The sequence below is a fragment of the Dermacentor silvarum genome, chromosome 5, assembly GCF_013339745.2.
Source record: "Dermacentor silvarum isolate Dsil-2018 chromosome 5, BIME_Dsil_1.4, whole genome shotgun sequence".
NCBI classification, from domain to species: Eukaryota; Metazoa; Arthropoda; class Arachnida; order Ixodida; family Ixodidae; genus Dermacentor; species Dermacentor silvarum.
In genome coordinates, this window is record NC_051158.1 from 40,286,878 (window position 1) to 40,431,056 (window position 144,179).

The window sequence follows — 144,179 nt, forward strand, 5'->3', positions numbered from 1 at the left end:
ATTTGTAAAAAACGTTGTCTAATTTGTTTGAAACTCACAAATTTCCTGCAATTTCCGTAAAAACAATGACTATCCCTCCAGGTTTTGGAAAGTGTATGTCCAGCGAAGGTGTTGAAAAGCAACACTACAATTGCCGAGGGGGATATGCAGTGCTTTGTGGCTATTTTAAAGTAATTGGAGTAATGGGAGCAATGCTAATTTTGACAGCGGTGCTGCAACCACATTGAAATCAGTTGATAGGGTGGTTATTTTATCTACAAAAGGCTAGTGACGTCACTCCCCACGTCGCAAGCTGCCGTCGCCGCGGCAGCTTGGAGCGCTACGTGCTTCGTAATGCACGCAGGCGTTGGATCGAGTGCCTTATCATCAATTATGTGGTTCGTATGCTCGTTTCGAGATTGTTCTTTATGGAAACGTATGCTGTTCTCCATCTTGTATGCGTGATTGCAAAGAATGTATGCATCGTTCGCTTCACTTCGCTGAGTGCTTCTAGCCTCTGCTTTACGGTGGTATGAGCCATTGCGTTTGGGGGGTATGAGCCATTGATGAAGCAATCCCGGGATCTGAGCCATAGACAGCTTCGCTGCAAAATTGAAGTCCTAAATGAAGTTTCTGCTTCTTATAGTAGGTAGAAGTTGACTATTTCTCTTAAATGCAGAACATACGTTTAAATTCGTTCAGCACATGTAGGCCGGTGTCCTCGTGTTGCTGTTACGGCCGATACGTTCCAGTTATCCAACTCCACTGATATCAGAGGGCAGTTATACGTATATGAAAGGTGTTATTATTACTACTGAATGGGTCTTGAGGAAACTACGGGGCACCTAAGTAATCCTTATAACGTGTAACAGCGAGAGCATTGCTTGTCGCTCCACAGCCGCTCGCTCTACCTTTGGCGTTGTCAGGAACTTAGGTGGCGAAAGATACTTTGCTATAGCAGCTCGCTTCGCAGGTTTTGTGGTGTTGTGATGATTTCGCGCTTCGTCGGCAGTGATCTGGCACCTCCGGCCATGCTTTCCTGTATTGACTGGTGATGCAGACGTGAGCGATTCAATTTCAGGCGAGGAAAACTCCATAGCGTCGACAGTGGCGCCACTCCTGTAATGCGCCATCTAGTGAATTGCCCGCCAGCCAAAGCCCAACAACGTGGACAGCCTCGCAGATATTCGTCACTGTCGCCTGTTGCGACGGTGGCGCAATGCAACGGTGGCGCAGTGGTTAGCGAGATCGGCTACGCAGTGGTAGCAATGGCGATGGGGCAAAGGAGCGAATCCTCACCAAGGAAACTTTTGTTTATATATGAAGATGGCGTAATTTGTCCGCCGTTTTTCCGCCACGGCTTTCTGATGACGGCGTGGTCACACAATAAGCCAAGCAATGCTCTCGCATTAAAATGTCTCCCACATCACGCATGGCAGTCCACCGTAAAAAGTCGAAACTTCCGATACCTTTCACTTTGGAAAAACTGACATGTACGCGAATACAACGAAAGATGGCACATTACTGACAGTGCGTTGACATTGTTGGTACAATTGACCTTATTATTGCGATAGCAATTATATGGACACTCAAAAGCAGATTTCTGCCGTCGGCGTCGCCGTCGCCGTCGCCGTGAGGTTCCGTATGACGTCAATGGAGATGAAATCGTGACCGCGCGCCGCCGAACGCTGTATGTGCGAGTGAAAGGGCGCGAGGGACGCGCTCTTTCACGGGGAGTGAACGCACGGCGGAGAACAAACGCGCGTTCCGCGCCGTGCTTGCTTAAGGGCTGCAGAAGTAGGCGTCTCTTTCCTCCTTTACAATCACCATATATGTGGAGCAAACGCGCCTTCTTCCGATGCGCGAGAGGCCGTGGGGGAGGGAAGGAAGGGGGAGGGAAGGGAGGCGACGTTTAGCTGCGGCACCAAGTGCCTATTTATATCAGAGGCTCCGGCAACAGTCACCAACGCCGCACGCATTTTGAGCGAACGCGGGCAAAACGCCGACGGCGTCGACAACAGTTCTGCGCGTTGCCGGTGCTGCTGCATGTCCAAGTTTATACAGCTGATAAAGCTAATATCATTACTCCGTATAGCTCTCTACAAATTTGCTATCGCAATTGATGCTTCACCTTTCAGGTGAAACTGCGACAACTTTTTGAGCCAAGGGACGCCGAGAAACCGCGGGCATCAAGTTCTGCCCTTCAGGCTTTGTCGAGAATTGAACAGCTGGTCGAAAGGGTGTGCCTGTCAATAGGTACGAATCTGTGTAGCACTGCTAAAATTTGATAACTTGAAACTCAATTTTGCTTACCGTGTGAAACCCTGAGATTTCGGTTGAATTATTATGCAGCATGATGAGCGCTATACTGAAGCAGAAAAGTTGTCTTAATAATTTTGGAGCTCTCTGGATATTCTTAAATTTAAGAAGCCGGAATTTCAATATACGATTAAGAATCTAATAATAACAGATAACAGGAACAGTTTTATTTATACAGATTGAAACATTATGCTATGATGATATTCAATGTGTATAAAGCCATGAAAGCTGTTTGCAATAGATGATATAAACGTGGCAATTTGAATAATAATGCAGTGATAACATGGGGAGGTTTACCTACGAAAATTTGCTTTCTGGAAGAGTTTATTCACAATATGTACAAAACCAATCTATATTTGTATATAAAATGTGATTAGAGGATATCAGTTTGGACAGAGTTTATTTACATATGCGTTACTGGTTGCAAGACATTCTTGTACAGTAAAGATCCAAGCATAATTGGCAAGGAATCAAACCACTAAAGGTGACACAAGACATTAGACATATTTCAAGGGTGCACGATTCACCACTTCGATGAACAACATAGCCCGTCGACTGTCGATGGAGCCAAATTTCCTGCGAACATGCACCTATAAGGGGTCAGGTAGAGCCATTATACTTGTTCAAGAAATCAGTGACGTAGTTACACAAAAAGCTTATTTGGCAATCTGGGCACCAGTGATTAGGAATATTTATGATCTCGCGTTTTCTACAGGACGCGTGACTTTTATTCAAGCCGTTCTAATAATTCAAGCTGCTTCGCTTAAGCCTCAAGACAGCAGAAATCTTCAGTATGCATGATATATAGCCATAGATAGTTTACCAAGCACGTTGCACTCATTTGTATTTTAAAGCGAACCTTTCTTTGCCTCTTCTCCCGAATTTGCGGGCGCTGCTGCTGCTGTTGTAGTCTTGCTCTTACGCGCGGATAGGTTTCTTCCAACACCACCAGATGGCGCTCGCCGCCGCTTTTTATATAGAATGGCAATGCAAGCCATAAAATTAGAACTGTCGAAGTGGGTGGAGGAAAACGGTGTATTGGGGTAACTACAGAATGGGTACAGGCCAGGCAGACGCTTAGAAGATAACAATTTTGTACTAACTCAGTGCATAGAGATTTCAGTAGCTCAGAAAAGACCTTTAGGATAGCATTTCTAGATATTAAAGGAGCTTATGACAACGTAGACAGGGAATTGCTGTGGGATATTCTTCAAAATGAAGGCATAGATGACGATTTCGTGGAGCTGCTGAGGGAGATATATAGAGACAACCAAGTACAAGTGGTATGGGGAGGTCGAAAAGGAAATGAAATGTGGGAATTCACCAAGGATTGAAGCAAGGATGCCCTCTGTCACCATTGTTGTTCACGCTTTACGCTAAGGGTATAGAAAGACGACTGGAAAACAGCGAATTAGGTTTTGATTTATCCTACATGCGTAATGGAGAAATGGTGCAACAGAAGGTCCCTGGTCTGATGTACGCAGACGACATTGTGCTACGAGCGGACAATAAAAAAGATTTACAGATACTTGCTAATACCAAGGTAATCTGAAAATAAAGGAGAAGCGGAATGCAGCAATAATGAAACACAGAGCACTGTGGGGCCACAATAAGTATGAGGTGGTGCGTGGAATCTAGAAAGGAGTAATGGTGCCAGTGCTAGCATTCGCAAATGCCATTATATGCTTAAAATCGGATATCTTCTCGGGTTTGGAAGTTAACCAAAGATCCGTAGGCCGGTTGGCTTTGGGAGCCCACGGTAATACCACAAATGAGGCAGTGCAGGGTGACATGGGTTGGGCCTCTTTTGAAGTCAGAGAAGCACAGAGCAAAATTAGTTTTGAAGAAAGGCTCAAGAACATGGATGAAAATAAATGGGCGGCTAAAGTGCACAAGTATCTCTACATGAAAAGCGTGGACGCAGAATGGAGGAAGAGGTCAAGGAAGTTGGCAACCAAGTATGGGATATACGAAACTGCAAATAGACAACCAATAGTCATCAGAAAGGAAGGTATTGAGAGAAATAGAGACCGTGAATTGGATGCAAAGAATGGAAACAAAATAAACAATGGAGATTTACAAGAATGAGGAGAAAGAAATTAGAAGGGAAAATCTGTACGATAACACAAAGGGCAGTGCCTTGCCCTTTGTGTGCAGACTCGAGCCGGTTGCCTAAGGACCAAAACATACCGGAGCAAATATTCAGAACTAAATGAGGCATGTGTATGCGGCAGTAAAGATCCAGAGACCACTCAGCACATCCTAATGGTATGTGACGGGATCCACCCAGCGAGAACCGTAGGTAACGTGCAACTCCCAGAACCGCTTGGGTTTAAAGTGAAAGGAAACATCAACAGATCAGCCGTAGATATAAGCAAGAGACGACTAGAGTACTGGTGGAAAAAAAAGCAGGGAAAAGATGGATATGACCTGATCTCTTAAAATCATAGGTAGCGATACAAGGTAATGTTTTGAAAAAGAAAAGGAATAGTGAGAGGTATACAAAAATGCTAGATAAAGAAGATGTATAGTAGAGCTGATTAATCAAGCAGGCTAGGTGACTATTTGTCGCCGCCCCGTTTTAATGGGGATGCCAATAAATCATCACCATCATCATCACCAAGCCTGTAGTTGCTTTTTCATTCAATTAAAGTTCGAAACATGCATATGGTGCAGCACGCTGTGCCTGAGTTAAGGATGATCTATTGCTCCGCTATTTGTGCTTTAAGCTTTTATTTCTGCCCACTGTTTCTTTGTTTCCTTTTTTTTTCTACATGCCTCTGTCGTTGGAGCTTATTTTGGATAATTTGAACAGCTGGCTGTTCGTGGGCCTATTTTCCCGTGGCCTGATCATTTATTAAACAACAACAAAAACAAAAGTGCGACCATGCGACTCCTAACACCGGTAAACGCTACGACTTACGCGGCCGGTAACCACGAGATCTGCACTAATAGCTTCCCTTGTGTGAACAAACAGCGATTTTGGACTAGGTAACAGGAAACAACAAACCGGAGCGTTGACTAGAACCGTAGTGGTTATTCAGATAGTGAAAGGCTACTCACATGCCGTCATCGCGAGGACATGACACGTTTACAACTCACAAACAATTCTCAATCATTATTTCATCAATTTTTTTCATAACAGCATGCAAATAGCCTTTCTCTGTACGAATGAGAATTATGGTTGATGGTCACCGCTTTGATACGTTCCATTCAAAAGCAGTTTTTCTTTGTAATAAGCCTGTACCAACGTCCCATGTAAGATCACTGTCGACGTAAATGGCGTCCCGATTCAGCTTTGGACGCCATGTCGAAGTGTCCGAACGGACTGCAGACGCAATGATACCTTGTCTGCCTGTCCCGGAATCTTAATGATGTGACGATTGTGTCCGCATTGGAGTACCCTTGTTGGACAAGTTGGCACGACGTATACGTTAAGCTAGACAGCACGAAATGACGAAAGCGGAGAGACAAGCACACTCAAGATAAGCGCTGAACCACCAGCTTCAATTTTATTCGTGAGCACCGCCTTTTATAAGTGTCCTTCCTCTCACTTCTGGCGAGATATAAGGCTATCTATTACTGAAGGTAAGTATAAAACATGTTTCTGTATCAAAGGAACCACGTGAGACAAACGAAAACATACAAAACCGCACACAATGTCCTATCAGTAACTGGCAGGATAAATGTTCCGGATATGGTCTCACAAAATGGGATGAGCGGCAGCACACGTGAAGTGAGATAAAGCTAAAAGTGAAATAAAAAAAAGAGATTGCAAAATTGATAAAATATGCAACTTAAAAAAATACGCATGGTCAACGGTAAAACCCTCAAGGAAAACTGCGCGGAAATCAAGTTCGCTGAAATGAATTCTCTGACCGCGTTGAAATAACTCTTGTCTTTATTTCTTCTGGTGACTCATGCCAGCTGGTCTTTAATCCTTGTGTTTTTGTGCTTAACAGATAAGCAGCCCTCATCTTTCAGTAAATTATGGTGAGAGTAAGCTTGTTTTTCGTATAATTGCTTTCATAGTTCCTCTTCTAATTTTGCTTTCATAGTTCCTTGTCTAATTCTAATATTGCATCATGCTCAGAACATGGACACTCGCGATTTCCAGCCATGGCGACTTACTCGCCCTAACGAGCAGAAATCGCGAATACATAATAAAGCAATGATGCTTAATGACTTCTTTTGATGAGTCAGGAACAGACCACGACAGGACGGGCAGTGACGGCTCGCTGGCCGGCCGAGCCGTGGCCAGCGCCAGAGCCAAAGCAGAAGCCTGAGCCGGGGCCGGAGCCCTAGCCCCGGCCAGAGCCGGAGCCAGAGCCGGAGCCAGAACCGGAGCCAGAGCCAGAGCCTGAGCCGGAGCCAGAGCCGGAGCCTGAGCCGGAGCCAGAACCGGAGCCGGAACCAGAGCCAGAGCCGGCGCCAGAGCCGGAGCCAGCGCCAGGGCTATTACCGACCCAGTAGCGATAGCTATGGCCAGCACCGTCGCCGGCACCGAGTCCTGCGTCGTCGCCACCATCGTACCCACCGATGAAGCCGGCAGAGGCGGCAGAGACCAAACCAAGGAGGACAGTGAAGAGCTGCGGTAGAGTGTTCAGAGGAGTTGACGACACGTAATCAAGTTACGCGAATCCTACCAATATATGTTTGAAATGTTTGCTTATTGATCGTTCTTAGATAAGCCAGTGAACATAAAGGTAAGGAGAGAATGTCAGGTATTTGCCATCTTCCCAAGGGCTGGATGAAATGGCAGGAATCATTCAAAACAGGAAGAAAAACTGAAATTGCTCAGACTAGTTGGCACAGACGCCCAAAAGGACGTGTACTCGGCCATTCTATATACCTTTTGTTTTGTTTAAAGAAAACCTATGCATCGCGTAATGAGTATCAGTCCTAAAGAGCCTACTTTAGTATATATTTGTTCCATCAGCTTCCGCACACTTCTCTATAGGATGTTTAGCTCAGGCCAACCTGCCTGCTTTCCCGTAAATAAATTTCTCTATCCCTCTTCGCATAATAGTTCCTTACAGGCGACACGCATTATCTACAAAACGTACTTAACAGCTAGCCTTAAGCGCGCCTCATGAATTTTATGAGAAAAAAAAACGCTAATGGGCCTGTTACAGATCGTCTAAATAAGCGTTTGCAAGGAGCTATCTGTACACATGCGGTTAGCGTCTAATGTCTCCACTTCGTTAAACCAAGCGGTATAAGAAGCATCGCGACAGGGGCCAAGTCCTGAAGAATAGTCCACTAGCACTACGGCCAAAGTCCAGAATTTGCCCGGTCTCTCCTGATACTCACAACTGCGTTCATGGCGGCGCCTGTATAAGGTGGTTGCGTCGCTGAGCTGGTGATCACGGAGACCAGACAGGTTTTGCGACCAGCCGATGGATGCTTGATGCTTTTATACCTGAATATCATCCTGAAAAGTGAGTGGCATCGTTGAAGGAAAGAAAACAGTAAAAACAAAAACACAACAGGGGTTATGAAACGCTTAGACAAAAAACAATAACATACAAACGAGCTCTTGATGAAGCTACAGAGCTGCGACGGACCCTTGCATCACTTACGCCGATGTAACTTTACACGGCTGCCGGTGCCGCTTCTCTCTGTACCTGATTCTATCTCACTCGAACGAGATATAACGAGAGATGAGCGCCGTACCTACGCGGCATTATGAGTCATGCTACGGCAAAGGTTGCTCCTGTTGAACCGTTGCCAAACTAGAGCTCTTGCACGGCACTCGATTACTACGAGCGCATGCGCTGTCTTTGATACGCACACGTAATCCCGGTGTTATTCCCACTTGCTACGCATCAGGAACTAATTGAGCAGCGATAACTTCCGCCGTTATCTATCCATCGCGTGTTATCTTTCTGCAGGCGACGATGTTTTCGACGATGTTTGCAGAACGACGTTTTCTGTTTCATATTCACAAGCATATTTTAATCGGTATCATTTTCTCAAGCACACCTCTGTCACCCCCTGTTATCGCACTTTCTGGATACTAAACAATGTGCAAGGAAAGGCATAGGGCATGTTCCAAATCACCCTGAACTGACTCAAGGTGCAACCGTTTGCGACCTCGCTTTTGGCCTCAATCTTTGCGCCGTAAACCAGTCATGCTCCTGCTAAATTGAATAATTATTCTCAACTCAAGTTACTGTCTCTAAACACGTCTATGTCAGCGCGAATACCCCCCTCCCCCCATGTAAACGAGAACTGCGCCACGCGCGCCAGTTTTAGCATGTTACTTGGTAGGCCATGCAGAAACATGGCCTACCACCAAGTGATAATATCAAAAAATTAGGCCTAGTGTTATGGCAATGGGTTTGTTGATGCGCGAGGGAGAGACGGCCATCGGAGAAGTATTGAATGTCACCAGGTAACATATGTTAAAACTTATCGTTCAGCGCTAGACGGGTATGCATGTATCCGAACATTCTCGATCATTCCCGCCGATCTTTAATTGTTATTTACGATGTAGCCGCTCTTCTGTTGTCTCGTACTTGTCTGTGTCTATTAGCGTTTTGACCCCCTCTGATGCTTCTGTAAACAGATTGCATGCACGACGCGAATCCTGTTGTATATTCTGGAAGGCAAGCGAGCACCAGTGACTACGCTGGACTCATGGACTTGACCCGCAAATAAGATTTTGACGATCGTCGGATGTGCTTGCCGATATCGTTGTGCTTTGAGTGTCGCTTGCTTTTCTGGGCTCAAGTTCACCCAATAATGAGTTCGTTTCGTGATTCACAGTTTGCGCACTGTGTTCTTCACCATCACTATAACGTGAAAATATGCCGTCATAGAGCTCCATCATTCTCGAAGCCGTCGAATAAATCTGCAAGCTAAGTGGTATTACAGAGCAATATCATCCTCAATTTCATGGCCTGCCCAGCTCCATTTTTTCCTCTTAATGTCAACTAGAATATCGGCTAACCCATTTTGCTCTCTAGGTCCACACCGTTCTCTTCCTGTCTCTTAACGTTAGGCCTAACATGTTTCGCTCCATCGCTCTCTCTGCGGTCCTTAACTTGTTATCGAGAATCCTTGTTAACCTCCAAGTTTCTATCCCATATGTTATAACCGGTAGAATGCAATGATTGTACACTTTTATTTTCAACAAGATTGGTAAGCTCCCAGTCAGGATTTTGCTATGCCTGCCGGATGCACTTCAACAATTTTATTCTTCTATAAATTTATTTCTCATTATCAGGCCATGGCCTAGCTGAGCAGGCCATGTAATGCGTAGGATGGATAACCGGTGGACGATTAGAGTTACAGAATGGATACCAAAGAGAAGGGAAGCGCAGTCGAGGATGGCAGAAAACTAGGTGGGGTGATTATGTTAGGAAATTTGCCGGCGCAAGTTGGAATCAACTAGCGCAAGACAGGCGTAATTGGAGATCGCAGGGAAAGGCCTTCGTCCGGCAGTGGACATAAATATAGGCTGATGATGATCATCATCATCATCCTCAATTTCAAGAGGCATTTACAAGGTAAAGGCAATTCCTGGGCAATGTGATTCTTGAATTCAGCCTAAATTTGCTAGGCGAATGTCATTACAGGGTAATAGCGTTTCCGGATACAGGGTAAATTTATAGGGCAATACCATTCTCGAATCAAGGGATAAACTTACACTGTAAATGCTATTACAAATTCATACCATTCTTGAATATAGGACAAATTTACAGGGTAAATAATATTACAGGGTAATGGCATTCTCGAATCCAGGGTAAATGTTAATTAGGACGATTTTGCACAAGTTGCACGTAGTTGCTGCACAGTAACTTGTCCAGTCATGGCGGTGAAAAGTCAATCAATACCATACCATTCGACGGTATAGCCTCTGGTAGCGTTATCTTTTTAAGAGAAATTGTAACCTCCGGAGTCCCTACAGAAATCAATGGGAATGGAGAAATCGTTTTGTCCGGCGTCGACTACGGCGAACTTGATTAGGTTTCTTGCATTTCAAAGAAAAAAAAAGTTAAACTTTAGGGACTGTACGCGGCACATTTTTAAATCGAAGCTTCCTTTCGTTAATTTCTTGTGTTTTGGCTTGGCTCCCGGGCTGCCGAATGTTGTTACGTTGGTCGCTTTCTCGGCTGATACATTTGTGGATATGTAAACAAACGTTATATGTGCATCGAATGAAAGTATCAGCAAAAGGGTTGATATGACCCTTTCATGATGAGCAAATTTGCAGTAATATATTCTTCGTAACGAAAAAAAAAAGATCACCGTCCCTTCCACTCCATGAAGATGGTCGAACAGCGAAGCCGTGTTAGTTACACCGAGTGTTAGGAGTGTTACATGTGCATGTGCTTCAAGTGATGCAATTGCGTAAACACAAGTAAACACAGACTTACAACAGGAAGTTATAGTAAATTGAAACGTTGCGAGACGTGAAGAGGCAACGACTTCCGACGCTACTTGACGAGTGCCCAGTTCTCTTATCGAAACCTGCCGAGTCGCCGCCAGAGGCATCGGCTGCAGTCACGGACACCGCGCGCGCTCGGTGCGAACGCGGGGAAACGCGGACGGCGTCTGCAGCAGCTTTGTGCGCTGCCTCGTTGGTGCTGTTACATATTTGCGGTTCTCTCAGCGTGCTTTTTTTTTTTTCGCGTGAGGTTTCTCCCTGTGTTGTGCCGTGGTTTTTTAAGCGTGCAAGTGGCACCGCCCCTTTATTGCGCGACATTAATGAGAGCAAGCGACGAGCCCGTTCACGAGCCAACTCTCGCTGACACTCGCGGTAGGCGGCCTCCCCATACTCGTATCGCAGCCCAGCTACCATGCGCGTTCGTTATCCGAAAAGGCGCGCCTCGCGCTCAGCGCGGCCTCTCACTGGTCACCTCCTTCCCCAGCGCCTCTCCTCCTCTGCTGGTCACGTGACCTGCCCTCCCCGGCGTGGCTGTCATCATCTCCTGGTCATGTGACCTACGTGACACCGGACAGACGGCGAAGGCGAGACTAAGTACATCATCATCATCATCATCATCATCAGCCTATATTTTATGTCCACTGCAGGACGAAGGCCTCTCCCTACGATCTCCAATTACCCCTGTCTTGCGCTAGCGTATTCCAACTTGCGCCTGCAAATTTCCTAACTTCATCATCCCATCTGGTTTTCTGCCGCCCTCGACTGCGCTTCCCTTCTCTTGGTATCCATTCTGTAACCCTAATGGTCCACCGGTTATCCATCCTACGCATTACATGGCCTGCCCAGCTCCATTTCTTCCGCTTAATGTCAACTAGAATATCGGCTATCCCCGTTTGTTCTCTGATCCACACCGCTCTCTTCCTGTCTCTTAACGTTAGTCCTAAGATTTTTCGTTCCATCGCTCTTTGTGCGGTCCTTAACTTGTTCTCGAGCTTCTTTGTTAACCTCCAAGTTTCTGCCCCATATGTTAGCACCGGTAGAATGCAATGATTGTACACTTTTTTTTCAACGACAGTGGTAAGCTCCCAGTCAGGATTTGGTAATGCCTGCCGTATGCACTCCAACCCAATTTTATTCTTCTGTAAATTTCTTTCTCGTGATCAGGGTCCCCTGTGAGTAATTGGCCTAGATAAACGTACTCCTTTACAGACTCTAGAGGCTGACTGGCGATCCTGAATTCTTGTTCTCTTGCCAGGCTATTTAACATTATCTTTGTCTTCTGCATATTCATCTTCAACCCAATTCTTACACTTTCTCGATTAAGGTCCTCAATCATTTGTTGTAATTCGTCTCCATTGTTGCTGAATAGGACAATGTCATCTGCAAACCGAAGGTTGCTGAGATATTCGCAGTTGATTCTCACTCCTAAGCCTTCGCAGTCTAACAGCTTGAATACTTCTTCTAAGCATGCAGTGAATAGCATTGGAGAGATTGTGTCTCCTTGCCTGACCCCTTTCTTGATAGGTATCTTTCTACTTTTCTTGTGGCGAACCAAGGTAGCTGTGGAATCCATGTAGATGTTTGCTAAGATATTCACGTATGCCTCCTGTACTCCTTGATTGCGCAATGCCTCTATGACTGCTGGTATCTCTACTGAATCAAATGCCTTTTCATAATCTATGAAAGCCATGTAGAGAGGTTGATTGTACTCCGCAGATTTCTCGATTACCTGATTTATGACATGGATATGATCCATCGTAGAATATCCCTTCCTGAAGCCAGGCTGTTCTCTTGGTTGGCTGAAGTCAAGTGTTGCCCTGATTCTATTGGAAATTATCTTGGTGAATATTTTATACAATACTGAAAGCAAGCTAATGGGTCTATAATTCTTCAGTTCTTTAACGTCTCCCTTCTTATGGATTAGTATAATGTTGGCGTTCTTCCAGCTCTCTGGTACACATGAAGTTGTGAGGCATTGCGTATAAAGGGCCGCAAGCTTTTCAAGCATGATATCTCCTCCATCTTTGATTAAATCTACTGTTATTCCATCTTCTCCAGCAGCTTTTCCCCTGGTCATGTCTTTCAAGGCCCTTCTAACTTCAGCGCTAGTTATAGAAGGAGCCTCTGTATCCGGTTCATCACTATTTTGAATGAAAGTAGCTTGGCTGTTTTGGGCACTGTACAGGTCAGTATAGAATTCTTCCGCTGCTTTTACTATGTCATCGAAATTGCTGATGATGTTACCATGCTTATCTTTCAGTGCATACATCTTGCCTTGTCCTATGCCAAGCTTTATTCTTACTGATTTAATGCTGCGTCCATATTTTACGGCTTCCTCAATCTTTCCCACGTTATAATTTCGAATATCCCTTACTTTTTTCTTGTTGATTAGTTTTGACAGTTCAGCGAATTCTATCTGATCTCTTGAGTTGGACATTTTCATCTTCTGTCGCTTCTTTATTAGGTCCTTTGTTTCTTGGGAGAGCTTACCTACTGGTTGCCTTGGTGCCCTACCTCCCACTTCAATTGCTGCTTCTGAGATCAACCTAGTTACGGTTTCATTCATTACTTCTATGTTGTATTTATCTTCCTTTTCTAAAGCTGCATATTTGTTTGCAAGCACCAGCTCCACTGTTAATACCTTCCTACATAGCAATCTGGACATACAATTTCCGCTCACAGGCACCTCTGAAGGACACGTATCTGTTAATAAAAGGTAAATTATATTACCCAATGATTTTATTTACTCTATTATTATTTATTTATTTAGCCACTCAGTATGTGCCACTGGATGTGCGCCCATTCTTGGAGAGTCTGCCAAAATGGTTTTGTCCCACCATGACGCAATAGGTACAGAATCCGTAAATGTTGTTTTATATGTGTCCTAATTTTCTGTGCATACAGCTAGCTGTCATCACGTTTCTTCCTTCGACAACCATCGCACTTCGCCTTTATTCTTTGTCACATCGCTGCGTCTATACGTCTCATACTGTGCATCCGCCTTATTTGGAGTTTAGTATTTCGGCTTAGCGTGTGAGCGATGCAGTGCATGAACACAAGAAAATTGCACGACAATAATGTTGTGAAGTTTGTGCTGGGGAAACATAAAAAGTTCCATGCGATTAGACGTTGGATAGCATGAAATCAAAACAAAAAAATTAGGGGTACCTTCACACTAAGTGGTGCGAAGACTGAACAGCGAAGCTAGTGGCCCTTCCTTAGCTTTAACTTTGCTTTCCTTTGCTTATCTTGGTTTGGCTTGGCTGGTTCTTAGCTTTAACTTTGCTTAACTTGGTTTGGCTTGGCTGGTTCTTAGCTTTGTGTTTGCTTTCCTTTGCTTAACTTGGTGTGGCTTGGCTGGTTCTTAGCCAAACCTAGCCGACCCCGAGTATCAGGACGATATTCGGGGTCGGCGCGTAGTCTTGAGCGGCTCTTTCTCCGCCTTCTAACCGATACTTTGGTGTGCCCGGCTGTTCTAAAACATTTTTGACCCCTCCTTTAGTGGCAACTGTCCACACTGTGGTGTGTTGTCTTCAGACACCCATCACATGGTGTGGGCCTGCCCCTCCAACCCGGCCATTCCCCCCCATCCCCAAACCAACCCCGGAGGACTGGGAGGCGACCCTGCTCGGCTGCCATGACTTGCAGGCCCAACAAGCCTTAGTCGGGCGGACCCGGGCGGCGGCTACTGCCACTGGGGTCCCCAACTAGGGACCTCCACCTAGTATTTGTAAGGACCAGTCCCTTACGGACTGGTCCAAGCATACCTCCTGCCCCTTCATAGCCAAATAAATGTTTTCACCACCACCACCACCAGTCTTCTAAAGGCCACTTTATAGTCCGACCTAGCGTTGGCGCGCAAGCGCGCTCGGCACAGAGACGCCACGCCAGCAAAAGCGCAGCGCTCCATAGGCCGGCGCGAGGCGCGGCAGCCGTATGCGGCGTTCGTCGGCGCGCCCCGGCTGCAGCCGGCGTCGAGATGCGACATGCTGCATTTCACGCCGCCCTCGTCCCTCAGAATGGACAGCATACGCATCTCGTCGAGCAAGATGGGCTGATGGATACCGGTGGTGACACGTGCTGCGAGTTCGCAGTTTCGTATCATCCTGAAACTCCTCGTTTCGTATAAAATGCACATGCGTCTCTAGGCGGTGCGGCGCACACGTCGGACTATAGAGGGGTCGGTTTTCGCACCTTCCACAATCACTGCTATCCTCCAGCCCATCTTGCTCGACAAGACGCGGATGTGGTTCATTCTGGGTGACGAGGCCGGCGCGAAATGCAGCATGTCGCATCTCGACGCCGGCTGCAGCCGGGGCACGCCGACGAACGCCGGATACGTATGCCGCGCCTCGCGCTGTCGCGAGCGTAACCTGGGAGAGGGTGGTAACCTCGCAGAGCGATGATGTCACGTGCGTCGCCTAGCAACGCCTCAAACCGGCTGTGCGAGACGTTGCTAGGCAACGCGCGCTGACGTCATTGCCAGATGCCGTTTTTTTTTCCCACTACGTGGCCTAACCAAGAGCTTAAACAGGTGCGCTGTTAAAATTAGTAGTTCTTCCCCTGTCGAGGAAATGGGGTAAGCGAAGTTTGTCGTGTGTTTCTTCGGTGTTCCTCCGAATGAATTTCACTGGCGAGTACAACGTTGTGCTCGAACCACAACCGATCATACGCACTGCAGCTGGCTCCGAGGTTCTGGTTGAGAAACTCGCGTTGAAACCTAGCCGTTGCACCGAAGAGGTTGGTGCAAGCGTTGCCGAGGAGTGCACCACCGTTGTCAGGTTCCTGGAGGGCTAGACGACGCTTACACGTGGCCTCAGCATCGCGTTCGCGCAACTCAGGGTCGGCGGCTCTTCGCTGACGTTTCGCCTGCGCTTTGGACACCCTCACGCTACAATCGGCACGTCGATGATAAACCCTTTCCCGAGAGCGTTCATTCTGGATGGATTTCCATGACATTGTGGATTTGTAAACATTGTTCTCTAATTTGTTCGAAACTCACAAATTTTCTGCAATTTCTGTTAAAAAAATTGACTAGGCGTTCCGGCCCTGCGAAAGTGCCGGAGCCGGAGCCAGAGCCAGAGCCGGAGCCGGGGCCTTAGTGAGCGCTAGAGCTTGCGCCATAACCGGCCCCGTGGCCAGCGCCGGCGTCCAGCGAAACTGTTGAAAACCACACCACACCTACTGAGGGTATGCAAAGTTAATGGCTATATTAAACTAAAATTTAAAATTATGGGGTTTTACGTGTCAAAACCAGTTCTGATTATGAGGCACGCCGTAGTGGGGGACTCCGGAAATTTCGACCACCTGGGGTTCTTTAACGTGCACCTAAATCTAAGTAAACGGGTGTTTTCGCATTTCGCACCCATCGAAATGCGGCCGCCGTGGCCGGGATTCGATCCCGCGACCTCGTGCTCAGCCGCTCAACACCATAGCCACTGAGCAACCACGGCGGGTGGCTATATTAAACTAATTGGAGTCATGGGAGTAATGGTAATTTTGCCAGCACGCCGCCGCCCATAGCGGGGCTGAAACGGCATTGAAATAAGTTACTAGGCTGGTTATTTAATATACGAAAGGCAAGGGACGTCGATCCCCACGTCGCAAGCTGCCGTCGCCGCGGCAGCCTACGCAACAGTAATCTGTTGCGTAGGCTGATGATAAGGAACTGCGTACGTATGCGTGGAGCGCTAAGTGCTTCGCATTGTTTGTAGGCGTAGCAGTTCCTTATCATCAGTTATGTGGTTCGGATGCTCGTTTCGAGCTTGTTCTTTATTGAAACGTATGCTGTTCTGTATGTTGTATGCGTGATTCCAAGGAAGGTATGCACCGTTCCCTTCATTTTATTGCGATAGCAATTATATGGACACTTGAACCGGATTTCTGCCGTCGGCGTCGTCGTCGCCGTCGCCGTCGCCGTCGCCGTGACGTTCCCTATAGATAAAATCTTCGCCGCGCGCCGTATGCCCGAGAGGAAGCGTGCGGAGACGCGCGCTATCACGGAGAGCGAACGCACTCAATCTCCCACGCGCACGCTAGGAAGCAGGAAGCCAGCGCCGGAGGGAGCAAGGGGGGGGGGGGGGGGGGGCGCACTTCTCTGCCAACAACCGCGCTCGTCGCTCGCTCGCACCGTCTCTTATCTCCACACGGCTCTGACCTTTAAGTTCATTCGCCGCTCAGTTTCCGTTGAAGCGATAGACCGCACGTACCTTCGCCCGCTGCGGTGTATGCTTGCTGCCAGCGTTTTGACAGTCGTTGTCTGCTGTCATTCAGTGTGATCTCTTCGTGTTTGTGCGCGCTCACACCACGCTTGTTCATTCAGTTCGTAATAGTCGGGCCACATTTTCCAACGCACGCTACACACGCAATGCTGCCCGGATCGGCAGTGCAGCGCTACAGGTGTGTCCCTTCGCACGCGCTGCCCACGGTAAGCGCTTCTCATCAACACCACCGTTTCACACGCGCCTTCTCGTGGTCATCGAGTCTCTCTTCATGTCGGTCTACTTACGCCGCAGCACACCTGCTTACTTAAATCAGCTCATGTTTACTACAATTCATATTGTTACCATAGCCGCTCACCTTACTTCGTATGACATTGCTGTGTTGCTATCGCATTCATTGCTTCGCCCTTAGGGCGAAACTGTGACATTTTTTATGAGTGCTTCTAGCCTCAGCCTTACGGGGGTATGAGCCATTGCGTTAGGGGGTATGAGTCATTGATGAGGATAGTTTTCTGTGGACGTTACGCCATGAAGAAATCCTGGGAGCCTAGCCATAGACAGCTTCGCTGTATAAAATTGAAGTCGTAAATGAAGTTTCTGCTTCTTATAGTAGGTAGACTGACTATTTCTCTTAAATGCAGAACATTCATTCAAATTTGTTCACTGGCTGTTTAGTGAGACAATTTCCCCTGAAGGTCCGTTATCCAAATTCATCTGTTATTTATGCTTTCTGCTTTTATTTCCTTCTACTATTTATTTGTTGTTTTTTTGCTGCATTCCTTAGTCGATGGAGCTTATTTTGGATGACCGGGAAAGCCGGCTGTTCGTGGGCCTATTTTCCCACGGCCTCATCATTTATTAACCAACAACAACAATAATAACAACAGTGCCACCGCGCGACTTGTAACACCGGTAAAGGCTACGACGGACGTGGCCGGTAACCACTAGCACGAAATATATGAGGCGAGTATCAATATCTTCCCTGATGCGAAAAAAACAGCGATTTTGAACGGGGTAAGTGGATACGAGAGACCCGAGCGTTGATTAGCAACCCTAATGGTTATTCACAGTGAAAGGCTACTTACATGCCGTCATCACGAGAGCATGAGACGTTTACGATTCACCATCAATTCGCAATCATAAGTGTACCAGCTGATAATCGCATATAAAGAGCGTTTCACTGTACGAAAATACATTATGGTTACTAGTCAAAGCTCGTGTCTGTCCCATATAAAGGCGCTGTTTCTTCGCAATAAGGCTTTACCAACCGTCCCATGTTAGATCATTGTTGACGTTAATGGCCTCCAGATTCAGCTTTGGAGGCCATGTCGAAGCTCCCAAACGGACTGGAGGCGCAACGATACGTTGTCTGCCTGTCGAAAAACATTGATGATGTACCAGTGTGTCTGCATAGCAGTACCCTTGATGGACAAGTTGATCCGACGAATACTTTGAGCTAGACAGCATGAAATTACGAAGACAGAGAGACAAGCACAAACAGGACAAGCGCTAAATGGCCAACAGCAATTTTATTTGCAAACAGCTGTTTTTATAAGTGTCATTCTCTCACTTCTCACAGAATATAAGGCTATTTATTATGGAAGGTACGCGTAAAACATGTTTCAATATGATACGAACCACGTGAGACAAACAAAAACATACAAAGCCGGACACAACCTCATATCGGTAAAAGGCAGGACAAACGTTCTGGATATGGTTTAAAATACAATGAGCGGCCGCACATGTGAAGCAAGGTAAAGCTAAAATTGAAATAATAAAAGAGATTGCGAAATTGATAACATGGAAAACATTAAAGAAAGACACATGCTCGATAGTAAAAGCCTCAAGGGCAACTACCCTGATATTAATCTCGCTGAAATAAATTGTCTAGCCACGTTGAAATTACTCTTGTCTTTATTTCTTCATGTGGACCATCAGCTGGTCTTTATCCTTGTGTTCTTGTGCTTAACAAATAAACAGTCCTCATCTTTCAGTAAACTTTGTTGAGAGTAAGCTTGTTTTTAGTATACTTGCTTTCATATTTCCTCGTCTTACGATCCTAATTTTCCATCATGCTCAGTAAATGAGCGCAAATATAGCTTTGCGCTGTGCAAACAATACTCAAAACTCTCCATCTTAACAAAACATGGACACTCGCGATCTCCGGCAATGCTAACTTACTCGCCGTAACTAGCAGTATGTGCCAATATATAAACAAGCAATGATGCATAACTTCTTTTAAGTGCGTCAGGAGCGGATCACAGCAGGAGCGGCAGTGACAGCTAGAACTGCGCCAGCAGAGCCGTAGCGAGCGCTGGAGCGAGAGGTGGAGCCAGAGCCCTAGCCAGAGCCGGAGCCAGAACCGGAACCGGAACCGGAGCCAGAGCCGGACCCGGAGCCAGAGCCGGACCCGGAGCCGGACCCGGAGCCAGAGCCGGAACCGGAGCCAGAGCCGGAGCCAGAGCCGGAGCCGGAACCGGAGCCAGAGCCAGAGCCAGAGCCGGAGCCGGGGCCTGAGTGAGCGCTAGAACTTGCACTATAACCGGCCCCGTGGCCAGCGCCGACGCCAGCTCCGGCACCAGCGCCAACACCTGCGCCAACACCTGCGCCGACGCCTGCGCCATAACCGGCCCCGTAGCCAGCGCCTTCGCCAGCGGCAACTCCTGCGCCGTGTCCACCATGGTAACCACCGATGAAGCCGGCGGAGGCGGCAGAGACCAAACCGATGAGGACGGTGGAGAGCTGCGGAAGTGTGTTCAGAGGAGTTGACTACACGTAACCCAGTTACGCAAAGCCTACCGCTATGCGCTTGAAATGTTTGCTGATTAATCGCTGTTAGATAAGCCAGTGAACATAAAGGTAATGAAAGAATGCCAGGTGTTTGCCTTCTTGCCTAGTACTGGAAGAAATGGCACGGAGAGTTCAAGACAGGAAGAACAACTGAAATTGCTCAGAGTCGTGCGCACAGACGCCCAAAAGGACGTGTGGTCTGTAACGACCATAATGCCCGTGAATAAAGGTTTAAGTTGTCCTAGGTGCTGTACAAACTGGATAACCACCTAAACCACTGTAGTTGAAGAGAAAGGATTCAAGGGCGTGCACAGCGACCGTCTCCAGAAAGAATGGCTTTAAGTGCATTTCGTTGCCTTACTTTATTACGCTGGATTGAATGAATGAACAAGCCTGTCAGCGAACTTACCTAAGATAGAGAAACCAACAAGTTAACTTTAGACCATCCACATGAATTAGTGCAACAAGGACACCGGTTGTATAAAAGTGTTAACAGGTTTGGGCTAGTGCTTTAGTTTCCGCTCGGCTCGCCCTTTCCCTGAGGGACCATAGGATCAGTCATTTAATATTGAAAACGCGTAACGCCCCATGGTTCGTTCTTAAGGTTCGGCCCAAGTTAAATAAAACATCCTGTACATACCTTTGCATTTGTTTATAGAAAACATATGCATGGTGTAGTGAACGGCAGTCAAGACCGCCATGGTTGCTTAGTGGCTATGGTGTTGGGTTGCTAAGCAGGAGGTCGCGGGATGGAATCCCAGTCACGGTGGCCGCATTACGATGGAGGCGAAATGCGAAACCACCCGTGTATATATATATATATATTTAGGCGCACGTTAAAGAACCCCAGGTGGTTCAAATTATTCCGGTGTTCCGCACTACGGCGTGCATCAATTATAATCAGATTGTGGTTTTGGCATGTAAAACCCCACAATCTTTTTTTTTTTCGAAGGGCAGTCCAAAAGAGCCTAGTTCTATTAGCGTATATTTGTTCCATTCGTTTCCACACACTTCTCGAGAGGATGTCTGACTCAGCCTAACCTGTCTGCTTCTCCGTAAAGGTTTCTTTTATTTTATTTTATTTATTTGTACATACTTCAGCCACACTTTGGCTATAGCAGGAGTAGGAAAAGAACTATAATTTATACATATACATTACAACTGCGAAATAGCAGTGAGAAATTCATCTAAAGGGCACTCTCGTACATTTCCGGGCAAAGCATTCCAGCACTGAATCGTGTGAGGGAAAAAACTGCATAAAAGGGACTCTCAACGAAACATTGCTCTCACCCTCTCCACACAAGAGTTCCTATGCAGCCGACGCGCATTATCTACCAAAAGTAAGTAACAGTAGGCCTTAAGCTCGCTTCTAAATGTCTGTGGACTTTATAAAAGAAGAACGCTAATGGCGGCGATTTCAACCTCGCCCATAAAGGCTGGGGCTACGTTCTCACGGAAGCTGCTGCTCGCAACTTTTGGCAAGATTACCACGACTTAGGCCTCACCCTCATTACAGATCCTTCTTTTCCCACACGCCTCGGTACCTCCACTACCCGGGACTCTACCCACGCTTCACCTTCATCAAACATATCAACAATGCACACTGGACCAATATCACGCAAGACCTGGGCAGCGACCATTATATCCTTAATATCTCTTTACCAGAACTCGCTGCCGCCCCTGCCCCCACTAAAGAATTCACAATTACCGACTGGGAGGCCTTTCGTAAGATACGCATAGGTGCTAACTCAGCAGAAGGCATTGACGACATTAACACCTGGATGCAAGCGCTACGCACTGACGTTCAAACGGCCACTCGGGTGGTAACTACAGATGCCCCAGTTGAACGCATGGATAGCCGCCTCGCCCATCTTCTGTAGGCTAAGACGTCCATCCTAGCTCGATAGAAGGGCCAGCGCCTAAACCGTCGCCTCTGAAGTAAGATCTCTAGACTCAATACAGCCATCGAGGAGCATTGTCAGACCCTCAGCCGGCAACAATGAACTGAGCTGTGTAACACGGTGGATGGACAACTTCATCGCCCATCCTCGTGGAAACCCCTCAAACATCTGCTTGACAAAACTACCACCCGCACCGTCCAACAGGACCGGCTGCAGAAACTCCTTTATACGGAGACCCTTAAGCAAGGTCCACAACAGGTGCTTGACTACCTCTGCACCAGATCTATCTCCAGGGGACAAGTCAGTCCACATAGCAATTACATCGGTAATCCCAACCCTACACTAGACGCCGATTTCAGCGTATCTGAAATACATGCTGCTCTTCGCAAGCTTAACGTTCGTTCTGCTCCAGGCCCAGACGGGGTCCCTAACAAAACCCTTCGCAATCTCGATGACGCGTCGGTGTCCCATCTGACTGACTACATCAATGATTGCTGGCGCAATGGCGCCATCCCGGCTGCCTGGAAGACTGCCAACGTTATCCTAATCCCAAAGCCTGGTAAACCATCTAGCCTCAACAACCTAAGGACAACTACCTCACTTCATGCGTAGGCAAGGTGATGGAACACGCCTTCTTAGCACTCATCAACACACACCTCGAAGACAACTCTATTCAAGTACTCACATCACGTACTAAGCGACCGTTCCCGTAACACGAAAGCCATCTTCGGACTCGACCTCACTCAAGCCTTTGACAGCATTTCCCAGGCAGCTATCCTTGACCAGGTCTCCCACCTCCACCTGGGAGAGCGACCCTACAATTACATCCGTAACTTCCTCTGCAATCGCACGGCCACCCTCTTGGCCGGGGATTTACGATCAGACGAGCTTCCCCTTGGCAGCAAAGCCACCCCGCAAGGTTCAGTTATCTCTCCCATGCTTTTTAACTTAGTCATGATTGGCCTTGCACAGCAACTACAACGAGTAGACAATATCAACCATACCATCCACGCCGACGACATCACCATCGGGGCGTACCGAGGCAGTGATGGTCAAGTGGAGTCAGCCCTCCAAACGGCGATTGACACGATTGAAGCCTATCTGCAAGGAACCGAACTGCGCTGTTCACCGGCTAAATCGGAGCTTCTTCTCTAAAAGCCCATTCAGCGGGGACGCCCTCCCAAACACCAATCTGATCACCGACCCTGTGACTCTATCACTCTACGCCTTCAAGATGGCAGTCCTATACCACACGTCACTAGTATCCGGGTCCTCAGTCTCGTCATCTCTACCTACGGCTCCAATGCCTTGGCTCTCAACAAGATCTGCGCCCAATCTCAAAACACCCTACGCCTTCTTAAACGTATCTCCAACCGACGAGGGGGACTCAAAGAAGAAAGCCTTCTCTGCCTCGTACAGTCCTTCGTCATATGCCACATTACCTACGTTGCTGCGTACCTCAACTGGTACCGGGCTGAGCAAAACAAGCTCGACACCCTCATACGAGGGGTCTACAAGCAAGAACTTGGCCTCCCGCATTACACCAGTACTGAACTCTTCAATCAACTAGGAGTTCACAACACCCTTGCCGAACTCATTGAAGCACAACAACGCTCTTAGCTTGAACGGCTCACCCTCACTGAAACGGGACACTTTATTCTATCCACGCTTGGCTTCACTTACCATCAGCAACAGGGCCCCAAACAATCGATCCCGACTGATATCCGTAGCTGGATCCACACAGACCCTATCCCTAGAAACACGCAACCTAAATATAACAGGGCCCGGCGCCAAGCTCGGGTCGGAGTTATCGTAAAAGCACAGCCCAATACTCCCATGGCATACGATTTGTGGCCATCGCCTCACGTGACGCAGTCCTACACCACGCCTCCAGTGTCACTACCGCCACGGCTGAAACGGCTGAAGAAGTGGCCATTGCCCTGGTGGCTCTAGATCCCACCTGTCACACCATCGTGTGCGACTCTCGCTCAGCCGCCACTAACTTCAGCAACGGCCATATTCCTCCTCAAGCTCTTTCGCATCCTCTACCAGGTCCCACACTCTAAAGACAGCATGATCTCCCGGACATGGATCCCGGCCCATGCGGGCCCTGTCCACCCACACCTCCAAAACATCAACGAGGTCACCCACTCCATTGCGCGAGGCTTATAGTCAACCGCGCTGGAGTCACTGGAAACGAGTTGGGCACCAGGGAAAATCTGACCACTTATAACGATCTCGTTAAGGCCTTTTACCTCAGTCGCCGAACCTTCCCCCACCTCACCTCCAGTTCAGCCGGGCGCAGGCAACCACCCTGGGCCTACTATGAGCAAACACGTACCCTTCACCCACCCGCCTCCACCTTAATATGCCCAGACGTTTACACTACCCCCAACTGCCGGTGCTGTGGCACTCAGCCGGACACGCTTCCGCATATGCTGTGGGAGTTCTCAGCACATTACACGCACATTAACACCACGACCCTGTCGTCGAGGTTGCGTGTGGCTCTGCGGAGCTCCGCCCTCGACGACCCAACCTGGGCGACCCAGCACGCTCGTGAGGCGGCGGTGAGGCAAGCCCTCGACGTCCCCTCATGGGAGACTTAGGCCCGGCCATCATAAAGTGCTGGTTCTATAAAAAAAAAGTTCATTCCTCCTCCTCCTAATGGACCTGTTACAGACCGTCTAAATAAGCATTTGCAAGGAGCCATCGGTACACATGCGGTTAGCGTCTAATTTCTCCAGTTTACTTCCTTAAACCAAGTGGCATAAGGAGCAACGTGACAGGGGACAAGTCCTGAAGAATAGTCCACGTGCACTACGGGCAAAGTACAGCATTTATCCCGGTCTCTGATTGATACTCACAACGGCGTTCATGGCGGCGCTTGTATAAGGTGGTTGCGTCGCTGAGGCGGTGATCACAGAGACCAGAGAGACTTGCGACCAGCCGACGGATGCTCGCTGCTTTTATACCTGAAAATCATCCCGATAAGAGAGTGGCATCGTTGAAGGAAAGAAAATAGTAAAAAAAAAGGACCAGACGCAGCCATAGCCAATGGTCACTGCGGATGCGTCTCTTGAGAAGCTCTGTACAAGCGAGAAAGGAGGATACAGCGAATGAGCTTTGAAAAGAGAGTCTACTATGCATCGTCTACTATACCGTATCGCTTTCGCTTCAAGAAAGAACGAAAACAGGCAAACGATCTCTTTATGTTGCTACGGAGCGTCTACGACTATCATCGCTCAAGCCTATGTAACCATACACGGCTCCTCTGTGTACCTAGTTCCCTCTCCCTCGGACGAGACCTTCCGAGAGAGGAGCGGCGGACCTGCGCGGCATTCTGAGGCATGCGACAGCCAAGGTTGCTATTCCTGGGCAGCTGCCAAGCCATGCGCTCTTCATACACGACACTCGAGTATGAAGAGCGCATGCGCTGTCTCTGATACATGCGCTCAACCCCTGGTGTTCCACCGCCTTGCTACGCATCAGAAACTAGTTTAGCGGTTTGCGATTGCACCGTTACGTCGCTGTTGCGTGTTATCTTTCTGCGCGCGGCCTGCGCTCCTGATCCACGGCTATGTCACCTCGTATAACCCCCAAATTAGCGGGAATTGGGTCACGAGCATCAGTTTTTCCTCTGGTTTGTGATTGGCGATGCTTCTCCGAAAAAAAATTTAAGAAAACTAAGTCCGTTGTTATGCCAACGGTTTCATTGAAGCGCGAGGGGGAGACGACCTAGTCAGCAATGCGCTCGACAAGGGCGTGATTTTTTCGGCAGACGCAAGATGAAATGAGCACGAGTTTCGTTTGCTGCTGCAGTGTGCCTTCTTTTAACAGCTGTCATTTTCAGCCTCTTTCTTCCTTACATGGCAATTTCTTTTTGTGCGTGTGGTTGCTCATGTAATGATTGAATGCCAGCAGCGCCACCCCCCCCCCCCTCCCCTAGTCGTGTTTCCCAAAACTTTACGCTACTCAGTTATGATACGTGAGCCAGCATGCGATGGCACGTGGACTACAGCGTTTCGGCACACCAATACCAGGCAGTGAAATGTGCTTTATTTTGCCATTTTATTGTCAATAATTGATATCAATCAATAATTCAGTGATCAATGATATCATCAATGCTATCAATCTATCAATTATGGTGCAGCAAGTGTAATTTTATCATTAAGCGAAACCGGTTGAAAGGCAGAAGGCAGCACATTTCGCGTACCCAAACACAGACGAAACTGAGATTCGGTGGAGGTGGAGTTTTCCGTGCTGGGGCTGTGGTCTGGAGAAAACGGAGGTAATAAAGTGTGTGCTCGCACAACGCAATTGGTTGAACAAATTTTAGCACCGCTACCGCAAAACAGCGCTTTCAATTCATGTAAGTCAACTCTCAATATATCTTGTTGTGGGACTTAGTCTCAAAATATGGCACAAAAATTGTACAATCAAAATTCTTATTTTAACGGCTACTGTACTAAAATAAAAGGTTTGGTACTACTGCTTTCTCAAGAGCTGCCTGAAAATTCTGGTCAGTTTCTCACAGCTAAATTGATTCATGAATTTCTTACTCACTTGTATATGAGGCACTGACAGATTAGTTTGTTCAAGATTTTATTTACTCCTTCTTTCTCGTTCTGCAGAATGCCTATTACAGGAAGACTAGCTTCCAAAAGTTCTAAGCCACTTGTCAGCGGTCTATGAGCATTTACTACACTAGAAGCATTTGTGTTGCACAGGGGGAACAATACTTTGAGCACTAGAGCACGTGGCTCGCTTAACGTCGACGTAAGCACCTTCGTACAAAATGCGCGATGGCGCAACTTGACGCGAACGTATATTCGCTCGATCTCAGCAAAATCTGCTCGTCTGCTTATGTTCTCAGTTAACAACCGCGAACATAGCACATAGCAGATTAACATACGATAAAGAAGAGCAGACAAGCAGGTGTTCTTTTGTTTCTTTTTTTGCGACGCACATTTTGCTACGTAACGTAAAATGCGCCCGGCGCCGTAGCAGCCAACGCGATGAAAACACTTCTCGCAGCGATTCTTGCGCCAGCGCAGCAGCGCTCCTTCAATTGGTTTCCGCACCTTGCGAAGTTCTAGGCGGCTTGCAAGGTCTAACGAAAAACTACAGGCAAGCACAATGTTCTCTAATCTAACCCCCTCGTCCGGGCAGCAAGCATTCAAACATCATCAGCTCAGATGAATTATCAGTTTTTTTTTATTCTTCCACAAATCTAACAGTAGTCGCTTAGATAGAACAAAACGCTAGCCACGCAGCACGTCTGGTGGTCTTTCTTTCTTTTTTCTTTTGTTTTTGCATCGCTAGAACACTGGCCGATACAGAAACCATATCTTACAGCACACAGTACAAGGTAAAGCGTGCACGTTTGCAGAGAGCGCCGGAGCAGACGAACAGAATGGCAGCCGAAGATTAACCGCGACAGTGCCGCCATTCGGCCCCAAAAAATGAAACGACCAAAAACAAAATATAGCACGCTAAAAAGAGACACCATTGATGACTCGAAAGCTTCCCCTGAAAGAGTGGAACACGACAGCATTCAAAAAACCTACAGGAGAAGTGCCGATTGTACACCCAGAGCCACCGAAAAGCAGCAATTTAGAACAGGCAGCGCTCAACCGTGCGAGCAAGGCAACGGGAACGCCGACGGCTGTGTACGGTCGACATCATCAGAGCAGATCGGCTGAGTGAGAGCGATCGATGTTCAGATGTGTCAGAGACACACGCTTCCGCTATCATTCAAAGATCCCTGACTGCTTGGCAGGTTTCCCGGTTACTGCAGGTTTTTTTCTCCTACTTGCGGATGGATGGATGGATGGATTTTCAAGCTTTCATTATAACTATTTCTTCAACGTCATGACACAAAAGCCACGCTCTTTCAGTGCTTCATTCACAGTAAGTGTCTCCTAACACAATCAACGTACTGGTAAAGGTCATGATCCTGCGCTTCAAATATTTTCGCGTTTTTTAGGGGCGAAGCTCCTTATAGCGGCACCCGTTCGTCCCCGTCGTCGTCGTCGTAGTAGTAGTGTGTAACCAGTCTGAGAAAAATGAGAAAAAAAATTCCGAAATTGTGTCCGTAGCGCGGAATCGAACCAGGGACCCCTCGCTTCCGAGCGCGCGGCGTTAGCCCACTACGCCACGAAGCGGACATGGACACACGCACCACGATGGCAATAAATACCCAACATTAACGAAAGGCCGCGTTTCTAGCGCGTTTCTAACGCGTTTGTGCAAGCGCGTTACGGCCCGTGTAAGAAGCTGGTGGAAGACGCTGTGGCCTCTCCGCCTTACCTTCAACGCGTTTCGAACGCGCTGCCCAAAGCGGTGGCAATTCAAGTTCAAGTCGAGGAGCGTTTATGAATACGGGGGGTATACTCTCTCGGCAGTCATGTGATGGCGTCGGCAAACGCGGTGCACGTTCCGGCATGTGTAAATGGCTGCGTAAGACGCTGTGGCCGCTCCCCCTTACTAGAGAGTACTGCACGTTTCTAACGCGTTTGTGCTAGCGTCCCCTTAAGTGGGAGATCCGATGATTCCCTCCGGAGCTTCGCCCACTCATCATCATTCACCCCGTGGATATGCTGTGAATTTTTTTGATCCGGCCCCATGTCGCACAAAATACAGTGTCGGTGTCGGCGTCAACGGCGTCCAATAATGCTATCGCGTTCCAATCTTAAGGGCGAAGCTTAAGCGTTCTCCAAGTTTTTTTTTTTCTCTTTGTTTTGATAAACAATTTTCGCGTAGGGGCACACGATGATATCTCTACTGTAATGAGCCTTTATCCTTTCTTTCTATGGTGATACTCTAGGATTAAGACAGGCTCAGTATACTGGGTAAATGCTATTGCAGGGCAATGTCATTCTCGAATTCGGGGTAAATATAGAAAAGACGAGTTTTACAATGCCCTATCGTTCTTTATCTCCGGCTAAATTTGCATTGTGATCATCATCACAGAGTATAGCAGCATTCCGAATACAGTGTAAATTAAGGGGGCATATTGACACGCGACCCACCGTGGTTTCTTAGTGGTTATGCTGTTGGGCTGCTAAGTACGAGGTCGCGGGATCAAATCGGCGGCCACGGGGGCCGAATTTCTATGGGGGGCGAAATGCCTAAAACACCCGTGCACTTAGATTTACCTTGCACGTTATAGTATCCCAGGTGGTCTAAATTAATCCAGAGTCCCCCACTACGGCGTGCATCACAATCGGTCGGTTGTTCCGATACGTAAAACACCATAAGACAATAACAAGACATATTGACACGCGCCCTTGTTTATCTCTTTCCGGCGATTACGTCCACCAGATAACAGATGTTAATTGTCATCGGTCAGCGCTAGACGGGCGTGCATGTATCAGAATATTCTCTATCATTCTCCCCGATTTTATCTGTTATTTACAATGTAGCCGCTCGTCCCGTTGTCTCGTTCCTGTCTATGTCCACAAGCGATATGAGCCCCTCAGATGCTTCAGTAAGCAGGTTGCATGCGCGACGCGAATAGTGTTGCATATTCCGGAAGGCACGCGAGGTCCCGTGATTACGCTGGAATCATGGGCAGGCACACTTGACCCTCGAATCAGATTTTGACGACCGCCGACTGTGCTTGCCGCTATCGTTGTGCTTTAAGCGTCGCTTGCTTTTCTGGCCTCAAGTTCGCCCAATAATGAGTTGGTTTCGCGACTCGCAGGTTTTGCTACTCTGTTCTTCACCATCATTATAACGTGAAAATATGCTGTCATAGAGCTCTCGCTCATTCTCGAAGTTGTCGAATAAGTATGCAAGCTAAGTGATATTCCAAAGCAATAGCCTTCTCAATTTCAAGAGGCATTTACGAGGTAAATACAACTCCAGGGCAATGTGATTCTTGAATTCAGCATAAATTTGCTAGGCGAACTGTCATTACAGGGCAATTGCGTTTCCGGATACAGGGTAAGCTTACAAGGCAATACCAATCGTGAACGAGGGTAAACTTACACTGTAAATGCAATTACAAAGTCATGCCATTATTCAATTTAGGGCCACTTTACAGGGTAAATACTTTTACAGAGTAATGACATTCTCGAATCGAGGGTAAATGACAATTAGAAAGTTTTGCACAAGTTGCACGTAGTGGCCGCACGGTAACTTGTCGAGTCATGGCCGGGAAAAGTTTCGCGCACATAGCTCTCCTATATGTCAGTCAATACCACACCACTCGACAGTATAGCCGTGCTAACGCCTCTCTTTTAAGAGAAAGCGTAACCGGCGGAGTTCCTTTAGAAATCTATGGGAACGGAGAAATCTTTTTACCCGGCGTCCACCATGCCGAATTTCATTAGGTTTGTTGCATTTCAAAGAAAAAGGTAAACTGCTTTGCATTTGTATTAGTATGTATTTCGTCTTAGCCTGTGAGCGATGCAGTGCGTGAACATTAAACATTGCATGACAATAAAGTTGCGAACTTGGATAAACATCCACATTCCATAAGATTATAGACACTGGCTAGCATGAAATTAAGACAACAAATGTACGCATCGCCTTTAGTTGCACAGCATTTCATTAGCTGCTTTACTTAAGCGTCATTTCTCATATTTTCCAACTGATGCTTTGGGTCGGTACCTTTTCTTCTCTTTAGGTCATGAATCTTTTTTCCCCATTACTTGTTGATGGTTGCAAAATTTAAGAAAGCTCATCGATCACGATTACAAAATCTGTGTTACTTGGGAATAAAAAGCGATATTAAAATTGTTCATACTGCACGTATTAAGACGTCCTAGGAGTAGAGAGCTAATCCGGTTTAAATTTCGTTGTTCTGAAACCAACCACTTATTTCTGAGTAGGCTTTTGTCATATCTTGGTAAGGATTCTGCCACTATTATGCCAGTTGCAATCATATATCAAGCTTCGCTCACTACAGAAGTTCCAACAGATGCAGTTTCCCGAAATGCGATATCTATGTTTCGTGCTGAGTTGTGGATTTCTGAACAACTGAAGTTTTCAAATCTGTTGGAAACTCAGACATTGCCTGCGATTTCTGTGACAAATCCGAGGTCTCAAATGACATTTCTGCTCGTTATAGTGTTACAATTTCACTTTTTCTCCCAAATGCGGTAACAGCCATTCAAATTTGTTCATCGGCTGTTTAGTGAGACAATTTATGCGTTTCACTGAAGGTGGTGCTCTCTCCACCATCAACCAAGCCCGTTGTTGCTTTTTTTTTGCCTTTTCAATGACAGTTCAAGATATGCACACAGTGCAGCAGACTGTGTCTGAGTTAAGGGATGCTCTATTGATCCGCTACTTATGCTTTCTGCTTTAAAGCGAAACTTTATATGGCTAGGCGAAACGAAAAAGCGTCTGTCCGTCGCCTGTGTACAGAAAATTATCATCATCCGCATTGGCCCGAGCGTCGTCGTCTTCTTCCGCCGCTGGCTCGTTGGAGCCCCTCGGTTTGTGCTCGTGCTCGTGCTCGGCACACGCTCCCGCGCTCGTCGGCGTCGTCTGCTTCCACAGTTGGCCGCGTTGCCACTCACCCTTCCAACGCAGAGTTTCACTTCTGCCGTCGTAATGGGGAGGCACCGTTTACGGGGGTATGAGCCATTGCTTAAGGGGGTATGAGCCATTCATTGTCTTACGTGACGGACAGATTTAATTTGGAAGCAATATAATTTGGAAGAATCTCAAGCGGAAATTCAGGGCGAATGCTACTAGCCACGCCGCCGAGCAAACTCGAGACATCGAAAGCAAGCGACAACGGCGTCTGCGGGCATACCGTCAGTGACGTCGTTCTCTCCGTCGTAGCCATCGCATCATGGTTAGTTTAGGTGCACCCAGGGCAAGCTTCGCTTACCCCCGTTTTCCCGGTCGGGGAAGGGTTGAATGTTGTTTTCCGTCACCATTTCCTTGTTTTTTTCTTACATTCCTTAGTCTCTGCATATTATTTTGGAAGATTGAGAACCAGCCATTCGTGGGTCTACATTTCCCACGGCCTCATAATTTATTAAACAATAATAACAGTGCCACTGTGCGGCTTGTAACACCGGTAAATGCTACGACTTACGCGGCTGGTAACCACCAGCCCGAAGTCTATGAGATGGGCATCAATAGCTTCCCTTATGCGAAAAAAAAACATCGAATTTGAACTGAGTAAGTGGAGACGACAGACCCGAGTCTTGACTAGCAACCGTAATGGTCCTTCACGTAGTGAAAAGATACATACCGTCCTCATGAGAGCATGAGACGTTTACGATTCACGATCAATTCGCAATCGTTAGTGTACTAGCTGATAACACCATGTAAATAGTATTTCACTTTACGAACATACATTATGGTTTCTAGTCAACGCTCGGGTCTGTCCCATTCAAAAGCGCTGTTTCTTCTCAATAAGCCTGTACCAACCATCCCATGGTAGATCACTGTGAACCTAAATGGCCTCCAGATTCAGCATTGGATGTCATGTCGAAGCGCCCGAACAGAATGGAGGCGCAAAGATACCTTGTCTGCATGTCCCAGAATATTGATGAGGTGGCCAGTGTGTCTGCATGGCAGTACCCTTGTTGGACAAGTTCTTGCGACGTATACTTTAAGCTGAGTAATGACCACATCCATGTCATCAGTCAGGTAGCCGAGAAATCTACGGAGTACAATAAACCTCTCGATATGGCTTTCATAGTTTATGAAGAAGCATTTGATGGTCACGTGATTGAATCCCGGCCATGGCGGCCGCATTTCGATGCAGGTGAAAATTCAAAAACGCCTTGTGTGTTTGTGTTGTAGTGCACGTTAAAGAGCCCCAGGTGGTCAAGATTGATCTGGAGCCCTCCACTACGGCGTGCCTCATAATCAGAACTGGTTTTGGCACGTAAAACACCAGAAAAAAGAAGAAAGAAACTGCATTGGATTCAGTAGAGATACCAGCAGTCACAGAGGCATTGCGGAGTAAATGAGTACCAGAGGCATACGTGAATATCTTGAGAAATATCTACAAAAATTCCACAGCTACATTGGTTCTCCACAAGAAAAGTAGAAAGTTACCTATCAAGAAAGGGTTCAGGCAAGGAAACACACTCTCTCCAATACTATTCACCGCATGCTTAGAAGAAGCATTCAAGCTCATGGACTGGGAAGGCTTAGGAGTGAGGATCAACGGCAAATATCTCAGCAACCTTTGGTTTGCCCATGACATTCTCCTATTCAGCAACAATGAGGACGAATTACAACAAATCATTGAGGACCTTAACCGAGAAAGTGTAAGAGTGGGGCTGAAGATTAATATGGAGAAGACAGCGATCATGTTCAATAGCCTGGCGAGGGAACAAAAAAAGTTGGCCACATATCTGCTTGCTTCGCTGCAAATGACGTAGGTTTTAGTTGATCATTATCAATAAATACCTTTTTTCAGTGCCCACCGTAAGAGCGCCCATCGATAGCGGCGGGCGTTGAAGCCGCTATCACTTGCAATGCAATGCAGCTCCTTAAGTGGGCAGAAAGCCGCGCTCGTAAAGTTCACCTGTTCCAATACGCCCCCCTCACATGTTGCGTTGCTTTGCTTGACGACGTTTGTCTGAATTTGGTAACACGGTTAGTTTCATTGTTTCTTAACCTGTTCAGTCAAAAGTATACTGAGTTGCGACCGACAGATGATTGTTTACTTTAGTTGTTTCCGTGGCGCTGGCCGACGGGCTTGGCGTCCCACGAAAGGACAAGTACTTTACGGCCAAAGCGTTCGTCGGCCTCCAAAAAAAAGTATATTCCGTGCAGCGATGCGATTTCGACACCCGTACGGCTCAACATATCTTGCATCACTTTCCGCGCTGAAAGCTTGAAACGCCCCTCAAGTCGAATGGCGTGGCATTTGAATACACATCTCTAATGGCAGGCCTCCGAAAACAAATACCACGCCTTTGAGAACAAAATGAGATCACTTCTGTTTTTAACGGATATGACGTCAAATGAGTTTTTCTTCCGCCGGAAGTGTTCCCTCCTCACACAGATGGCGCTAAGCCCCATGAACTGCCAATGAACCGCCATGTTTTGAAAATATGGGCTTCTATGGAAGCTTCGCTACCAGGTATTTTTACCTTGTGCATATGAAAGGCATTTCCAAATCCTGACTGGAAGCTTACCACTGTCGTTGAAAAGAAAAGTGTACAATCATTGCATTCTACCGGTGCTAACATATGGGGCAGACACTTGGAGGTTAACAAAGAAGCTCGAGAACAAGTTAAGGACCGCACAAGAGCGATGGAACGAGAAATGTAAGGCCTAACGTTAAGAGACAGGAAGAGAGTGGTGTGGATGAGAGAGAAAACAGGGATAGCCGATATTTTAATTGACATTAAGACAGAAAGTGGACCTGGGTTGGCCCTGTAATCCGTAGGATGGATAATCGGTGGACCATTAGAGTTACAGAATGGGTACTAAGAGAAGGGAACCGCAGTCGAGGACGGCAGAAAACTAGGTGAGGTGGTGAAGCTACGTAATTTGTAGGCGCAAGTTGGAATCAGCTAGAGCAAGACAGGGGTAATTGGAGATCGCAGGGAGAGGCCTTCGTCCTGCAGTGGACATAAATATAGGCTGATGATGATGATGATGATGATACTATAAGCTAGACAACACGAAATGACGAAGACAGGGAGAAAAGCACAAACAGAACAAGCGCCGAACTGCCAACTGCAATTTTATTCGGGAACACCGCCTTTTATAAGTGCCGTCCTTTCACTTCTGACAGAATATAAGGCTATTTATTAGGGAAGTTAAGCGTAAGACATATTTCTATATATATGATTGGAACCACGTGCGACAAGCAAAAAAATACAAAGCTTGACACAATCTCCTATCCATAGGAGTCGGGATAAATGTTTCTGATATGATTTCATAAAATGGGATGAACCGCAGCACACGTGAAGCGAGACAAAGCTAAAAGGCAAATCGACTGCGCTGGAATAAATTGTCTGACCGCGTTGAGATCACTCTTGTCTTTATTTCTTCGTGTGACTCCTCAGGTGGTCTTTGTCTTGTGTTTTTGTTCTTAACAGGTAAGCAGTCCTCACCTTTCAGTAAACTCTGTTGAGAGTAAGTTTGTTTTTCGTATAATTACTTTCATAGTTCGTCGTCTTACGATTCTATTTTTTATCATGCTCATTAAATAAGCGCAATTATAGCATCGCGCTGTGCCTTGATACAATGGGCTAAGCCTGTCAAAGAATGCTCAAAACTCTCCATCTTGACTAAACATGGACACTCGCGATTTCCAGCAATGCCAACTTGCCGTAACCAGCGGACTGCGCCAATATATAAACAAGTAGTGATGATTAATAACTTCTTTTTTTATTTATTAACAACGCTCACAACCAAGTAAACGCGAGTTCTCATGAAAGCAGCTTTCTTTATGATAGTCCCATATTTGGACGTATCCACATGATGTGAGTGACGACTAGACCAGCGCCGGCAGAGCCGTAGCCAGCGGCGGAGCCAGAGCAGGAGCACGACCCGGGGACAGAGCCCTAGCCACGGCCAGAGCCTGAGCCCGAGCCAGACCCAGAGCCGGAGCCAGAGCCGGAGCCGGAGCCAGAGCCGGAACCGGAGCCAGACCCAGAGCCGGAGCCAGAGCCGGAGCCGGAGCCAGAGCCGGAGCCAGAGCCGGATCCTGCGCCAGGGCTATTAGCGACCCAGTAGGCAGCGCCATCGGCAATTCCGTCGGCGCCGCCGAGTTCTGCGCCGTAGCCACCGATGATTCCAGCGGAGGCGGCAGAGACCAAACCGACGAGGAGGACAGTGAAGAGCTGCGGTAGAGTTTTCAGAGATGACTACACGTAACCAAGTTCGCGAAGCCTACCACTATATGCTTCATGTGTTTGCTTGTTACTCGTCGTTAGATACGCCAGTGAACATAAATAGAATGAAAGAATGACAGGTATTTGCCGTCTTGCCTAGGGCTGGAATAAATGACACCAAGAGTCCAAACGGGAAGAAATACTGAAATTGCTTTGGGTGGTGAGCACAGACGCCCAAAAGGTTGTGTGATCCGTAACGACCATAATGCCCTTGAATAAAGGATAAGGTTGTTCTAGTATGCTGTACAAACCGGATAACCACCCAAACGACATTAATTCAATAAAGAGGATTCAAGCAATTCAAGTGCGTCCACAGACACTGCCTCTTGAAAGGTAAATGCATTTCTTTGCCTTACTTCAATACTTCGCAATGAATAATGAATCCTGTCAGCGTAATTAAGTAAAAGAGAGAAGCCAACAAGTTAACTTTAGACCCCGCACATGGATTAGTGCAACTAGGACACCAGTTGTACTAAAAGTGTTCTTAACAATTTTGTGCTAGTGCTAGTGCCCGCCCTTTTCTCCGTTTCTTAAGGGGCCGTAAGAGTAATCATTTCAACAAAAAATTAAAAACACGTAACGTCCTCATAGATTGTTTTGTATCAAAAATAATGTTATGTTTCCGGTTCCTCTTACTTCGATAATTCACAACAATTCCGTAGAAGAAGGATTCATAAGCAATGCCGTAAGGAATCCAGCCGCTGCGGTCCGCTGGGGGGTGTACATTGTTAAAAGTAATTTACTCGCGCGCCAGGTGACGTCGAGTTTACTCGCGTCTATTGTGGACTGAATAAAGTCCACTCACTCACTCACTCACTCATTCGCACGCCTGCCTAAATACCTCCAATCGAGTACCCTGCCATTCAATATATCCTTCCTTTTGTATATAGAAAACACATGCATCGTGTAACGAACATCTGTCCTAAAGAGCCTACTTCGTTTAGTATATATTTGGTCCATCCGCTTTCACACACTTTTCTCGAGAATGTTTAGCTCAGGCTAACCCGTCTGCTTTTCCGCAAATAAACTTTTCTCTCCTTCTCCACACAATATTTTCTGTAGAGCCGACATGCATTATCTACCAAAATTACGTAACAGTAAGCCTGCAGCTCGGCTCCTAATATCTGTGAATTTTATGAAGAAAGAAAAAGCTAATAGACCTGTTACATACCGTCTAAATAAGCATTTGCAAGGAGCCATCGGTACACATGCGGTTAGCGTCTAATTTCCCCAGTTCACTTCGTTAAACCAAGCGGTATAAGGGGAATCGTGGACAGGGACCAAGTCCAGCCTTTGTTCCGGTCTCGGACTAATACTCACAACTGCGTTCATGGCGGTGCTTGTATAAGGTGGTTGCGTCGCTGAGGTGGTGATCACAGAGACCAGAGAGTCTTGCGACCAGCCGACGGATGCTCGCTGCTTTTATACCTGAAAATTATCCCGACAAGAGAGTGACGTCGTCGAAGGAAAGAAAGTAGTATAAAAAAAACAAAGACCAGACGCCGGCATAGCCAATAATCACGGCGGACGCATCTCTTCAGAAGCTCTGTACGAGCGGGAAAGGAGGGTACGGCAACAAAAACAGGCAAACGAGCTCTTGATGAAACTACGCAGCTACAACGGACCATCGCATCGCTCAATCCGATGTAACCACACGCGGTTCCCTGTGCGCTCCGAGTTCCCTCTCCCTCGGACGAGATTTTCCCGAGAGAGGAGCGCCGGACCTATACGCGCCATTCTGAGGCATGCGACAGCCAAGGTTGCTCCTTCCTGACGCGTTGGCAAGCCAGAGCTCTTGCACGACACTCGAGTATGAAGAGCGCATGCGCTGTCTCTGATACGGGCGCCTAACCCCCGGTGTTCTTCCTCCTTACTACGCGTCAGAAACTAGTTTAGCGGCTATGGATTGTACCGTTACGTCGCCGCCATTGCGTGCCATCTTCCTATATGCGCCTGAACCACGGCTGTCAGCTGGTATACCCCCAGGTGAACGGGAATCTCTTCATGAGCGCCAGTTTTTTCACCTGATCCTTGGTAGGCCATGCTTCTGCGAACAGAAAAATAAACAAATTCAGCCTGCTGTTATGGCAATGGTTTCGTTGATGCTCGAAGGGGGAGATGACCGTCCCGCTTGTATGCTTGGCTCTTCGAGGGCGCGATTTTCTCGGCAGGCGCAAGAGGAAATGAGCACAGAGTTGCGTTTGCTACTGCAGTCTGCTTTCTTCTAACAACCGTCATTTTCAGTCTCTTTCTTACATTAGATTGTCTTGTATATATCTGGATATAGTATACTCCACATTACTGGATTACTGTATGTCGTCGTTTGTAACTGCCGCCACTCGACAGACTGCGATTTCTTTAGTTTTTGATGAGGTGGCGGATAAATACACCTCTGCATTTTATAATGTGTTGTTAAATATTTGTATTTGGTCCATGTGTCTCCCCACTCCCGATCTCCGTTCTCAGATTCTTTGGCGGCCCCCCGAGTTGGCGGCACCAATGCTTTACGCAACTCGGTCGGTTAGCCCTCGAGTCGCGTTGTGTGCCGCCTCGTTTTTTCCGCCGCCACCCGGTGACCTCTGAGTATGGGCAGGTGTCCATAGTAATTGAACGTGTTTGTCTTTTTCTTTTTTGTTTTGTTTTTTACTCCTTTCAATAATATGTGTAGCACCTCTGGGGAGATTCCGCATTTTTTGCATAGTTGCAAATTGCTGCCTGTGAGTCACTGATTATTATGTATGCTTCAGTTCGTGATATCGTTAGTGCTATCGCTGATTCTTCGGCTGCTTCTGTATATTCTGTCGTTATTGTGACGCTTGTTACACATTCTTTTTTGTGATTTACTAAGACTACAGCGAATCATTTCCTGCGTTTGAGTCTAGCTGCGTCTACAAAAACTGCTGCTTTATCTTGCCCATTCCTTTATCTTGCCTCTGCTTTGTCTTTGTCCTTCACGTTGTGTGAGATGCATGTTCTTTGGCAGGGGGGGGGGGGGGGGGGGGGGAACCATTATCTTGATTCTCATCTCTCTTGTCATTTCATTCTTTTCTGCGTGTTGTGTGTGGTAGTTGTTACCCAATGTTTCTAATATACTCATTCCTGTCTTTGTCTTAGAGAGTCTTTCACATGTGATATGCGCTGAGCTTCTATGAGCTACACCCAATGTGTTGTGTAGTCCAGGTGTTAGTAGTCTTTCTATACTAGTGCTTATTGGTAGTCCTAATGCCTGCTTGTATTAGTCATTCTAGTTTGTTCTTTTCAGCTACACACCATCTGAGGTATGGTGCCACGTATACTATTCTGCTGAGGATTGTGTCTTTTTCTCTCGTTCCGTTGTGTTCTTTAGTTATCCTTTTGATTACTCTTATTACTTGAGAAACCGTTCCCTCTATTTCCTGATTTTTTTCCCCTGTTCTTGCCTTTGGCCTCTAATATTAGTCCTAGTATTCTCGTTTTATCCACTCTAGGTATGCGTGTTCCATCCGCAGTTATTAGTTTTATTTCTGCTTCTTCTGGCTCATTTCTTTCTTTGCTATTATTCAGTTTGCGTCCTCTTCGTGTGGGCCTGTATGGCAATAATTCCGACTTTTCTGCAGAGCAGGCCACCGCAGCCCCTTCTAAGTATCGTACTACTGTCTCTATCGCCTTCTGAAGTGTTTGTTCTATTTGCCCATCACTGCCACTATTCTCCCATATGGCGATGTCATCGGCATATAAGGTGTGATTTAGGCCTTCTATTTCGTTTGCTTTGGTTGTCAATCCGATTAGTGCTAGATTGAAGAGACTGCGCATCTGGGCTACCTATATTTATTTCTTCCTATTCCAAATCTCCTTTTTTTTATTTTTGATTTTCTGCCGGTTAGGAAGTCTCTAACATAGTTGTATGTTCTTTCTCCTGAGTTCAGTTCTCTCAATCTGTTGAATATTGTTGTGTGCGACACGTTGTCAAAGGCCTTCTTTAAATGAAGACCAAAAATGGCTCTGCTTAATCTAGTAAGGTCGTCTTTAATTTGGTGCTTAAGCTGGAGCGCTGCGTCTTGATTAGAGAGGTTCCTTCTAAATCCCCGCATTGTGGTGGGGAGTAGGTCTCTGTATTAAGCAAAAAAAATTATCATTAAGCGAGGGCAGTTAAAAGGCTGAAGACAGCTGACTTCGCGTGCCCAAACAAAGACGAGACTGAGATTTGCGTGAGGTGGAGTTATCCGTGCTGGGGCGGTGGTCGGGAAAAAACGGAGGTAACAAATAATATGCTTATCCACAACGCAATTGGTGGAACAAACTTTAGCACTGTTTCCGCAATACAGTGCTTTCAATTCATGTACGTCAACTCTCATTATATTTGTTGTGAGACTTATGCCTAAAAATAGTGCCCAAAAATTTAACAATCCAAATTCTTATTTTAACTGCTATTATACTGAATTAACAGCTTTGGTAATGCTGCTATCTCAACAGCTGTCTTAAAATTCTGATCAGCTTCTTACAGCCAAATTATCTTGACCCACGAATTTCTTGCTCACTTGTAAATAAGGCACTGACGAATTAGTTTGTTCAAGCTTTTGCTTACTCCATGTCATCCTCGTTCTGCAGAATGCCTATTATAGGAAGACTAGCTTCAAAAAGTTTTAAGCCACTTGTCAACGGTCTATGAGCATTTTCTATACACTAGAAGAATTTGTGTTGCACAGGGGGAACAATACTTTGAGCGGGAACACCGGAGCACGTGGCCCCCTAAACGTCGCCTGTAAGCACCTTCGTACAAAATGCGCGATTGCGCAACTTGACGCGAACGTAAATTCGCTCGATCTCAGCAAAATCTGCTCGTCTGCTTATGTTCTCAGTTAACAACCGCGAACATTGCACATAGCAGATTAACATACGATAAAGAAGAGCAGACAAGCAGGTGTTCTTTTGTTTCTTTTTTTGCGACACACATTTTGCTACGTAACGTAAAATGCGCCCGGCGCCGTAGCAGCCAACGCGATGAAAACACTTCTCGCAGCGATTCTTGCGCCTGCGCAGCAGCGCTCCTTCAATTGGTTTCCGCACCTTGCAAAGTTCTAGGCGGCTTGCAAGGTCTAACGAAAAACTACAGGCAAGCACAGTGTTCTCTAATCTAACCCCCTCGTCCGGGCAGCAAGCATTCAAACATCATCGGCAACGATGAATTATCAGTTCTTTATTCTTCCATAAAGCGAACAACAGTCGCCGAGATATAACGAAACGCACGCCTTGCAGAATGTCTAGGATTCTTTCTTCTGGTTTTCTTGCATCGCTGGAACACTGGCCGATAAAGAAACAGTACCTTACAGCGCACAGTACAAGGCAAAGGTGTGCACGTTTGCAGAGAGCGCCAGGAGCAGACGAACAGAATGGCAGCCGGAGCGAAAACCGCGACAGCGCCACCCGTTGGCTACGGTGGTTAGAAAGGGGCACCATAACAGCATACGATCTTGACGTCACTGCCGTTTCCGGCTGTGAGGTCCCTTTTTATTTTTTTATTTTTTGCTTGCTCTTAGTTGTCCCCCCGATGCGTAGATGGCGACGGTTGCAACAAGCCGCCATTCTTGACATGTGAGCTTCTATGGAAGCTTTGCTATCAGTTTGCATATACCTTGGTTATCACTCCGGCTGCCATTCCGTTCGTCTGCTCCTGGCGCTCTCTGCAAACGTGCACGCCTTTGCCTTGTACTCAGCGCTGCAAGGCACTGTTTCTGTATCGGCCAGTGTTGAAGCGATGCAAGAAAAACAAAAGAAAGGCCACTAGACGTTCTGCGTGGCTTGCGTTTCGTTATATCTCGGTGACTGTTGTTGGATTTATGGAAGAATACAGAACTGATAATTCATCTTTGCCGATGATGTTTGAATGCTTGCTGCACGGACGAGAGGGTTAGATTAGAAAAGATTGCGCTTGCCTGTTGTTCTTTGATAGACCTGGCAAGCCGCCTAGAACTTCGCAAGGTGCGGAAACCAATGAAGGAGCGCTGCTGCGCTGGCACAAAAAGCACTGAAACAGCAGTTTTCCTCGCGTTTTCCTTGAGTTGGCTGCTACGGCGTCAGACGCATTTTACGTTACGTAGCAAAATGTCTGTTGCAAAAAAAAAGAAAGAAAAAAACTGTCTGCTCTTCTTTATCGTATATTCATCTGCCATGTGCAATGGTCGTGGTTGTTAACTGAGAACTAAGCAGATTTTGCTGAGAACGAGCGAATATACGTTCGCGTCAAGTTGCGCCATCGCGGATTTTGTACGAAGGTACTTACGTCGAAGCTAAGCGAGCTACATGCTCCGGTGTTCCCGCAAAGTATTGTTCCCCCTGTGCAACACGAATTCTTCTAGTGTAGTAAATGCTCATAGACCATTGACAAGTGGCTTACAAATTTTTGAAGCTAGTCTTCTTATAATAGGCATTCTGCAGAACGAGAAAGACGGAGTAAATGAAATCTTTAACAAACTAATCTGTCAGCGCCTTATTTACAAGTGAGTAAGAAATGCACGAATCAATTTAGCTGTTAGAAACTGACCAGTATTTTCAGGCCGCTGTTGAGAAAGCAGCAGTACCAAACCTTTTATTGTAATACAGTAGCCGTTAAAATAAGAATTTTGGATAGTACAATTTTTGTGCCATATTTATAGCATAAATCCCACAACAAAGTATAATTAGAGTTGACCTACATGAATTGAAAGCACTAGCTGTTATGCGGAAACAGTGTTAAAATTTGTTACACCGATTTCTTTGTGTTTAAGCGAATAATTTATTATCTCCATATTTTTCAGAGCACAGCCTCAGCACGGACAACTCCACCTCACCCGAATCTCAGCCTCGTCTTTGTTTGGGCACGCGAAATGAGCTGTCTTCAGCCTTTCGACCAGTCTCGCCTAATGATAATTTTTTGCATAAGTATTAAGAGATACCTGCTGCTATACAATCTCGTACAACAGTTGCTAATAAAATTGCGAAATAAAGCACATTTCACGGCCTGTTATATTTCTGCCGAAACGCAATAGCCACCCGCTATGGCATGCTGGCTCACGTATCGTAACGAATGGGGTAAAATATTGGGAAACACAGCTTGCGCCGCTGGTATTTTATTTAATCATTACACGAGCAACCGCAAACACAATAAGAAATTGCCATTACAAGAAGATAGAGGCTGAAAATGACAGCTGTTATAAGAAAGCAGACTGCAACAGCAAACGCAACTCGCGCTCATTTCCTCTTTCGTCTGCCGAGAAAATCACGCCCTTGTCGAGCCCGTTGCTGACGAGCGCGATGGCCGTATCCCCCTCGCACATCAACAAAGCCATTGCCATAACAGCAGTCTGAATATCTTTATTACAATTTTTTCGCGGGAGCATGGCCTACCAAGCACCAGGGTGAAAAGTGGCGCTCGTGACTCTGTTATACCTGAGGGGTAAACCATCTGACATAGCCATGTTTAAAGACAGTAACTTTAGTTGGCGAGAATGGTTTAGTGTAGTAAGAGCATGCTTGGTTTACGACACAAAGATGGAGGGCAATACCTTTGGCCCAAACGGTTGCACCCTGCGTCAGTTCAGGGTGATTCGGAACACGCACTATGTTTTTTCTTCTTTCTTTTTTGTGCACATGGTTTAGTATCCAGCCATTGCAATAATACAGTGGTCACAGAGGTGTGCTTGAGATAGTGTTGGCGCTTAAAATATGGTATTGCATATGAAACAGAAAACGTCGTCCTGCAAAACATTTTAATGCGTCTTACGGCTATATCAGCTGGTGTACGCCCCCCCCCCCCCCCCCCGTTTACCTAGGGGGTATACCAGCCTATTTTCGAATTTATAAACTGCCTTTAAAGCTCTTTATCTAAGTAGTAAGTGGTTTTTGGAACGCTCGTTAGGCATTATATCTTTGTGACTTCTACAGCCTGCGCTGCCGCCCTCCGATTTCGTGTTCCATCTGCTGAAAATGGAGGCAGCATAAAAATTTGTAACGCCACAGCGTTTCACTCCCAGAGTGCAGTGCTTTTCTGCCAGTCATCTGTAACCGAAGCCGCGGCGCCATAGGAGTCTCTAAATCAATGAAGATCGGTTATCTGCGTCCTTTATTGATTTAGGTGCTGCAGTGTCTCCATCTCAAATGAGCGTCCGTTTCGTTTCTTCTATTTCATCCATATGAACTCTGGTCAATCGTTTGCGCTGTGCAACAACCACTAATCATTTCCTTGACCGTGTAAAAACAAAAGTAACAACGATAATTATCACTACTGCTATTACTACTATTATAATAATTATATAGGAAAAAAACAATGAAAGCTTTACGTCAGATCCAAGGCATTGTTGAGTCTAAAGGATGCGAATACTCCTTAGAGTTTACAGAAAAGTTTCCATATGTTAAATAGGTTAAATATGGGCCATGGCTGTCGAATTGATGCAAATTGATGGTGGATTCGACATTCAGGGGCTTACATATTGGGATTATTTTTATTCCTTTTTGCATTTACCACAAACCAAATCCCAAATCTCCTAGGCGAACTATAATGTACTCCGGGCTTGGGAGAAAACCTGGAAGTTGATCGAGAGTTTGAGGTGGAGGAAATTCATACTGCCCTTTACAACCTCCATAGCAAATCAGCTCCTGGCCCCAATGGCATTAGCAATAAAACATTAAGGAATCTACACACAGAATCAATCAAATATCTCACCAAAGAAATAAACTCAATTTGGAAGCATGGCAACTGCACGAGCACGGAACGCCTAATGCAGCTTGGCACAAATAACACATTCGAGGAGTACGCAGACGAGCAGGAAAGAGCTCAGTTGGCTAGACTGGCGGATACCTGGTCGGGCCGTGCACTGCTCCAGGAGTTAGGCTTCGATGAACCTAAAATCAACTCACTACACGAAGATATCCCGTTAGACACGCGCCAACGCTTTGCAGCCAAACCGCTACCTCGCAATATGGATTCGGAACACAACACAGAAAGACGACTAGCTCGGGGCGTTATAGTCTTCTCCGCAAAATTCATCAAGAAAAGCAGATAGCTTGTTTTTTCGATGCAGCAAGACACACGGACAGACAATCTTTCACTGGTAGCTCTCGTGGCTTGCGATAGGGACACAGTGCGCCGAGTGCTGATAACTTCGTGTGTGCTGTGTTCTCGCAGCTCAGTTCGCGTTGAAGCGACAGGCAGCATGAAGGTGAATTCACTCGCCGCTGCGGGCACTATCTTGAAAGCGATGGCCTTACGTGACGGACGGACGGAGGAACGGACGGACGTACAGGTTTCCTCGTTGGGTAGGCATAGAAATGCTCACATATTTAAGAAATGCTTCTGATCGGGATTCGAACCATAGATCGCCGCGTGGCAGACAGATATTTGTGTGAGCCACCTACAAAAAAATTTCCGGATCCCGTGCACTGTGGGATTCGATGTAAGCGGAGTTTTCTGTTAAACTTAAATGAAATTATGGGGTTTTACGTGCCAGAACCACCGTCTGATTATGAGGCACGCCGTAGTGGGAGACTCCGGAATAATTTGGAACACCTAATTATTCTGGAGTGCTGTTCGCTTTGATTTACGATAATTAGCGGCTATGTTTAATTTCTCCATCGTAAAGTCCAACATGCGAGTGGTGAGTTGATGTTAAGCGCAACCGTGCGTGCACCACTGTTGTTTGTCTGCGTAGTGCACAGGAAACACAGAGGGCGGTGTTTGCTTGAGCCGTTGTTGTGCGCCATACTTCATAACCTCTGAGAGAGTTCAGCATTGCCTCACATGGCACATCGCCTCGTGTCAGCAGTCATCATCAACATCAGCCTATATTTATGTCCACTGCAGGACGAAGGCCTCTCCCTGCGATCTCCAACTACCCCTGTCTTGCGCTAGCTGATTCCAACTTGCCCCTGCAAATTTCCTAACTTCATCTCCCCCCCCCCCCCCCTGGTTTCCTGCCGTCCCCGACTGCGCTTCCCTTCTCTTAGTATCCATTCTGTAACTCTAATGGTCCACCGGTTATCCATCCTACGCATTACATGGCCTGCTCAGCTCCATTTCTTCCTCTTAATGTCTACTAGAATATCGGCTATCCCCATTGGCTCTGTGATCCCCACCACTCTCGTCCTGTCTCTTAACGTGTCAGAAGTATTAAGGTTTAATTGAATTATGGGGTTGTACGTGCCAAAACAACCATCGGATTATGAGGCACGCCGTAGCGGCGGACACCGCATTAAGTATGACACCGGGGTATTCTTTAACATGTCCCTAAATCTACGTGCATGAGCGTTGTACAGCGAAGCTGTTAAGGGCTCAGTCTTCGATGGTTGCGTGGGGATGTAGAAAAGAACTCTCAATGGCCTTATGCTGTATGTGCGAGTGAAAGCGCGCGAGATACGCGCCCTTTCATCGGGAGTGAACGCACGGCGGAGAGCAAACGCCACCACTTCTTCCGTCGCGCGAAAGGCCGTGGGGTGACAGGAAGGTGGGAGGGGAGGCGACGTTTAGCCGCGGCACCGAATGCGTATCTTGCGACGGGGCGCAAGGGGAACTGGCGACTCAATCTCCCACGCGAAAGGAGGACAGCGGGAAGGCAGCGCGGGAGGGAGCGGTTGCGGCTTCTGCTCTGCGAGCAACGTACTTTGCGCGGCGCCGTGCGCTCGCGCGCACTCCATCTTCAAAGCGATCTGCAACACGTCTCATACCTTTGTATGCGCTGTGCTTTCGCCGCTCAATTTCCGTTGAAGCGATAGACCGCATGAACCTTCGCTCGCTGCTGCTGGCGCGCTTGCTCACACCAGCGTTTTTACAGTGATTGTGTGCGGTCACACAAACAACGCGCCGAACTGTTGTCGACGGCGGCGGCGTTTTGCGCGCGTTCGCACCGAACGCGCGCTGAGTTGGTGACGTGTGTATGAAGAACGTGCCAACCTTTGCCGTACACCCTCTGGCGGTGTACCGTACCGACCGTGGTCCCTGTGGTCACTAAATAAATAAAACCATCGGATCATATATATTTCTCATTCTTTAATAGTTCAAATAACCAATTACGCCATCACATCTTAATAGTCATGATTGGAGATACATAATTCCCACCATAGTACAGCTTCGCTGGTCCTCCATTCCACCCCAGCGAAAGGACTAACAGTTTTTTTATTCCTTTTTTATTTATTTATTTTGCCCCCGTCGAAATGCGACTGGCGTTGTTCGGGATCGAACCCGCGACCTCAAGCAGTGCCATTGCCGCAAAGCTACCGCGGCGGGAACAGAAGTGTTGATTTGAAGTGTGGCCACTTCCGTAGTGTCCACTTGACAGTTGTCCGCTTGACAAATTTGCATGGTGTTTACTTTTTCAGAAATAGCATAAACTTACCGTAACGTACCTTGAAGTTATACCGCCTGCCCGCAACCGCTGTCGTGCCTATAGTAGTAGCGTTTCCTTGCCTTCTGACGTCACATATTCCCTATCCCTGCACCCCCCCCCCCCCTTTCCTGGTATGGGAACAGTGAGCGAATTGTGGCAAGGCTGTCATTCACTCGTTTCGCGACTGCATCGGTTCTACCCATTCTGTGCCGCCTCTCCTCACTCCTCTCTACTATTCTATGTAGCTTCCCTCTGGACTTGCACGCTGGTAGAAAGGTAAGCGCTGCAATTTCTTCAATGATTTTTCGGGGGTTCACGAATAGTTCAGCTGTCAAGAGGCCAATGTGGCGACGCCCACGGAGCTTCAGAGGGCATTGTGCGCATTCGACGCGGTGCAAAGGTCTCAAGGAGTTTCTCGCGCCGCCTTGCCTTCCTGCGCCGCGCTCCTGTCATATATACGCACGCTCTGAACCACCCCCCGACACGGACGCCCAACAGCAGCAGCAGCAGCAGCAGCAGTTGGAAAGCCGAAGGAAAAGGCAAAGAAAACTTCGCTTTAAAAAAACTGGTTACGTCGCCGACGCCGCGTCAAGGTCGCAACAAAAAAGGAAGATAAGGAAGTTAGCACGTGTAATCGTTTTAATAGTGCAATAGTAGATGATTGGTAACGTTACAAAACAAAAGAACAAACAAAAGAAACACTGTCGCCGTCGTCTCATCAAGGTCGTAACAAATAAAAAATAAAATAAAAAAGAGCAAATAAGACGTGGTGTGGCAAAAAAAAAGAACAGGTTGCGACGGCGTTTCGGCTCAGTTGATACGATATATCTGTAAAATAAAAGCATAATTGGTCAAGTTAACACGTGCAATCGTTATAATATTGTAAGAGTAGATGATTGCTAGCGATGCACATGCCAGCTGGGTAAGTAACGAAAAGCGATGCAGGAGTCTAGTCAAAGAGTGCTTGCGCATTAGTAGACGATTCTCAGAATTTATGTAGCATCTTTTTCCGCCTCGCCAGCGAAGTGTCCTGGGCGCGCTAGTAGTGTCTTTTTTCCTTTCCTCTTAACCACTACAAATAGCTACATCTAGGTGTTGTTGTTCTTACTAGTAGTAGGAGTGCTTTAACGACAACTCTTGAAACGGAATGGCAGACCATTGCTCAACTTTGCGAATCACATACAGATCCCCTACTGAGAGGGACCTTGCACTGGCACTTGGTTTCGCTTATGGAAACTGCAGGTTTTCCCGCTCAAATTAATCCAAACGCAAGCCGGTTTCTTGCGAGTGCCAGTGAGTTAACTCCAAGCAGAACGTCCTTCAAGAACCTTTGAATGCCGATGCAAGCAAAATGTTCTGAAAATGGTAGGAGTTCAAAACCTACGTTCAAAATAAAAGAGCAAGATCGAAGACCAGGAGCTTTCCTCTCGTGTGACTAACAACGTTTAGGGTTTTTTTTTTTTTTTCGACAGTGGGGCACAGACAGGAGATGTCAATTCGAGTATACAAATGCGAGAAAATGTTAGCATGAGATTGTTAAGAGAAGGAATGATGGATGTCCAATGTCGTCGTGACTCACAACCGAAACATCTTAGAGTGATATAATCATTACTAGGCATTGGTAGGCTTTGGTCACTAAATAATAGAAGTAAATTTTCCCACTAGCCTATCGATAGCCTCCAATCGAACAAGTCGTCATGAAAAGCAGGCAGTAATCTCACTGGGAATTATTGAGCAATTATCTACGCAACTACACCTTACAGCTAATAGGACTATAATCACTAATGGTCCACTATAGTTACAAAAATACTATGCTAAGTTCTCCCTGTTTTACACACCATATGGTTATGGATATCAAAGGAAATGTCATAAAACGAGTGAGTCAACTATGTTTAATGGGAACTGAAATGATTAAGTCAAGATTGTTAATGAATCATTTTTGTACTGGTAAAGCTGTAGCTTTCATTCGTGCAAGTCGCCAGTGACATCAATCAAAAAGTCATTAAATGAATATTTCTTTGGTTACCGCTGCTGACTGGTTACTATCGGTCATTAGCGACGACTATAGTAACACGCTCGGTGCGATTTTATCTCTCACGCTTTCATGTAGGTCAGCTTGATGGATATCAAACGAAAAGTCATACAAACGATGATTTATTTATAATAACTAGGAAATGGCAATGTTGTCTCACTAGTGATCAAAGCTAGATCACTTTTTTTTCGTGTTCTTTGTTTTTTTTTTGTTTTTTCTTTTGTTGGTAAGAAAAAGGCTGGCCTTCATTCGTGCACGTCATCATTGGTATCAATTAAAAAGTATATTACTCGAGTATTTTTTGTTACCATTGCTAATTGATAGCGCCCATTTATGAGTGATCCCTAGTGATACGCTCAGTTGGATGTTCTCGTGTTTTGTAAAGTATAGCGTCCTGCATATCAAATTAAAAACAGCATACAGTGATTGAATTATATCTAGGAGGTAGAAGTATTAATTCACTGGCGCTACCAAATCACTTTGTTTATTATCACAGTGATAGCTTTCATTCGTTTACGCAGTCATTGGTATCCATCATGCAGTCATTAAATGAGTGTTTTGGTTCCCATTTCTTTATTGATGATGCCGAGTCATTGGCGATCACTTATGATACATTTAGTTCGATGTGCTCATACTTTTAACAGCACTGTGCCATAGATATAAAATGAAAAGTCATAAAAATAGCGATTCAAATATGATAACCAGGAGATGAGAGCATTGAGTCGCTAGTGTTCACGAATAAATACGTTTTGTAGGACAGTGGTAGTCCTCGTTCCCTGGTTATCACTTCTATGAATCAGTGTCATTATAAAGTTCGAATTGCTTACTCTGTGGGAGGCAGGGTCGAAATTCTCATAATCATGCACTAGTAATTATGTTTAGTTTCGTGTTCTCGACTATTTACAAATATGAACATTATGGATATCAAGAAAAATGTTTTTATACTGTGATTCAATTATAAAAACTAGGAACTGACATGTTTCAGTCACTAGTAATTACAAATGTGAGGAATGGGGTGGTAGCAATGGGAAATGCGCTTAACCATCATTAGGTGCTCTGTTATGAAGATAAGCAACAAGCTGTTCTGGTAAATCAAACTTCGATTCACTGACGGACTGACTGACTGATTGATTGATTGATATACCCCGTAATTTTGAATGCAATCACTGCAATACACAAGATTTCAATTAGCAAGGCCGAGAGGTTATACATTTCCAATACCATGCGTATTTACGGTACTTATTTTTTCGCAGCATTTTAATCCGGACCAAAACACTGCTAGAAAGCAGCAAAGACTGCAAAAAACGCAATGCGACAATAAAAACACCCAAAACGACAGTCACCACCAGAACGTTCAATTCTTTGCTCGAAGTTTGGTTCTTCTAAGGCCTCAGTCACCGCGTTGTCCTGTCCGAGAAACTGTTTTCATGCTCCATCTACCCCTGCAAGGTCTTACGAAGGCTTATTGATGTTATTTATAACATTGCCCCCGTCAATGCTACCAAGTCGCCTTCCAATTAGGGGGCAAACTGGGGCCGTCCCCGTATCTCGTCTGACAAGGTATAATTCGGCTACTGCATTCACATCCTAACAAGCGCCGTTACTGTGCTTCCGCTACCCCAACGGTCATGTTACGGAGTCGCTTGTTGAAGACGCCGGTGCATGGACAAGCATTAGATTTCAATTTTTCATGAGCTGTTAGTGTACTACCTTGCTTGCCTGGTGTTCCTACGAGGACATTCAGTAATCTACTAAAATGCCTGCGTATATTAACACAGGAACAAGGTGAGAGCAGGAGCCAACGTTTCGACAAGTGGACTTGTCGAAACGTTGGCTCCTGCTCTCACCTTGTTCTTGTGTTACTCATCGTCTTGAATCGCCATATCCCGCATTCCCCTTGTTTTTCCTGCTTATATTAAATAATAGATACATTATTAATAAATATATAATAAGTAACAAATGTAGGAAATATATGAAATAGCTGCTAGACAGGATTTCTTGGCCAATATTATACACTCAAGGGTAATTTTCGCAAGGAGATTGGCCTTTACGGACCAAAATAATCTTCAATAGTCTAGCAAGGGAACAAAAATATGAGCACTTCGAACTAAATGTATCATAAGCGATCACCAATGACTGGGCATCATCAATTAGAAATGGTAACCAAAATACTCATTTAATGACTGCATGATGGATACCAATGACGGCGTAAACGAATGAAAGCTATCACTGTGATAATAAACAAAGTGATTTGGTAGCTCTAGTAAATTAATACTACCACCTACTGCCAGAGAGTCTTTCCTTCCCGGCGGCTTCGGTTGTTGAAGCGAAAACGCTCCATTAACATGGACAGTACCGGGCTGAAATGCGACCGCAGTGTGGTGCATGAGCAGCTCACTCAGTGTCTTGAAATGCGGTGTGGCCGGCTTGAGGAGGTCAAGCAGGAGACTGGAGACGCGTCCCGCAGCTGGCCAGGAAAACTTCCCGCTGTTTCGCTTCGGGTGTGTCGTTCGCCCGGGAAAACACGTGAACATGTTCGTCGTAGACTGGTCAGGCGGACCCATCACCCTCGAATGGCTCGAGCCTCCCGTACAGCAACATGGCGACAGGAACGGGGGGCGGTGTTTCGCCGCTCTCGGTGGCTTGGGTCGACACATGGGCTCCCCTCGTGTCGTCATCATCATAATCATCATCTTCATCATAATCCTATGCCTATATTTATGTCGACTGCAGGACGAAGGCCTCTCCCTGCGATCTCCAATTACCCCGGTCTTGCGCTAGCTGATTCCAACATGCGCCCGGAAATTTCCTAACTTCATCCCCCCAACTAGTTTTCTGCCAACCTCGACTACGCTTCTTTTCTTTTAGAATCCATTCTGTAGCTCTAATGCTTCACCGGTTATTCATTCTACGCATTACAAGGCCAGCCCAGCTCCATTTTTGAAGCGAAAGGTTCATTACGCTACCTCGGGCAGCCGTCGGCGACTGAACAGTTTTCGCCTTGAGAGCTAGAGGTCAAACCACAAGAGAGAATTAAGGCGCGTTTATACTCCGACGTTATCGGCACGCGGGCGAGCGTCATCAGACGCCGGGCGCGTCGGAGCGCATTGGCCGCCCGTCCGGTTACGTTGGCGGCGTCAGTACGTCGAACGATCGGTCGAACTATAGCCGCTGTTGTTCTCGCCAACGTGACAAAACGTGTGCGCGCGTTCACGCTACGTCGGACTATATTTAGGCCTTTACGGAGCCCTGAAAGGAGACATTTCCGCCGTTGCCCGAATAGAGTTGGGCCTGGCTGCGAGTTGCAACCAAGTCTCACTACTTGGTAAGCGCAAGTTGGAATACGCTAGCGCAAGACAGGGGTAATTGGAGATCGCAGGGAGAGGCCTTCATCCTGCAGTGGACATAAATATAGGCTGCTGCTGCTGCTGCTGCTCACTACTTTACTGATCGCCACAGTTTCTTCATAGGCATAAAAAATGATAAATAAACACTGTATTCATTGCAAACATGTCTGTATATCATTGCGAAACCACACCTCGGCCACAGCTCGACAATGGGCCATAGCCAGGGCAGTGAACCTTTTGCTATCAACCATGGTTAACTAAAGCTAAACCACACCAACCTTTTTTCTCTTAATGCCAACTAGAATATCGGCTATCCTCGTTTGCTCTCTGATCCAAACGGCTCTCTTCCTCTCTCTTAACGTTAGGCCTAACATTTTTCGTTCCATTGCTCTTTGTGCCGTCCTTGTTCTCGAGCTTCTTTGTTAACCTCCAAATTTCTGCGCCATATCAGTAGAACGCAATGATGGTACACTTTTCTTTTCAATGACAGTGGTAAGCTCCCAGCCAGGATTTGGTAATGCCTGTTGTACGCACTCCAACACAATTTTATTCTTCTGAAAGTTTCTTTCTCATGATCAGGGTCCCCTGTGAGCAACTGACCTAGATAAACGTACTCCTTTACAGACTCTAGAGGCTGAATATCGATCCCGAATTCTTGTTAACTTGCCAGACTATTGAAGATTATTTTCGTATTCTGAGTATTAATCTTCCAGCCCACTCTTACACTTTCTCGGTTAAGGTCCTCAATCGTTTGTCCTCAGTCCCGCTGACATAGCCGTGTTTAAAGAGAGTAAGATGAGTTAGGAAGAATGATTCAATTTAGCAGGAGTATGTTTGGTTTACGACAGAAAGATTGATGCCAAAACGATGTCGCAAACGGTTGCACCCTGCGTCAGTTCAGGGGGATTTGGAACATGCCCTATGCCTTTTCTTGAACATTGTTTAGTATCCAGAAAGCGCGACAATCGGGGGTAACACAAGTGTGCTTCAGAAAATGATGCCGGTCAAAATATTCTAGTCAACATGAAACAGAAAACGTCCTCCTGCAAACATCGTCGAAAACATCGTCGCACGCAGAAAGATAACACGCGATAGATAGGTAACGGTGCAAGTCATCGCTGCTAAATTAGTTTCTGATGCGTAGCAAGTGGGAATAATACCGGGGCAACGCGTGGATATCAACGACAGCGCACGCGCTCGTCGTAATCAAGTGTCGTGCAAGAGCTCTGGTTTGGCAACGGTTCAAGAGGAGCAACCTTTGCTGTCACATATGACTCATAATGCCGTGTAAGTCAGACGCTCCTCTCTCGTTAGATCTTGTCAGAGTGAGAGTTAACCAGGTACACAGAGATGCAGTGCCGGCAGCCGTTACATCGGCGTAAGCGATGCTTCTGTAGCTTCATCAAGAGCTCGTTTGCATGGTATTGTTCCTTTTATAAGCGTTTCATAACGTCTGTATCGTTATTTTTTACTGTTTTCTTTCCTTCAACGATGCCACTCTCTTCTCAGGATGATATTAAGGCATAAAAGCACCGAGCTTCCATCGGCTCGTCGCAAGTCTCTCTGGTCTCCGTGATCACCGCCTCAGCGACGCAACCACCTTACACAAGCGCCGCCATGAACGCAGTTGTGAGTATCAGTCAGAGAACGGGACAAATGCTCTACTTTGGCCGTAGTGAACGTGGACTATTCTTCAGGACTTGGCCGCTGTAACGATGCTCCTTATACTGCTTGGTATAACGAAGTGAGCTGGAGAAATTCGACGCTAACCGCATGTGTGCAGATAGCTCCTTGCAAACGCTTATTTAGGCGATCTGTACCAGTTCCATTAGCGTTCTCTTTATATATATATATATATATATATATATATATAATCCACAGACATTAAGAGGCGAGCTGAAAGCTTACTGTTGCGTACTTTTGGTAGATATTGCGTGTCGGCTGCACAGGAACTATTGTGTGGAGAGGGAGCGAGAAATTTATTTGCGGAAAAGCAAACTGGATAGTTTGAGCTAAACATCCGGTAGAGAAGTGTGTGGAATCGGATGGAACGAATATATGTTACTAGAAGCTGGTGTGCTTTTAGGACTGTTGCTCATTACACAATGCATATGTTTTCTATAAACAAAAGGAGGGGTATATAGAATGGCAGAGTACCCGATTACTGGTCTTTAGGCAGACGTGCGAGTAAATTACTTGTGACAGTGCACGGTTGCCTGCGGACAGCAGCGGCTGGATTCCTTACGGCATTGCTTATGAATATTTACTCTACTGAATTGTTGTGAATTATCGAAGAGGAACCGGAAACATAACTTTATTTTTGATACAAAACGACCCATGAGGGCGTTACGTGTTTCTAATTATCCTTTTTTTGGAAATGATTACTCTTATGGCCCCTTAAGAAACGCGGAAAAGGGCGGACACTAAAGCACTATCACAAAAGTCTTAAGAACACTTTTAGTACAACTGGTGTCCTAGTTGCACTATTCCATGTGCAGGGTCTAAAGTCAACTTGTTGGTTTCTCTCATTAACTTAATTATGCTTGACAGGCTTCATCATTCATTCCGAAGTATTAAAGCAAGGCAATGAAATGCACTTAAAGCCATCCTTTCTGGAGCCGGTCACTGTGCTCGCACTTGAATCTTCTTTCTTCATTTACAGTGGTTTAGGTGGTTACCCAATTTGTACAGCACACTAGAACAACTTTATCCTTTATTCAAGGACATTATCGTCGTTACGGATCACACGTCCTTTTGGGCGTCTGTGTGCACCAGTCTGAGCAATTTCAGTTTTACAGCGTAAGCTGTTATGAGCTCATTCCAGTAGCCGTTTCGGTTTGCTATGGAGTCCTCCGCCGCCGCTGGTGACCGTAACCGCTATCGGCGGAAATGTGAAAAAAAGTACCCAGTTCCCGACGGTATCGAACCCACGCCCTCCGCGCGGGAGTCGGATACTTTACCACTGAGCCACGCAAGCGCTTGCTGTCATGCCGCGGAAAAAATGTCCTATACACGCGCCCTAGTCCGGCGCGGAGGCGCAGATGACGAGATGCGATCCAGACAAGGCGCGCAATCCATGCGATCCCGAGCCTCCGCCTCCTTGGCCTCCGCCAGTATGGTGGCGCCATCTAGTCCCCATCATCATCAGCCTATATCTATGTCCACTGCAGGACGAAGGCCTATCTCCCTGTGATCTCCAATTACCCCTGTCTTGCGCTAGCTGATTCCAACTTGCGCCTGCAAATTTCCTAACTTCATCACCCCACCTAGTTTTCTGCCGTCCTCGACTGCGCTTCCCTTCTCTTTGTATCCATTCTGTAGCTCTAATGGTCCACCGGTTATCACTCCTACGCACTACATGGCCTGCCCAGCTACATTTTTTTCCTCTTAATGTCAGCTATAGAATGTCGGCTATCCCCGTTTTCTCTCTGATCCACATTCTCTTCTGTTCTCTTGGTATCCATTCTGTAACTCTAATGGATTTTTCGTTTCATCGCTCTTTGTGCGGTCCTTAACTTGTTCTCGAGTTCCTTTGTTAACCTCCAAGTTTCTGCCCAATATGTTAGCACCGGTATAATGCAATGATTGTACACTTTCCTTTTCAACGACAGTGGTAAGCTCCCAATCAGGATTCAGCAATGCCTGCCGTATGGCCGGCATTGCGAAATTGCCTTAACATTGCCTTGACTAGATGACCGTCAAAGTGCCTGCAGGCGCCGCGTGCCCGACATGTAAGTTGCATATAGCAGTTGCGTGATGCATCTAATTGGACCTGGTTAACTCAAGCAGGCTATTGTGACTATTTGTCACCAGCCCGTTTTGAAGATTCGAATAAACATTCATGATCGTCATCATCATCATCATCATCAACAACGTACCGTGCCATTAGTGAAGGGAGGTGAAAGGTGCGCAACGTATTCTGGATACCTCTTCGGTACACGTTATGACGTCTCCTCGCAAGGCATGAACCGCTGCTGAACAAGCGAATCGTAGAAGTACGTGCGCGGCTACAACCAGGCATCATCGGGCTCAGCAGACTGGTGTGCAGAGAGCATTACAAGCCGCAGCTCGCCGTCGACGTCGGGCACACAGTTCAGATCGTTCTCGTCAAAACGAGGCGAAGAGGCTTTGCCGCGAAGACCCTGTTGTGCGTAGCGTCGAAATTGGAGCTACTCTTGAGCCGCTCCACCAGCTTACGTTCTAACTGTGCTGCGTGTGCCGCGCAGGCCTGTGACTTTCTTCTTGCGGTTTTGAATTATTCGTGCCATTTCCTCCAGCACTTGGCAAGATGGCATATACCTGACATTCTTTCCTTACCTTTGTGTACACTGGCTTATCTAACAACGATCAATGAGCAAACATGTCAAGCATATAGTGGTAGGCTTCGCGTAACTTTATTACGTGTAGTCAACTCCTCTGGACACTCTACCGCAGCTCTTCACCGTCCTTCTCGGTTTGGTCACTGCCGCCTCCACCGGCTTCATCGGTGGTTACGATGGTGGCGACGACGCAGCACTCGATGCCGCCGACGGCGCTGGCTACAGCTATGGCTACTCAGTCGGTAATAGCCATGGCTCCGGCTCTGGTTCTGGCTCTGGCTCTGGCTCCAGCTCTGGCTCCAGCTCTGGCTCCAGCTCTGGCTCCGGCTCCGGCTATGGCTCCGGCTCCAGCTCTCACTCCAGCTCTGGCCATGGCTAGGGCTCTGGCCTCGGCTCTGGCTCCTGCTCGGGCCCCGGCTCCGCCGGCGCTGGTCTGGCCGTCACTGCCGCTCATGTCATGATCCCCTTCTGACACATCAAAAAGAAGCTATTGAGCATCAATGCTTTTTTATACATATATTGGTGCATTCTGCTGGTTAGGGCGAGTAAGTCGACATTCCTGGAAATCGCGAGTGTCCATGTTGTGTTAAGATGGAAAGCCTTGAGCATTGCTTGACAGGCTTAGCCCTGTGCATCAAGGTACAGCGCGATGCTGTGTTTGCTATTTTTACTGAGCATGATGGAAAATTGTAATCGTAAGACGAGGAACTATGAAAGAAATTATGCCAAACACAAGCTTACCCTCAATATAGTTTACAGGAAGATGAGGACTGCTTATCTGTTAAGCACAAAAATACAAGGATAAAGACCAGCTGGCGTGTCACCAGAAGAAATAAAGACAAGAGTTATTTCAACGCGGTCAGACAATTTATTTCAGCGAACCTAATTTCAGCGCAGCTTCCTTTAAGTCTTGTACTGTTGGCCATGTGTTTTCCATTTTATGAATTTTGCAATGTCATTCTTTTCATTTCACTTTTAGCTTTATCTCACTTCACGTGTATTGCCGCTCATCGCACTTGATGAAAACATATCCAGAAATTTTATCCCGTGTGTTATTGGTAGGTCACTGCGTCGGGCTTTGTTTTTGCTTGTCTCACGTGGTTCCTTGCATGGGGAAACAAGTTTTACGCTTGCCTGCTGTAATAAGTACCCTTATGTCTTGTCAGAAGTGAGAAGACGGCACTTATATAAAAGGCGGTGTTCGCGAATTAAATTGCAGCTGGCAGTTGAGCGCTTGTCCTGTGTGTGCTTGGCTCTCCCTCTTGATCATTTTGTACTGTCTAGTTTAAAATATACTTCACACCAACTTTTCCTACAAGAATATTCCTATGCGGACAAACTGGTTACATCATCAGTAATCCGCGACAGGCAGACGTGGTGTCATTGCGCCTCCAGTATGTTCGGGCGCTTCGACATGGCATTCAAAGCTAAATCGGGCCGCCGTTTACGTAAACCGTGATCTAACATGGGACGGTGGTACAGGCTTATGGGAAGAATAAATTCACCGACGATTACGATACTCCCTAAGCCGAAATTTGAGCGCGACTCTATATATACCTGTTTTCAGTTTCACGATATATTGGCTGGCGCGGACAATCTGTCTCGTGCGGCACGCTGCAAACAGGAGCAAAGTGAGGTGCGACTGCCTCGCTAATCGGGGGATCGCAACAGGCCGCCGCCGACAGACCTCCGCTCATGCAGCGCTTTGTTTCCATATATCCTCCTGAGATCCGAACACAACTATGGGATATAATCGCTCTTCAAGGTGGTTTTTAACAGCGCAGCTGTTTCAGCCGGCCGTAAGTTGTGCCGCGAGCCGCGAAACTCGCCGAGCTATGACGTCACTGCGTTGCCTAGCAACCCCATACCAGCTGTACGATAGCTTCGCCGAGCTGGGGGAGAGATAGCTGAGAGAAAGTGAAAGCAGGGTATAAAAATAGCATTGCGCAGCATAGCGGAGGCGAGGTGGAGAGGAGGAGTGAGGCATGTGGTAGCGGGACGCGTACAGCTCCTGCCGACGCCGACTGCGTTTCCCCGCGTTCGCGCCGAACGCGCCTGGTGTCCGTGACTGCAGCCGATGCCTCTGGCCGCGGCTCGGCAGCTTTCGTCCAGCGAACTGGACACTAGTTGCTTCCGAAAGACTGAAGCGAGAGCTAGGGAAGCTGAAACCAAGCGTCGCAGTTGAGAACATCGCGAGTTTAGATTAAGGAAAGCCGAGAGTTCGCGTAGGCGAAGAAATGAAGATCCGGAGGCTTGTGAACGTGGCCGGTTGAATTCATCGCGATACTACGCATGCAGAACATTGCGAAGAAATCCTGAGCGCCAGGAAACTAAGCGTGCGGTTTGACTCTACTTCACTAGGCTTTCCCCAGCTCCGCTGGACTCTGGTCTTTGCAGTAGCACAGGCACGCATATTTTTTATAGTCTTCTAACATATTATGAACTTGAAAAACAATCTTAAAATTTTGAATACCACGGTTAGATGCCAAAAGCTGCGTCTCCATTTACGTAAAAAAATATCTCCATCATCCAACGTGAGTACCCGGACACGAGGGACTAGAGGGGAACGAAGCGGCCCACGCCGCTGCCCGCGAGCACGTCAGCCGGGCTCCCCTCGCCCCACACGCCCTCCAACCCGCGGCAGAAGAGGTGGAAGCCGTACCCAACAACTATTCGGCGATATTGCAACACTACAGGCTCGAGCGCCGCGTGTACCCTCCACCGCACCCAAACCTCGGCAAAGAAGAAAGCGTGGTCCTCAGACGCCTACAAAGTAATACTTACACTCACGGAACTATAATGCACCGCCTCTACCCGACATTCCACAGCTACCTCTGCCCACTCTGCAACGTTCCCGACACCCTGGCACACTTGCTCTTGGAATGCCCGTGGCATGAAGATAGCGAAATGCAGCCGGAAATGGACGCTAACCGAGCACTACAAGCAAACGAAGACCACCTATTCGAAACGTGGGAGGCCAAGCTCGCCCTCGGGGACCTGGAAGACCAACGACAACTCGTCGCCAGGGCCAAGAGGGCAGCCGAAGCCAGAGGGTTCCTGGACTAAGGAACCTTCCCACCTCATGGTGACACCGGAACTCGCTCGGGACACTGTTTCGATCACTAATAAACGTTTCTTTCTCTCTCTCCATCATGTCCTCATGTGTTCAGCGATAAAAACTGCATTTCATTGTTTAAACGCTTAGATGAAGATGGAACTATGTGTGGTATATTGCCATGTTGCTGCCGCGTTCTGTATTTTCACACCATCTCAGTGACTTCGAAAGACACCTCGCGGTTGATTTCGGCCGCCTGGGAAGACACATAGGCCTTGACCAATATATTGTCAAATTTCTCGAAAGCGTTTGACAAGAATGTGAGTAAACCACTTCTTTACATTTACACATTCACCGTACTTCATACCCTGACGGAATGTTTGGCGTGATCACTTCCGTGTGAATTTAGAAAAAACGTTGAAGGCAATGTGCAATGTATTGCACAAGGGGTCTTAGGAGGATGTGGTATCGTTGTACGCGCTCGCCGCGTGCCATCGGTGCACAAAGAACGGCGCGCTCCTCTGGCGCCACCTCGTGTGTGACGATCAGATGACGTCACCTCGGCCATATTCTTCGGTGGCCCGTTAGGCCCAGTGGCCCTTTAATCTCGGTGGTCAACATTAGTTCACCGCACCGAATAAACAACGACGAGCACATGTGCTCGGGGTCAGTCAAAGTTCACCGCCAGCACGCTGCGTGTCGTCTCTGGGTCGAAGGTTGCCGCGACCCCCCCCCCCAAAAAAAAAAATTATCAATCTAAATTGTTATTGTGACTTCAACTATATTGATGTAACAGGTTTTGTAATGCTGCTATCTCGATAGCTGTCTGAAAACACTCATCAGTTTCTTACAGCTAAATTATCTTGACCCATGAATTTCTTGAGTCACTTGTAAATAAGGCACTGGCGGATTCGTTTGTTCAAACTTTTATTTACTCCCTGTCTTCCTCGTTCTCCAAAAATACCTATTACAGATAGACTAGCTTGTAATAGTTGTAAGCTACTTGTCAACAGTCTATGAGGATTTCCTACTCTGGAAGAATTTCTGTTGCACAAGGGAAGCAATGCTTTGCGGGAACACCTGAGCGCGTAGCTCGCTAAACATCGACGTAAGCACCTTAGTACAAAATGTGCGATGGCGCAACTTCACGCGAACGCATATTCGCTCGTTCTCAGCAAAATCTGCTTAGTTCTCAGTTAACAACTGCGAACATCGCACACGGCAGATGAATATCCCATAAAGAAAAACAGACAAGCAAGCGTTCTTTTTTTTACCACTCATTAAGCTACGTTAAAGTAAAATACGCCCCGCCAACGTGAGGAAAACAGCTTTTCCGGTGATTTTTGTGGCAGCGCTACTTCCATTGGTTTTCGCACCTTGCGAAGTTCTAGGCGGCTTCCAATGTCTAACGAAGAACAACAGTCAAGCACAATGTTTTCTAATCTAAACGCAAGCCTCGCAGAATGTCTAGTGGCCTTTCTTCTGTTTTTCTTGCATCGCTAGAACACTCACCGATACAGAAACAATACCTTGCAGTGCACATTGCAAGACAGAGAGGGCAAGGAGCAGACGAGCAGAATGGCAGCCGAATATGATGATGATGATGATTTAATGGCTACCCCTTTGAAACGTGGCGATGACATATAGTCCCCTAGCCTGCTTGATTTAATCAGGTATGCTATACATGTTTTTTTATCTAGCATTTTTGTATACATTTCTTTAATATTATTTCCCTCAAAATCTACCTTGTACCGCTATCTAGTTATGACTCTAAGAGCTCATTTCGTATCAATGTCTTCCCGGTTTTTTTTTTGGTTTTTTTTTCACCAATACTCTAATCGTATCTTGCTTATCTCGACTGCTGACGAGTTGATGCTTCGGTCCACTTTAAACCCAAGCGCTTCTGGAAGGTGTACGTTACCTACGGTTCTCACTGGGTGAATCCCTTACTCATTCCGTTAGGATGTGCTGAGTGGTCTCCGGATCTTTGCTGCAGCATACACATGCCTCATCTAGTTCCGAATAATAACTCCGGGATGTTTTGGTCCTCAGGCAACAGGCTCGAGCCTCAACTAGCAAGACACTGCCCTCTGTGATATCGTAAAGAGTTTCCAGTAAAACACGTTGTGGGGCTAGTTGGTGCATAACTTTCAAAAGATGAAGCGCCAACGGCGACAGCACAAGCGCCTGTCCTGTCTTTGTTCCTTCCTAATGTGCTGTCACCGTTGGCGCTTCATCTTTTGAAAGTAAAGAGTTTCCCTTCTAATTTTTCTTTTAATTAGCGATAACCGCAACAGCGCCACCCGGTGGCACAACAAGTGAAACGACTAAAAGCAAGAAAGCACACTAAAAAGAAACGAAAATACGAGGGAACACATTTTTTTACACACAATTTTATAATTTCACTCAGTTATTCGTAGATTCAAAAGATAAGCAAGTATGCCAAATGTATTTAATTTTCCATTGGCCACGAGAAACGTGGCAGTGCTATTTGCCAGATAGCGAGACTATAGCCAAGCTGTCCACCCAGTGCCTAAACTCCTCGTCTTACGATTTTAATTTTACATAATGCTCAGTAAGTATAAGCGCAAGTATAGCATTGCGCTGTGCCTTCATAAATCAGGCTAAGTCTGTCAAACAATCCTCAAAACTTTCCATGTTAACAAAACATGGACACTGGCGATTTCCGGCGGAACCGATTTAATCGCCGTGAGCAGCAGAATGCGCCTATATATAAACAAGCAATGATGCGTAATAACTTCTTTATTTATTAACAACGCTCACAACCAAGTAAACGGTTGTTCTTATAAAAGCAGCTTTTTTTGTGATAGTCCCATATCTGGACGTGTCGATATGATGTGAGCCTCTAGGGCATTAGTATTCGGATGCTGACAACTTCCTGATGACGCACACAAAAATAAATTACAAATAGCCCTTTCAGTCAGCGTGAATCCAGATTTGGTGACGGTCTAAGATGCAAGAACGTTCCGTACGTGTTCTGGAAGAGAAAATAATTGTAAATAATTAGAAGCATTACCAAGACACAAGTAATGACGGTCTACTCGTACTAACAGAAGAAAATGAATTCATTGAGATTGCGACAAAAATTGATAATACATTGAGAATGACTGGTAAATTGCAATCAACGCTGCAGCTGATCTGCTACGTCAAAACTTTCAAACCTTTCTGACTGCCGAAGATTTTGCTTCTTCGTAGGTACCTCGAGTGAGCTTAGGCAATTATCGGATAAAAATTTTACGCAGTCTACCTTGCAAAGCCAATAAACTGCAACATTTCAACGCAGCCTTACAGCGAAGTTGATACACTGCAGTGCTGCCTGCTTCCGTATCAGCAGGATTGAACAAGGGTATAACAAAGTTATAAATCAATCTGTGGCAGAAAATACCAATGAACAATGTATGGCACGTACATAGTGAATAGCTCTTGTTCCAAAAGGCAGCAAGAGACACTCTATTTAGAGCTTGTGAAGGTTTTCTTTAGGAAATGTCTATCTGTTTAAGTAATTGCCAACTTGCATATTTTTCTGATTCGAACTAATGATTTCTTTTATCTAGTTAAAAGACGCTTCGTTCCACCGCAAGCGCATCATGATACAGTGTGTTCAAAATTACGCATTGCGGAATTTGTAGAGATCGCCTGTGGCAGGTAGCATAGTTCTTATCATTGAGCTGGGTTATTCGATGAGGCGGACATTACCAGCACGAGAAATCGAAACACATATTCAACTAGTCCACAAAATTCACTAAATAACTTCATGGTTAATTACTTTACGGCACATATTGCAAATTACGAATCGTAGCCGGTGAGTTTCCGAGATGCATCCACTTGAAATGAATTTAGAGGATGACAGCAGTTTCGAAATATCTCCCAAAGTACGGGACAAAATACATGAGCGTTTTAGTTATTTTTATGCTTCAATGTATAAAACAGCATTTTGGTAAAAAAGTGGAACAACAGTGCATTTTTACGGCGAGTTTGATGGCGCGTATCTCCAAACTGGTGTCATTCTGGAAATTCATTCCAAGTGGATACGCCTGGCATCTACAATTCATACATTTCAATATGTGTCGTAACGTAATTAACTAAAAAGCTAATTAGTGATTTTTTTAATTATTTGGATATCTGTTCTGATTTCTCATGTTATAATTTCCGCCTCATCTAATAACCCAGCTCAATGAAAAGAATTCTGCTACCTGCCACAGGCGATTTCTGAAAATTCCGTAAAGCTTAATTTTGAGCACCCGGTATATTACAAGACGTGACGACAAATCATGGGAACGCAATAGTTCATGAGCTTTATGCAATTCCTTCCCTCCTGCACCACACTAAGCCAACCAATATTGAACGGGAGCGACAAAATAATTCTTTTTCGAACTGAAGGGCAACTTACTACCACTTGGCCCCATGGCTGTAAGTAACGCCGAGCTTGGCGACGCCAGCACCGTAGCCATGACCGTAGCCAGCACCGTAGCTGGCGCCATAGCCCCGACCATAGCCAGCACCATATCCGGTACCGTAGGCGGCACCATAGGCACCAGCGAGAGCACCGACACCACCGTAACCACCACCGAGGCCGCCCAGACCACCTCCGACAGCCACGGCCGGAGCCACGGCAACGGTGGCCACAGCTGGAGCAGCAAAGGCGACGGGACGAGCCAGAGCCACGGGCCGAGCCACAGCCACAGCCGGAGTGGCGACAGCCACGGGGTGAGCCACAGCCACAGCCGGTGCGGCGACAGCGACGGGACGAGCCACAGCAACGGCTGGGGCAGCAGCCACAGTGACAGCGGGGCGAGCGACGGCAACGCCGACGCCATAGCCAGCACCGGACCCAAGACCAGCTCCTCCGAGGCCGACACCGGCTCCGTAGCCGAGGCTGCCGGCGCCGTAGCCGAGACCAGCGCCGCCGAGACCACCAGCTCCTGCTCCGTGCAAAGTGGTCACGGTGGTAGTGGTGGTGCCGTAAGAGGTTGTGCTACGAGCTGGTACGGCTGCGACGGCGGCAGGTCTGGCGACCGCGACAGGTGCGGCAGCGACGGCTAGACCAGCGCCGGCAGAGCCGTAGCCAGCGCCGGAGCCTGCGCCATAACCTGCGCCATAACCGGCGCCATACCCGGCCCCGTAGCTGGCGCCGTAGCCGGCGCCGAGTCCTGCGCCGTAGCCACCACCGTAACCACCGATGAAGCCGGCGGAGGCGGCAGAGACCAAACCGAGGAGGACGGTGGTGAGCTGCGCGAAAATGGTCGGAGGAGTTGACTACACGTAACCAAGTTACGCGAAGCCTTCCACTATATTCTTGAATGTTTTCTGATTAATCACTGTTAGATAAGCGAGTGAAGATAAAGCTGAGGAAAGAATGCCAAGTATTTGCCTTCTTGCCTAGTGCTGAAAGAAATGGCACGAAGAGTTCAAAACAGGAAGGAAAACTGAGATTGATCACAGTAGTGCGCACAGACACCTAACAGGACGTGTGATCCGTAACGACCATAATGCCCTTGAATAAAGGATAAAGTTGTTCTAGTGTGCTGTACAAATTGGATAACCACACCTAAACCATGTAATTGAAGGAAGAGGATTGAAGGGCGAGCACAGCGACCGGCTCCAGATAGGATGGCTTTAAGTGCATTTCCTTGCCTTACTTTAATACATTGGACTGAATGAACAACCCTGCCAGTGTAATTAAGTGAAAGAGAGAAACCAACAAGTTAACTTTAGACCCTGCACATGAATTAGGGCAACTAGGACAGCGGTTGCACTGAAAGTGTTCTTAAAACTTTTGTGTTAGTGTTTGAGTGCCTGCTCTTTTCCCGTTCCTTGATTCTTTCCGTCTTTCATTTCCCCTTACCATCCCCCCAGTGCAGGGTAACAAACCAGAATCTTTTCGGATTAACCTCCCTGCGTTTCCCAGCCCGTTTCTCTCTCTCTCTAGATGACTTTTAGCTCATGCCAGCCTGTTTGTTTTCCCGGAAATCAATTTTCTCTCTCCCTTTACGCATAATAGTTCCTATACATCCACCACGCATTATCTACAAAAAGTACGTCACAGTAAGCCTTAAGGGAGCCTCTAAATGTCTGTGAAAAAAACACTAATGGACCTGCTACCTAAAGTCCCTAGATTTTCTGCTCTTTTGTAGCAAAAAAAATATCTAGGGACTTTACTGCTGCCGACCGCCTAAATAAGCGTCTCCAAGGAGCAACCTGCACACATTCCGTTAGCGTCTAATAGGTCCAGTTCGCTTCGACAAACCAAGCGGTAGAAGGAGCATCGGGACAGGGGGGGCCAAATCCTGAAGAATAGTCCACGTGCAGTGCGACCAAAGTCCAGCATTTGTCACGGTCACTTCTGGTACTCACAACTGCGTTCATGGCGGCTGCGTCGCTGAGGCGAGGACCACGGAGAGCAAGAGAGTTTTGCGACCTACCGACGGATGCTCGGTGCTTTTATACCCGAAAAATCATCCCGAGAAGAGAGTGACATCGTTGAAGAAACGAAAACAGTAAAGAAAGAAGAAGAAGAAAAAGATCGACCAGACGCAGACATAGCCAATGGTCACTGCAGACGCGCCTCTTCGGAATCTCTGTACACGCGGGAAAGGAGGGTGCAGCGAATGAGCTTTGGAAAGAGAGCCTACTACATTCGCTAGCAGACAATAGCACGGAAGCGCCCGGGGAAGTCCCCTGTTTTGCATCGAGGGTCCTGCCTTGGCAGTCCGTCCACCGGATCTCTCCTCCCACTCGTTCTTCTTGTAGGGCGTGCCAAGGCGTCCGCTTGCTTGCCATCGGATCACGCTCTCGCTTCAAATAAAGAACAAAAACTGGCAAACGCGGCTCTTCAGTGAAGCTACGGAGCCTACGATGGACACTCGCATCGCATAAGCCGATGTAACCTTACAGGGCTGCCGGCACCGCCCCTCCGTGTACCTATAGTTCCCTCTCGCTCGGACGAGATCTTCCGAGAGAAGAGCGCCGGACCTAGGCGGCGTTCTGAGTCTTGCGACAGTCCAAGGTTGCTCCTCCTGAACCGTTGCCAAACCAGAGCCCTTGCACGACATTCGAGTAGTACGACAAGCGCATGCGCTGTCTCTGATACTGCGCACGTAACCCCCGGTGTTCCTCCCACTCGCTATACGCGTAAGAAACTAGTTTCTCAGGCGATTGATTGCGCCGTTACAGTCGCTATCGCGGGTTATCTTCTGCGGTGCGCGCCTACACGCGCATGAACTTGGTCCAGTCTCAGACCACACAGGAAGTGAATGGCTGCTTCTCCTTGTATACGTATTCTTCGCTTGACTCGTAATCAATTGCAAATATATTGGCGCTTGACGAATGGGACGCCTTGAAAACGAAGATCGATATATGGCTACGATAGCAGTGGTGGCAAATGTGTACATGTAAATACTGGTCTTTTAACGTTCTCAACTTAAACAGTGGGCTCTATGAGGAGACGGTGTAGTTGGGAGCTTCGGATTAATTATTACAGGTTCTTTATTGTGCGCCCAAAGCAGCGGTACACGAGGTACTTCTTGCATCCCGCCTCGTAGGGATGCGTCTTGTGCTGTCGTCAATCGAACCTGCGATCTCGTGCACAGCGGCAGAAACGGCGTCTTAGTAATTGATAATTTTGATGCTGGATTGGGCAATCCTCGCACAAGTCGTGAGATCGTAATATGCATATTTAAGAAAGTTATTACCTGCTTGATGGTTCTTTAATCGTCTTAACATTTCCTGTGGCAGATAGCACAATTCTAACCCTCGGGCTAAATTATGCGATAAGGCGGACATTACTTCGACGAGAAATCGAAATACTTAATTGATAATTAGCACAATTACACTAATTAACGTTTTAATTGCTGATGTAACGGCACATATTTAAATTTACAAATTGTAGCCGGTGCGTTCGCAAGGCATATCCACAGCACCACTTTTGAGGTATTAATTTTCAATGTGTCCGACGGAGGGCATTGGCGTTCCAGTTACTTTTGTGCTTCAATGCATAAAACAGCGTTTTCTGAAAAAAGTAGGTGGAACAACAGGGCATTCTTACGGCAACTTAGACGCCGCATATCTCCAAACCGGTGCCATTCTCAGAATTTCTTCCAAGTCGGCGTGTCTTGCAAACTCACTAGCTACAATTTGTAAATTGAAATAATTTGCCATAAACAAATATTGCAGAACTTAATTAGTGTAAGTGTTTTAATTACTCAATTAAGCATTTTGATTTCTCGTACGTAGACGTAATGACCACGTTATCGAATAATTAATTGAGCACAAATTTCAGAATTGTGCTGTCTGCCACAGGTAACATTTTAAAAATTGTTGCACCTAAAGAAACATCCTGTATATGTGAGGGCAGTGCATCTCCTGTTTCTTTTATTCGTGTCTGCTATCCGTGTTACGTCACGCTGCCCAGGCACAGCTATGAATTGAAAGCTACCTTTCAAAATCCACCTTTCACTCACTTTGCTAATGAGGTACTTTGAATTTCCCGATACATACTTGTATTGTTGTTCAAAAGTTTGAAGCAACGAAAAGAACTCAAGACTATACGAACAGAACTCAAGGCCGCGTCTAGAACCCCGTCCTCGGACGGTCTTCTAGCTATAGGCACCGAATAGGGTCGCGGCTGTTCGAGCTTCCTACATCTGGCGACGCCAGCCGCTTCAGGCTGCGACGGAAATGAGACGACAAAGAGACAGCAACATACTCGCCCCGGTTAAATACTTTGCATGAACTCTATGCTCGCTCGAATCTGATAAGCAAAGCACTCTCCGATCGTCATCAACGTTCGAACGCATACAGCCGGTCTAGAGCGCGCGTCTGCCTAGACGCCAGACGCGCGCTCCGGGCTGGCCATGATACAGCATGCACAGTTGTCCCAGGGTCCTTCAATGTACTGTATATCTAAACGTGGTAAGCACTTGCATCGAGATAAACGCGGGCGTGGGGGCCTCGTGAATGCGCAACGTATCCAACAAGGTATGACTCTAGATTCGCAGAAATTCTGCCCAAGACCTCGTTAAAAGACGTTTCCCGCGGTAAAATTCCAAAATGAAGTGCTCCAAAACGCTATATGCGGGCAACATATTAAATTACGCAAGGTAATTACAAACATTTCAGATTCGTAATGCAACCGCTTAAAAGAAACAGCTTCGTTGAAAACTGGGCCGTGATTCTGCTGTCGCTCAGGCCTGCTTTCCTTTTTGGTAATATCTAGATTGCAAATCATACATCAGAGCTTCAGTTGTTTATTATTTAGTATTAGTAAACATTAGCTTAAAAAGAATGAACAAAGAATAAAGTATTGCATCACTCGTAATTTACACTTCTTGCTGGGGATATTCTTTATTAAGTAATTCGAAAAGAATCTAAAGAATACTTCGAGAAGGAAGGTGGTTTCCTGAGTTACCGTATGTTACCAGAGCCTGCATTCAACGGCTGCATCAGCACTCACGTGGAAGAGCCTTCGTTCTCTTGTCATAAATCATATGTACCCTGCCGAGCTTATATCAGTGATCATTGTCGATATTTTAGAGCGATAGGTCTACTACTCCAGCTACAATCCAGAAAACGGCTTGTTCCGTAAATCTGACCTTCAATCTCAGCCAACGTCAAACTGAGACTTTGCCTGCGATACCGACGGCTGCTGTGTACACCGCGTGGGCGCCCATATGTTGAAAGCCATCTGCGATGTGGACAAAGTGCGCGGTCCTCATCTTCAAAGCGATCTGCGATCTGCACAACGTGCGCCGAGTGCTGGTAGCTGCGTATCCGCTGTGCTTTCAACGCTTAAAAAAAAGAAAATGTCGCAGTTTCGCCCGAAAGGCGAAGCATCCATTGCGATAGCAGAGAGAGAGAGAGAGACAGAAGAAAATGGAAAGGCAGGGAGGTTAACCAGATGGTAAGGTCCGGTAGCTATTCGGAGTAGGGATAGTGGTTTTATCGGCGGCATAAACTTGGACACATTCACTTACTAACTGAATTAACAAGTGCGGTGTCAGCGCGCACAAGCAAACATGCATAGATCACACTGAATGACCGCAGACGACTGTCAAAACGCTGGCCGCAAGCGCAGCCGCCGCAGCGGGCGAAGGTTCGTGCGGTCTATCGCTTCAGCGGAAACTGAGCGGCGAATGCACAGCGCATACAAAGGTCAGAGCCGTGTGGAGATAAGAGACGGTGCGGGCGAACGCCACAGCTGGGCAAAGTACGATGGCAGTTGTTGGCAGAGTAGAAGCTGCGCCCCCCCCCCCTCCCTCCCGCGCTGCCTTCCCGCTTTCTTGCTTTCGCGTGGGAGATGGAGTGGCAAGTTTCCCTTGCACCCGGTTGCAAGATACGCCTTTGGTGCCGGAGCACAGCGTCGCCCCGCCTCCCTACCTCCCATACCCCCACGGCCTTTCGCGCGACGGTCGCGTTTGCTTTCCGCCGTGCGTTCGCTCTCCGTGATAGCGCGAGTCCCCGCGCGCTTTCGCTCGCGCATATCGGCGCGCGGCGACGATTTTATCGCCCTTGGACTTTATACAGAACCTCACGGCGACGGCGACGGCAGAAATCCGGTTGAAGTGTCCATATAATTGCTATCGCAATAAAATTATGAGGTTTTGTGGGCCAAAACCACGATCTGATTACGAGGCACGCCGTAGTGGAGGACTCCGGAATAACTTTGAGCACCTGGGGTTCTTTGACGTGCACCTAAATCTAAGTACACGGGTAATTTCGCATTCCACCCCAATCGAAATGCGGCCGCCGTGGCTGCGATTCGATCCCGCGACCTCGTGCTTAGCAGCCTAACACCATAGCCACTAAGCAACCACGGTGGGTTGTTTCGTCGCTTAGTTCGCGTACAAGCGAGACGCAGCTTGAAGGTCAAATCGCTCGCTGGTAACTTTCTACGTTTCTTGTGGAGAACCAAAGTTGCTGTGCAATCCTTGTAGATATTTGCCAAGATATTCACGTATGCCTCCTGTACTTCATGATTACGCAATGCCTGTATGACTGCTGGTATCCCTACTGAATCAAATGCTTTTTCATAATCTATGAAAGTCATATAGACAGGTTGATTGCACTCCGCCGATTTCTCGATTACCTGATTGATGACATGGATATGATCCATCGTAGAATATCCCTTCCTCAAGCCAGCCGGTTCTCTTGGTTGGCTGAAGTCAAGTGTTGCCCTGATTCTATTTGAAATTACCTTGGTGAATATTTTAAACAATACTGAAAGCAAGCTAATGGGTCTATAATTCTTCAATTCTTTAACGTCTCCCTTCTTATGGATGAGTATAATGTTGGCGTTCTTCCAGCTCTCTGGTACACATGAAGTCGTGAGGCATTGCGTATAAACGGCCGCAAGTTTTTCAAGCATAACATCTCCTCCATCTTTGAATAAATCGACTGTTATTCCATCTTCTCTAGCAGCTTTTCCCTGGTCATGTCTTGCAAGGCCCTTCTAACTTCCAGATCTTATCAGAGTTCAAATCACCAGGTTTTAGTAGATCTTAGTAAAGAAGAGGATCCGTATTCAGAAAGCTTTTCGTTCATTGGTGCTGCCTGCTATTGGCAGGTCGACTTCTCTAATGATATTTTCGTCGTCACAACTGACTGACGTCAGCTCATACGAAGATTTCTAGCGTAAGTATTGTTTTATGGCGCTAGCACCTAGCGTCATTTTGTTTTTCAAAGAGCACACTGGAAGTCGGCCTCAGGCAACCGGAAGTTGAGGTGTCTCCGAAACTGCGAGAATATTAAAAACAGCATCTAAACGGAGCTAATAGTTCAAGTTAAGAGTTGTACAGGATGGATATGATACAGGAGCATATGTTCAGTTAAGCAAACGTCCAATTAACAATCAGGTCTTTCTCATTTATCATCGTTATGATGATTAACTATCATCATCAGCATGCTCGAGCGTCGTCGTCTTCCACAGCTGGCTCGTTGGAAACCCTCGGTGCACCAAGGAATGGGGCACCACGGCTCTTCATTCGGCATTCGTGACCGGGAACGCGCTCGTGCCACTGCTCACGCGTTCGTCGTCGTCGTCTTCTTCCAGGGGTGGCTTCATTGCCGCTCATCATTCCAGCGTAGAATTTCACTTCTCGTCTGTCGTTGTAATGGGTAGGCCGCGTTTACGGAGTATGAGCCATTGCTTAAAGGGGGTATGAGCCATTCATTGCTCGTATCCTAACGTGCGCTCCGCCGTCGTGTTAGCCGACCCACTCCGTCAATGCTGTCGCCTAGCAATCACTTACCTAGCTTCGCCCAGCCATGTCATTGCTTCGCGCCGCAATTCTTGCTTTGCTTAGTCATGACAACACTTTGTAAAGCTTGGCCATGACGTCACACTGATTACAAAGATCCTGTGACGGACGGACGGACGGACGGACGGACGGACGTGGATGGATGGATGGATGGATGGATGAATGGATGGATGGATGGATGGATGGATGGATGGATGGATGGATGGAGCACGGACGGACGGACGGACGGACGGACGGATGGATGGATGGATGGATGGATGGATGGATGGATGGATGGATGGATGGATGGATGGATGGATGGATGGATGGATGGATGGATGGATGGATGGATGGATGGATGGATGGATGGATGGATGGATGGATGGATGGATGGATGGAAGGAGCACAGCGCAGAACGCGCGTTTGTTCTCCGCCGTGGGTTCGCTCCCCCTGAAAGCACGCGTCCCTCGCCCGCTTTCACTCGCACATACAGCATACGGCGCGCGGCGACGATTTCAATACCATTGACGTCATACGGAACCTTACGGCAACGGCGACGGCGACGGTGACGCCGACGGCAGAAATCCACTTTTTGTGTCCATATAATTGCTATCGCAATAAAATGTTGCGAGGCGAGGGGGTGGTGGTGGGTGGTGGTCCGCCCCCAGAGGCACTGGCAACCGTCACCAACGCCACGCGCGTTGGGTGCGAACGCGGGCAAAAAACCGACGGCGTCGACAACAGTTCTGCGCGTTGCTGGTGTATGTCCAAGTTTACACAGCTGATAAAACTACTAGCCTTACTCCGTATAGCTATCTACTAATTTGCAATCGCAATTGATACTTCGCCTTTCGGGTGAAACTGCGACATTTTTCAGTGAGGCGACTGACCACCAAAGGAGGGAGGTGGTAGGCGAGGCGACTTAAGGAGCCTGCATGCAAAAACAGAGCTTGCATGTACGCTTCCTAATGCGACTGACCACCAAAGCTTCAATCGTTTGCATGGTGTCCTTTTCAGACAGACAGTGATTGCGTGACGTAATCCGGCGAACCAGTTCTGAGATTTGCTTTATTTGCTTATCGAAGAGGTTCAGTGTAAAACGCGCGTCTAGGTTAGATTCTATGTGCAGACCCTGGATCCTGATTTTTATCCACCTTAGCCCCACGGCTGTGCGTTAACCGAGTCCGTGATACACACACAAATCTCGTAGACTTCGCACTGAGTAAATGTCACATGGGACGGCCGAAGAAGTACAAGACTCCCGAAGAAGAAGCCGCTCAGCTGGAAGCTCGTCGTGCCGCCAACCGAGAACGAATGCGGCGATTGCGTGCTCATCCGCAGTATCATCCGGCGTATCATCAGGAGCCTAGCAAAACTTAGTCGAACGTAGTAAAACTTAGCCTAGCCTATCGAAATGGAAGAAGCTAGGTGATCACCAGCTCCGCTGTTTCTCTAGCCTTGCACAACTTAGTGCGAGCTGCGCAAATCTTTTTTTTTTTTTGGTAATGCGTTGGGGACTGACGGTCGGCTTAAACAGCTCCACTGTTAAAAAAAACACCATCAGAATTGGAGGGCGCTTAAGCTTCGCCTTTAAGAGTGGAACGCGATAGCATTCAAAGACCCATGGGTGCTTATCAGGCTGTTTTCTTTTCCTATATTCAAATTACAATCCAAAGCTATCACACCTGTAGGTTGTGCTTAAGTCGTACTTTACGATTTTCTGGTGGATCTTACTTTGAAAAATAAAATTTTTGTTCACTAACGTCTTGCACCACGCGGAGGACCTGCGTGGTCGGGGTGCTTCGGGATGATGTGGTTCGGCATGATTATTTCCGCCAGACGCTGAGGCTTAACGCCGACGCCGAAGCCGACACCGACACCGACGCCAGATTTTCTGCGACACGGGGCCCTTAACGCTTTCGCGTTAACGTCTCGTCTGGCAGCTCTCGCCACTTCGCAGCAGCAGAGGTAAGGCCACCGCTCGCCCCGACTTCACCTTCGAAAGAGTGCTGCGACAGCTATAGAGTCCACTCATAACTTAAGTGTAACTCTGTTCGCCAGTGTTAATGCTATAGTAATTAGAAAATAAAAGCACGTTGTTCGTAGCTAAAATATTACATTTAGTTGAGTATTGATACCCTGATCTTACACAAAATGTGTCACGGCGTTCAGGTTTCCACCTAAAACCAGTGACCCCAAGAGGGACATTCAGTAAGATGTGTATGGCAAAATAAAGAATGGTGAACACGAACGAAGTAATAGCGGTTTATGTATAACTACTGCTTGACGCCGGTGGGAGGTGAATCTAGAGCTTTGTTGAACGCGTCCGATGCTCCTTCTGTGGCACACCCCAGATGTCATTCTTGGGTGTTTGTGTATGTGCACTGAAAACATATCCCCTTGTCCTAAACCACGGACAAGGGGATATATTTGTTTTAGGGGCGAAGCTCCTTAGGGTGTGGGTCGTTCCCTCCTCTGTAGTATTAGTAGTAGTAGTAGTATGTAGCCACCTGTAGTTTTATGAAGTGTTCACTAGATGGCGTAAGTCCGTAGCTCTGGTTGGCAAGGAGACCGCTATGTATGTATGTATACGCATATATACATATATATATATGTATATGTATAGTATAACCGGAAGCCGACTTCCGCTTCCGTTTCCACTTCCGGTTCCGCTTCCGGTTCCGGAAGCCAGCTTCCGGCTTCCGGAGAACGCTTCCGGCGTTTTTCTCGTCCGTAGCTAGGTGCGCTGCGGTGCACAAGGGCGTTCGTTCGCGACGCGCGTTCTCTTTCTCTCGTTCCCGACGCGCGCTCTCTCTCTTTCTCGTCTCGTTCCCGAGGCGCGCTCTCTTTATCTCTCGTCCGTAGCTGTGGTTTGTCCGAATGATCCCCCGGTGCTTCGCCCACTCATCATCATTCACTTCGTGGATATGCTGTGATTTTTGTAACTGTGGTGATATTCTTGTTTTAGGGGCGAAGCTCCTTAAGCCGTGGGTCTGTACATCCTCTGTATGTAGCCACCTCTCGTTTAGTTCTTGGAGTGTTCACTAGATAGCGGTACTTGTACATCCGCCGCTCGCAGTCGCCGGATGGACAAGGCTGCAGAGCGGCGAGCGCGCAAGGCGGCGGCAGCGCGCGCTCGCAGACAGAATCCCGATGTGCGAGCCCGCGAGGCAGAAGCGCTCCGTGAAGCTGCGCGACGCCGCCACCAAGATCCTGCCGTACGTGAAAGAGAGGCCGCAGCGGCACGGCTGCGGCGTGAACAGGATCTGCAGAACGTCAGAGAACGGGAAGCGGCGAGAAAGCGCGCGTATCGGCAGGCAGACCCCGATGCAGTGAGAGCTCGTGAGGCGTCTGCAAAACGCATCAGGCGAGCTCAGCCCGAAGGTGCCGACGCGCGGTTTAAGCGAGACTTTCTAGACGTTTCGTTCGGCCATAGTTCTGGTGTGTGCGACAGATTGATGATGTAGTGGGCGAACTTTCACTGAAGAGTCACGGTTTTACCGATGATTTCCCCTCAGGAGCTTCGCCCCACTCATCATCATTCACCCCGTGGATATGCTGTGATTTTTTCTCTTATTTCAGAGCACGGACATGAGAGTTCGCTCTCGGAGGGTTATCCCTTTAGAACAAGGGATAACCCTTGTCCTAAAAAAATGTTTTTTTTTTTATCCAGCGGTCGTGTCTAAACTGTCCCACCACTCGACACATTTATGTGAACAGCATCACTGCCCCCTTAACTGGAGCGTTCCGCGATAACTCCTGATAACCAATGTCAAACTAGAGGCAGTATGAGAGCCTATTTGATGCGGTGGAATGAAAGTGCATTAAAGTGCACGCGGCTCCTCGCCTTGTCAACAACCGAGAAATTCTCTCCCATCGCAGTGTCCCGTTTATTCGACGGGCGGCGCCATCTTCCACTCGGTGGAGTCGAAGAAAAAGCTCCCATAGTTGAGGTCCATGTCTAAAATACAGGACTGCCAGCAAGCGCCACTCATGGCGATGGCGGCGGATGTGGAAATTTTTTTTTTCTATCGCAGTTGTCAGGTAGCCGATGCAAACGTAGAAAACTCGCGTAGTAGTGTGTCTTTCGATTTGTTCTACTTGCGTCTATGTTGGCTTGCCATACTTCTCAATACCATGAATTCACGGGGTAGGTGCTTTAAAAATTCTGTAGGCTTTGTTTACCGGCGAAACTGTTTACCTCTACCTCCCGTATGCATCCCCCGTATGCGTTCCCAGGGGAGGAGGGGTACCCTGGGCGGCTTACGTCCGTATCACGGTGCCTGGACAGGAATGGAGACGATACTATTGGACATGATTGTGCACGTGGAATGCGCTTCTGTGGTTATAACGTCACGTGCGTCGGAGGTGCCGGCGCTGCTGCAATCGAGGCGAGTAGAGGACAGGGGGAAAGAGTTTGGCGACGGCGCCTGTGCACGTGGCCCACGCTTCCGTGGTTATTACACCACGCGCATCGGAGGTGCCGGCACGGCTGCAGCAGTGGTTGCCGATACTATAGTGTTCTAGAATAGGGGTAGTGGGCTCAGATGACGGCTCCGCTTGAGGCCCTTGATGTCGCCTCCGAGAGATGGCGCTACAAATATTTGCACCTGAAACGTTTTGCAGTTTTTTGCCTACGCTATGCAGGTTATTTCACTGCATAGCGTAAATCTAAAGAAGTTCTTGCTGTCTGTATTACCGGAAAGGCGTCAATTCGCATTTTGTGCTCTCTCTCTCTCTCTCTCTCTCTCTCTCTATATATATATATATATATATATATATATATATATATAGGAAAGTCAGAAGCACAACTTCGCGTTTATCTTAGGTTTATTATTGACCCAACAGTTTCGGTCGGTGGACCGACCGAAACTGCGTAGAACTGCGTAGAATACAACTACGTAGAACACGTTTCTACGTAGTCTGCCATGGGACAAAAGACTTATTTTTTCTTGGCTATATTGACTGTTTTCCGTGGTCTTGAACAGACTCCTACCACAGCGCGGATAAAAGGACCGATGATTCGGGTATACCCCATCTCAGGCGCAGGCCATCTTACTGAAACAATTGAACAAGCATAAATTAAATCAGCGCGGAAAACACAGGCAACAAAGAAAGGAAGGATACAGAAAACACGCTCTCATTTCTTTTTTTTCTACCTCCTGGGGTTCTTTAACGTGCGCCGAATGCACAGTACACGAGCGTGATTGCATTTCTGTCCCATCTAAATGCGGCTGCCGCGGTGAGGAATCGAACCCGGGACGCCATAGCCGGTAAGCCACCACTGCGGGTAGCGGACGCACCAGAACCGTGGGATTACATTTAAATACCGATGATTGCGCTGGCCGGCTATGGGCCGTGCTTCGAGTGTTGCTTGCCCTTCTCGGATAAAGTTGGTCCAATAAGGAGAATTGCGAAAATGATTTTTGCTCTATATACGACGCGGACAAAGAATGAACGATACAGGACACACGAAGCACTTCACGTGTCATGTGCCCTTCGTTCTTTGTCAACGTCTTCTATAGCGCAAAAATCATTTCCGCAATGCATAAGCAGCTCGCCCAGATCCCCACTTTGACCAATAGAGAGATTCTTAAGTCAGATATTTGACAGTGTCTCTTCTGCACCGGTCACTTGACAATGTGAAGCTACCTGCATCTTCACAATCTAGCTTGTTAACGTTATATTTCTTCCGCTGCTTTAAGAGCTTATCATGAAATGTAGTTTTCGCTGTATTGTGTTGAGAGGCTTCATCTAGCGCTGTATCTGGAAGTACGGTCGACCACTGAAGTTTTCGGAGCACTAAAGTTGCGGAAAAGATACATTTTTTCGCGAATCGAGTTACGTATTGGGATAAACCGGTAAACATCACAATGGGCGTGGCGCCTTGAAGGAAGATGCACTATCTGCCAACAGCATTTTGTTCTTTTTTTTTTCTTTTAGGATACCTTGCTTCGAAAAATTTTGTGGTTGGAAATGCTTGCCTGAAGTGTGAGAGAAAGGGCAACGGCAGCAGGGAATGGATCTTTAGAGGATTCAATACATGGTGGTGGTGGTGAATTGTAGCAACAGGCGGGTTTAGCCTGATGATTAAGGCCGGCAATTGCTCCGCCCGAGTATCTCTTAAAATATCTCGTAAGAATTCGACAAGGAGACGTAAAATTTCTTTGCGGGATATAACTGATCAATCGGGAAATGCAAGGTGTTGCAGGCACGCACGTGGAAGGTCCTTTTTTTTGCAGATTCTCCGGGAGAGCGTCCCTTTCATCTTGGAATTTCGGGCACAACCACAGAAAGTGTTCAATGTCTCCTGTCTCGTCGCATGCCGTACAGTTCGGAGAATTGATTCGCCCCGTCTTAAATAACCAGGCCGGTGTACTAGCAGATCCTGTCCTTATTCGATGTGGAAGTGAGGCTTCATGTATGTTGGTCCATGCCTGTGCCAGCCTCAGTCAAGCTGTACTTACGACGATAGTGTGCTTTTCGCTGAGATGACACGGTGTCTGGTAATGAGGTCGTGTGGTCGTACTTTTGTGGGGTATGGATGTTAGAACTCTCGTGGGTCGTGCTTTTGGTGCTCAGTAAAGAAACCTAGACGATCGAAAACAGTCATGTCCCCCCCCCCCCCCCCCAACTGTGATGTGTATCACAGCTTCTACTTGAAGTTCAAACGTTGGGCCCAAGAAATATTTTTTTTTTTTTGCAGCTGCTTAGTGTTTGGGTCACAAGTGCTTAGGAGCACGTGTACTTTCTTTAAGTATTGTTAGCTGAAAATGCACTTTACCCCGCTAATCTTTCGAACAAGTCGAAGTCGAAGCGATCCTCTTGGCACACAGTGTTCCTTGTATACTGGGAATCTTGTGCTCGTGTATCTCCATTTGTTGGGTGCCCTGTGTGAAGGGCTCCTATATTAACTTATTAAAGAGTCCAGAGACACTCATATGGCACTTCATGATGCACTTTTTTATTGAACAGACCCTTCAAGCAACCTTGCCCACGAAGCAAAAAAAAATTCTTTTGGTGATATATTATACAGTTTTAGCTGCCCTGGAATCTAATATGAAACCAGATCAACACTTAATTCCCAAGGCTTCCCGTATGCTACGTATAAGCTTTGTTATATTTTTTTTCCATTTTGCATCGAATGACAAGAGCTTGACGAAGTCCTCCTAAGCGTCTATATGTATAATTTAAAAATTTTCTATGGCCCAGTCAACTAGCGTAAGTCCAGCGCGTTGATGTGCCGATGAGGTGAGGGCATCCAGCGAACTCTCATGTCCGTGCTCTGCAATAAGAGAAAAACAAGAATATCACCACAGTTACAAAAATAATCGCGTGCAAAAGCGATTTTCATCTGCATCACCCTTAATTCCTGTAGGGCCTCATGCTCTATAGTATGGAATCTAGCAGCGAAAAAAAAAAAGCTGGATGCTGTGAAGAAGGCAGGCACAACGTCGCACCACGTCTTCACTGCGTACTGTGTTTTCAGCTTTCTGCTTTCCTTCTAAACATGCACCAACCAGCCCCGTTCAGCCTACTACTGCTGTCGCTGCTCTAGTTTTGTGCAATGCCAAACACCTTTGCTATGGAGCGGGGGATAAGTCCAGTGCTACAGAGCACAGAAATCGATATCTCATAATTGACATATAGTTTCGATTCAAGCCAAACTAATCATGCTCAGATGCGACTACATTGACGTGCATGTATACCTTTCCCCGATGGAGCGTTGCGAATTTCTTGGAACCCAGTATCTACAGCCAGATTACGGTTTCTTTGATACACAAAAAGCGGTTCACGCGTTCTCTAGTTAAGAGTGCCGACGGCTGTGAATGCGCACATTACGCAATACCTATATCAAGACTATCAACTTAGTGCCAAGAATCAGGCAGCGTGCATTTAGTAGACAGCCCCAGGCACGCTGCTCCTTGATCTTCCAAGAAAAGAGGCAAGTGACTAATGTTCAGCACGTTCGGTGTGACTAAGGTGCAGCTTCTTGCTGCAGTCTGATCATACCAATTTTCCTTTGCATGTTTAAGAAACGTAGGAAGCTTGACGGGACTAAATACACAAGATGGCCATGTGGGGCCCCTCGCAAGAGCTCGGCAGACCAAGCAATTGAAATCCCAGATATAATTAAAACAAAAAACAAAAACACGGCAGAAAGCAACGTCTGACTTTCTCTTTTCTCGCTACTGTCGCTTCGACTTACCAGCCCTTGTGTCCGTAGCCGTAGCCGCCGTAGCCGCCGAAGGCACCGAGTCCACCAAAACCGTATCCGTGGCCAAGACCGTATCCACCGAAGGCAACGGCGGGGGCGGCAGCGACGGCCACTGGGGCAGCAACGGCCACTGGGGCAGCGACCGCCACGGGGCGGGCGACAAACACGGGGCGGGCCACAGCTACGGGGCGGGCGACGGCAACTGGAGCAGCGACGGCGACGGCGGGAGCGGCAGCGACTCCGTAGCCTCCGTAGCCACCGTAGCCGCCGTAGCCGTGACCATGTCCGCCGACCAGGATGGCAGCTCCACCAGCGCTGTGGCCGTAGGAGAAGGACGCTCTCTTGGCAACGGCCGGAGCGGCAACGGCGACGCCGTGGCCGTAGCCGAGGCCGTGGCCGTAGCCGAGGCCAGCGCCGTAGCCGAGGCCAGCGCCGTAGCCGCTGTAGCCGCCGACGAAGCCGGCGGAGGCGGCGGAGATGACTCCGAGGAGAACGGCGAGCTGTGGGGAGAGACGCGGGCGCGAACGGGGTCGTGTGATGAGCATGCGCCAGCCTACATTTTTACAGGATCGGTCAAAAGCACTAAGTAGCTCGCTACCGGTGTAAACAAATCCTCGTAGTTGAGGTTGCTGAGACAAATCCCGTGTGACACGGGTGAAGCCGACGTTCTTAAGCCTGACGAAGCCTGAGGATGAGCAATTGCTGTGCAGCGTCGAGGCTGTGGTGAGGACATGATGCCACAAGATGCTAAACATTTATAGCTGCTCGCTGGCAGTTGGTCATGATGACACCACTATCTGATCTTTGCATTTATAGCAAAAGATTTACATATTAGAAAAATCGGAAGAGCAAGCTCACTAACCAAACGGCTGCTAAGAAAATGAACAAGCTCAGTCTAATTCTGAACACTTCTGGACTGCCTAAGAAAGAAAAGTTTAGTTTAGATTGTAATATTGGAAACCTAATCAGGCATCATTCGTGCACAACCTGATGCTTTCTAAGTGTGAGGGGTGCTGCTCAAAGGCGTTGTACGAGGTGCAAACTAATGCCCGAACCGCGCCGAAACTGACACTTTTAAAGTGTCACACCACAGCTATCAATGTGGAGCCTAGTACAAGTGGCATGATTCAAAAGTCGTGACGATTTGTGCCTTTTTGTACTTTTCTTTTTCGATTAATTGGTAACTTCACGCCCCAGTGCTCTCTAGCACGCTTCTGAAGCCTTCAAGGACAAACTTTGCACTGAAATGTTACTGTTGAAGCACAATGTCAACACCTCAACCAGAAGGTGTACTTCTGAATTGGAGCTGAAATCATTTCTGTCATCAAACACAACATAGCTAAGGGATGAGCCTCAGGTTTCAACGCCGAGCTACGGGAGACGCCGTGTATTCCTTCAAGGCTACACTAATACTCACAAGGGCGTTCATGGTGATGGAGCTGTTAGTTCCTGCTAAGAGCGCTGAACAGAGAAAACAAGGTGTGTGGAACCCTTCTAACGGTTCGTCGCGTTTTTATACTCGAAACTGCGGCCCGCTCTCGTGCGAAGGCGACCGAGCGCGCGGCGAGCGGCTATCGAACAAAAAGAAAACAAAAAGATAGAAAACCGGACGCCGTAGTAGCCAATGGTCGCCGCGGGCTTCTTTCTCTCAGGAAGCACAGAAATGGGCAAGAACCCGAGGGAAAGGGTGTAACAACGGGCGAGCGCTGGGGGGGGGGGGGGGTGAAGTGGGCGCGGTGATGGCAAAATGTGATCCCCGCCACCAGGAGAGGTCCGACGGCAAAAAAGCTCGGCAGTACAGCGGTTCGAGAGGCCCCCAGCCTGGCGTCCGCACATAGCACCTGTCCAAGCTAACCCCCTCTCCCACGAAAGTGGGCACCGAAGCATCTCGCCCCTTTGGTCAGTCGGCAGCTCCAGAAAGCACAAAAGACGAAAACGAACAGGAGGGGGTTGCAATGAAGCCGAACGCACGGTGATACACACTCTCTCCGCCATACCGCGCTCGCAGGGCAAGGAACCGGCCGCCGTTGTAACTACCGGCACCGCCCGCCCGCCCGCTAGCGCACTTTCCCATCTCGCGAGAGCACAACGGGACCGTCCCAGGGTGACCGGGGGGAGACCGTCCTGAATCTCTCCTCCGCATCAGCCAAGGCTGCGCGCACCGGCGAAGCCCCGCGACGCAAGAACGGGAACACGTGGTCCCCGTGACGCCGGCGTCGAGCGCCCAGCAGTCGTTGATGAGCGACTAATGCAAGGCTTCAAGATCCGGGGGTTATCTATGGCGCCCGAGGGGCTCGGGAAATGGTTGGGCTGAGAGTCGGTCAGCGGTAGCGCGTGTCGCCAGCGCCGGTCGAATTCCAGTCAGTGAAAGCGTTGTTAAATCGTTGATTGCGCGAGGTATTGCAGTTTCAGAGCGATGATTCGACCTCGCCGCTGTGATGTAATCGTAGGTTTGTCGCGCAAAGCAGCAGAGACAAATGGGAAGTAAAAAAAAAAAACATGAGGGCTGTTTTCAAGAAATAAGTTTATTGGAAACAGGCGAGCTCGATGGCCAAAGCAAGACTCCTCGGCGCGAGCAAGACAGCATTCAGGGATGACAATTCGTTTTTCGGTGACGAGATGGACAGATTTGCAGCGGTCATTTCCAACATTTCCGTTTTTTTTTTCTGCTAACTTGAGCAATGTGCAGACTAAGCCATCATTCCGTTAGGACAACGCTTAGCCATCACACCGCTCAGCCGGGCAACAGTGCCCTACCTTTAATTGCGGCGAGTATTATCGAAATACCTGATCATTGCTTCGCATTCGTACAAACAGTTCTATCACTACAGTGTGTCATTGCAAGCAATGGCAGCGTGCTGTTAGGTCACGTGGCCGGCCTGGCACAACACCCAAGGTGATGACTGCAAGGAAGCGGAAGCTGGCGTGTTCTCTTTTCGTCGATCTACGTTACAGCGCGAACGCGTCCTGGGTAGATAAACCGGTGTGCTGCCGCGCCTTTCTACAGCCAGAACATACTGAACAAGTCGAATACGTTCTGGCTGCTGGCAACATTCATTCAGCTCGGAATACATCATCATCAGCCTATATTTTATGTCCACTGCAGGACGAAGGCCTCTCCCTGCGATCTCCAATTACCCCTGTCTTGCGCTAGCGTATTCCAACTTGCGCCTGCAAATTTCCTAACTTCATCATCCCATCTGGTTTTCTGCCACCTCGACTGCGCTTCCCTTCTCTTGGTATCCATTCTGTAACCCTAATGGTCCACCGGTTATCCATCCTACGCATTACATGACCTGCCCAGCTCCATTTCTTCCGCTTAATGTCAACTAGAATATCGGCTATCCCCGTTTGTTCTCTGATCCACACCGCTCTCTTCCTGTCTCTTAACGTTAGTCCTAAGATTTTTCGTTCCATCGCTCTTTGTGCGGCCCTTAACTTGTTCTCGAGCTTCTTTGTTAACCTCCAAGTTTCTGCCCCATATGTTAGCACCGGTAGAATGCACTGATTGTACACTTTTCTCTTCAACGACAGTGGTAAGCTCGCAGTCAGGATTTGGTAATGCCTGCCGTATGCACTCCAACCCAATTTTATTCTTCGACCTAGCATATACTACCTCGTAAAAAGTCGTGACACTAATTACCCATCCTGTCTTTCGTTCTATGTCCTTTTGAGTGCCCTGTTAAGTGCAGCTTGTGTACCTTATTCTGTTTGCTTAAGCCGCACACAGGACACGTTCGGTTTTGGTTTCTATCTAAATATGGCACACACCCATAAAGGGGATTTGCCAAGAGTCGGGTAGAACTAGAAAACTCATTTAGTCGTGCCTAGAAAGAAACAAGAACATTTGGGACAAGACAAAGGAAAGGTGAAATATCATAATGTACAATAATTTGGTTAAGAAACCGTCTGGATTCGGGAAAAATTTAATGGCGAGACCCGGGCCCGGCCCGTGCCCGGACATAAGCTACGTTATCCGCCCGGCCCGGCCCGCCACCCCTTTACCTTAGGCCCGAGCCCGGCCCGAGACCGAAAAATAATGGAAAAAAAAATTCATAAATGGCGAATTACAATTGCCCAAGAGAAGAAGTTCACAAAGACATAATTTGGGAAATATAAACATCCATGTTAACACGATCAATCTATTACTCTTAAATATATCTTGATAAATATGAAAAACGACTGCAAGAGAGCAAGAAAATATTTATTGTCTCAGCTTGAGGTCAGGCCTGTGAATATATAAGGAAAGGATTCCGGCATAATCTCACTGTGTTACCAACCACCACTCTTGATACCGAATGGCTCTTAGTGAAAAAGAAATCTCGTTTTAAATGCGAAGCATTTCTTGGCAAAAATTTGCCACTTTGACAGTATCTATCTATCTATCTATCTATCTATCTATCTATCTATCTATCTATCTATCTATCTAGCCGCCTGCCTCTTGGTGCTCTCATGGTCATTTTGTTAAATTGGTAAGGACAAAAATTGGCATAGTATGACAAGAGTATATGACGAACATAAATGATAAGTCATGACAAGAATATTATGACGCGTGTGTCATGTGGGTCATGGAACAGCCGCCTTTGTCTTGGTGCTCTCGTGGTCGTTTCGTTAACTTGGTATGTAACTGGAATGGGTTCGGCCTTGGGTACTAAGTGAATGAAACTCTAAAGAATGACGTTAGAAGTCATAATCATGAGCATGACTCAGCAAAAGTGACGATGACTCAGCGAAAATGATTAACCCTAACGAACCACTGGAATGGGTTCGGACGTGGGCACTAAGTGAAGGAAACACTAAAGGATGATGATAGAAGTCCTAGTCACGAGCATGACTAAGCAAAAATGACCGTGACTCAGCGGGAAATGATTAGCACTCAAAAACCACTGAAATGGGTTCGGACATGGGTACCAAGTGAAGGAAACACAAAAGAGTGATGCTATAAGTCATAGTCATGAGCATGGCTCAGCAAAAATGACCGTGACTCAGCGAAAAATGATTAACACTCAAAAACCACTGAAATGGGTTCGGACATGGGTACTAAGTGAAGGAAACATTAAAAGATGATAATAGAAGTCATAGTCACGACCATGACTAAGTAAAAATGACAATGACTCAGCGAAAAATGATTAACAATCAAAATCCACTGGAATGGGTTTGGACGTGGGCACTGAGTGAATGAAACACTAAAGGATGATGGTAGAAGTCATAGTCATGAGCATGATTCAGCGAAAATGACAATGACGCAGTGAAAAGAAGTTAACACTCAAAAGCCACTGAAATGAGTTCGGACATAAATGATAGGTCATTGTCATGACATGCGTGTCATGTAGGTCATGAAACAGCTGCCTACGTCTTTGTGCTCTCATGGTCATTCCGTTAAGTTGGTCGGCTCCCCGCACTCTGCTTCGCATAACAACGATTCCCACAGGGTGTGGGATCTGCCAGCTTTTTTATTGGTAAAATGTAAATTATAGTACCAACTCTTATCACTGCTTCCTTTAGTCCTCTTGCTGCAAAATTTCGGTAAATAATAACTTCATACCTCGGTTTTATCCGTATACTGTCATTCTGAATATGTATTTTATGTTACTAGCATTTCCTGTTCTGCAACTTGTTCGCTGTATTCCTGCCTCATTTTTTTTTTTCATGTAACTTTCATCGAGGGTTCCGGTACAGTCACTTACCTTGGGACTCTCGTCTGTATGTGTGTGTGTATGTCTTTCATCTTTAAGCAAAATAAGGATTGATTGATTGATTGATTGAATGATTGATTGATTGATTGATTGATTGATTGATTGATTGATTGACACTCAAGCTCACGGCCAAAAGCTTTCGAGCGGATGTCCGGCCCGATGTCACACTGCTTTGCTTGGCATGCGTCTAAAAAAAATGACGTCAAGGAAAGCATGGTGGAAATTACGAGCATTTTAATGAAATGAAGAACTAATATCGAGTAAGGGTTAAATTTGGGATAAATGTAACATTCTAAATAAACGAAATGGAAGGTGAAAGTTGAGCAAACGGCAAACTTGTCGCCGCTGGTAGCCGAACTCACAACCTCCACAACACGCTCGTGATGCTCTACGAATTGAGCTAACGTGGACCCTTGTATCCCTGTGCACTTTCTTGGATGTTCGATTGTGTGTACGAAACCTAGCTCTCTAGGAGAGTTCACAAGGTGCTACTCAGAACCATGGCTTCGGTTAGGTCTAGAATACCCGGTCACTTGCAGGCTTTTTCAAGCTTCCGTTTTTACTCATGTGAAATTCTTCCAATTCAAGGAAACAGTCAATGAGTAAGCTTCCCTTCTACTTAATAGCGTAGGGTAGACAACCCAAACTATCACCGGGTAAACTCCCGGCTTTTTTACACACTCTTACTCTGTGTCTATCAATCTGATTATCTATACATATCGACACGAGACTGCGAGCAATGTGTCAGTGGCAGTGATCGTACGATTCAGGCGTTCAATAATGGAAGGTGGTTCGTTTGAGGGTGGTACGCGGTCATAAGCTTGTGTTTGGTGGCACAAGAATCTTTTTCGCCCTTGTATGCTTGCGTCGAACGTTTGTTACAAAAAATCTAACTCCACTGCGTCCCTAGTTATACTATCTTTGTGTTCGAGAAGGCAACCTGTGTCCAAAAAAGCGTTCTGTTAGAGGAAAGGGTAGGTGAGGAAGGCAAGGAATATGCTAAGCCAAATGAAAGACAGTTGCTGGAGCCCCTGAGACCGTAATGAGGCGGATGCAGTGCTGCTAGAATCTAGGACTGCTGTTAAATTTAGCTCGACCTTCGGCAAGGACGTTTCTTCCGTTGCAGGAAAGTTTAGACAAACAACATTCGAGCCAAGATCAGCAAGCACGCTGGCCACGTCAGTGGTATGGTAATACGACGCACAGTAAACTACAGGCAAAAGAAAATGTTGGAAAGGTCTGAATGAATGCTACACGAGCAACACTCGCAATGTATGCTCACGCCATCACAATGGACAACTGACGGCGGAAAAGAGAGAGAGAGAGAAACTTGAGAGTCTAGAGACTACACAATCCAGACTGCAGTTCTTACTACGCTCGATTCAGGAGCGATTCTGGCGTCCACGTTGCATTTACATACTCTGAAGGTCTGTCCAACGCGAGCACGCCCCTGTTTCAAAGAACTGCTCTGTGCAGTGAAAATAACAGGAATACGCTGGAGCGACGGTCGACCACACCTTTTCTAATACGCAGCGGGTGCTTAAATTAAAGTCATGAAAATATGAGGCAGGCAAGCTGTTGAGTTAATCTCTACCGTTCTGTGGCGCTCCGAGCCGTGGAAGTGCACACTGGCATCCTCATGAATATTGATTGCATCGGCCCAGCGCCGACGGCCTGCCTCAATAACCAGACCAGCTCGAACGAACTGGGCAAAATGAAACATGCAAGAGAGACTCCGCCCCCTTTTCCGCTCTTGCAGAGATAGCCCGAGTTATCGGTAGCGAATACTGGCTCAGTCTGGGTTGACTAGTACCACTGTTGCTCGCTGCAAACGGACTAACCAGATTGACCTCGAGCGAGAACTGTACTAGTGGTTCGTCGCTGGCCGCAAGGACATTCAGTTAAGCCACTGGTTTATACTGTAGATGCGTATAAATGGTGGCCCGCAGCTGTTATCTTTAAATCGCAAAAGTGCCTACGCGTGCATATCATGCGGACGAAAGTATGCTATAAAATCGATCAGCGTGCATACCTTGATTGATACACTTGCGATATGGGACGATGATTGGCCTGATAGCCTCCATCCGTGTGCTCCATAGTCTTCATTTCGATGCTTGCATTAAAACACGACTGACTCTCTCCGATAAAAAGTAATTAGGTTGCAAGAATGTGCGATAGGGTGAAGATGTAGATAAAGGAACTAAGTCAAATTGGTATATTCTTAAAGTACACATTATATGCCGGCAAACCTAACGAAGGAAAAAGAGCAAGCCCTCCTAGCGTAAAGTCAGCGAAGCATTTTGTGTCGTATTTCGTGCTCTCACTTCGAACGTTCTCGTTGTTTTTCTTTAAGCAAATGTCTGTCGTCTACCTTCCTTAACTTTTAAAGCGAAGCTCTCTTTACCCCTTCTCAGGGGTTTGTCGTTCAGCATCATTTCTTCATTGGTGTAGGCACTGTGATGGTGTAGCGGACGTAGTCCACGTGGTTTGGACCTGTCCTAGCTTTGCTGAGCCAGATAGATGTAGAGAATTCTGGGAGTCCTTGCTATACTCAACGAAGAAGAAAATGCTCAACGACAAGTCATCGGTCTCGCCCTGACCGCCGCCGCGTCCCAAGGGCTCCCGGCCGACGGTTAGGGAGGATGAGCGTGGGTTCACGCTGAAGCCTCTACCCCGTCATCTATTTGGCGGGTGCAAATAAAGTCACTTCTCTCTCTCTCTCTCTCATTGGGTAGTTTTATGAATATATATATAGCCAAATTTGTCCAGAAGGTATAAGTGTTGCATGCTGTCTTACTGAAAGTACGTAAAGTTATTTCAAGCACTGTGTGTATGTCACTGGGTTTATGTAACCCAACAGACAACTTCAGCACTGGGTACGTGGAGCTGGGTACTTGAGGCATGGTATGTGCCCATTCTCGGGCAATGCCCCAACATAGATGTGCCACCCTCACACAATGATTATAATTAATTGTCTATGTTTGCCCGTAGTAATATCTAGAGGGCGCACACATTGTCGAAGTGTTCGACAACGTTCGAACAAGGGGCGTTTCAGGCGGAAGCCATCGTTTCGACAAGGCCCCTTGTAGAAGCGTTGGGTCCAGCCTTGAAACACCCCTTGTTCCACCATTCTTGAACACTTCATATGCACATGTTCCTGTGAACCTATCTTGTTTGGCCACATTGCTGACTTTCTTTTTTTTTTTGGTACCGTAGTAGAAAAGGCAAATCTCCCAATCTGTCACCGATATTTCGACAGGGCGACTTCTCTCCACCTTGGCGCAAAAACCCAACTTCCTTGCCTTTGCCAGAGCCTTGTCAAGTGTATTCCTCTTGGTGTTACCCAAAATGACCTTAGTGAAGACACTTTCCATACCACTGTCAAACTATTTTCACACATTCGACTAGAAGGCATGCTTTCGCCTTGACGAAGACCAGTTTAATCACTTAGGTCACAGCTCCAGAAAGGAGTATTGCCGTGCGCAAAAGTTTCGACAAGGGGACTTAGCTTCACCTTGTCGAATACGAGTTCTCTCGTCTACAAGTGGTTCTGCCTTATCCTTGACGGAGACAAACTTATTGTCGAAACGTTGACACCGGAGTGACACCTTCATCTGCTATTAAATTCTTTTGCTGAATGTGCTGTAAATTACCGTGCACATCATACAGATCTACCTGCTAAAATACCACACGGTGCCACCTTTGTCATAAGTTCTGCTCCTTTATTTGTTTTTATCAGCTTCTGTTTTTTTTTCTGTTTTTCTGTTTTCATGTAGATTGTGGAATTGTGCAACCTACTTATCCTCGAACCCTTCTGTTACTTGCTTTACCTTCATCATCATCAGCCTATATTTTATGTCCACTGCAGGACGAAGGCCTCTCTCTGCGATCTTTTGCGATCTTTACCTTATTGATACATAAATATAGGTATCATTGATATCTTTTCAACGTTCATTTCATTCTATACCTCACAAAAAGTCATCGATGCGCTATCAAACTTGAAGTAATAATCATCCAGACATAAATTTTAGCCCTTAAGCATAGAACTCTCCATAAAGTGCATAGCTCGTGTAATATAGCATCATGAAGAAACTAAGCTCAAAGAATCACCTGTGATTCAGACAATTTATTTGAATGACGCGCACTGTCTCCTGAGGTATACGGTACCCGAAGTGTACGGTCCCCTAAGTACAACCCTTTACTTTTTGGTTCAGGCGAGGGAAATCTAAGGCTATCGTTTCGATAAACAAGGCAACCTAGGAAGTAACAGGTCTGCGCTCTGAGATTTTTCGCAAGTTTCCCACAATCATCTAGCATGTAATCTATATAAAATTTAATGCCGTAAGTGATCGTAAGCAAGCAGCTGCGGGCTCTCGCTTAAACGTTTTGTACGAATGCTCGCGCATCGTTAATGGTGATTTAGGCTGCACAATAAATCTTAAAATAGGGGAGTACGGTGCTAGTTGTGGATATACGATGCACTTCCCATGTCTATTACTTGCGTTATGTGCACCGTAACATCATTTAGTAAAGGAATCCGACACAGCTACAAAATTGTAAGAAAATCGGCGAGAAAAGCAAGGCCACGCCGTACTTCTATTTTGGAGCTGTTCCCGTAGGAAACGTAGTCAGAATACACTACGCTTCTTATTTTTTAACTGAATTTTGTCATGAAGTTCTCACAGGTACGTTTGCTGTAAATACAAGCGTCAAAATCTTCCTTGTGTGTACAGCAGACACCACTTAAGTCCGAGAATGCCAATTTTTCCTTCCCGCAGCCAACTCCAGGAAAGCGAGCTTTCTGTCTTGCAACCGCGTTATGTAAGAAAGCCACCACAGCGGAGCAGCCGTTTATTCGCGACGCAGGATAACGTTGGCGTACTGGTACCTCGAGCTTCTCGCCTCAGGACACTAAATGCGAAGTGTTGTACGGTTAAACTAACTACTCTTATTCTAAGCTATGCACCTAGTTCTTCAGACTGCCACGTTTTAAAGCCCTTCAGAAATAACTTTTCGGTGAGTCAGCGAGCACTGTTATTTGATGCACTTTTTTTTTTTTTTCACTTCGTGGAAATCAAACAGCACGCTTCGGTGCAGGTTTCTCGGAAGCTTTCGTTTATTTTCCCAAGCTTTGTTACAAGCAAAGCGAGGATATACACAAGTCATGAAATAAAGAAAAGAGAAGTAAGGGATATACAAAGCCACTGAACTCCTACGTATGAACTGCCGAAGTCCAAGAAAAAAAAAATGAAGCCCTATGAATGATAACGTGTGCGCGCATGAGGTAGCCCCAAATGTGTGCTTTCTTTAAAGCCCATTTCCCGATAATACAAACGAGCAGCTACAGCGCCTACAGCTTGTTTTGTCCGCAAAAGATACGGTTCGTCGTGCCTTTCCATTTTATCTCCCTTGATCCCGCGAAAGTGCAAAACCGCAAAGCGTTTTGTTTTTCAATAACTTAAACATTTTATTAACGACAACAACCAATGACTCTTGGCCGGCTGCGTAGACCAACGCAAGCCGGGCACTCTTGCAGTCCTTGTCCCAAGGGCCGGTCTTCTGGCGGGACCATCCATTCAGTATTTGTTTCCTAAGTGAGGTGGTACCTGCAGTAAAAATTAAAAAAAAATAAAGCAAACATGTCAGTCATCTGAAGACAACATCACCGTCCTGCGGATCCCAACATCAAAATTTCAGCTGCTAACTATAACATCAGTTTATCTGGTTCCTATATCATATTATGCGGCATGCAGTTTTAGGTGTTCTCACCGTGGAAGGGTAACATGAGCATCCCAGTGTGCATAATTGCTTCCCCTTATAGTCGCCGTGGAGTAAAGAGTACAACACTCAACAGCCTGATCCTCGTCCATTATAATTTTCATAAGAGACCTGTCCTTTATCCTATTGTTCATTTTTGTCAGACTGTTAGGTGATACAATGCGAAGCCATATTAGCCACAAATTAGGCAAGTCATTCGGCAATACAGCTCATTATTCAACTAAGTTTACGGGAGACCTGCTTCAAGCTGCTGTACCAACACGGCGATCATGTGCTTGCGGTCAATACTTTGCGTACGCCACCAATGCAAAACCTTAGGGTAGAGACGCTTGGGTAGAGACAACCGTATATAGTCCAGGACAGGGCACTATTCCGGACACTCGAATTCCGTCACGTTGGCTTTTCAAGCTAATCGGAAAGGCCGTAGCACCCAACAATAGCTGACACGTGGCCGATTACAAGTAGCGAATCCGATTTATAAAGCGAAATTTGACGGTGCCCCGAGAACCGCACCCCAAATACCTTCCAACTTGAGACAGACGTACCGCTTAGTACTTCTTGAAGCCAAGACCATAGCCGCCGTAGCCGCCGAGGCCGTAGCCGTGTCCGTAGCCAAGACCAACACCATAGCCAAGACCAGCGCCATAACCGCCATAGCCGAGGCCAACACCGTATCCACCGACGGCGACGGCTGGAGCGGCGACAGCCACGGCGGGAGCGGCGACGGCGACGGCAGCGGCGGGGCGGGCGACAGCGACGGGAGCAGCGACAGCGCGGGCGGTGTAGCTCACGCCGTGGTTAACGTGGCTGGCGTAGGAGGAGCCGACGAGGGCGGCAGAGGGACGGGCGTAAGCCACAGCAGGGGCGGCGACGGCGACCGGGGCGGCAGCGACAGCGACGGGAGCGGCAGCGACAGCGACACCGTGTCCGTAGCCGCCATAGCCGAGACCACCGTAGCCGAGACCACCGTAGCCGAGGCCGTAACCGTGGCCATAACCGTGGCCGCCGTAGCCGCCACCGAACAGGCCGAGGCCACCGGCGTTGGCGACGGCGATGAGTCCCAGAAGGGCAACGACGGCCTGCGAAAGGAAACGTTGGAATGATCATTGCTGTTGCGAAGTGCAGCAGCGTGAAGAAAACGACTACAGCTCTGACGCCTCACGACTGTGTAGACTCGAGCGCTACGCAAGTTGGCGATTTTTAAGCTTGTACGCTATTGAAGTTTGCGCTCGCAGTGCGACCGTCTTTGAGTGGTGCGTCATTGTTGAACGTTAAGCTTAAGAAAACTGGAAGTGTGTGACTTCCTGAAGCGTTTTCAGAGAAACGCGAGCAGTAGAAGCTAGAAAGGGAAAAGCATGAAGTCTGAATAAACACATGATGAAGGTGGTAATTCTACGGCCGAAGCTATCTTTCTTAATGTATATTTGGGGCACGGCGGCACATATAGCTCGCCGACATCAGTTTCCCACAATACAGACGCACGCCTTACTTCTGCACAGTGACTAGAAGAAACAAAGTCGAGATTTGTCCGCAAGTCCGAATCTGGCATTCAAGGTTAAAGGCCCTACGACACAAGTAAGCGTGCCCCGCGTATGCCAAACGTAATTTGAAATATCTGCGATATGCGTAGATTTTGCTTTTGTCTTTGTAATCCTACACCGCGCCACATAGAAGGAAAGCTTGGTGGCGGCATCCGACTTTCCTCGACTTAAGCTTCACGAGTTTCGGGTAATGAGTGACCGTCAATCCTTTCTTGGTGTTCCGCGACCAACCCGAAACCTCCACGGGCCCCACCGCACCAGCAATCCTCGGCCCGGCGTGTAGATAGAGAACGTTCTTCGGGGCAGCCGGCACAACTGCGGCAGCGAATTGTACTTACGAAGGAGTTCATGGTTGGCTTGTTACTCGTGGACTCGAGAAGACCAGTGAGTTGTCCCGCCGTCCGCCGGCCCCTTATATACTTCGGGCGCACACAGCACACCTTTTCCGCCTCACAGGCGAGAATGAGGGGGGTCAGTGAGACTGACCGTAAGAGAGAGGGCAAGGGGGGAAGTAGTCGCACCCTTCCTCCCCACACACGCACGCACACCTTCTCCTTTCGCTTGACCCTAAAGCTCCGCGCGCACGCGGTCCGGCAGCCAATGATCTCGGCCAGGGATCGCAGTGGTGAGCGGAAGGGGGGAGCCGTTAAAGGACGCCGCACGAAGCAAGCCGCCTTGGGCGTGTCGCACGCCGGCGAGGCAGCGCGGATGAGGAGGCAACGGACGATACACGCTCGCGCTGGCCGCACCGCCGACCACGTCCGCCGCTCGTGGCCAAGGTCGTTGATGGCGGTGGCGTTCCTTTCGTTTCCACATGGCCCTGCGGCAGGACGCCGCTTCTGGCCAGAGGCGGCCGCAGAATGAGGGGGGCGAGGACGTGGAAAGGAGGCCGATCAGAGGTTGTGAGGCGGGAGATTGGTGCATTCCGGCATTTTACTGTGTAGGGCGGTGCTTTTTTTTTTTCTTTAATTGCAGAAACTCAACACCTCGACAACCGGTTGCCGGAAAATTCAGTAACGCAGAAGTGGTTGTGTCACGTGCTACGCACGATCGGGTCTTGACCAGACATCTTTCTAGGCTACCTTCTGCGAGGTTGTCTGTATGAATGTACTCGCGAGTGCGTGTGCGCGTATGTTCCACGAGTGCTCACAACTGCAACTGTAGCTAGGGCCCGAGTCACTAGAAGAAGCTAGTGTTACATACCTTCAGGAAGTTTGGTCCAGTTGACTAATCTTCTGCTGCTTTACCACTTGGAAGGGTAATGGTTTGGGCTAGTTGTTTCTACGCAAGCATGGTACCACTCGCTTTGATCGCTGCCTGGTGAAATGCAACGTGTGTGTGCTCCAAGCGACACAGTGCGTTCTTCAAAGCACGTGTCCCATGGCCTGACAAATTTATTAGTTGACCGGGAAAGAAGCACTCGTCTGTCTCTATGTCCGTCTATCTTCACTTAAATCTTTGTTGTCGCAGTAGTACATACTACATTTTTTTTTAAGATAGCGCTCGCTCTTTTTTCTCTTCTACTGTCTCACTCGCCCTGTTTGTATTCCTTTTCTTTATTCGTTCTTGCTGCTTGTTCTTTCTCCCATCATTTATCCCCAACAGCCAGCGCGCGTAATTACGTCAAGAGCGAATAAAAAAAAATCTAGAGAAGGGGCACCACCGTCTACGTAACGGCCCGCTCGTTCCGTGTGCCAGAACGGTGCCACGCACAAGCCTCCGCACGGCCGCTCGTTTGTTTCGGAAGCATTTCCCACTGAACCGAGCGCGCGCGGCAAACTCCTCGCGTCCCGCTCTTGCGAGATGCATATCGATACGTCACGTACGCGCGAACCGCCGCCGTTCGCAGTGGGGCGAGCCAGCCGGGCAAAGGGAACGTGAAACGCATGGTGTTGGTATGCCCGCCGCGGACCGCTGCAACCGCTGCTGCTAGCTACCATGAAATAACGGGACACTGGAAGAGGGGGGGGGGGGGGGGGGGGGTCGTTTTGCTTTCGGCTGGCAGACACGAGGTGAAGCGAAGTGAAAGAAAACAAAAGGTGGCAATAATCGGCTGGCAGATCTGAAGCAAAAGGTAAGGAAGGAACGATGTGAATGAAGGAATTAACGATTGGAGGAAGGAATAAAAAAAATCGAAGAATGAAATGACGAAAACGAAAGAATCAGCTGGCAGGCAAGAGCTGAAATCGATAAATGGAAGGAAAGAACGAGCGAATGAAGGAAGGAATAATAAATAATTGGGAAAAGAACAAAGCAAGAGTAGAATAAGTAATAAAATAAAGAAAACTGAAGAATCAGCTTGCTGACGCGAGGCGAAATCAAGAAAGAGAAGTGAAGGAATGAATGAAGCAAGGAAGAAAGAAAGAAAACAGAGAGACCCAAACAACAAAAAAGGACAGTATAAAGAAAGAAGATAGAATACATGAATGAATGAGAGAAAGGAATGAAAGAGCGAAGGAAGAAAGAGAATATATGGGGGGGGGGGGGGGGGGAGCCAGAAGAAAGCGATCTAAAAGATGAAATTAGAAGGGAAAGAAGAGAAAATACATGCATGAAAGACTGATAGAAACGAAAGAAGGAAGGAAGGAAGGAAGGAAATATACATTAATGGAAATACAGAAATTAGCGAATGAAGCAAGGGAAGAAAGAATAAGCGAAAGGAGGTAGAATCGGCTGGTACACGTGAGGGGCGAAATTAAAGAAAGAACGTGAGCGAGTGAAAGTTGCACGTCGGTGGTTCTGTGGTCATTTGGCGCAAGTGCCAGCCACTCCCGCGGATTTGCGAATGCAGCACCATTTTAAAAAAAAAAAGAACGAAGAAGAAGAAGGAACGTTGGAGGGCGTATCCTGCGCGCGCGAGATAAGGGGAGAGAACGTGGAAAGGACCCGGCGGTAAACGGCGTCACTACGTGTTATAACGGGAACCCTCGTTGAGCTAAGCGCTGCCAGCCGTGGGAAGGTGCTGGCGGCGAGCGCTCGCTCGGGAAAGGACAGCCGAGGAACCACGTTTCGGAAGCGAGAGGTCGCGACGGCGGCGGCCCCGCCGCTTTTGCTACTGCTGCTGCGGCTTTCAAAGACTGCGGCGGCGTTTGGCATAGCGGCGAACCATCCACGACCTTCTCGCCTTGTGTCACGCCTGTGTTCGTACGAACGCGCGCCGGCGAAGAGGCGACGACAAAAATGCGAGCGTGCGCGCTTTGTGTACTTTGCGTGCCGTGCGACGGGGCAGCTGCATTCCACGGCACCACCTGCTGATGAGTTGTCACTGTTGCCGCGAGCGGAGTTGCTTCAACCGAGAGCGAAAGAGTCAACTTTGTGCGGAACAGCACGCAAGCGAGGCGAGCGTAGCTAGCTGCCCTGCTCTGCATGCAGGCAGAAGGTGGGCCACTCAGTCCAGCGGCCTTAGCAGCACTTCTGTTCGCTCGACCAGTTCGAGTTGGTCTGTCGAGTCGAAGCTGGACAGTGCTTCCTCTCATTGCCATGTAGTGGGATGTGTTATGGATGTGAGCTCTGTGGTTCTTGTGCATGCCCGTACTGTGTGGTAGAGCATCGCGCATTCACTGAAGTGGAGGCATATATAAGAAAAAAGCCCATGGTACAGACTCAACCGAAACTCTACTTCTAACAACTCCTTCATAAAACGATTGCGCCGAAACTATCTACGATTATTCTCTATGTAAGCGGAGAGCTGCACGTTTTTAGAAAGCTATTTCTTTCCAACAAAATGTCTTTCCACTGGTTACTTGCTCACTGCGGGATCAGTGACAATGACTACGCAGACAAGGCTGCTCGACGGTCACATCAATAAGACCACTGCTTTCTCAATCCGCTGTTGAGGACACATGCCGCAAGGCAGCTTCGCCTCCTGCCGTAGACACTTTGACTTAGCCAAGTGGGACACCCCAAATATGTGGTTCGCCAGGCTACACTAACTATGCCCTTCGCTGCAACTCCGACCTCCGCCCGGACTTCACCGACGTGAGGTACCGCTTTGGAGCCGGCTGCGGTTACGAGTTGCCTTCACGAAGGCTTACGCTACACTAATTGGAATGGCCGACAATGTCTCGTGCTCAGACTGTGGCAGCAAAGACACATTGAATAGTACGCCACAATCCTCGATTTCAAACACAAAGACAAACACACTCTCCAAAGCATTGCGACGAGTGGACGATTGGCTGCTGTCCGTGCAAGCGCTCCTCGAACACCGCCCCCATTGCTCGTCGGTCTACAAAGCTGTGAAGGCACTTTTGGGCTTAATGAGCGCGAGTGACCTATCAAACACCTTTGACGGCCTGGCACCGTCTGCGCGCGTGCACAAGTTCCCCGCCTCTTTCCTTCCCTTCTCTCTTTTCTTCTTCTATTCCTCTTACCCTTTCCCCAGCGCAGGGTAACCAACCTGACGCTTTCGTGGTTAACACTCCGGCCTTCTCCCTTTCCAATTCTTTCTCATTTTAAGTTCTAAGATTATTTCACGCAACTAGGCAAAAATATAGGCACATACAGCTGCTTCTACGGTGACCGGCGAAAAGGCATAAAAGCCGAGCCTGAACGCGGAAACCCAAATTCGCCACCAAAATGACACAATGCTCAGTGTTACAATTTCACAAAAGCTGTAACAGTGTAAAAAAAAAAGTTTATACGTGTAACACGAGCGAGCGAATTTTATTTTATTTCGCGACGACGCCCCGCTTATATGGAGTAAACGGGCGAGATGAATTAAACCAACTTCCATTAAGATTTGACCTGCGTGACGTCACGCCGCCGTGTGGGGGCCTTCAGTCTTCTAGGTGGTGTTGGCGTAACCCGCACTCACGAAGTGAAACGTCCCTGTAACTTTTTTCCTTTCGAATGTATTTCGTTTATACATTCATGTCTTTGTCTTACGTAACAGATGGACGGACGCGTTTCCTCATTGCATTTTGAAAAAAAAAAAATCTGCCTGTATTCCACCCTGTGAAAGTGGGTGCACAGCGAACCTGGTGCCGACGTTGGACAAGGATCACCACCACAAGCGACGTACGCCACGCGCGCATGCACGTGTGCGGAAGTGGATCATGCATGCTCATTCCTCTAGGCCCTCTGCCAAGCGCTATAGTGCTTTATTGAACTAATTGAATTTCTTAAACTGAATTGCGTCACAAAATTCGGGAAGTACGACTTACGCACAAGCTGCAGACATGATCGCCTCGGATCGTAATTCGAATATACTAGAATAATGGCATCGTCACGTGGCGATATCGCATGATAACGTCGTCTGATGACATCATCACGCCAAACGCGACATCACGCGATGACGTCTTTGTCAAGTGACGACGTCACCTGATGACTTCATGTGATGCCTCTTGGATAAGGAGCCCACTGTGCGCTGCCCACTTCTTTGCACTATCTCCGGGATCGGCCCACATTTTGTGCGAGCGAGAGCCGCTCACGCGGACACGCAAAATCCTGACCAACAAGAGGCTCGCAGCTTCGTTGTAAAGGTTTCATACAAGCATTTACCAACTATTTATACTCTTTTCTGGCGATGACGATGATGAAAACATTTTATTGACAGGAAAAGGAGAGTGGAGTTAGGGGAAGGGTGGTCGGATCCTTATTCCGGGATTCCGTTGGCTAAGGCCGCCGCCCTGGCTCTTTTCACGAGGGCTTGCTGGTCCTCGAGGGTTGAGCTGGACAGGGCTGCCTCCCATCCTTGCCACGTTGCTGTTGTGTGGTGTCTAAGGCACTATTAGCCTGACAGGCCCATACCATATGATACAAATCTGCTTTCTGCCCGCAGAATTTACATTCGGCTTAAAAGGATTGTGGCTCGATAGCATGTAGCTTTACTGGATTGCTAAATGACATGGTTTGTAATCTCTGTAGATGACATTCTTCTGCTTTATCTAATCCCTTGGCAGGGCCCGGGTATATTCGTCGCGATAGGCGCAAGTGCTTTAATACATCTGCATATGTTACTAATGGCAATGGCATGTCCAAGCTCATGTCGCTCTACACCCTGATGACCTGGCACCCAAATCAGCTCTTTGCGTGAAGCGAAGACCCCGGATTGTTTCACAATCCTGCAAGCTAGCGGCGCAATTCTGCCCCGCATGTAATTTCTATATGCAGTTTGCGAATCCGTAATGATGTATTCGGAATTAGGATGCGAAGCTGCCATAGCAATCGCCACCTCTTCCAACTCTACAATTTCCCCGTGCCGAACAGAAAGTCCCCTGACCGTCTTCCCTTGATGCACAACCGCTATTGGCGAGACCTCTCCTACAGGACCCGCGGCATCCACGAAGAAGGCTATTTTAGAATAGATCCCGTCCATCTTCTTGGCTCTCGCCCGCCTCCTTGCTTGATGATGTTCCGGGTGCATGTTTTTCGGGAGGGGCAGTGTCGCAAACTTGCTCCTGCACTCTTTCGGGATGTCTTGTTTTGCTGCCGTGTGGTAAGGGCAGCTGATGCTCAAGTCCTCCAGCACCTTGCGCCCCGTTTTCGTTCCTGCCAAACTTGGCATATTGACTTAATAGGTGGGCCTCAATTAGCTCATCTGTTGTGTTGTGCACCCCCCAACTGCAGCAAGCGCTCCGTAGATGTTTTGACCGACAGTCCCAGCGTCTTCTTATATGCTGTTCTAAGCATGACATCGAAATGATTTAAATTGCACTTCCTCATCCGAAGGTACGGAGCCACGTACACGATTCGGCAGAGTATAAAGGCTTGGACCAACCGAAGAGTGTCGTTTTCCATCATCCCTCTCGTCTTATTGGTGATACGAGTGATCATACGTATTACTTGTTCGCATGTCATACGGAGCTTAGCAATCATTTCTGCGTTGGCATCCTTGTTGTTAAGCAGTAGTCCCAGGATACGCAATGTCTCCACTTCAGGGATTGCGGCGTCGTGAACCCTAATTTCTGCCGGGGCTTCACCTTGTCGTCTGCGCATGATGAAAAGAGCCGATTTTTCCGGACAGCAGTGCAGTCCGCAGTTTTCGGCATATCTTTGGACCATCGAAGCAGCCTCTTGAAGCGCCTCTTCCATCTGCCCCAGACTGCCCTTGGTCACCCAAATAATGACGTCGTCTGCATAGAGGGCCTGTCGAATTCCCGCTAGGCGATCGAGTTGTTCCGGCAAATTCATAAGGGCGATGTTGAAGAACAGACGAGAGAGGACTGCTCCTTATGGCGTACCCCTAGTGCCCATAGGGATTGGTTCGGACCTAAAATCTCCAATCCTTACATGAGCTCGTCTGTCTTGTAGAAAGTCTCTGAGGTATTCAAAAGTCCTTCTTCCACATTGTGTCTTCCGCAGGTTGTCCAGTATATTTGAGTGCTTCACATTATCGAAAGCACCCTTGAGATCCAGGGCTAAGATGGCTCTACTATTGCGTTTGCTGGGTGGGTCAATAACTTCCACCTTGAACTGCAACAGTGCGTCTTGCGTGGATAGGCGCTCCCGAAAGCCAAACATGGTGTGAGGCATGAAATCGTTTAACGACGATGAAATCGTCGCCGCGCTCCGGCCGCTGTATGTGTGAGTGAAAGGGCGCGAGGGACGCGCGCTTTCACGGGGAGCGAACGCACGTCGGAGAGCAAACGCGCGTTCTGCGCCGTGCTCCCTGAAGGGCTGCAGAATTAAGCGTCTCTTTCCTCCTTTACAATCACCACATATAGAGAGCAAACGCGACTTCTTCCATCGCGCGTAAGGCCGTGGGGGGACGGGAGGAGTAGGGGAGGCGACGTTTAGCTGCGGCACCAAATGCGTATTTATATAAAAACGTTGCGAGGTGAAAAGGTAGGTAAGATTTCCGACGCTGCTCGACGAGTGTCCCATTCTGATCTCGTCGATAACCTCCGAGCCATCCCCGGAGGCACCGGCAACAGTCACCAACGCCACGCGCGTTCGGTGCGAACGCGGATAAAACGCCGACGGCGTCGACAACAGTTCTGCGCGTTGCTGGTGCTGCTGCATGTCTAAGTTTATAGAGCTGATAAAACTACTATCCTTACTCCGTATAGCTCTCTACTAATTTGCTATCGCAATTGATGCTTCGCCTTTCGGGTGAAATTGCGACAAATGCTTGTGTGCTCTGGCGGAAAGCCTCCAAAACGAGGAAAGAAAGCTGTGGTTGGACATCCGTATACAGACTGGGGTCACCACCAACCACCTGCTAGTTACAAACTTTGCGATTGCTTCATTGTTCCTGTAACGCTCATCAACCTCAGCTTATGAGGAGTGTGGTTGTGAAATAATTTCTGTAAAAGTCGCATCGACGTTTCAACGGTACCAACTCGTATATCTCATAGCAAATTGTATGCTTTTGACACGTCTATTTTATAGCGGCGGCCAGACTAAGTAAACAGTCGTACGTTTCAAAAGGAGGTTGTCAGTATCATTTATGTGCTTCACGGCCTACTGGAAGAGAGTGGTGAAATATTTACAAAAGTCTTCTTAATACCCACAACAGCAACGGGGGTTGTGAAACGTCACAATCTGCTTAATAAACTACACCTGGGGTTGCAGATATAACATTAGAAAGTGGCAACATTTTACGAATGTTCTCATGATGGCCACGCAATAATTTGGACTGTGGACGTCGAATATTGTTATAAACTGTCATAATATTGTCCAGGTATGCAGACTGAGCTCCACTTGACATCTACGCAAAGCGAAGCATTCCTGATGTGATTTGGCTCGTGAAACGTGCGTGTGCGTGTATGAAGTGCGGTTTTCGAGCTATAAATATTAGTATTATATAGAGCAGCATGTTATACGAAGAAATGATTTCTATTGCATGCAGAAATTTATAGACAGGCTAGATATTACACACCGATATTTACATGCAGTATACATCATTATGGAGTCGGCCACTCTACCACCGTCGCAAGCACCCACTGCACCATCCGGGGACGGCGTCCAAGCCTCCTCGTTGGCTCTAGGACAGGACTATACCGGAGATCTCATCCAAGCCATCGCCAAGCTCAATGACCAGCTCGAGCTTTTGACGAACACCTTAGCATTCGTCGGTACTTGCGCCGTTGCATGTCACACAGAGACAGCACCCGTTCCTGGGCCGGCTTGCTTGCTTGCTTGATCCTCATCCGTGGCGCTTACCCACTGCGGTGGATTGGCCAAGAAGCCGGCTGTTAATGATGATGATGTCCTCAGAACATGGCTCGTACCCACTTCGGGGGATTGGCCAAGAATTGAGCACCTGAACTTTTAGATACGCATTCTGAAACTACAGTTAATGTGCAATTTAGTAATCAGAACAAGACAGATTAATTTTCCTGAACTGCATAATTTCTATATTCTGAGTCGTCCTCGTCTTCTCCTCGTTCGCCCTCTAGCGCCCGGTGACCGAGCACCCGAGCCCAAGTGCATCTCATATTTACATTATATACATATACAGGGTGTTTCAGCAAACACTTTCAAAAATTCTTAAAGGTTGCCTGTGGCAGATAGCACAGTTCTAGTTCATGAGATGGTCTACTTGAAGAGGCGGACATTACTTGCACAAGAAATTAAAATGCATAATCGAATAATTAACAAAATTTACTAATTAAGTTTTTGGCTAATTACCTGATGGCCCATATTGCAATTTACAAATTGTAGCCGTGGAGTTCGCAAGACGGATCCACTTGGAACGAATTCTGGGTATGACGCCAGTTTCGAGATATTAATTCCCGAACTTTGCGGAGAAATACATTGGCGCTCCAGTTAGTTTCTTGACAAAACGTCGCTGTACGCATTGAAGCACAAAATTCACTGGAACGTCAATGCGTTTCCCCGCAAAGTTGGGGAAATGATATCTCGAAATTGTTATCATCCTGGGAATTAATTCCAAGTGGATCCACCTTGCGTACTCCACGGCTACAATTTGCCAATTGCAATATGCGTCCTCAGGTAATTAGTTAAAAACTTAATTAGTGAATTTTTGTTGATTAGTCGATTATGCATTTCAATTTTTGTGAAAATAGTGTCCGCCTCTTCGAGTAGACCAGCTCATTAACTAGAATTGGGATATCTGCCACAGGCAACCTTAAGTAAATTTTGAAAGTGTTCGCTGAAACCCACTGTATAAGGAGCAGTGCGATAAGCAGCGGGCGCATTGCCTATGCTCATTGCTTGGCTTGCAAGCATGACGTTCCGCTCCGTTACAGTATCAAACATGAAGCCTGAATTTATACACTGTGGCACAATTTCCTTGAGTTGGGGGAGCACGACGTTTTGACGTCAGCGTGCAGCTGCACGGTTGATTACCTTCCCAAGGAGCTGGGAATTAGCTTCCCCTTAAATAAGAGAGAGAGAGTGATGTCATCTGCCGTGTGACACCTCACTTCATCCTCAAGATGGCAAATTCAGATAGAAACTACCGGCAAAAAAAAAAAAGACGTCAATCACTCAATTTCTTTTTATTTACTTTTTTTACATTCTACGGCATTTAGTTAATTACAATTGCCAGAGCACTCGCTGACTTCGTTCTCAGTCTTCTTAATACTCGCGCACGCACCCTTATTGAATAAGTTGCTTCGTATACCGTGACTGCTAGTGGTGTTGTTGAATGGAGCGATAATTCAAGCTGGGAAGCCTGAAGGCCGTCGAAAGCAAATGACCCGATTTATACTTTGACATGTCTTTGGTGAAGCCCAGTAGGAGTCTTAAAGCAGGAAATGTCTTTTATTTATTTCTTCCTTCCTTTCTCTCTTTCGTTATTTCTTCCTCTTTTTTTTTTGCTTATTATCTTTAGGGCTGTTCAGACAGAGGGGCGGCCTCCCAGTTTGGCCCCACTGTAAGCCACCGATTGTATAAGTACCAGAGAGGCCGAGTTCTCAAGCTGCCGCCGAGACAGCAAGGCCGCGAATGCAAAAGAGCAGGAAACGGGGTCGCACTATATTTCGTTATCATGTTTACGGGCGGCGCAGAGCACGTTCCTCGCTAGGCGATTTGAATAGTATACGCTTCTATTAAGCGAAAAACTCGCTTAATACGGAACTTCCTCCTGTAAACGGAAGGTGGGCTCCGGTAAGTTTATACAGCAGTCACACGTTCGCTTTCAATGGCCACTGAAACTAAAATCCACTGAAAGGCGCGTGCCTAATTGGCTGTTTTCTGCGAGCTCACGCAATGGAGCCAGGGCTCTCTGATTTGAACCATATTTGGTTTCACTGGTCAATGAAAAGCAGCTCGTGACTGTATTATTACCCGATGCGGGAGCTCTTACCATTTAATGAATACGTGACACTATTGCAATAGCAAACAAAAAAAATCACCGGCTATTACGATACCCCCTTAATGCGAATTTCGAGCGCAGCGGTTTAGGTGTTTTGAATTGGCGATATCTTGCGGCAAAGAATTTGATTCTGAACGACAGGGTGCTCTCGGTGGCAGCGCTGAGCCTCTGCTCGTGCAGATCATTTAGCCCCAGTGACGGACGAAGTATTTACACCGATTTGGTCGCTCATTCACGGCCGCTGGATTAAGAGAAGGCCTTGGCTCATTGTTCAGAAAAAAAAAAAGCCTGAACACGGAAGCCCGGGGCTAGCGCGGAGCGCATTCTCTAGCGGCGGCGGCGGCGGCGCCGACGATGTACCGCATGCGCAGTGAGTGCGACGCCCACGCCAGTTTCTGCGCTGGCCGCATGGCTGGTCGCCGCCGGCACTCCGCGTTTCTTCTCACCCTTTCGCCATGTACCAACTCCGCTTTCCGCCTCATGGTTCCGCTGCACCCTCCTCTCCACTTTCCTCCTCGCGCCTCTACCCTCTCGCCGCTCTTTTCATCCCCCGCTGCGTCCCTCGTTCACTCGGTTACGCCAAGGACACCGACACTAGCCGCAGGAACCGGCTCCTGAGAGCTGCACCCTAAAATGTCACTCACACTGTCGGGGGAGGCTTGTGGTAAATCCCACGAACGATAGACGGGGATATATATATATATATATATATATATATATATATATATATAAGACTACAGTGCACTCCAAAGAACCAGCATCTTACCATAAAGCAACGTTAACGGACTTTTTCTGAGCTACAACGGACGAACTTTCGAATAAATACATCGAAATCTGTGACCCTATACCGACGTACCGGCTCTGAAGTTCTGACCAGATATTCAGAAAAGGACTGTAGAACTTCATTTTCTTCAACAGTAATCATCTCATTCGCTTTCACCAAGGGCATGAAAACATATTTTCAAAATAATACTTTGCCATTGTAAACTAGTATAACGGTGCTCTTTAGCGCCTATTTAAGGCATTACTTGGGTGGCCATATACGAGTACACCTTTTGTTTGTTTGTTTGTTTGTTTGTTTGTTTGTTTGTTTATTTGTTTGTTTGTTTGTTTGTTTGTTTGTTTGTTTGTTTGTTTGTTTGTTTGTTTGTTTGTTGTTTGTTTGTTTGTTTGTTTGTTTGTTTGTTTGTTTGTTTGTTTGCTTGCTTGCTTGCTTGCTTGCTTGTTTGTTTGTCTGTCTGTTTGTCTGTTTTCGATCGCCACGAGCTACTTTTGTTTCTGGTACATCGCGACGGGCGCCTGCAGAGAAAGTGAGAACTCACTTTCTTCCTCCCGTACTTCTGAGAAGGTAAATGTAACAACTCTTGCGTCTGAATAACTGCCTATAACCCTCCCCCCTCCCATTTCACTCCCTTTTTTTTCAGAGCGGGCGTAAGCTGTCGGCAGTGGTAGCGACGAACATGTCCTCCTGCGACGAGCTGTCAAGGTTGTTCGGCAGAACGAGGTGCCGAGAGGGAGCAGCAAAAGAACTAACACAAAAAGTACAATCGTTCTGACGAGACTGGCTGCCTGCGTTGCATCAGCCTCATTCCTCATCGAACCGCGGCGCAAAAGTTAGAAAGATCGGGCCTTCCCAGCGTTTTAGTACACAGAAATAACGGCCTCTATTGACTCGTTGGGATGAGTTTGGGGTCATGGGCGCATATACGACAATTTTTTTTCTTCAAACTTTCCGCTATATCGTGCACACGGGACCAGCCCGCAAAAGCATTGATGCTTGCACGTTGAACGGAACCAAATAGCGTGGCAAAATTGTCTTGTACTACTCAGCAGTGCGTATAGTTCTACCTGCCGTGGTTGCTTAGTGGCTATGGTGTAGCACGAGGTCGCGGGATCGAATCCCGGCCACGGTGGCCGCATTTAGCTGGGGATGAAATGCGGAAACACCCATGTACTTAGTTTTTAGGTGCACGTTCAAGAACCCCAGATGGTCCAAATCCATTCCGGAGTTCCCCACTACGGCGTGCACCATTCACAGATCTTGGTTTTGGCACGCAAAACCCCATAATTCAATTTTAATTTTAGAACGTAGCTCTAAATTATAATTGTTGGTTGCGTTTAGCGTCTGGCGATATCTCATGTGGTCGGGAAAAAATAAATGAAGGAAATCGAGCATGCCGACAAAGGTCACGAAATATTGGTGATGCACGATATCACTCTAGACAATTTGACAGTTCAGGTTCCGAATGTCAATGCGGGGACCAGAGGAAATATTGGAGGGTTCAGCGGCCTCCTTCTGGCCTCCTTTAGAGCCGCCTTTTGTAAACGAGAAGCCTAGATTGTAAACAAGGCTCCATTGCGGAAACAGAAACGTCACATTCTCAATATTTCTTCACCGGTCTTGATCGGCGTCTGTTCAGTTTTTCTTCGTAAATTATATCGTTTAGCTCTCGATGATGCATGGTGGGTTATGCTGGACGCCGTAGCGGAAGCCTCGGGATTAATTTTGACCACCGGGGGTTCTTGAAAAAGTGTACCTAAGGCATCGGGGCACGAGCACTATTGAGTTCCACCCCCATGGGAACGCGGCCGCCGCGGTATAGGGAATTGAACCCGTGGTCATGTGGTCAGCAGATCCACACGACAGCGACCGATCCACCACTCAGTGAGTGCCTCCTTACAGCGCCGTGTAGCGTCCCATATAGTCTCGAATTTACCACAATTTGGGCAATGCTCATTCGGTACTGCACCACCAGGATGGACAGTTGGGCGAGTTGGTACGGTAACATATTCTCGGTTTAAGCGCTAAAGAACACAGAGGAAGACAGAATAATACAGGACAAGCGCTAAAGCCTCTAGTTGGTCGGCATTTCTCGTGTCCACGTCCGTTAGCAAAAATGTGGGCCGATGCTAAGGTAGTTCAGGGCCGACCCGGCCACGGCGCAGCTGAAGCACGCTTCAAGCACTCGGCAAAGTGACGCGAAAAGCGCATACATTAAAATCACGCATACAACATACAGAACGGCATTCGTTTCAATAAAAAATGTCACAGTTTCGCCCTAAGGGCGAAGCAATGAATGCGATAGCAACACAGCAATGTCATACGAAGTAAGGTGAGCGGCTTTGGTAGCAACAACACGCAGAACTGTTGTCGACGCCATCGGCGTTTTGCCCGCGTTAGCTCAAAATGCGTGCGGCGTTGGTGACTGTTGCTGGAGCCTCTGATATAAATAGGCACTTGGTGCCGCAGCTAAACGTCGCCTCCCTTCCCTCCCCCTCCCCCACGGCCTCTCGCGCGTCCGAAGAAGGCGCGTTTGCTCTACATATATGGTGATTGTAAAGGAGAAAAGAGACGCCTACTTCTGCAGCCCTTAAGCGAGCACGGCGCAGAACGCGCGTTTGTTCTCCGCCGTGCGTTCACTCCCCGTGAAAGACGCGCCCCTCGCGCCCTTTCACTCGCACATACAGCGTTCGGCGCGCGGCGACGATTTCATCTCCAAATGACGTCATACGGAACCTCACGGCGACGGCGACGCCGACGGCGACGCCGACGGCAGAAATCTGCTTTTGAGTGTCCATATAATTGCTATCGCAATAAAAACAAGCACAAAACAGGCATGCGAACCCCAAATTTCATGACTAGCCCGCGAGAAATTCGTAAGTGCGTTCTATGTGTGCGTCGCGCAATGGTTTCAATATCGGGTTTCTTCTGTACAACAGGTTCTGCGCTCGAACCCCGCCGTCGAACATTTTTAATAATGTTTGCGCATTTGTAACAGAGTACCGTGTTGAAAATCACGAGTTTACACAAAGTCAAGAAGCCGCGTCGAAGCACGAAGTTTAGGCAAATCCGTGCACTTGCCAAAATTGCCATGCTGGCCGAAACGCCCCGATGGCGGCTCCCGCAGACACACCCGTTGCGGCACTGCTGTGGGTAGGCCACTCAAAGTTAGGGCTCCCGAGGAACCACGGCGACCACGCAGTGATTATGCCACTACAATTTCTCTTAATTTAGTAATAAAATCTTTCATACAACCATCAGCAGACGAAGTGGTTTTGCAACCGCTTCGCTGGGCATCCACTTTCGCAGGGCCGCCATGGCGAGTAAATGTTTATTGCGATAGCAATTATATGGACACTCTAAAGCGGATTTCTGCCGTCCGCGCCGCCGTCGCCGTGAGGTTCCGTATGACGTCAACGGCGATGAAATCGTTGCCGCGCTCCGGACGCTGTATGTGCGAGTGAAAGGGCGCGAGGGACGCGCGCTTTCACAGAGAGCGAATGCACGTCGGAGAGCAAACGCGCGTTATGCACCGTGCTCCCTGAAGGGCTGCAGTACTAAGCGTCTCTTTCCTCCTTTACAATCACCATATATAGAGAGCAAACGTACGCGACTTTTGCGCAATGAAAACTGGTACATTTCCGTATAATCTTTTCATAGCAAATCCGGAACCTGAGTGACGAACACCTAGAACAGCTTACTCGATATTTTAATGAACAGGTATGGGAGAGGGGCGTGGTTCCACAACAGTGGAAGGAGGCCAAAATTGTGCTTATTCCGAAAGCAGGAAAACCTCATGATCTACAAAATCTCAGGCCGATATCACTAACTTCCTGTCTTGGAAAATTATTTGAGAAGGTGATTCACACGCGTCTCACGTCTTACATTGAAGACCGCAGCCTCTTTCCCACAAGCATATTCGGCTTTCGCCAACACTTGTCAACTCAGGATGTTTTCCTGCTACTTCGGGAAGAAGTCCTTTGCAACACCACGGTTGGTACAGAACATCTCGTCCTCGCTCTTGATTTGAAAAGTGCATTCGACACTATGTCACATGAACTAATCTTATCTGAGCTGAATGACATCGGTTGTGGAGAAAGAGTCTATGACTACGTCCGCTCTTTCCTGACCTCTCGCGTCGCGACAATAGGTATCGGCACTGCACGCTCAGACTCTTTTCCCATGCCCAATAGAGGTACACCACAAGGGGCGATACTCTCGCCCCTTCTTTTCAACATCGGCATGAGGCGCTTAGCCAAAAAACTCGACGTCATACCCGGGCTCCGGTACGCGCTATATGCGGACGACATTACACTATGGGCCACCAGCGGCTCTTTAGGACAAAAAGAACAAATCCTGCAAGAAGCAGCGACCGCTGTTGAAACCTTCGTTCGCAGCAGCGGAATGAGCTGCGCTCCCGATAAATCAGAATATATCAGGATCCGAGGTCGAGGCCGTCAAACTCAAGAGCCGGTAAACCTCTTTATAGGAGACAGCCAGGTAAGGGAGGTCCAGAAAATGCGAGTCCTCGGACTGTGGCTGCAAAGCAACAAACGAGTGGACCACACCATTAAAACTCTTAGAACTACGGTGAAACAGATCTCCCGCATGATTCGTAGAGTAACTTATCACCGAAAAGGTTTCAAGGAAACTGAGACGATCCGGCTCGTTCAGGCTTTTGTGCTAAGTCGTATCACATATAGTCTCCCTTTCCAGTACCCCACGAAAACTGAATTAAATGCCCTAGATGCGTTGATCAGAACGTCGTACAAAGCGGCTCTCGGCCTACCACAGGGAACCTCCACTGAACGCCTGGTGGCCCTAGGAATACATAACAACTACGAGGAGCTATGCGCAGCGGTGCTTATGTCTCAACGGGAGAGGCTTAGCTTAACCTCCACTGGCAGAGCATTACTCTGCCACGTTGGTTACCCCGCTTGTCCACAGTACGCGGGAGAAGAACTGGAATCTCTACCTAAAATTCTTCGTGAAAAGATCACAGTAGCTCCAATCCCCAAAAACAGGAGTCCGAAATACCACCGGGGTCGTAGAAGTGCACGAGCACGCAAGTTAATGCAGCAATTCGGTAGAAATCCGGATACGGTCTACACAGATGTCGCTCGATGCAATACTTATAAGTACGCCCTCGCAGTAGTAGGAGCGGCCGCAGATCAAGGGCTTCTGACTTGCGCCACGGCTCGAGTCGCATGTGCGAATACCGCAGAAGCTTCAGCCATCGCGCTAGCTATAAAAACTAAGGACGCTCTGGGAAAATCGTCGATAATTCTTACAGATTCCCAAGTCGCATGTAGATTATTCCTCACCGGGAGGATACCACATAGCACCACTCACCTATTAGGATCCAACCTAACGCAGAACCACATGATCATCTGGTGCCCGGGTCACATAGGACTCGATGGCAATGAGAGAGCGGACGGCGCAGCTCGTGCTTTTGTCAACCGAGCGGCCGACCACTCTTCAGAAAAACCCTTCTTACCGCGAGACATCCTTGAGTACCAACGGCGCGAGCGACGAAAGTACAGTCCACCACACCCTGATCTATCCGGGCGGGACTCTTACGACTGGCGCCGAATACAGACGCACACATATCCAAATCTTTATTTGAAACATGCCATTCACCCCACATTCTACAGCGCTCACTGTCCGTGGTGCGGAGGCCAGCCAACTCTAGCCCACATTACGTGGGATTGCCAGAACAGGCCACCCAAAATTAATACACCGCAATAGCCGGCAAACTTTCCGGAAAGGAGCAGTGGGAGACTTGGCTCGCCAGCGAGGATCGGGAGATGCAACTAGCTCTCCTCGACCAGGCACGGCGGACCGCTCAAGCCAGTGGAGCCCTGGACTAGGGGCTCCACCCACCCGCTCCCTACACCTGTTATTTTTAATAAACGTTTTGATATATATATATATATATATATTTTCATAGAAAAGGTGGTTAGAAGGCTGTGACCTGCGCGATGAATACGCAATCGTAAGGAATTCTAGCAGATTGCAAACAAGCAAACGCCCTCACGGACAATTACCCTCAAAAATATTATAACATTTGCCTAAAGGATATGACGAAAGTGTAAAGATTTTCATGACTACTTTTCTATGTTACGGTTTGTCGTAAACCCCAAGAACACATTTATAAAGAGACCCTCAGATTACCTAGAGCAAGTGCGCAGGAGTATCAGGATATCATTTGCTCGCAGAGTCTATGCACCTGGCTCCATTGGCAGTAAGCATTGCAGCCAAAAGTGCTAGACTTTTGACTCTTCCTTCTAATAGTTCGGAAGCATATTGGGCAATACCACGACCGCTACATAAAAAAAAATTCACAGCATATCCACGGGGTGAATGATGATGAGTGGGCGAAGCTCCGGAGGGAATCATCGGATCTCCCGCTTAAGGGGACGCTAGCACAAACGCGTTAGAAACGTGCAGTACTCTCTAGTAAGGGGGAGCGGCCACAGCGTCTTACGCAGCCATTTACACATGCCGGAACGTGCACCGCGTTTGCCGACGCCATCACATGACTGCTGAGAGAGTATACCCCCGTATTCATAAACGCTCCTCGACTTGAACTTGACTTGCCACCGCCTTGGGCAGCGCGTTCAAAACGCGTTGAAGGTAAGGCGGAGGGCCACAGCGTCTTACACCAGCTTCTTACACGGGCCGTAACGCGCCAGCACAAACGCGTTAGAAACGCGCTAGAAACGCAGCCTTTCGTTAATGTTGGGTATTTATTGTCATCGTGGTGCGTGTGTCCATGTGCGCTTCGTGGCGTAGTGGTTAGCGCCGCGCGTTCGGAAGCGAGGAGTCCCTGGTTCGATTCCGCGCTACGGACGCAACTTTCGGAATTTTTTTTTCATAAAAGTAGACGTGGCTACCTACTACTACGACGACGACTACTACTACTACTACTACTACATACTACAGAGGAGGGACAGACCCACACCCTAAGGAGCTTCGCCCCTAAAAACAGCAGTAAACTTGGCTAAAACTACATGACTCATGCCACACCCCCACTACTGCAAGGATTTCCGCCGCTAGAACAAACGCTACAATAATAACGTGTGGCCGGCGTGGGCCAGCCACCGCCAGACATTCAACGCGCCCTAAACGATTCGTTTGCACGTAAGCGGCAAGGTCGCTGCGCCCGGTCCCGGAGATAAGAGAGCCACGCTCATCGGAGACCAGTGCCTCAAAAGTCCCTAAGCAATTATGTCCCTAGGCACCTAGGAGCCCCACGATTGCCATGACAACACGTGTTAAGCGGAAGTCTCCGCTGTACCTTCGAGCAATTGTAAAGTCGCGGCCGGATGGGAAGGCCGGCGCGTTGTGCGTTCCGCCGAGGAGCAGGCTGCATTTGAGCAACGGAGCCGCGAACTCGCTAGGGAAAGGGCTCGTCGTCGACGTGCCGATACTATCGTGAGGGCTTCCGAAGCCCAGACCAGGCGTCAGCGAAGAGCCGCCGACCCTGAGTTTAGGGCAAACGAAACGGAGCGCCTGCGACAGCGTCTTCTTGTCACAAGCTTCGCTTGCCCCCATTTTCTCGACAGAGGAAGGGCTGGTGATTTTTTTTTTCGGGGGGGGGGGGGGGGGGGGGGGTGCCGTAGGAGAGATAAGGAGAGCGGAACAAAACTACACCGATTGTTCGAGAACATTTCAGGCGCATTGCACAGAAACCTTAGTTAAACTGCAGCGCAGAAGTATGCACGCAAAATAGTTCATGTGGAACATACATCACTCTGCTAATTCTCCGCCATACGCGACACTTTGACAAATTATTTAAAAGTTCTGACTGCACGCATATTTCCTTTCAATCGTTGGCGATGCAGCAGATGATTTTTGTTAGTGGCGCTGTCATCTTTCTGCACACCTGTGCATGGACATAAGTGTATAGCCCGCGCTACTTGGCGGCTAAAGCGCCGGCAAAGTGAGTGCCGCGCATTTAGAGTGTTCCGTTTAACTGTGGACTCAGCTGTACTCGTGTATGGCCTCGCAAAAAATGTCACATTCCAGCGCACGTGCAAATCGATCCGCTATTGGCCACCGGCTGGAAGAGGAGCGATGATAAACGGTTGTCCGCGACCTATATCCTCAGCGCTATCCAAACGTTCCCAAAGCGCACGTGCTCGAGAGCGCGTGCGTACGGCTATTTTTTTTTTTTTCAAAAGGATGCGATGCTCTATTTTTTATGTAGATGTAGAAGCATGGGAATGTAGTCTACGTCATAACCGGCTATAGAAAATTCCCAAATTCGTTACTCAAATAAAGAAGTCGCAGTTTCGCCCGTAAGGCGAAGCATTGATAGCGATAGCAATTTTACCACAGCTATAAGCTGCAACGTTAGCAGTTTTATCAGCTGTATAAACCGCTGCAAATGTTCGCTTACTAATTAAATTGAAAACCACGGCGTCACGAGCGCACAGACTAAGGTGAACACATCGCACGCGATGACCACAGACACTCGCTGACAGAACGCTGACATGACGAAGAGCGGCAGCAGAGATGAGCCGAATTGCCCTTCATGCTGCCTCTCGATTTAACGCGAAGTGCACCGGCCTTTTGCTATCTAGGAGGCGATGGCTGCATACTCTGCGCCCCCCCCCCCCCCCACTTACCACCGTGCGCACATCCCCCCCCCCCCTCGCTCCCATGCGCGCGCGGAAAGTCTACGTGCATCTGTGCTGTCATTTTAGCGATTGTGTCACCATATTTAGTGACTTTCTTGTCTGTTTAGAGACAAAAATCTTTCAATTTAGTGATCAGCGACTTTTTTTTAGCGACGTGACCGACCAAATGGCGACATTACAGCGACTTCGAAGTTAGGAAGCTTGCTTTGAAGATAGCCAACTAGCTAGGAACGCACTTCATTATTCAAAAGCGACGCGTGATTTGCCGAGGAGGAGAAAACAAGAGAGACAAAGATATGAAGATTAGCCAGTGTATGCACCGGCAGGCTGCTCTGTGCTGGGGAAAGCGGCCAAAATTGGCTTCATGACGCGTTGGCTTTGTGAACATGACGAAGCAATAATTTGCCTTCAGGGTACACTTGTGGGCTCACAAAGTGCACTTCTTTATTTTATTTAATTTTTACATATTGTTTGCAAAGCCGGTTTCAATCGGCATTCTAAAATGTCACTAAATACGTTCGATTAACGGAAATTTACAAATTTTATCACGAGATTTAAAAGGCAGCAGGGGAATAATATGATAAATGGACTGTAAAATCTGACTAAAATCGACTGTGAGTATTCCGTTGAATCTGATCAATTTCCGGTGTCGCCAAGCCACTTTAGGTCGGAGCGACAAAGTTTGGCAAATTCGTGTACTTCCCATCTTTTTTTTTATGTTGGCTTCACCGCCATACTTGTAACTCGCACTGTGTAGTGTCAGAGTGTCCTCTAGCATTTCTAGTAGAAAACTCTATGGTATAACTCCGAGGCCAAGGGAACATATTACTGGTGCTATTGCTTTCTTCATCTATGTTTTTTTTTTCTTTGTACTGGTTTGACTGATGAAATGACGTTGCTTGAGAATGTTCTGTAGGACGGCTGTCAAGCTATAGGGATGACATGCTCGAGAGTGTCCTCAGTCGCTTAAAGCTTTGACAGGTGAAATATTAATTATGAGACTTGTGCTATAGGCGCAAGCGTTTGGCTGGCATTCATTCATTCATTCATTCATTCATTCATTCATTCATTCATTCATTCATTCATTCATTCATTCATTCATTCATGCGTTCAATCGTTAGTTCGTTCCTTCGTTGGTTGGTTCGTTCGTTCGCTCTTTCATTCATACTTTCTTAATCATTCTTGCTAAGCCATTTATACCGAGTTTGCCGAAGAAGGCATAAAAACGAAACCAACGACAATTTATAATGCGCGAAGTTCACCAAAGGTGGCACTGAGAAAACGTGCAAATACAAAGTTTTTAACATGCCATATTGATAGAAAGCGGTGACACTATTCTGAGCGCCGATAGAAGTAAGCCACTTGTTCTACTCGACGGAATTTGGTGCTTCCGCTGCGCGAATGAGCTGACTCATGTTCCCTACGCGCCGCAAAAAAAAAAAAAAAGAAAGACTTCTGGCATTCAAAGTGCTAAGTCCTCACGTGCCTGCGTGCGTGTGCACGTGAGTGCGTGTGTTGCTCATAATGAAAGAAAAAGATCGAGTACGTCAGCCTGGCATGCCCCAGCCCCCCACCGACGACTCTACTCTTAAGCGACTACGCTTTCGGTGAAACGATCTCGAAAGTGAACGTGGAAAAAAAGAACGCAATTCTTATTGCGACCGAAACAGGAAGCTACAACGTCGAACAAGGCCGGTACGAAACAAAAGACTTCTAGACCGTCCTCTGCATCCGCATCTAGATTCTGCTGGTGTCCAAGGGTAGGCCGAAACAACAGCGAGACCGCATCGGCTAGCGAGACATCGCAAACGTACATTCCGGCATCTCGATTCTGATGAGGTCGCCTTCTCCAAGGGTAGCGCTAGCTATAAACAATAAAACACTGCGGAACAATGGCCACCCAGCGACGCGTGACGAAACAATTTATGGGAGTCGCCTTCGCCATCCGTGCGGCTTACAGCACCGATTGCGCAACACGCAGCTCGATCGGGCAGCCGCCCGCTCACGCGAACGAAATTTCCAGACGGGGCGTCGCTTGCCGCATTTACTCGGTTCTAACGCGCACTTCCTCGTGTTCTATTTCTCTGAGAAAAAAAAAATGGATCTCAACAAATGCCAGCGCGTTGCACTCGAACACGAAACCGAAACCACGTTCACCACCGCCCATAACGTCAGAGCTATGGTCATCGCTACTTTTATTATAAGATGGCGAGAGAGCAAGTTTTTGTATAGCCCTTTCAGGCTCTATTTCTGTGTCCATTGAAAGTTCAACTTAACAATACTCGCGTTTTCAGCATCATGTAACTGCACGCTCCTGCTGAACTAGTTAACAATTTTCAATTCTTAAGTTACCTTTGTTGCATACAACGAATGTGGACCCCATACGAGAACTGCCTGCAGCAACGTCCGACCGGCGAAAATCAACTATTGCAGAAAGCACTCATTCAGCCAGTTGAAAAAAACAAAAACAATGGCCGTACATCCAACCTTTAGAGATGACTGGCGACTTTAATGCTATCAGCAGTCTGTATCATGGTTAGTGGGTAATTGTTGATGATGTGCTTTATAGAACGCTTATTATGAAAGATGGCATATAACTAGCGACAAATACTCAGTGACCCAATCATGGATCAAATATGTTTAATGAAGAGCGGCCCATGTGCTTAGTGGCAGATGCGAGATGGCCCCAAGTTGACGTCAAAGCCCGGTTCATTGAAGAGTGCCGCACACACAATTGGCGCATACCAAGCACCCTTGTTTGCCAGAGAGAATGTCATTGAAAAGCAACACACAGCGGCTCTATGCAGTGGCACACTTCCACTGAACCAAGATGACGTCAGAGAGATTCACTGAATATCTCCGCATGCCCAAAGTTACGCACCCAATGACCCAAGTTGGCCCCTACGGTTGGGTTTGAACCCCGTTTCTCCAGCTCAGCAGCCCGGTGCTCGCATTTGACCATGAACTACTAAAGTTGGCGGGAGGTGGGTTAGACGCGGATACATAGACACATACCGTAAATTGGGGTTAAGCTCCCAAAGAATGCTAATAGCATTAAAATACGCCTGATGTAAGACCATCGCCAAAATGAAAGGAAGTGAACTCGTTCCATGACGACATACTCACACCGAGAGCAAAGAACCAAGCCATGTACCTTCCATACCGTCTAACTAAAACACTTTACACGTATTATTTCAATTTGCAAACCAGATCTAATCAGAAGTGTTGCTGGATAGCATGTGACATGTTCCAAGTATCTCTATTTCTACATCAGTGCTCTTGCTTTTGATTCACTATCCTGGCTTGCACAATTGTGCGCGGGACACGTGAATGGGGTTAGACGGTAACGTAAGTTAGACGGTAACTTTGCTCACTCTATAGCTCACAGTAGGTTGGCGACGGCAGTGCACCGCCTTCATGACGAACGCTCATTCAAAAGATAAGCAATGTTACAGGCTGAGGTAACGGCAACAGAGCCATCTTACTTGTTTTTAAGCGTCGCAGGAAGAAATGGCAATAAAGGCGGAGAGCACCATGCCTTTTGCGATGGTCGCACAATCGAACGCTCACAAGTGCGGAATGTCAAGCTCAACGATTCGCACGGAGCTGATGACATTTAGCGGTCCATCGACAGCCATAAAGAGCGTCCTTAGAGTGAGCTGTCGTAAATTTTAAACCTACGAATATCTATTGTGCATTCGCTGTAAAATACTTTACACAGCCTTTAAAAAATAAGGATATAAATGCGTCTATAATTCCACACACTTGCACGCTTTTTGGGTGTAAGGGTGAGAGTCATAGACCAGTTTGCACCCTTGTTCACCTTTATTTGTGTAAATTATTTTACAGTGTTGTGTCTCTTCTTTGCGGTGGTGCCCTAGTGCTACATCATGGAATTAAGTAAGCGCCAACTAGCCCAGCAACATTTCCTTTTGCAGTATATTGTGCCGGTTGCATTTTTTTTTTTTACAGCGTAAGCTGTTATGGGCTCATTCTAATAGCCGTTTCGGTTCGCGTTGTCCACCACCGCCGCGTAACCGCTATTGCCCGAAATGCGAAAAAAAGTACCCGGTCTCCACCAAGATCGATCCCAAGCCCGCTGCGTAGGATTCGGGTACTTTACCACTGAGCCACGCAAGCGCTTGCTATCAACGTCAAAAAAAGACAGTATACACGCACCCTAGGCAGGCGCAGACGACCCGAGCCTCCGCCAGTATGGTGGCGCCATCTAATTAAAGCGCCTGCAAAAGCCGCGTGCACAGGCGCAGATGAGATGCGATTCAGACGAGGCGCGCAATAAACGCGATCCCGATGTGAGATGTGCGTCACGTATTCTCGGTACCTCTTCGGTACACACGTTGTGGCGTCTCCTCGCAAGGTACGAACCGCTGCTGAAGAAGCGAATCGTAGAGCTACGCGCGCGGCAGCATCATCGCGCTCAGCAGACTGCTGTTCAGAGAGCATTACAAACCGCAGCTCGCCGTCGACGCCGGGCGGACAGTTGAGATCGCTCTTGTCAAAACGAGGCGAAGAGACTTTGCCGCGAAGACCCTCTTGTGCGTGGTGCCGAAATTGCTACTCTTAAGCCGCTCCACCAGCTTACGCTGTGACTGTGCTGCGTGTGCCGCGCAGGAATGTGCCTTTTTTTAGTAGGAGGCATGTGACTGTGTCGTTGACCTGTCGTGGTTGCTTAGTAGCTTTGGTGTTGCGCTGCCAAGAACGAGGAAGCGGGTTCGAATACCGGACACGGCGGCCGCATTTCGATGGGGGTGAAATGCAAACACGCCCGTGTACTTAAACGTAGGTGCACGTTAAAGAACCCTAGGTTGCAAAAATTAATCCGGAGTCCTCCACTACGGCGTGCCTCATATTCAGATGGTGGTTATGACACGTAAAACCACATAATTTTTTACTATGTCGTTGTTGTAGAACAGAGCGCGCGTTCAATTCGGGCGTACAATACATTTTACTTTGAATTCACTTGTTGCTCCTTAAATTCAGGGGGTGCCGCGTGTGCGTTAAAACCGAGCAAATGCGGCATGCGCTCGGCCGGCGCCTTCTCTTCGGGATCGGCGCGGAAGCGGCGCTTGCGTGAGCGGCGTCCGTGCTCCTCGAGCATCGGTTGCATCTGGGTTAAATGTTTTATTTGACGTCGTCGTGCGAGCTGAGTCGGCATTGCCGGTGCTGCTCGCCCAGCTGGACGCCCAAGAAATGAGGTAATGGTGCATGAAAGTTGGGCGGTTTGGAGCGCGATCTTTTTTTTCGTCTTTTCTCGTTCGTACGTGTGCGCTTCGACATTCCATAACCGCTATATGTTACCACGAGACGCAATAGAACAAACTGTGCGCCAGCCACTCGAATATGGAACACCGCTTTAGGGGTCGCCGCTGGAAGAACGGAGATCCCTCGTGACGTCAGCGGCTGTAATGACACCTGTGTGTGGGCCTCCGAAATCTCCGGTGTGTAGCAACGTGTATCCACTTGAACGAATTCTCTGGACTGCACCAGTTTCTAGATATTAATTTTCAAGGTGTCCAACGAAATGCACTGGCGTTCCAGTTACTTCTTTTAGGAAACCCTGTGTTGGGCATTGAAGCACCAAAGTAACTGGAACACCAAATCATCTCGTCGGACATTTTGAAAGTTAATTTCTCGAAAATGATGCAGCCCAGGGAATTCGTTCCAAGTGGATACGTCTTGCGATCTCACTGGCTATAAATCCTAGATTTAAATATGTGCCATGCAATAATTAAATGAAAATATGTTAATTATTTAATGAAGCATTTTGATTTCTCGTATAGAACTAATGGCCGCCTTATCGAGTAAATTAAATCAAGGGTTAGAATTGTGCTATCTGGCACAGGCAATTCCTTAAATGTTTGGACCTTCTAAAAAAAAAAAAAAAAAACACCTGGTATATGCCGATTTAAGAGTGAAAGTCAACAACACCATTCACTTCACGCGAATTCCAGTGAAGGGGCCAACGGGTTCTAAACTAATTTACACCCTTAAGGCTGCATAAGGGTGCAAACCTGCCTACAACTCAAAACTTTTACGGGTGTGAGTTATCACCCCTTTTACACAACTTTTAGAGTGTAAGGTTACACACCTTACGCTTACACCTATTTAACAGGTGTAAAGTATCAGTTATAGACGTATTTACACCTTTACGCCTCCTCAAGGGTGTAAATTAGTTTACAATGTAGGCAGGCCAGGTGCCGCCGTGCCAGGCGATGACGGAAGTTCCGTAGCAAACGAAGTTTGCGCGCGACCTCGACAAAAAACGTTTCCGCTGTTTAAAAAAACATTGTCGCAGTTTCACCCGAAAGGCGAAGCATCAATTGCGATAGCAAATCAGTAGAGAGCTATACGGAGTAAGGATAGTAGTTTTATCAGCTGTATAATCTTGGACATGCAGCAGCAGCAGCAGCAACGCGCAGAACTGTTGTCGATACCGTCGGCGTTTTGCTTACGTTCGCACCGAACGCGCGCGGCGTTGGTGACTGTTGCCGGTGCCTCTGGGGGCGGCTCGAAGGTTTTCGACGAGATCAGAACGGGACACTCGTCGAGCAGCGTCGGTAGTCTTTACTACCTTCTCGCCTCGCAACGTTTTTATATAACTACGCATTCGGTTCCGCAGCTAAACGTCGCCTCCCCTACCGTCCCCCCACGGCCTTTCGCGCGACGGAAGAAGTCGCGTTTGCTCTCCGCCGTGCGTTCGCTCCCCGTGAAAGCGCGCGTCCCTCGCGCGCTTTCATCGCCATTGGACTCTATACGGAACCTCACGGCGACGCCGACGGCAGAAATGCGCTTTGGAGTGTTGATATAATTGCTATCGCAATAAAAAAGGAAGTGTATTTGCTAGGTGGTCCTTAATAAGGCATGACCGTAAAGTGGAGCTTGTCGTCACGAGCTTTAAATAATTGGGTTTGCCAGCGCCTTACAATGACGTCACCATTGACTTCTAATTTGTCTACTAGGTAAAAGCACATAATCATACTTTCGCTATGTAGGGCAGGGAATGCTACTCCTTGCGTCCATCGGCGCGCTTCCCCGTAGTTACGGGGCCGACCATGTTACGTACAAAGTCACTAAAGTAATTATTTGTGGAGCTCCTAGCATAATACACAAGAGAGAGGACTCTGAAAAACTAGGTTTTTATGGTTTTCGAGCGATTTCAGCGACAATAGAGTGCTCTATGTAGTCTGGCCTTCAGTGTGTTTTAGTATTCCTCCGTAACTTCGATCAAGCGTTTTCTATGTATCTCCAAACCGCGCACAGTGCCGGCACCCCTGACGAAGCACATCTTCGGTGACATGTTCCTGTTCATCTACGTCTGCATACTCGTGGCAACAAAAGCTACATGCTACAATAGAGCATCCAAAATCGTTGCATACTGTCCCGCTTTCTCGACGAAAATGTGAAATGAGGGAAGGAGCAAACGGTTAACAAAAGTACGTATGGTACTTCGGCCCAATTGAGAACTGGGAAAAGAAGGGGGGGGGGGGGGGGGGGCGAAGTGCCTGGAAGCAAGCTACCTTGAACTTCTCCGTCTCATTCTGTCAGTGTTTAGACGTACACAACAGAGGTTCTGTACCTGTGAGGTCAGTGACCCCAAGGGTATATTCACTAGTGACAGGCTTGAAGTCGTTGCCTATATCATTGCCTATATCGTTGCCAGGCGCTGCTGTTCATTTTGATAAAGTCAAGGACTTTGCTGTACAGTAGAACCTTGCTATAGTGACTCCATATATAGTAAGCTAACGTCGGTCCCGATTACTCTCAAATAGGCATCCATGCACTTTTTTGTCTGATATAGGGAATATGGCTGTAGGGAAGAAACGGGTATATTGAACGAAAAGCACATTTCTTTACTGTATCTGGATAGACGTGAACCGTTGTGTGGTGATAGTGCCTACACTTTAAGAATAATTATGATACACTGTTTCCGTGGCTCTATACAATTCAGACAAGACCAGGATAAAACATTGCTGAAAGAACCTCGATTAGACATTTAATGGTCAAAGATGAGTAATCTGCATTTTCAATAAAGAACAAAATTGTACTCTTTTGACCGAAAATCAACAAAATGTGCTGAACGAATTTTGTCGTACTTTGTTACAGAAAGTCAAAACGGAAAACTGCCGTTATAGCGAAGACCTGATATATTGAAGATTTTTCCCTATCCCGACGAGTTTACCATAACGAGATTTTACTGTATATGCTTCTTGGTATTCTGCCACATACCTAATTTCCGCTTCCTTCAGGACAATTGTCCTGAAGACGCTATTCGCAGTAATGACAATTGTCCTGTCTTCCAGCAGGACAATTGCTTTGAGCAAACATTTTATTTATTGAGTATCACTACACTATGTGATGATTGGGGTCGTGAACGGGAGGGTTGTAAACCTAGGGGGCGCCGCTTAGTTTCATGTGCGCCGCGTAGTCTCGATAGCTGCATTTACTCTTCAGTGCGTCTTATCCATGGCGCCTCCTCGCAAGGTACGAACCGCTACTGAATACGCGAATCGTAGAACTACGCGCGCGGCCGCATTCAGCCAACGTCGGGCTCAGCAGACCGCTATGCAGAGAACAGCACAAGCCGCAGCTCGCCGTCGATTCCGGGCGGACAGTTCAGTTTGTTCTCGTGAAAACGACGCAGAGATACTTCGCCGCGAAGACCCTCACGTGCTTACTGCCGAAAGTGGAGCTCCTATGGAGCCTCTCTTCCAGCGCGGCATACGCAGCTCTAGTGCGCTGCGTATGCCGCGCTGGCCTGTGACAATTTTAGATTCCCCTTCATTTCCTACAACGACAAAATTCAGACTTCTTCCGTACACTTGGAACTACTCCGTGCTCAGACACCAGCTACATGGAAACTCAACGTCGCACTTTCGTGTAATTACGCGTAAGAGGCGTTCTCATCGGCTATATTTCCTATGAGCTTTTCAATATATGCTAGTGGTACGTACCCTTTCATATAACACGAATATCGTATTGTCACGTGTATGTGACGGTGCGCAACCCGGTAGTTAATATGACGAGCAAGATCGAACGGCGAACATTTTATTGAGCGAACTTGTGCCCTCAACGAAAGTAAAGCGCAGCGCCAACTTGACGGCGGTGACAGCATGCAGGCACGGTCATTGTATCTTCTAGATGCGCTTGCAGCGACGAGGGGAATCCTGGAACAAACAGTTACGACGGGCTTCGTCCTTCTGAAAAGAGCTATACGCCATGCTCTTTTCAGAAGGACGAAGCCGCAGGCGACAAGCCGCACGGGTCGTATTTGATACAGTGTTGCCACCACGCGTGTCTCTCTGAAAACGAAGCGGAACTCGGAACGAAACGAGACTCGACACGGGAACAAAGGCGAAGCGTCGCGCCAGTCACGGTTACTTTACCTCCGCGTTCGTAATAAGCGCGACAGGCTAAATCCTGGCACAGCCCCCCGCGCTACGTGTAGATGTAAAGCCCGCATATGCCTGCATTGTCCTTCACGCCGACGTTACGGCCAAATGCGACCGGCGCCGTTCTCTTCGGTTTAGTATCGTCGAGCGCAGCGGGTCGGGGTACGTGGGAGCGAAAGCAGCCCGATCGGCCATCTATCTTCGCCCAGGCGCGACAGCTAGCATCGCTTTTTAAGTTGTGCACTGACCGTATAACAAACTCTCCCGCCCTCTTGCCGGCGAAATTCCGGTCGGCTCGACGCGAAAGAGTTGCGCCTTATCCTAGAGCACCCACTGCTAACGGAGCTGCGTTGCGTCGGTTTCAAGTTACCGGTGGCTCTATAGCCTCACTGTGTAACATCTCATTTGTCCTTTACAGCTATCGCTGTTACAAGACATTCACTCAATTTCCGTAACATCCGCCGCTGCTCTATTTTCCTACTACATCCCTGCGTAACAACACAGCCTTCGTGATAACGTCCATGCGTTATGCCTACGCTTATGTACGAGATCAGAAATTATCGCATTTAGTTAATTTTGTTGGTTTTTTGTCATAATTAGCCGTAGTCCAACAAGAAGCAGCTCAGGCTTGAGGTTAAGTTTTGACAGGGGCACTGTATTTGGCCCATGCGCTAACTTCGGTAGTGACACAATCTTCATAAAGCTATATATGAACAAAACAACTTCAGCGATATATATTCCTATAACATAATAGAATCTTTCTAATGAATTCTGGTTCAGTGCCAAATCGCAAGGTGTCGCTGCGAGCGCTCGTGCTGTCGCCTAGGTCTCTGTATCTGGTTACTTGCGTAAGGTTGGCCACCTTATATGCTGCATCAGACGGACGCTGGTTTTCGATCGCCATTGTGAGGGATATACACAGGCAGGCTCTAGTAGCTGATGGACTGCCCCACCGCGTGCTTTTATGTTTTATTCGGCTTCTCCAACCTTATTTCAGTGAAATTCGACCTCCCGACCTATACGGCTGCTTACAGCTATGGAGGCAATGCATCTATGCATGCATGCTATTCACCGCGGCATTCAATGCGGCATTCAGTGCACTTACTTCACCGATAAGAGGCCACTACACAAAATTTTCGAGCTTGCGTGTGCGTTAGATGTTAAACTTTACGCGTCCCACAGCAAGATAGCAAAATTTGAGGGCATTTGGTGCGGCAGAAAACTTGTATTCGAATTTTTCTATATCGCAGTTGAACTGTACAGCAGTCTGGCAACACTGAGTGGACCTGAACTGTGTTTCCTGACGTAGCACAGTTCAGGTCACAATGACGGTCGCTGTCAGTGGGAGAAGATAGAGGCAGCGATGTTCAATTCAAATTTCAAGTTATAATGTACGCTGAGAGCCCTTTTGTGTGTGCATGCATAACTGTATTGCCTCGTCTGCTCACAGTTGCAATAGTAAACCGAGAATAGGTGGAAGACGGTGTCAAGGTGCCTTTAAAGTCGGCCGCACGGGTCCGTGCCAAGCGGTCGCCTGCATTTACGCTAATTATAACAATAAAATGCAGCAGATATGATTCACCAGCCGCTCAGTACATTTCAAAAAATGTCTACGTAAGCGGACTCATGCCTATAGTTATCCGATTTCGCACTCATGAGTAATAACACCGTTGCGATGAGTTGTGCCACTCGCCTAAAGTCGTGTAGGCGACCTTACACACCCCACACACAAGCACACACACACACACATACCTACACACACACACACACACACACACACACACACACACACACACACACACACACACACACACATATATATATATATATATATATATATATATATATAGATATATATATATATAATATATTATATATATATATATATATATATATATGTTACTCTTCAAGAAAACAACTTTGAAAGAGTATGGGCATCGAGACTGACAATTTATTTCTGTTCCAGCAAGCAGCATGTGCATTTCGTTGAACCCTCCATGTCCCTCAGAAAAAGACTCATGACCCATTTCGGGGTGATGACCCGCAGTTCGAGAAACACTGGCTCAAAGGGAGCCACGTTCCCCGAAGTTGGTCACAGTTTACCGGGCGCGAGTACAGCGACGTCAACCTCGGTCGACGCGTGTGACCGCTGCTCGTAGAGTTGCACGTGAGAGCGGTGGGAAGCGGGAGCACCAGACGGCGAAAGTTGTCCGTGCTTTAACAGCGAGAGATGTAGCGAGCGTACGCACTGGACACATGGCACGCCCTGGTGGCCGCCGCTCGTACTTATCTGTTACTCAGCCATAGACACACAAATGAAAGTCCGTGAAAGTTGGCGGAAGTCGCAAATATATACACAAGTAGCACTAGATACTGTAGGACCCCGTATCCTGTAATGTCCCCATATTCAAGCTCGGTTAGGTGAGATTTATTCTGCCACCATTTCCTTTGGGCATCGATAATCGCCAAAGACGCGTTGACTGTAGATTATAGGTTATGCTACAGTGGCTTTCTTCGAGCAGGAAAACGTGGAGGAAATGCATGTGTATTATTCGTGTATAGGCGATGAGAATAATGGTATGGCTACTGTAATTCACGCGTGAAACAAAACAAAGAGCAATACATCTATCGTGTGAAACGGGGAGCAATATAGAGCTTGTGCAAATCGGCGATCAATACTTCCCCACTGAAAAAAAAAAGCATATGCCCCACAACTCCCATGTGCAATAATCCCATATGACATCTGCGAACATACGGGTCACCGTTTACGTTCCCGCGTGCTTCCTATGGGATTATTGGATAGATAAGTCATGGGGCAAATGGGTTTGCTTCTTCTTATACGGATTGCAAATGCAAAACGGGCAGCAATGACATGGCTTATGCATTGCCCCCGCATAAAAGCAACCCATCTTTAAGCTCGCCTCTGCACGACGCTGCGCGCCAGGCTTAAAGAGACAGGTGTGATAACGTTTTGGCAGGTTGATTTTGGTCTCTTCCTCTCCTGCTTCGTTTGATTGCTTGTTTTTGTTGCTTTTTTGTTTGTTTTCGGTCGACTGGCACCCCAGGCCAGTCTTGTCCATAGGCTGATTCCCTATAGTCTCCTGCGGTCCGAGCAAGAAGGCACGCACTGCCCTTCCAGTGGACCAATTCGCGCACACCACCCTGCAACGTCCGGCGGCGGCCAGCCCAGTCGAGGCTAATCGAACGCGGGCAAACCCCTGATTGGGATCGACGCGGTGCCGCGGACGCACCCATGAAAAGCGAGGCGAACACAGTCCGGCCGAGGACGAGCGAACTTAGCGGCCGCCGCGTGCCAGCGCTTGGAAGGCTGCCGCGGCGCTAACAGCAGCAGCTGCGCACGAACGACCTATACCGACGAGCGCCTCGGTGGCAACCAAGGACGCGTCCTAATCGCAACGAGAATGGGTCCGTTTCGACGCGCTTATAGACCACACAAACGGGACTTGCCCTCCCCCTGTGCTATACGCGTTCGTGTCGCAGACGGTTCTGCTCCGGAAATATCTCCGTTGCGAAGATCTACGGGTACCCAGCGCCTCGACTAAATGTTACGCGTATGAAACTGTTTACCAGATGTATTTACAAATATAGAACGTTCGTGGAGACACGGAAGAAATGCCAGCCAACACCACGTAAATAGCAGAAGGCCCGTTCACTGCTATCCATGACGTCATGCTATCTGGCCCGACTGCCATAGAATCTAATGGGGATGTTCCTGAGTAAGCAGCGGTGATTTCGACGTCACCGCTTTCGTCGCGCCAGGCTTGGCAAGGAAAATTTAGGGCCTGGCAGCGTGACGTCATGGATAGGAGTTAACAGACCTTGTGCTCTCTAGGTGGTGTTTGCCCAGCCAGGCCATGTCGACTTTTCGTCGTCTTCTGGACCGTCGTCGTTATCTTCTTCGCCTCACCGTTACAGTATGTTTTCGTTTTCTCGAAACTTTCGTTCCTGAAGACGAACTTTCGCTGTTTGCTGACGAAGTCCATGATGAAAAGGGTAGAGACGTTTCGGAGCCCGTGTGCTGATTATTTGGGCAGACTCCGCACGCTGATAAGCACTAGGTCACACGTTCGACTCCCTGGAGCGGCGGCCGCATTTCGATGAGGGGCGGAGCAAGAAATTTAAAAAATAAAACGGCCGTGTGCTTAGATTTAGGTGCACGTGAAAGAAACCCGAAGTTGGCTCGAACTTAAACTGCAATCGTTCCCTCCTTGTCCTCCCACATTTGTGACGACGTTTCTTCGTGACGTTAAAGCGCCATGAATCAATTAATGAAGGAACACCAGCATACAGGTTCCCGAAACGTCCCTACTTTTTTTCACCTATGAATTCTTGTGCAACCGCGAAGCTTCCTCCTGCATGTGCTTCTGACCAGACTAATATTTCCTCGAACACTTGACAGTCTTGACTACTTTCCGAAAACGAACAGTACCAGACGCGTAGCCAAAGGCAATGTGCTAACACCTTTTACTGCAACATCACGTGAAGTGCTCGAAATTAGGTTTGTATTGCCGGTCTTTGCCGGCGCAATCGAATCCTTGCCGGCGGTTACCACTGGGATTCGAACCCGTGTCACTGCAGTAATTTCCATCTCAGTGTCGGGCGCCACTACGCACCGCATATTTTATCGCACATTTCCTTTAATTTTATGGTATTTGTTACAATGAATAAAATGATGTACGTACAGGGACTATTTGCCGTATTGTGAGCACCAGATGATCATAACCAATCACAGGACAACGAGCAGCGCACACAAAGCCAAATTAACGTCGTACAATCGCACTGACAGCGATGAGTAAGTACTGCAAGTTTTGCGCCTTCGAGAGCGGTGGCTTCTGTGTGTATATTTCAGAGACCACTACAACCGATACTGTAGCAGACGAGGATGACATTATGCGCATCGCATAATAAATTGCCCTTGATACGATGGCGGTGTTTTGGCGTGAGTTTCTCGTGAGTTTCTCGTGAGTTTCTCCGTAGTCGTACTCGTGAAAACAGCGTCGGCGCCACGGAGGAAGCATACATGACAATAACGATGATAAGCGTCAAGCATGGCGCATATCCGGAATACAGTATGCAGAGTATGCACCACGTAGAGTATGCACAAGGTTGGTGGACGGAAAACAACGCAGACAATCTCGACGACGTCACTGCGAACAACGACGTTGCAACGATAACGCCACGTATAGTGTACACAGTAGCTGGCATGCACGATTCACAGCCGCCGAGAATCCAGCCCAACAGATGTAAAAGGAAAGAAATTGCTCAGATCTCCTAGGTGGCACACTGCGTCATTTCGTTTGCGAGACGAGTTGTAATGGAAGCTTTGGCTCAGAGTTGATTAATCCCCAGGTAGGACCTTCAAAACTACTCTTGGAGGCTGATGTGAAACAAGCATTTAACACTGCAACGTCCTCATCCGCGGTGGACTAAACATTGATTTGTACAATGTGAAATATGGTGGGAGGAAACTTAAGATTTGAAGCTCATCTCAAATGCCACGCGGCTGTGTCGTCCAGTTCCGACAGTTGTCCTGCTGATTAATGGAAACAGAAAATACGACTGTTTTACACATAGTTTTTGAAGCTTACTGCAATGACCACAACATGCAACCTCACCATAATGACACACAAAGGAAACAAAAATAAAGATGCTGCAGGCAACACTTTTTGATTCAAGTATAAATAGCAATACGTTGAACCACCTCTAAGAAAAAAATTAGCATAAGCTTTTGGACAAGTGGTTCCACAACGCTGTATAGTCCAACTAAAATAGATCCAGACGTATATCTGCTACAGTGCACAACGATTATCCTCTCGTACGAATCACCCCCATGTCATTCAGCCTTACACACCAAGGGTTAAAACATACAAATTTTCATGTCTCATTCGAACCATTGTCGAATGGAACAGACTCAGCGCCAATGTGTTCACAGGGTGCCACTCCGTTGAAATGTTTCAGCAGAGGCTGGAAATGCTTTTTGTGTCAATGTGTTTGAAATGTTGTTTTCTCCCACTCTGTAACATTCCGTAAGGGCTTAACAGCGTTGGAAAGAAATAAATAATAAATAAATAAATAAATCTAGCCTACTTCGACATGCGAAGTCGAAGAGTGATTAAGTCTGCATATGTACGTATTTCCAATTCCACAACATGCACTACTACGTCATAGAGAGGAAGTTGCATGCACATCAAACAAGATACAACCAACACTTACATATCTCCTCATCACTTGTCTTTCTGTAACATAACAGAATGTATAGTTATCATTGATGTACTACATATCATTTACATATTTCTTTTCCAAATTGTCACTTTTAATTAATACATTTTTGTACTATACCGCACCCCTCCGCACAGCCAACCACCCTAAAACCGCCAGCATCTCGTACAATTCCCTGTAGTGTGCGCGCGCCGCTATTTGAGGATAATGCAGGCAAGCAAGGATAATGTGGTGGTTTTCATTGTGGCAGAACGCTACTGTCGCAGTAAATGAATTGGAAGCCGAAGGAATCGTTGAAATCCGCTACCTTTTTTTGCTGGCCGTGACAGTGAGCAATGACATTGATTGATTGATTGATTGATTGATTGATTGATTGATTGATTGATTGATTACTTGCTTTATTGTCTACGTTTGACGTGCGTGCGAAGGAAATGTGGGTTAATGTTAGTTAATTTACCTTACGTCGTGCAGCTGGGATGTCATTGTGACGTCACGGGTTTAGCGTGCTATGATCCATTCGGTGTAAATGTCTGCAAATGTTGCGGAATTTAGTCGTTGCTTTTATTAGAAAGTAACGACGGGTTTCCTTTATTGACAAATAGTTAACTAGCCCGTAGTATACATGGCGCAACCAGAATATATCGCGTCACGGATAGCTGGCGAGAGCATTTCAAGAAGGCTTCGCCACCCACGTTTTGTTTTTGCGGTCTTTCCAGCTTGCTCTCGCTATAAGACGCTGTAAGCGTACTCTCGCGATAAGGCTAACCTATTTCCAATTTAAGATTTGTAATCACCATGTCAATGCATCAAGTCAACGCTTCTCGTTCGTTTCCTTTGAATGTCACCTACAGCCAAAAACTAGCCACCTACCCCACCAAGAGCAAAAATGAGCAGTTATAAATGTACGGTGCAGCAACCTACAAGGGCAACTCACTTTCAAAATAGCTCGAACCCGAAGCAAAGGCTGCTTTCTTCGGTACGTTAGAGTGTCATTAGACTACCCAACCGGACTAAAATTACACCGCCTACCGAACCAGTTTCCCACGCCACGTTTCTCTGAGCCTCGACAGCAACACTGCGTTGACCTTAAAGGTCGCTTATTTTAGGTCTGAAAAAAAAAAACACGAAAGGATGAGTATACGGCGATGAGAAGGCCTGTTTGTCGCCTCTATCTGAAGCAGCCACGAGAACGGTGCCTGCGCCTCGACCATGTCCTTCCTCAAGGGTGTCCCGTCAGGGTTACCACTCCCAAACGAGCAAATGAAGCTCCGACGACCTGTCTTACACCGCAATGTCCCAGTTCACGCAAAAAGCACGCGATACACGCGATGACGCACAGGCGTACAAAATAAAAGACAGAGAGAAAACGAGGTCAACCGCACGTCACGACACTGTTTCACAAGAACTCCAGTTTCCGCAATGCCCGAACGGCACTGCATGCCACCGGTCGGAGGTGTGTCACGTGCGCACCTGGCGCTGATTAATTACCCCAGGCAACGGCAGTCACGATTAACATCGGGCCGCTCCCAGATGTGCTACAGATCGACAAGGTCGTGACGTGTCCCGTTCGGCGGATACGGCGAGGGTTAAACTAACAAGGGCCGCAAGGCCGTTGTGGACGGCACGGTCTAAGCTTGCGGCGGTCAGCCTGCGACGTACGCAACTGCCTGCCGCGCCTTCTCCTATTACGCCCTCCTCGTTTTCTAAGAACGAAACCGAGGAACTGACGTGAGGGCCAGGAGATAAGACAGCAGCAGTTCTGCAAATCCATCAATCTTTTGAGTTTGAGGAATGGTTTGAGGAATGCGGTTGGAAATGAAACCGAGGCACTTGCGTACGGGCCAGAATATAGCAGCATGCAGTCCACTTTGCCCCATGACTGGTCTTAGCACTGTACACCGATACAGAGGAATGGATTTTCACCGAGGATTGATGCCGGCCAGCGATGTAACTTCGACAACTTTGTAAAAATGTCACTTGTGCGAATTTCCTTGTCACAGAAACCGTTACTGCCGGGATAAAGGCCGTGAAGTGGGCTGTATCTTGTAGCGACCTATTTCATTTACCGCTCTTTTCACCCCTCGTCATCGGCTTGGACTTGCATCAGCGCGTCACCATTGTCGCTGAGATCGGCCATTCGTCGCGAAGCCTGATAAAGAAGAATGAAAAATGAAACAGAAGGTTACGAAATACGGGTTCCGGTGCCGTACTTTGTAGCAATCCATTTTAGTCTTTATTATTTTCGCCTTTTCTCACTGGCTCGGTCAGCCACCACGCCGCCGTTGTCGCTGATATCGGTACTTCGACGAGGCTGATGATGAGAAAAGAGTAGAAAATGCAGTGGATCGTCAGAAAAATGGCGGCTTCAGGGCCCGTATTTTGAAACGAACCATTCAAGGAGCGCAGCTCTTAGGCGCCCGTTCCTACGGCGAGCGTCGGCGTCGGCGTAACCGAGCGAACGAGCGCAGCGGAGGATGAAAGACGCGAGGAAAGCGGAGGAAGAGGGTGCAGCGGAACTATGAGGCGGGAAGCAGAGGAGGAGAGTATGGCGAAAGCGTGAGAAGAAAAACGTAGTGCGGCCACGATGGCTACGGGATGGCGCCAGAGTAGCGCGCGTCGTCTGGGAGGTCTGTCGACGGCGGCTGCTGTGAATCGCGCCCACACGTCATTCACGCGCTGGCTCTCGCGATCTTCAGATTAGCGAGGCAGACGCGCCCACACTTCGCTACGTTTGCAACGTACCGGACGAGACAGATTGTCCGCGTCAGCCAATGTATCGCGAAATGAAAACACGTATAGAGCTGAGCTCAAATTTCGCATTAGGGAGTATCGTAATCGTCGCTGAATAGTTTTTTTTTTTTTTTCAATCCCAGCAAGAGCAAGAACACCGTGCCGTCCACGAACCAATAACGAAGGGTGAAAAGAATGGAAAAATAAAATGGGTCGTTACAAAACACGGTCCCGGAGATACCACACCTGCGCTCTCTGGTGGCCTTCCCAAGAAGGACGGGCCGAGCACAAAGCTGCTAAGCGTTCAATGATATGACGAGATTCAGCGTAGCCACCATGACATGGCAGTTGGCCAAGCATATACTATGTTAAAGAGAGGAATAATCGGGTCCGCAACTAGGCGGCTCTGTAACCGTCCGGTGACGGGTTTCGACATGAAGTAAATTGAGATGGATGTGATGCAGATCCCGGAAAGGTGTAACGCTTACTTATTGGGGTTCGCGGGAGCGTGAAAGCTCGGCTCGCTTTAGTTTCGCAGCGATAATCGCCAGTATACTGCCAGAACAGTGATTCGCCATTTATAGGTGCCGTTTGCCAGACACTATAACGGCGATTACGAAACACTCGAAGGAGACATCCGGTTTCATCAAAAGTTCAATAGAAGGAAAAGAAACCTTCTATGTTGTCTCTCAACAAATTCCGCGAATTAGAAAATATACACATGGCAGTAAATATATATATATATATATATATATATGAGGGTACGCAGCCTCATTATTGGAACCATGAAAAATTGGCCGTTTCGCCGGAAGGGCGAAGCACTGGCAGTTATAGCAAGGTTTTTTGTTCCCCTTGAACTGTGTCAGTGTTCTAACTATATACGCGGATGCGGCATACGTGGGCGCGCCAAAATTTCTGGCTCCATTACATGCTTTAACACACCGTGTAAGGCCTGTAATGGCATCGCAACATTGCCACTGCGCTTCCCGTAAGGAGCGGCGCCAGTAAAATTTCACAACTTTGAAATTGTGAGCACTAATATCGTTTCGCATTTTCAATAGTTTGAGAAGATTTAAGATAAAAGGCTGTGCTTCGAATCAAATTGTCTAAGACACTTGTTTGCGCGCTGTAATTCTCAAACATTTTCAGGAATAATTCAGTCAAGAACTAATGACCGGGGCCCCAACTCACAAGAACTTCTTGCGCTAGAATTGTTCGTAAGAAAGAATTTCAGCCAATCCGGATGCACGACATATTATTATCTAAGGCGACCGGCCAATGGCAAAGAGCACTTACGACAGAAAAGCTTTGTGAATCAGGCCTCTGATTTGAACAACTTTGGCTGTTGAATAGTATAGCACCTACCTCGCACAGCGGCATAGACAAATATACAGCATACGCGTACATATACTTAAATATATACGGAACATCACGACGACGGCAAGAATTTGCCTAGAGTGTCCATAAAATTGCCACCGCAATAGTAATGCTACCGTTATGTTTCAGTTTAAGAATGCCCCGGGACATTTGATACAGTGCACTAATTTCTATACACTATAAGGAATTCGATCAAAAACAGACAGAATCTAAGTATTCTGTCGTAATAATTTCAGATACCCAGATCGACCGCTTTCATTTCGAACACGATCCTGTGTAATGTTAAAAAACACTTACATCGGGCTCTATGATGTTGTTTTAAGTGCCTGAAAACTATAAAGCATAAGCAAAGCACAAAGGTGGCATTTCTATGTTGACCTGTCACAGTGGATCAGTGGCTATTTCGGCCTCCTTCAGAGCACGTATACTCGCGGTTTCAATTCCTAACCACCTCGGCCACATTCCAAAAGAGAAGGTTTACAGGAACGCTCGTGAGCCAATCTTATTGTGCACGTTGAAAATCCTGATAGCTGATCCATATTATTCCGAAGCCCTTCTCTACGGCGTCTCTAATAGCCCGCGCGTCGACTTTTGGACTTCAACCCTCATCGGTGATTAGATTATTTAATAATGTTCAGTTAATTCCGCTAGTGCGAGGCACCGAGAAGGGTTATGGTCGTTCTTCATCAAATTCTTGCTTCACTCTCAATATTTGTGGTATACGCTCTCGCAGGTGCTTTTATCAATAACGTTTTTTCCGTCCGTCCGTCCGTCCGTCTTGAGACCGCGCATAAATGAACAAGGCAAGCAGCTGCGATTCGCAATAAATATCGTCTTGTTTTATTTGCTAACGACAGTTCATCGACCAGTGAGAAGCGACGAACAGCCTAATCACACTCCAGTTGATGGAAACAACGCTCTCCTAGTCTGTACAAGCTGCGTCGCGCCCTTGGGACATTTCGTACAGACTCGCGCCGTCGTCTGTCAGACCAACGTCTCGAGGCCCCGCGAAGTGGCCAGTCCTGGCTGAGGGTTGAACAGTCCGAACCTGCGTGGTGGTAAAGGAGAACGTCAGCACATCTGTGCTCTCCCTGTCCTATATACACCTCTAAGCAAAGAAAGGAGTTGATGTCGGCGCAGCCGTCGACACACATTCGTCGTGATTTTCTCTGGTCTCGGAACCACTGCCGCCACGATAACTCCCAAAATAACGTGGGATGTGATTCGTTAGAGTTGATAACTTTTGCCTGTACAGACCTGTATAGATTCTGTATTCTCATTATCGCATTAATTTGACTGTCTCTTCGTCTATTCTTCTTGGACACATTTTTTTTTTTCGGGACATCTATTGTTCATCTTTTTTCTCCGATGTTCTTTATTTTCTGTGAATTTGGCCTTTCTGTGCAGACGCTCCTAGGCATCTCTTGCTTAGGTAAAGTGGCTACGCTGCCATCAACGTGTGCTAAACTGGAACTCTCAATGCAGTCTTTCAAGATATGTTGTTTTTAGGATTTAGGATTTTTAGCATTTAGGATTTCTTCGCGTACGAAGTCCATTCTGCGTTGACTTGAAGACACCCACGAAGAAACAAATAACGCTAACCCGGAGACCTGGCATGGCCTATAGATGCGCGTATATTAGAAGAAGGTGCTTTCGTTGAACTACTTTCGACCAGGTGCTCACTCGCAGGCTGGACAACGAATTTGCGGTTCGTGTGTTGTAACTTAAGATGTTATGCTGTCGTAAGAGATTCGATTAGTATGGCGTTACTCTGAGACTATTTCCCGATGCATATCAATCTGCATTTAGGAGGGTATTCAATGAGTAAGTAGGTATGGCTGAAAACTCACTGGTGTACTGATGCCTTGTAGGCGGCAACACAGGTGCTCACAGTCTGCGCTTAGTGGTAGCCGTAGCCGTGGCCATAGCCATGACCGTAGCCGTGGCCGTAGCCGTGACCGACGGCGACAGCAACGGGGGCAGCGACGGCGACGGGAGCAGCGACGGCGACGCCGTAGCCATGACCGTATCCACCGTGACCGTAGCCGTGGCCGTAGCCGTGGCCGTATCCGTGGCCGTATCCGCGGGCAGAGAGGGTCACGCCGTGGTTGATGTGGCTGCCGTAGGCGGCGGTCTTGTAGTTGGAGACCTTCACAACAGCGGGGGCGACAGCGTAGTGGCCGTAGCCGTGGCCGTAGCCGTGACCGTAGCCGTGGCCAACACCATAGCCGAGTCCAAGACCGTAGCCGTGGCCGTAGCCGTGACCGTGGCCGTAGCCGTAGCCACCAAGGAAGCCAGCGTTAGCGGCGGCAACAAAGCCCAGAAGGGCGACGACGAACTGCAAAGAAAAGAAGGAACGAAGGCTTACCAAACTGGACAATAATCCACTGACTTCTTTTGGCAGTCCGTGATGCGTTGTCTGACGATAGCTCTGATAAGCGCAAGTAAACTTGATTTTCGACTAACAACAGTCCCCTTTCCTCCGAATTCCTAAAATGCCCGCTTCTTCCCAGGAACAACCTCGATGTAACACAAGTACATGAGCATTTGCTTCCACATGATTAGGCAGTGTATATCGTCTAAACTGCACAAGCCTAAATTGCATAAATGCTTATACTGCGGCGGACGTTAAGCCAGGCGTAATAATGGTAAACTATTGGCTGGCTAAAATACACCGAATTCCAGATCTTGCGCTTCGGCAACGTTCAACAACTCGCTCCTTGCGACTTCGTCCTCAACAGGTAACCAGAGAACTGCACTAGAAGCGCACACTTACAAGAGCGTTCATGATGAAACTGGGGTTTTGCTGTCTCGCTACGGAAACTGTGACTCTCTTTCGGCACGAGCACCTGCTTATATAGGGGACCTCCACAATTGCGCGCTGCAAAAAAAAATGTTTCCCCAGTGGTCCAAAAGACCAGAAAAGAGAGAGAACGAGCTCAAGACGACAAAATAATAGGCAAGGCGTGGTGGTGTGGACCGATGGCAGCATATCGGTCAGCCATCAGGGCTTTCAATCCCAATGACAGGCAGTGCTTGTTTCGGCTACGGTGCCTACAAGAGCCTGTTATCTTTTTGTTCTCCTTACATTGGCCGGCTAATTGGTCCACAACACCCTGCCTTTTGTGTCTCGTCGATGCCGATCGGGCGTCGAGCGCGGCCGGGAGCGAGGAATTTTTGGCCCCGCGCGAGATTTGCGTCCAGCTGTGTTGTGTTTGTGCGTGTTTGTGCGCGCGAACTGTCCAAGGAATGCACGTGGCAAAAGAATGCTCCGAGGCACTTTTCTACTGACAAACATACAGACAACGGCACAGGAACGTCAGGGCCCACGGGCAGGTAGGTGGGCAGGCCAAATAGCGCTGCGCCACCTTGGGCGTGCCCCCAATCTCCGCGGGCTATGACAAGGCGCCCGAGCGGGTTCCTTTCTGATCGCGCCCGCCTGACGCCATACTCGAGGTGATCGGGGGAAACAACGGAAGGCTACTTATTCATTTCTGACGCCCAGCCTCGGAGACGGCGGTCAGAACAAAAAAGCCTTAATAACTGTTTTAGCTGCATGCATCTCGAGAATCCAAATTCACGCAACGAGGCTCGCTGCGGCGTCGTGATCGCGGAGAAATACGGTTTAATGCGGGTGAACAATACAATCGTTCCCCTCCACCCTTACACTCTAATAACCCTGCATGTAGCCATGATTGTTTCAAATAGATACCTTTCAATCTTCACCATGTGCGTGCGCGCCGTGTTGGCGCAGTGGCAACGGCGTTATGCTGCTGGGCACGAGGTCGTGGGTTCGATTCCCTGTCTGATTTCGATTGATGAGGAATGGGAAAAGAAACAATGATACCTAAATTTCGATGCTCGTGAAACAATCTCAGGGAGGTCACAATTAATCTGGCGCCCCTCATAGCCTATGCGTCCCTTTGGGACGTTAAAGCAAGCCATTTGACTTGATAATGCACAGACATACTTGTGCATTGGTTCATGGACAGTAAGTTTTCTTAAGCTACTGACTTAATTCTTACACGAAGGAGGGTTTTCACATAAGTACAACATGCGCCACATGGCAATGTGTCCGAATCAAAAGAAAACCCGTTGTCAAGCCGCCGAACATCTGCTCACCCAGATGGGAGCGTGCAACGCCTGTATGTTTAAAGTCACTTAATACACAGTGTACTCCCACCTGTGTGACCAGAAGTACTGCTTTTCCAATTAACTCAGTGGCTTAATTGACTAACAACAGTGTCCATGTGGACACTGTGCGCCAGCGGTGGGCGCTGGGAACACCGAGCTGATGTATTTTTGTATCACATGAAAGCAAGTGTGTCTGTGATGCATTGTGACATGCATGCGGGCCCCTCAGTAATGATCCAGCGCTCACCGGTAATGCAAAAAGCGCAGGCCGCCATGTGGTCCGAGTATCGCGTTTCAATCGCTGAGCACTGTACGCGTTCTTGACGTGTTCAGTAATAAGGGAAGTGCCCCATGCTCCAAGCTCGTTTCTATGTAGCTTTCTTGTTGTATACTCTGCAGTAAAGTTAATTTATCGAACCATCTATCTGTACATTGAAACTGGTGCTAGCGGGAGAATTCTATATATTTATAGGCTAATGCAACTTGTGCTGTTGAAGAGGTCGTAGCTGGAAGTCCTTTGAGAACCGTGTCTGTAAACATAGGGTATACCATGTGCCCCGGCTAGCCAAGCCGTGTAAATAATTAAAAACAATATATTATAAAACCCAGTGCAAGATATGATGAGAAGACCCACGGTGCTAGGTCATCATAGGTCTGACACCGAGCGCCGTTGGTGTTGTAATGGCATCTCGCATTGTAATTTTTAAATATTGTACTGCAATAAACAATTCTATGGACACTCCTAGCCAAATTTTCCATCGTCGTCGCCGTGAGGTTTTGTATATATTTAGTTATATGTATGCTATATGCTGATGGTAATGATGCTATATGTCATGCCATGCTATATGACATGCCGTACAAGCGAGTTATATTTCCACACCATTATATCACTAAAGTTATACATGCCAGGCCTTACATTCTTGACAAAATTATTTCTCAGAATTTTGAGAAATTCAACAAATGTCATGAAACAAAACACCGACAGCGCATGCCTTTCAACAGAAATCTTCTCAGAACCTGAATATTAAAAGTGTGAAACAATAACAGAGTTCAAACCTGAAAATGATATAATTTTATTAGCGCGGCTGTGCACAACTTCCGGGATCGGTCCAGGAGAGAGGTTTGAAACATACCTGATACGGAAAAGTGGTGGCAAAGTCGCTAACAAAGACGTTGGCTTTAATTAATAAACATAAATAAAATTGTCCGATGGGAGGATTCAAACAGAGGACCGCTAGCACAACAGCTCGTTTTTACTTAGCTTATGTTTACTTCAATTCACACTGCCACTACTGCATACGAGTCTTACACTTCATGTAATATTCTAACATGGTGGTATCGCGTTGAATGCTTTGCCTTTATGGCGAAACTGTGATATTTTTTTCTGCTTTAAAGATCTTGGCTAAAGTTTGCTGGGACAGTATATATAACACTCTATGGCATCATCAGATTTCTACTTCGCACTGCTTTTTGTAGTTGTCATGTTGGCAATAGGCATTATGGCAATATTTCTTGCATGCTGTCTCTGAAAACCTTTGTTGTAGCTCCGATTATTCAACGGGTCTTGCCTATGTAATTAGCCAACTTTTAGAAAACGACAAAACGCCGTAAATGTGCTATGACACCCCGTTCGGCCCGTGCACCTTTTAACTTCCACGGCCCTGTTCCTTCTGGCCAGCAGTTTTCTTGCGTTCTGCGTCGCCCAAACATGTTAGACTGTATAGTTAGGGCCCCTCCCGAGCCGCTCACGCGCAACGTCAAACCTTGAAGCATTAGGGAGTTTTAGATGTTGGGCACCCAGAAGGCTTTGTGCACCCAAAGGGACCTTTAAGGACCCAAAGCGTTCGTCATGTTCTCGGACGACGGGAAGGCCTGGCGAGACAGACTTCGCACCTCGTTTCGGCCTCCGTTCGCGACCGAACCAAAGGGCGGCGCCCCGTGGTTAGTAGATCTGTTGAGAGACCGAAGGTCACGTGTTCTAGGCCACGGCCAACAGACGCGCTGGAAGCACGCGACGAAAGCGCTTTATAGTCCAACTGGAAAAACACTTACGCTCCCTAGCTCTCGTGTTCAACAACACCGAAGGATCGTATCACGTTTAAGTAAAGCTATATTACGTAAAGCTGTCGAAGCAATGTCTTTCTTCTTTTTCTAGATTTTGTTAAGGTATGAAGACCTTTTGAAACGCCAGTTTTCTACAAAGATTTATTTCTCACTTTCACAATTTTATGCAATCCCCGCACATCTACGTATAGCAACAAAAATCATGCCTCTAGTTTATGCCATTCAAAAGTTACAGGCTAATTTGTAGCATACACCGTACTTGGTGAAACCGAAACTGACAAATCTCAGTTTCACTATTTTGCTTACTTCTTTTTTAAACAATAATCTGTAAGGTTAGTACTATTTATTGCTCACATCAATAATATTTTGTAAATTAACTTCACATTTTCGCAATACGTTGCTAATATCTTGCTTAAAGCTCACATAATGGGCGCTTCGGTGACCTGACTTGACAAGATCCAAAAGAAACGTGCGCGTACCTTCTGCGCTGAGATTCAAAGTGGATGGAAGCATTTACTCGTCAGCATTCGAGATAAGAAAGAAATGCTTATCTCGAATCAAGGAATGTTAGGCACAAAGCTAGAGTGCGATAGATGTAGTAAAACCTAATTAGATCAAGCGAGCTAGGCGACGATTTGTCGCCGCCCAGTTTCAAAGAAAGGCCAATAAAAATTATAAGCATCACCATTGGCAAAGTGTACCAAAAATGTGCACGTGAGCCTGTCAATCCTCAAGTTTGGCCTTCTTGATGCCGTCTGCTACTAAAACAGCAAGAACGCAGCAACTGTAGATGCCTTGCGGCAAATTGGAAATGAACCTGGCCCATCCAATGTTAAAGCGTGCCATGCGAAGAACCACCGTGTTCTCAATATTGCCAGTCGTTTGATGGAGCAAAGCAAGTCAGGAAAATAATGACAGCTGATAAATGGTAAAAACACCACATGGACGAAGCTCAAGGACAGCGTTGCTATACCAGTATGGAGCATAATAGCTCTCCGGCGCTTTGCTTTCATATCTATATTTCAAATTATATTCTTTATTCTTGTTTATCTCTAAACGCAAAATTGTTCATATTGTGCTACGCCATCCTAGAGAGACTTCTACTCAACGAAGCTTTTATCTTGAAACTTCGCAGGCTGTTTTATTTCATACGAAGGCGTGCAATGAACTAGGATTATTGAATTCCCCTAATAATATTTTATATTATGCCCGTTTGTTTCAAAGTATGGGCTGATGAAAAGGCAATTTTTTGTGTGTTCTTAGTTTCTGGTAGATAATTCCCCGAACACGCATCGTGTATTCTTTATTCTAGCTTATTGCACAGTCCATACGTATTCCTGCATGAACTCCAAAAATTATGATATGTAAGTATTGCTTTCAAAGGTAGCAATACCGACGTGAGGGGAAAATTTGGCACTTTTGGAAAAGAATCATGGAAAAAAATTTAAAAATAGTTTGCTTAATTTTTAAATGCATCTATACCATTAAAACGGTCTTCACAACAAGGTAACAGCAGTACCATAATTTTACTCTTTAAAATGGACATTTTTCTCTGCAGATCTCCGCTCCTACCAAATTGGTGACGCACGAATTGTGTTTTAATAAACTATGTGTAGCTTGCGGCAGACGTGTTGCCTGTTTTTGCAAGGTTGCATTTTGCATTGTTGAATTTGCTTCTAGCGTTTGCATTTGATATACCGACGTAAGTTAAGAGCATCTATATGTAGTGCATAAGTGTCTGTAGAAGATGCATCTTTTCACTGAATCAACTTCGCTATGTTAGCTCTCACAACACCACTATACTCGATCTGTTTCATAGATATAAGGCAACGTTGCAGAATCTACGCAAGTAGTCCGGCCATCGAAGTCTCCCTCCGCGAGTTTCGTAGTGCAGTTGCTACTGATCTCCGACGCTTTCTAAAGAATAAATTACTTCATATATTACAGCTACATCTTGCAGACGCAAATCCATGCAAAATTACGCATTATGTGCACGTTTGTGTTTTCAGTATATGTCGTACTATGTTTCGGTCGCGAGTGGAGACGATGCGCGGTGGCCGCTGGTAGCAGAAACATGTCACTCCACTCGCGTGGTGGTAATTAGGTTGAGATCTTCTTTTCATACAATTAATAAACCATGTTTTGCGACGTAAATCTATGGCACCTAGTTTTACACATAATAAGAGACGCGTGACACACTATTTTTGGGTTGAGGATGCAAACAGTGAGAGAAGTCTCTCTAGCCTTTGTAGCATTATCTGCTACGCTTGAAACGGAGTATATGAAAGAAACACTCGTTACAAGCGCAAGCTCCAAAGGCCCAGAATAATTGATAGCTTTCACGGGACGTACGTCACGGGCCCAGCTTATCACTGTGCCGGTGCACCAGCATGGCGCCTACGATGACGTCAGTGCATGCCATTTATAGGAGTGGGCTGACACTCCGCAACGGCTTGACGACCACATACATTTCTTACGACAGTCGCTTATCACTGCTAAATCTTTATAGGAGAACTGGTGCGAAGTATTTGTCTAACTTTTATTTTTGCTCTGTTAGTTAGCCGCCGTCTCCACAGTCACGATATGACGCCTCAATTCCTCGAACGCGCAAAAAAATAATAAATTAACGTCTTCGCGTACGGTTTGTTTACGAGGGCAACCTCTGTACATCGCAAAAATTGACGGATGGAGAGGGCTGGTCACTGATGGGTGGGTACCAGTTGCCGATACTGACGTATCGCACCTATACCAATGGCATCGCACCAAAACCTCTCACCGGAGTTCAAGCGCGCGAAGTTCAAAAATGGAAGCTCTGACCTTCGGTTTATTTATTATTTTCACCGTCAACCTCTTACCGCATAATCAACAAAAATGGGATCTTATAATACTTAATCAGTCTAAAGTAGTTTAGTTCTTGTCTTTAGTGTCCCTTTAAAATAGCTGTCTGCACAATTGCATTGGGCTAATGACTGTGCAGGTGAAATCACTTGATAAATGTCGTACTACGCTCGCGTTCAACTTTCTGCACTGTGTATCTGCTCCAAGCAGCCCGGCAGCATTCGACAGCTGTCATCTTTACTTCGAACAGATACTTTTTCTTTGTTCAATACTGCAAACCTTGTGCAGGTTCAAGCAGGTTGGGTAAAAATATAAACAAAGCAAATACAAAGAAAGTTGATAAGGTTTCAAAGTATCAAATAGTGGCGAAAGGCAATAAAGAATCATTTCAATTGGTTACAGTGCGAGGAAAAAATGATAACTCGGTTAAATCTGTTCATGCAAAATACGGTGTCAGCGAATTAGGATGATGGTGGCGAGTATGCCTTCATGTTGAAGACGATAGATAGGGTGATGGATTAATTGCTAGGTCCCGATTACAAAGTAAGAAAAGAAATTGTAAACGTAACAATCCGAGTATAGCTTCCACGTGCGACGGTTTCGCATTTGGCCATACGCGGAAGAGAAAAAGCAAGAGAATAAGCGAAATTTAATGCTCAATCGGTGTGTATTGTCTTATTTTGCTGTTATAGATATTATATTTATCGCTTTCTCTTGTCCCAACTTATAAGCTAACGCAGATGAGAATGCCGGACATTTTTCCAGAGCACTCTCATACTTGAGCGTGCTTTGCCTTCATTGCCGCATAAAGCTGTCCGCGGGCATGAGTTGTAGGTAAGTAACGTTTGTACACCTTTCCAGGTCATGGATGGCCAGATTCACAAGAATGTGAAGTGTGAATAAGCGAATAAGTGTTATCCTATCGAGAATTTAAAAATGGGGGTTGGGAGGTGAAAGTTCATGTCGAGTGACCAGTGACACGTGCTCTTCTGCGCTTCTTTTTTTTTTTTCTGGAGGCTCGCGAGCAACCTCGGCATTCTCCCTCAGTCTCGAGAAATAAACGAGCTGGGATTGCCAGAGGCAAACTGGCAGAGACCGTGAAAGGACGGAAGAACGAGCTCTGGAAAACGGACAAGAATAACGAGGGGGGGGGCAGGCATTTCTAATCGGTGCAACAGGCTTCCTATACAGCTGTAGGAAGGCCAGCCTTCACGAAGCGGCGACCGCTCCCTTCATTCTTTCGGCCGCGCAGCGCCCCGAGCAAGGTCGGGCGGGCACCTTCGTTATATCACACACACTGGCCCGCCGCGGGACATACGTCGGACAGCACAGGCGCCGAGCTCCTCCTCTCCACCACGTCGTTTCCGCAAGCGTCGGAACGCGCGTCAAACGCCGACGTCGTTGAAATGTCCTATACGCAACGTGTCACGAAGGGGTAAGGCTTTGTCAACGTGTCTGTCTTAGCCATGTCCGCCACACCAATTTTTACACTCTTATCGAGTTTCCTCTCGACTCAGAGCCATGATCCCGAGAGAGAGAGAAGAGAGGAAGGAAAGGCAGGGAAGTTAACCAGACTTCGTCCGGTTTGCTACCCTACACGTGGGGAGGGGGGTAAAAGAAAGAGAGAGAGAGAAACCGAAATACCAAGGCCACATCTGGAGCTGGTGCTATATGGTCTTCATCCAGCGGGGAAGTTGATGGACAGTACATTGATGATGATGATGAT

The 144,179-nt window shown here is 47.4% G+C and overlaps 6 protein-coding genes and 1 long non-coding RNA gene across 10 annotated transcripts; 1 reads left to right on the forward strand and 6 right to left on the reverse strand.

Annotated features, from left to right (window-relative positions):
• Positions 1-4,157: 4,157 nt before the first annotated feature.
• On the reverse strand, positions 4,158-7,984 carry LOC119453335 (uncharacterized). Of its 4 annotated transcripts, none has more exons than XR_007467085.1 (3): positions 7,828-7,984; positions 7,612-7,720; positions 4,158-6,887 (listed from the first exon to the last, which is right to left on the reverse strand). XR_007467085.1 is itself a non-coding variant. In XM_049667798.1 (3 exons), exons 1-3 carry the CDS (start codon positions 7,871-7,873, stop codon positions 6,600-6,602), a joined length of 417 nt encoding a protein of 138 aa, XP_049523755.1. In that variant the 5' UTR covers positions 7,874-7,930; the 3' UTR covers positions 4,158-6,599. The 4 variants fall into 4 exon arrangements, 1 of the variants encoding a protein (XP_049523755.1); XR_005192258.2 differs by having other exon boundaries at positions 7,612-7,732; XR_007467084.1 differs by having other exon boundaries at positions 7,612-7,732; positions 7,881-7,971.
• A 10,440-nt stretch (positions 7,985-18,424) lies between these two features.
• LOC119453334 (putative per-hexamer repeat protein 5) lies at positions 18,425-24,563 on the reverse strand. The gene is made up of 2 exons (XM_037715376.2): positions 24,470-24,563; positions 18,425-19,656 (listed from the first exon to the last, which is right to left on the reverse strand). Exons 1-2 carry the CDS (start codon positions 24,479-24,481, stop codon positions 19,255-19,257), a joined length of 414 nt encoding a protein of 137 aa, XP_037571304.1. The 5' UTR covers positions 24,482-24,563; the 3' UTR covers positions 18,425-19,254.
• Positions 24,564-53,356: 28,793 nt separating this feature from the next.
• LOC125945617 (uncharacterized) lies at positions 53,357-56,602 on the forward strand. Its single transcript, XR_007467086.1, has 3 exons — positions 53,357-53,570; positions 53,659-53,778; positions 56,584-56,602. It is a non-coding gene; the product is annotated as an uncharacterized LOC125945617 (long non-coding RNA).
• Positions 56,603-61,792: 5,190 nt separating this feature from the next.
• Positions 61,793-66,323, reverse strand: LOC119453337 (fibroin heavy chain-like). Its single transcript, XM_037715378.2, has 3 exons — positions 65,899-66,323; positions 63,935-64,773; positions 61,793-62,521 (listed from the first exon to the last, which is right to left on the reverse strand). Coding segments are annotated over exons 1-3 (852 nt in total). The 5' UTR covers positions 65,911-66,323; the 3' UTR covers positions 61,793-62,520.
• A 12,642-nt stretch (positions 66,324-78,965) lies between these two features.
• On the reverse strand, positions 78,966-81,563 carry LOC119452373 (cuticle protein 65-like). Its single transcript, XM_037714571.2, has 3 exons — positions 81,413-81,563; positions 79,987-80,495; positions 78,966-79,062 (listed from the first exon to the last, which is right to left on the reverse strand). Coding segments are annotated over exons 1-3 (522 nt in total). The 5' UTR covers positions 81,425-81,563; the 3' UTR covers positions 78,966-79,061.
• A 9,248-nt stretch (positions 81,564-90,811) lies between these two features.
• On the reverse strand, positions 90,812-93,483 carry LOC119452374 (cuticle protein 64-like). The gene is made up of 3 exons (XM_037714572.2): positions 93,349-93,483; positions 92,015-92,548; positions 90,812-91,297 (listed from the first exon to the last, which is right to left on the reverse strand). The coding sequence occupies exons 1-2, from the start codon at positions 93,358-93,360 to the stop codon at positions 92,018-92,020; spliced, it is 543 nt and encodes a 180-aa protein (XP_037570500.1). The 5' UTR covers positions 93,361-93,483; the 3' UTR covers positions 90,812-91,297; positions 92,015-92,017.
• Positions 93,484-134,233: 40,750 nt separating this feature from the next.
• Positions 134,234-136,308, reverse strand: LOC119452375 (keratin-associated protein 6-2-like). The gene is made up of 3 exons (XM_037714573.2): positions 136,194-136,308; positions 135,268-135,755; positions 134,234-134,465 (listed from the first exon to the last, which is right to left on the reverse strand). Exons 1-2 carry the CDS (start codon positions 136,203-136,205, stop codon positions 135,318-135,320), a joined length of 450 nt encoding a protein of 149 aa, XP_037570501.1. The 5' UTR covers positions 136,206-136,308; the 3' UTR covers positions 134,234-134,465; positions 135,268-135,317.
• Positions 136,309-144,179: the final 7,871 nt, after the last annotated feature.

Coding starts and splice junctions, on each gene's coding strand:
- LOC119453335 (XM_049667798.1), bottom strand. Junction 6,888..7,611: donor GCGCCGCCATGAACGCAGTT/GTGAGTATCAGG, acceptor ACTCTACCGCAG/CTCTTCACTGTCCTCCTTGG.